Genomic DNA, 141,481 nt, shown 5'->3' with positions numbered 1-141,481 from the left:
TTCATGTCACCTACACAGTTGAAAACTCTTTGCAAAACTGAACTGTGTTCTTAGGTCTTCAGATTTGAGGAACTCGGTTCATTTGTCGTTTTTTACGACAATGTTGTTTGCAGTCAAAACATTCTGCGGAGAACATCTTACTTTACAAATTTAAACACTTAGGTCTTGTCAGAGGCAGTGCATGGAAACTTAATTAGTACATTTACAGGCCTCAAATTTATATCTGTGAACACTAAGAGAACCACCACATCTGGGTGCCCCAAACTCGGAACACTTGACTTGAGGCCCGGGTGGGTTGAGCACGCTGAGTTTGCTCAATCTAGGTCACACCCATTGGTGTTTAATTGATTGGAATATTAATTATAGCTTTGATGTTCCAAAGAAAAAATCCAATTCTCTAACATGGCATTGAAAACCATTGGTACAAATTACAAAACAAGCATATTAATCACTAACAATCAGGAACGTATGGCTTGACCTTTCAGGTCACACATGGAGGCTTTTTTGCAAAAGTCAATCTCAAAGATGTGGAACTTGGTTTGTTTGTTGGATTTTACGTTTGAGGTCAGAACATTCTGAGGAGAACATCTTCACTCTACAGACTTACATGCATAGATCTCGACAGAGCAGTACATAGACACTGAATCAGTACATTAACAGGCCTTGAATTTGTATCAAGGATACAGTAATAGAACAGTGGACCAAGCACAACGAGTTTCTAGTTCAATCATCTAGTTCAAACCATTGATGTTTAATGGGAAAGTTTATTATTTTGTTGAAAAGAAGTTCCAAAGAAAAAATCTCTAACACTCCATTGAAAACCATTGGCATGAATTCCAAACCATTTACAGGGTGGTGAGGGAAGTCACAGGAGGGGCTGGACCTAAAATTGGAATCCAACATTTTAAAATAGAGAATCCAAGAATTGATTCCAAAATTACAATCTGAAATTCCAAAATTGTGATCTGAGATTAGATTCCAAAATTGTTATAAAAAAATTTAAAACTGTGATCATATATTTGTAATTGACTCATTGGGGTGAAATTGGACCATATTCTGGGCCATACTAAAAATGCCTTATTGCAAACACTAATCCTAACCCTAGTGTTAATCCTAACTCTGACCCTAATCTTAACCCTAACCATAATAACACTTGAAAACCGAAAGTTTTTCCCTTTCAAAATGATTGCTGTAAAGCCTAAGTGTCTTCTAACTCTGAATCTCTCTAAATCTGACACTTATTTTAACCACAACCCTAATTACGGTTATTAATCCAGAGCCTTGCCTTTCAGTAACAATTGCTCTAAACTCTCGTAACCTTAAATGTAACCCTAAACCTGACACTAACCATGGCCCTATCCTTACAACAACCCCTAACCCTAACCTTATTGTTAATCCTAATTGTGACCCTAAATTTAACATTAACCCTAATAACAATTGCATAACAATTGATCTAAACCCTGAGGGTCTCCTAACCCTACCTCTAACTATAACCCTATCCTTAATACAAACACTTACTCTAACTTATGTTAGGATACTTTAGACAGCAGCTCTGAGGACAAATGATAGCACAATCAATTTTATATTTTTGTATAAATATTTAATTTCTGAAACCATACATAGTATCTGGTGTGGTGTTGTGGCAGTGGTGTGCACCGATTTTGGTAAGGGCAGGGCTAAGATATTTTATAAGAATCAGAATCAGAATCAGAATCTCTTTATTTCACCAAGTATGTTACCCATACAAGGAATTTGTCTTGGTGAGAGCAACACGTATGACAAGTAACAAAAAACACAGAACACAGTCTTAAACTAAAGGAAAATGACACTAAACAATAAATAGGGTAGGGGATAAATTAAAAAAGTAAAAAGTACTAAAGGTAATAAAGAGCTGAAAATATATTTACAGAAAAGAAAAGAACATCTGTACAGGTGTGCAAATAGTCATAGTGCAAAATAGGCAGAGTGCAAAATAGCTGTTCAGTCCGGTTTGGTACAGTTCAGTTGTAAGTTTAGAGGTTTACAGTGGGAGGTGACCACTGTGGTTGAGGAGCGCTACAGCTCTGGGGAAGAAGCTGTTAGCATGACGTGTTGTGCTGGTTTTGATGGACCGCAGTCTTCTACCCGAGGGGAGTGTCTGGAAGAGGAGGTGTCCAGGATGTGAGGGGTCAGATGTAATCTTGCCAGCCCGCTTCCTCACCCTGCTGGTGTAGATCTGCTGAAGTGATGGCAGGTTACATCCGATGATCCTCTCTGCTGTCCTGATGATGCGCTGGAGTTTGGTTCTTTCTTGTGAGGTGGAGGAACCAAACCAGATAGTTATGGAGGCTGTGATAATGGACTCGATGATCGCTGTGTAGAACTGGATCATCAGGGTCTGTGGCAGGTTGAATGTCTTGAGCTGTCTCAAGAAGAACATTCTTTGTTGAGCTTTCTTGATGATGGAGATGGTGTTAATAATGCATTTTAAAATAAAATGCACACTAAAGCTCAACCCTAACCCTAATTCCGAACCCTATGGCTATCCTAACTCTAACCCCAACCCCATATCAATAAGGCTCTCCCAAACCTAACCTTATATGCACACCCTAAAGCTCCACCAACCTTAACCCTCATTCCAAACTCTAACACTAATTCCAAATCCTAGGGCTCTCCCAACCTGCAATAGTTGTTCAACTGTATTTATGTATTTTTATTATGGTTATTTAAAAACTGGTAATGAGGAAAGCAGTGTCTGACTGAGGCCCTGAATCAGGCACCAGAACTAGTGATAGCAATTAAAACAGTAGCTGTTAGTGAAAAAAATGTAACAGGTATTATTATTGTTTTTGTTGTTGTTGTTTTATTATTAAAGGAGGTGACTGTCAGGCCCTCGTTATCATGCTCTCTCCCGGGGCGATCCCTAGACCCATATAAGGAGCCGGGGATTCCAGAAGTCTTCCCTCGTTAAGCCGATTTGTGACACTTGGGACTGGGGCTTCTTAAGCTCTCTCTTAGAGTTATGCAGACTGGGTTTCAAATGTAGTTGCGTTCAAAAATGTCTCTGCTAGCCTCAGTGGGGAACTCATGCACAAGTCATGTGCTCTAATGTGCAAGGGCTAAGCTCCGCCCCTCACCTGAGCACACAGGTGTTGTTTATTACTGGTCTCATTAAGCTCCTCTGTTTGGAGTGCTCTTTGTGAAGTCACTGCTTTACTACCTATCCCTAATGTGCTTGTGTTACTTTGTTGTGTATTTTGGTTGTGAGCCTCTGCTTTGTTCTTATACTTGGATTATGGATTTGCCTCTGTTATATCTGCCTATCTGTTTTCTTACCTCCGCCTGTCCTGATGATGAGTTTTGTCTTAGCCCTAATACAATTACTCTGCACATGCAGCCTGCCTTAAGCTTTACAAGGTTACAGATGACTTCACCATTGAAGGTTGCAGCAAGTGACATCACTCCCAAGGCCATCTCCTTACCACCTGTGTACCCTTGCTTTTTCTATGGGGAACCTGAGCAGTGGGGAGTGTTCAGAGTTGAGTGCCTGTGCTATCTGGCCTACATTTCTAATGTGCCAGTCGGAAAAGGATGGTGGAGGAAGTACGTGTTTTGTGTTTCTTCTTCTGCGGGGGCTTGCCTTGGACTGGCTTTTGGGGACTATACTAATATCAGACTAGGCCCTGGGTCACCAGGGAAAAGGTTGGAGGACACAGTGAATAGGGAGGCCCTATTGCCGCCATAGTTTCCCCAGAGGAGGCCTGCAAGTCAGCTGGGGACGCCAAAGCGCTGCCAAGGGTCCCGGAGGAGGCCTGCAAACCACCTGGGGAGTGCATGCAGTCTTGTCTGCCTCTGCTCCTGTGCTGGCTCCCAGGTCTTCTCCTCCTGTGCCAGTGGTCTTGTTAGCGGTCTTGTCTGCTCTCTCTGCTCCTTTGCCGGCTCCCAGGTCTTCTGCTCCTGAGCTGGCATTTGGCAGATGCTCTTATCCAGAGCAACTCACAAAAGTGCTTCGCTATTTATGCAAGAATAACATTAGCTAGTTTAAATAGACTAAAAATTCAAAGATACCTCTAAGTATCCTCTTCTATGGATCGTAAGAGATGGTGGGTCAAGCCAAGCCATACTCGAAGCTCGAAGGGCTCTTGCTACTGATCAGCTTTTGACCACTGCCATCATGTATTGAGGGGTTGGTCCATTTTTGGCTTAAGGATGAAAGAAGACACAATGAAACATACAACTATATGTCTTACAATAATAAATACAGCCTTCAATCATTATCATCAGTAGTATTTTAATGTTGTGTATTATCATGACAACCATGTGGCTGTCATTGTCACTGTCCCAGTTTGCCACTGCACACAACAATAAAAATACAACACAGTGCTTGTTGTTTTTAGAAATCAGTGATGACATCACAAAAAAAAGCATTGACCACAAGAAAAATCAGCAGTTCAGAGAATTGTTTGTTATGCACTGCCTTGGCAATTTCTGTAGTACATGACTGCCCTCATGTGGTCAAATTCTTAATGAGAATTACCACAAAATATGATAAAATACCTCATTATTTGTATGGATGACCAAGAACCCACTACTTCAACATTATCATTTTCTTTACTCACTGTACTTGTCTTTGTTATGGGGGACCTTTTAGGAGTGTGATTCCTGTCCCTGGTTTACTTTTACCACACTCATGAAAGAAATGGTTGACATATCGGTTATCATAGTGTCAAGTTGCCTCAAACAATCTGCACTCCTAATGTGGGATAGTTCTGTCCAAAATTTGTGACACTGCACAGTTCAAATGTGAGCCAAACGTGCAATGCCATGTTCAGTAATTTTACAACTTGCAATGTTATAGGTTTATACAGTCATGCATAACAATCTCCAGAGATCTCAATGTTCCTGTGTGCAAAATTATTAAGACCTTTACAGCCCATGGCACTGTAGCTGTAGGGAAAGAACCTGATCTGAGACACAAGGTACAACAGTCTCAGCTAGCACTATCCGTCACCATCTAAATGAAATGGGACGCTATGGAGGTCCCCACTGTTGATGCAGAGACATAAAAAAGCCAGAATGGAGATTACCAGAAGAAAATAACATGGCCCCTACAGTCAAACATAGTGGTAGTTTAAATATGTTTTGGGTTGGTTTGCTTCCTTAAGCACTGAATTCTAAGACAATGACTGTGTACATGACGTCATGAAATCTGAAGACTACTAAAGCATTCTGGAGGGCAATGTGGGTGTTCCCATTATACACAAAGCATACTTCAAAATGCACCAGGAATTGGTTTAAGACAAAGCATTGGAAAGTTCTAAAGTGGCCGGCAATGACTCCTATATCACCTATGGAAAGATCTCAACAGTTGGGAAAAGGCACTGGCAAAACCGAGCAATCACGGAAGACAGGTCATAGACAGAGAGGTGAGCATGAACCCCAGTGTCACTCTCACAAAGCTCCAGCATATCCTTGTGGAGATGGGGGAACCTTTAAGATCAACCACTTAGGCAGCACTCCATGAATCACGCCTTTATGAAAGAGTGGCCAGAAGGAAGCCACTCCTTAGTAATAAGTAATAAGGAGTATAATAATAAACATTATAGCTTGCTTGGAATTTACCAAAAAATTACCTAGAGGACTTTCAAACCATGTGAAACAAGATCTGCTGGTCTGATTAGACCAAAATGTATTTTTTGGCATGAATACCAAGTACACAGAGATCCTTGAAGAAGACCTGCTCCAGAGCGCTCTGGACCTCTGACTGTGGCGAAACTTGAGCTTGCAAAGATATGCCAAGAGAATTGCTCAAACTCCAGAAACTTTATATCTAAGCACCCTGGACAAAATGGTAATACTGCTAAGCATATTAGTACACCCGTGTTTAAATCATTGTGGTTTGCACACTACACGACTGTTCAATGACAGCAGGTCACCCATTACACGACCATTCCAGGAAAAATCGCCCACTGTCTGTCTCGCTTTGTCACGAAAACACACGCGAGAAGTGACTAAGGATGACCTAAAACCGTGCGTGACATATATATTTTTTATTCTGAAAAAACATGAATGTGGATGTCTGCAAGAAGTAAGCAGTTAAATTTGTTTGCATGCTGAAAAGAATATGGGTGAAGGATTGGTTTGGGATGCGAGGCCAACAGGGATTGTCTGTTCTTCAGATGGAGCCGGAAGTAAATAAATGTACATTTTTGCAAAGAAAAGGTATTTTTGGTATTAGGGGTATTATGGCTGAGTGTATGCCAATGTGTTCTGATAGAAACTATATTATGTCCCTGCACCACACACATTTAGATGTAGATGCATAAGACGGGATTTAGGGAGTCGCTTTCGCTTCTTCCTCGGCTTTCCTCTCCTTGAATTCTCGTTGGCTGTAGCGCGACACCGCCCTCACTGCCAGTCATAAGATGTCGCCACAGGATTTCGATAGGTCCAGATATTTAGCATGCTAGAATTTGTTGGGTTGGTTGGGTTGCGTCTTTGAATAATTCACATATAGCGATATAGAGGCGATTTCTGAGCCCCGAGCGAACACAGATTTGCCTCAGAGATGATGTGACTTCCATCAACCTGAAAGATAATCACACTTAATGCTGGGTTCACACTACACGATTTTAGCCCTGTTTTTTCGCTCGCCGACAGGTTTTGTGTAAGTGTAAGGACCAGTTCATGACGGACAGTGAATGCACATGTAACTCTCATTTTGTATTTCCAGTTCATCTCAATTTACAAATCCAAAAATCTAGAACTTTTAATCTAATTTTAGTATTTTATTGTAGATGCAATATTAGCAGCTAGGACTCGATTACATTGTCATTAGTAGTTTTTCCCCATTCTGCACTATTTCGCACAACAGATAAGCACTTTCAAAGGAATGAATCAAGCCAACTCTGATGAATTTAATCTTTAAAATTTTCTTTATTCAGCCCCTGATTCCCCTTATGACAAACATTGCAACTGAACCGCAGATAGGAATTTATCTTAGCTAAAGCATTAAAGTGAAGACAGTGAAAGATGATTTACATTCATACCACATTCTATTTTTAAAATGCCATCTACTTAAGGTTAGTAGAGCTCAAACTCAAAAGCTTATGTTAACACCAAATAAAAAGTATTAAAAGTATTTGTCAGAGGCCACAGAAACTTAGACATTAAAACAAAATGCATTTTTTTGGCAATTACATTTCTTTCTTAATTATCATCAATATCAAAGCTTGCCTTTTGTAGATATTATTAAGCCAGTGCTTATGTAAATTTTGCAAGGTCCAGTTGTGATTTGCTGAGAGAGCACAGTGAAGATCCTCAGAATTAGGTCGCAAGAGAGCACAGTAAGCGCACGTTTATTGTAGTAGTTGATATCTTGAAAGCAGGCTGCAGCCTTTCCTGATCTGGGCTTTTAACAACAAATGAACATCTCAAGCACAGTAAGACCCTCTAAAAGGCAGATAAGTAGGCTGTGGACAAGACAGAACTGAGTGTAGGGCAGACCCCATACATAGCCTCACAAAGCACAAAACTGCACTGAGCAAACAAAACAGCATTTGCTTCTAAGTAGTAATTTAACTGTTGTATACTTGTAGATCTAACACAGTTAACTACTGAACTACAAAACCATCAACCTAAACCTTTTGAATCATCTTGTCCTGGCTTTCATTTCACATCCAGCCCAAAAATAAGCCCAAAGACAAGATAAAGACATGGAATCCACTTAGATATCACCCAGAACACATTTTAGAGGCATCACTTATATCAATACCCACTAATGCCTTTATTTTAGCTATGCATATCCCTTGGAGAACAGAAAAAGTTAACATTTTGACCTTACAATAAATCAATTTCTTTAAAACAAAACAAAAACAAAAAAAACCCCATAAATTTCATTGTAAGGCAAGCAATTTCGCAGTGCAGGAAAATGTAAATTTGATGTGTAACTAGCATATGCTTTCGCCAAAAAACAAAAAACATTTTTGCAATTTGTGCCTTTATTATACATTAACCAACAAAATGCATTCACTGAACTGATGTCATATTTACAATTTAGGATATTGGTTTCTAAGCTGTGAAGGGAACTGTCAGTCTCCTTTCTTCTTTTTTGACCGTTTATGTATACTGTCAGAGTAATCGTCCTTTCAGACTAGTGTACCAGAGTCCTGATGCGGCAGTCCAAAAGGAACAAACACATCCCTCATGGGTCATGACAGAAGACCCCAGGCTCAGCAGCAGCCACAGTGGAAGTCGGCACTTGGGTCAAGCAAAAAGGAGGTGCGTTTGCGGTCATGGGGCAGGCAGTCAAGGTGATACCAGGCATCACAGTCATCACACTGCACCCACTGCACAGTGTCCTGCTGTGGAAGACGACAACGTGCTGCTGCACACGGCTCTACACCCTGGGCTCCACCGATGTCTTCATCATCATCATCATCATCATCCTCTGAAGAGGAGGAGGAGGAGGAGGATGAAGACGAAGAGGAGCTAGAAGATGAGGAGGAGGAGGAGGGGGGCGGCAAGGAAGGGCGGGGTAGAGGATGCTTTCTGGGTCTGCCACGTCGTCTACTGCAGAAGAAAATGATAATTTAGATTATGTTTGAGAATCAAACAGTACTTATATGTCAAACAGACAAATTGCATCACAATTCTCTCTCTGGAATAATCCTAAAGCAAATGCAGGTTTTCATTAAACCCAAATTAGCCCTGGTTAACTGGATTTACAGCAGATGTTAGATGATAGTCCTGATTCCGTCAATCAACGTACCCAGTGGTGGCACTGAACCGTGCAACTTGCCCTCTCTCTCGTTCCACCTTTGACTGTCTAATTGACGGAGAGGCGAGTTGGTAGTTTTCACCTCTCATCAGCCGGGGGGAGCACACTGGAGAACTATTTGCCCTTCGCCTGCCACGAGGAGCCAGTGTGCAAGGTTTTTGCTGTCGGTAGGTCACAAGATTAATGCCTTTGTTGTGGCCCATATTTCCAATGGTGCGCTTTTGGATTGAGATAAAAGAAGGATTACTAATCTTCCCATTGGTTGACTGACTGTAAAGTATTCCATTCTGCTTTGACATCATAGGCCTAACATCAAACTGTGGCCTTGTGCTAAGCTCTGTTTTCATCGTCGAAGACTGGAATACTTCAGACTCCGACTTGTAAAGCCTCCGTCTCTTTCCACCTCTGGCCTTCCTTGCATCCTCTAATCCACTTTTACGACTGACAGGGTCATCCGAACCATCATCCTCCAGGAGCACTGTGTGAGCTGACTTGCGTCGGCTCTTAGAGGACGGTGGAACAGATTTTGATGAAGTTTCTATAGTAACAGCTGTAAAAGGTGGAGGAGTGGAGGGTGGCACCAAAGCTGTAAATAAGGGAGCTTTGGTGGAATTCAGGTCAGTGCTTTTGTCAGTCTTCTTAAATGTCCAGCAGCTGCCATTCATCTTGCTCAAGCTGCCAATGGAGTTGAGGATGACTGTAGCTCTGTTGATGGACAGTTTAGAAATGTCAATGGGCTCTGGTTTACAGTCCAGGCTGGTTCTGATCCGATTTTGAATGTCAGAGGAAAAGGAGTTGGCCTTTGGAACTGTTATGGCATTAAAGTTCTCGGGACGGACCCGAACCTTCTGGAAGAGGAAATAGAATTCTGGGCTTCCCTGAGCTGACTGGCCACCAAAGATAAGTGTATCACCATCAAATAACTCCAACAAAGCACCCTGCTGCATTCGAACATCATTTACCCATGTACCTGTCAAACAAAGTAAGGACAAAATGTAACATTTACATAAGACATAAAATATCACAAACAACTGATTAAAGTAAATATGAAGCAATAAACAGAGACTTTAAACATATTCTGAGAAATTGATGTGCTAATACCAACCATAGCTGCTTCGATCCTTAAGTTGGACTTTCCAACTCTCCTCTGCTGAGGCATCAGTCTGTCTTTCAACATGTAGTTCAGCATGGATGCGGGACACTGTTGTTGACTCCAAAGTGACATCACACAACTCTGCTGCCCGCCCCAAGCGAAACACTGAATGATTAAGCGCTGGTCGGAAAGTGTACAGATCATGGGAAGAGTCGGATACACCACTTGTGGTGCCATTAGCATTATCTGATGAACCAATTCGCAAAAGCTGAAAACATGGCTGGGCTCCTGACAACATCTTGGCACAGCACCAAAAAATAAATTATTAAATAAAAAACAAAACAAAACAACCTAAACTACACTCAGTAAGAGGGTGACTCACAGACATCTAAGTGTAACATTACAGCCATCCATTTCAGTTTGTCTTTCCTCTTTTAAAAATTTTCATAAAACATGCCAACTAAAAAAAAAGGCATGTAACGTTTTAGAGAAAGTAGTCTTTGATCAGATCTGTATAACATATACACACAATATTACAAGCATGCATCATAGTGGTGCCACTGAACTAACCATTCATGTTGAATGTCTTTATAGAAATATTAATTTAGTTTTAGATTAATTAACTGACAGCTGTGCCCATTGGAGGTTGTGAGGAAGCAGGGCTGGGGTAGTATGGCAAGGGGACACACAGGTGGTCTTCATTCTGAGAGTAAACCGTAAATAAAATGTATAAGTAAATCAGTTTCACATTTAGCTAGTGCCAGTAACATATTAGCAACAAGTACATTCAGCTACAAGTATTTCACTAATTAAATAAAGAACATACATATACAAAATGTCCAATGTACTTTGACTCCAGACAAATATATTTATATTATATAATTACGCATATCACCGTGATGTAATTTGAATTGGTTGTATGTCAGTGCGCTGCTGTTTACCTGTACTTACAGCCAACTAAGCTAGCTAGCTAGCCCTGAAAGTTAAGCCTACGGTACCGGGTTTAGCACGGAGGGCTAGCTAGTTAGCAAACTAGCTGAACTGCCTAAGTATCAAAATTCAGCAAACGAACGTCCTCGCTAAAGTACCAAATACAAACAGAATACTATAAATAATACTAATACTATAAAAGGGTGTTTGAGATTTGTATAAACCACACACGTACTCTGACCCTCCACTACGGACAGGATGTCAATGCAGTAGCTAAGAAATTCGGCAAGAAGTTGTTCTTTACTGTGTTAGCCTGCTTGCTATCGGTAAGCCCACACACAGACAGAGAGATTCAAATAAACATCTAACAGTGATGCATATTCCCGTTTTAACTGACCATTACAACCGAAAATAGCTTAACCAAGCACAACCTACCATGTGGATGAGTTCGCATTATTGCAAATGTCAATATCTGTCTCTTATTCTTTCCTCTGTTCTTTACTTTTCGCGTTCTTTTCCCAGGAAGTGCTTTGAAATTTGGCGCGCCGGGACGAGTTTCCTTGCGCGAGATTTAACGCCACTTCCGACTCATTTGACACAGTACCTGTCAAGAGCAACAGGCAAATGTTTTAGGGCATTAATGCAAACGTAAAGAAAAAAAAATCGATTCAAGGAAACTTTATTGTCATTTATCGCATGTGGTACATTGAGTGGAACGGAATTAAGATCTCAGTTAAGGTCCCAGTTACACCCAAAGAGCAATTATTGAATAAACACAATAATAATAATAATAATAATAATAATAATAATAATAATAATAATAAAACTACTAAACTAATAATAAAAATAATAGAACTAGAATATAAGAAGGGTAGACATAAATAGGAAAAGTGGGAAAACAGAAATAATAATAATAATAAAAAATAGCAGCAACCAATCACAAAATGAGATGAGTGTAGCAGTATGAATGAATTAATAGCTACTAATGAGCTACTACACCATGTGGAAGACTGGCGTTTGATTCCCGGTCTGGATGACCATACTGCACTACAAAAATAAGAGTCTTTGGGCAAAATACTGAACACTGCTGGCCCATCACTGTAATACGAGTAACCTTGTCGCTGTGCATAAGAGCGTCAGCTAAATGCAGTAAGTGTTATGTAAATGTAAATAAATCAAAACCTTAAGATGCACCTTTATAAATAAACTAACACTTAATTTATACCTTAAACATTTTACAGATCACCACATTTACATTTTAACTACTACTCGAAACAGTGGTTAGAGCATAATTGTGCTTTTCTTTTACTCTGGGTTCTTTCCTTAATCCCCTAAAGACAACAAATGTAACTAGAACCCTACTACTAACTAGCATTTCTGACTTGTTTGTTAATGATGCAGCATTCTGCATCTAAAGCCTCCTTGACGGCACAAAGGGGCAATGTGAATTGGACTGTATCAGTCTTGTGTAAGTGTCTTATTTCAATGTAAACTGAACATGAGGGAGAATAAAATTAAATAGTTGCATGCAGATTGGAAGAAAGTTTTCCAGTAATAAATAATATAATATTAAACTTGAATAAATCTGATATTTTTTATATGTTCACAGAAGGTGACTTAAAGAGGTGTGAGTGTAGAATTAAACAATCCGAAATACCAGGGGTGCCCAAAGATTTTCTTTCAGAAGCCACACTATGAGCAGTCCCAGTCTAAACAATGTGGTAAAGTTTTCATTTAAGTGTAATCCATTTGTAAAAACTTAATACAGTTTTTATATTTGAGCATTTTATGTCATTAGCATCAATCCAATGCTTGCCTGAGTTTTGACCTCTGCCTGTCTTGACTATGAGAATAGAAACACAACTAAATCCACTATTACCATGCAACCTGTCTCAACCCATAAGTTACAGTTTAGTCACATAAATGTGTACAAAATGAGCAACATCATTTCAACATTTTTAATGGAAAACTGTTAGAATACCATACATCAGTGCATAGTCAATAAAATGAATCAGACCCTGGATTAAACCTGAATTGCAACTTTTTACATTTACATTTCATTTACATACCCAGTCATAGACAGGCTAGCAGTGTGTACTTTTATTTTTAATAAAATCACTGTAAGTGTCTGCTTTTACAGAGAACAATATTTTTTAACCTAGGCTGCAAAACCTAGCATGTCAAGTTCCTATGGGCTGAATAAGACTAATGTCTCATTTGTGTGGCAAATATTTTAACCATTTGGAGAGGATTTTTTTTTATTTACTGGTATGTCATTGTGACATTAAGAATAGGTTACACAGGTACAAAACCAGAAATCAATTAATGTGTGGCCTGTGCTCTTAGCAAGCAATCAATTAAACCAGCATGCTAAAATAACAATGTTAATTGGACATATTCTAGATGTATGACAGCAGCTTATTTAAGTAAAAGAATAAGAGTGTGATAAAGATCCACACCATGAACAGTAGTTTTAGTGCAATTTCTTTTCAGTGTCTTACATTATCAAAAGCATTCATAAGTGCAGTAATAAAAGCGTTTTTTTCATGTTTGCAATAAAGCATGAATGACAAGAAAGGTCAGAATAAAAAGAACATTCAATTAAAATATATATTATTAGTGCCATTTGTTTTTTTCATTATTCCATAGTACATAAACCATAAACCAGGAGAATGCAGCAATCAAAGGATCAAAACATCTTACATCATTAGTTTAAAAATGGTTTTGTACATGCAATAGATATGTATGTACAAGATTTAGTGGGCCTTGTTTGAAGATGTGTGTGTGTGTGTGTGTGTGTGTGTGTGTGTGTGCGCGCGCATGTGTAATGCCATAGCACCAATATTGCTTTCTACGGCCCCGTTATTACTCAATTTTTGTGCATAGTAGAAACATTCTCTGTGTCCGTATAATATCTACACCATCACTATCTGGATTTGAACAACATAAGAATAATTTCAGGACTCTTATTAATTTATAATAATACATACACATAGCAACATCATGTATATTGCTATGTAATGACAATTCAACATTATAGTGACTGCACTGAATGAACAAAATAAACAAAAAATTGTTGGTATGGCGCAGCAGCTAACACCACTACTTGCTAATGAGCTACCACACCATGCAGCGTTACACCAATAAGAGTCCTTGGGCAAGACTCCAAACATTACACTGGCCCACCTCTGTAATACGAGTAAACCTTGTAAGTCGCTCTGGAAAAGTGCATCAGCTAAATTCTGTAAATGTAATGCAAATGTTAAATGTCATTTTTCTCTTTATAAGTAAACTAATAAAAAAACACTTAATTTATACCTCATTACATTTTATTAACTAAAACTCAAAGTGGTTAGAGCATAATTGTGCTTTGACTCTGTGTTCTTTCCTCAATCCCCTAAAGACAACAAACGTAACTTTATGAAATCATACTACTAACTAGCATTTCTGACTTGTTTGTTAATGATGCAGCATTCTGCATTTAAAGCCTCCTTGATGGCACAAAAGGGCAATGTGAATTGGACTGTATCAATCAATTGTCTTATATGAATGTAAACCGAACATTCCAGACAGTTAAGAGGGAGAATTAGTGCTCTAAGTAGGTATAAGACAATTGAGAATGACTGTCTGACATAAATATTTCACCTCAGCATACACAGTTAAAGAGTGAATGTGAAGTGAAATAATGTGCTTAATATGTACTTTAGTACTGCATTTGGCAATTTTTTTTCTATCACAGTTACATAACGGTATTCAAGCTTTTGTGAATTGTTAAATAATTTTAATGAGACTGGCTACTAGACCAAACAAGAACATGTCTACAGTGGATTTTGGGGTTTTAAATAAATGTAAGGGTTAATAAACTACTTAAAGAACACATAATTCATTAATAATTTATTTTAGGCTGTCTAATATGAATCTGTATCAATAGCATATATGTTTAATAATATTAGAGGGCACATCAATCATCCAAGGTAAGATAATCTTCAAATCAATCACCAATCATTTTTTCAGGCTGCTGCTGTAAACTGTACTCTAAACTATGCATATCTCCTTCTAAGAGATTGCTATTTGCTACTTATGCTCTTTTTTATTTCAAAATTTAAATACTTGAGCAATGTGCAGACATACCAGCAGATGTTACAATTGTCCTTGCAATGCAAGTCAGGAAGCTTACTACGTTCCAAGGTTCATGGTGATATGATGAACACAAAAGAACACAAAAAAGCAATAGGAGAAAAAAAAATCAGAGAACGAATACACATATAAAGCTGGATATGTGAGATTCTAGTACTCTGCCTTTAGTTACGCTTCACCAGTTGTGGACAAGACGTGGAGAGTTCTGCAGTGCCTTCCAGACAGTTTTAGACTATAGCATAGGACAGTAGAGTAGTTGTAGCAATTAGGTGGTTAGATGTTTATCTATAAGATTTATGAAAATCAAATATCTTCTGTTCATTCAGAGTGTCACCAACAAAGATGACTTGGTTGATTAATATGTTTTAGCAAAATGTTCTATCATACACATTCCTTAACTGATGTGAAAAGCTATTCTTTTATTGCTTTTCAACATTTGCATGCTACAGACATCGTAATCCCAGATCAAGATTTGAAGCAAAACCTAATTTGTGGTCAAGTCATGTCACCATTCTAAGATGAATAAGTGATGAATGTTTGTTTTTATCCATTCATTACAAAAGTTCTTTCCTTATTTTTCTTGTGTGTGTTTTTGTTAACTGGTCTGACTAGGGCAAACAAACACAAGTAGCAAAAGACACAATTAGACACAATAATATCAATAGCAAATTTGGATGTGTAAAATGTCAGTTTTGTTATTACCGTTTTTAGGAAACAAAATATTTTAGCGCATATTTTACAGAAATACTGTGTCAATTAGAGTTCATTTATAGAGTTTTGTGGCAAAACATGAAACAGTATCACCCTAAGGTCAATATCAAGACTTGCTAAATGTAATAACATTAGTTATAACAAAAGTTATAACATGCACAACACAGTCATTCTACAGTAGTATTTGACTCTTAACCATCTAAAAAAACTGGCCATATTAATCATGCAATGTGCAGGAACACATGACCTGTGTTCTTTAAAGTTAATCCAGAAAGTGTGTGTTAGCTCTAAAATGTAATGTTATAAGGTTAGGATTAAGTGCTAATATTTGTCAAAGAACTGTAGAAAAAAAAGTGTCCAGGCATAAGAATGTGTAACTGAGAAGCCTTAGAAATGCAAGCAGTGATTAGTTCTAAATCTGGTGGCATGGGTAGGGAATGACCTGAAACTGTCAGGCTCAAATTGGTTAGTGAAAGTGAACATTCTGAAGAGTTATTTTGCCAGAAACAGATTCTCAGGTTGTGGTACCATCTGCATCACTGCCTTGATCCAATTCGGCCACTTTATCTGAGAGCATTCCGTCATCTTGTTTTGTTTCTCGCACCGGGCTGGTTACTGGAGCTGAAGGTAACATAGCATCTAGCCCAAGGCCTTTAGGGGTTGGGTCAGGGGTAGTGGCTCCCATCAAGTCGTCATCCACATGGCTTTCAGGTCTGGGCTGGATAGCTGGACTGCCACTGACAACAGAATCAGGGGTGCAGGTGGTACTAGGGTTCCCCTCAGAAATAGTCGGGGGAACAGCGGCAAAGCTGTCAGAGTCAATAAGCAGCTTGTAGGTGGCACACGTCTGAGCCATGTCAGTGTCACTATCCAAAGGCAGTGCAGAAGAGTTACACTCTGCCGCTGAGTCATTCATCTCCAGGAAATTCTTCTCAGAAGGAAAGGTATGGTACCGCCCAGCTTTAGAGACTTCAAGTCCCTGTAGTAAAAAGACAATTAAGCGCAAGTTGAAAATGAAAATATGAATAATTACAAATTAGGCAATTTCTAACTAATTACCTTGATCTCAACCTCTGTGCTCTCTGTGTTGTTCTCCCAGGTGGACTGCAAAGTGGACTCTTCTGTAAATCTGGTATAGGCCTCATGAACCACCTGATAACAAGAAAAGCCACACAGAAATACCTATGATAATTATTCTGCTGTCAATGAAGTAATATAGAAATACATAGATGGAAAGCTCACAGTGTACCACATTGAAAGCTCTTCTATACACACTAGGCCATTTACATTTTCATATATATTGTAAAAAGTCAGCCCCACACTTTCACAATATATATCTGCACACACACAGACATTTCATCATAAATCTTCATGAGAACTAAGTAACAAAAAGAACAAAACAGAAAGAAAAAATAGTCAAAACACACTTTCACATAGTGGTAAATGATTCATTTTAAGCATTCAGTATAATAGCCCTGTGGATTCCATCTTGAACAACCACTTATTGAGGGCACACTAAAGTGCAATGTGATTTACTATTATTTACAACTGTAATGTTATTTAACATTATAACCCAAAACACCAGTGTGGTTACCTATTTATCCTAAAGCTCTAACTGCAGAGATCTATGCAACAGATACCTTAGCAGTTATCTTTGTCTACAGACCTGCATAAAAACAGAGGGCGGAAGAGGAGATGGATGGCACACACAGACAATCACAGATGGTGACACAAGGCCTTTTTACTAGCCCACAACCCTGCTTGACTATTCTATTGCACTACAACAAACACTGATACAGATCCAGCAAATTACCACTAAAGGAAAAAGTAAACACCAGAACGCAAAGCTCGCTCACCGAGAAGGTGTTTCATCTGAGGCTCCTTTAAAAGGGAAAAATGCAACGCAAATCAGAGGTTAAGCTAACCTCTACCATAGAACAATAGCGCAGAATGAGCTTATTAAAAACACATACACAACCTGACCTCTTCACTTGTAATCTACACTAGAATTAAACAGACCCAACAGACAATTTATTGAGGCATGAACAGAGTTGGACCACTTGTGAATGAAGATGGACTGGATAGGCAAGGAAGTACAAGTAACATGACAGACATAGACAGTGGAACAAAAGCAATTGTCAACTTTGTCATAGAAAGGCTTATTCCAGGAACTAATGTTACTGAAGGGTAGAACTAGAAACTTATATAATAGTGTGAAATACAGAAAATAACATTAAATTGCAATCAAAATGATTTAACCCCCATTAAATAGCTCAATACAACTAATATAACAAAGTGGTTTCACCAAATTCAACAAACAATACCACTTTTAATTATCACTGCAGTCTCAGAATCAGAGTCTCCCATAAGTACACACATTTCCAAATCAGTTGTCAAATCCAGGGCTTCATTAGTTGCACCAGGTGTGCCTGAGATAAAACACATCACATACCTGGACTGGTATTTTTTTGTTGACTGTGATGTTTAACCGCAAGTCAAGAGAGTTGACCACCAGATTTCTGATGAGTTAGGTGATCTAAAACCCTTAAGTGACAGCAAAATACTTACTGCTAGATTTGCCAGCAGGCAGTGAGGTATCAGTTTGGACAGTAAAGTGCATACCAAGCGCTATAGGTCTATATTCCTGTATGGTCTTTACTATCTAAAAAGCACCTTCTGTAGCATCTGCTCAAAACAATATAAATAATCCTTTGGAAATTTTGCAATTCTGTTCTGTGCAGCAATGAGACAAAACTAGAACATTTCAGGTCTATGGATCAGCGGTATGTCTGGAGAAAAAGATTGAAGCATATACTAAAAAGAATACCCTGCCTACAGTGAAGCATAGCAAGTTTGTCTAATGTATTTTATTTACCTGTCTGAAGGTCTCTCCATCACCCTTTCCAGCCTGCTGAGCTATGAGAGCAATCTTTCGTGCTCTAGCTGCTCGACGGCGAACCTTGATCTGACATGAGAGCAGACACACCAACAGAAGGAAAGCCAGCAGACCGACCAAAGATAGGATCACCACATAAATCTGAGGCAGTTTGTAAGCTGAGAGCAAAGAAGTGAGAAAGACAGATGACAGACAGATATAATTAACCAAGAGAGTGTAGAGGACAGACAGGGTAATGAAGTAATGAGACAACAATAACAAAAGAGCATAGAAAAAAAGGAAATACAAATTGACCACAAACATGTAAATTCAATAAAAGTAGAAGATCATAGAACATTACTAGTTTAACATTCAACATGATTCAATCTGATCAACAAAACTTTCTGCTTTACTTACGCTCCACATTCACGTAAACATCAGCTATGCGGAAACCTGACAAGTCAGTCACTCTGAAAACTCCCATGTCACTAACTTTGACTTTTTTCAGATAGAACATGGACCCCTCAACAGAGACCCGACCATCCAGCATGTCATCCAGAGGCACCACCAGCTTCCCCTGATGCAGAATGATCCGGTCCTTGTGGTCAGAGTCTGGAGTGTAGACCATATTAACCATGGTGTGGTTTACGTAGAGCTTGATCTTCAAAGTTCCATCATAATGCAAGTGCATAAAGGTCTGGTGCTCTGGGGTGTGATAAAAATGGGACAAAACATTCTGCTGATTTATGACACTATACTAAAAAAGATATTACATGTACCTAGACTATAAAACAAATATCAAAATGTCTTTTATGGGTTGCTCCTCTCTGTAATTAAAATAGTTTTTCTATTTCTGCACTCCACTGTAATTGTTGTGTATTTCCAAACACATATACATGCTGGAAAGTTTAACTGCTACCAAACTGCTTGTGGCTGCAGTACAGAGCACGCTAGCCAAACGAGAAAAAGAATTTCAGTTTTTATAACAGTGTTATATTTCTAATTACTTTGATATGCATCAGATATGCAGGCTTAATATTATTATTATTATTATTATTATTATTATTATTAATAATAATAATAATAATAATAATAATAATAATAAATAAATAATATAATCATAAATTATTTACATCATGTAATGCAGAACTTATGCTTTTGTAATTATAGTATGTTTTCTGTTATTGTCAGGATGTAAATCAGGTCTAAATCCTGCTAATGCCAAAGTAAAAGTTCAAAAACATTAGTAATAATTCACACATTAGTAAGATTTTCTTCTACTTAGTATTTTTCTCATCCTGTGTTTACTCACCCTTCACATTCAGACAGGTCCTCTTACGGACGTTTCCATCACTGTCCAGTACAGTGTAGCTACCTTCATCTGCCACAGTCACCAAATGGAGGTTTATCTTCTTCTCATTTGCGCTAAGACGACTCCTATACTCCTCTATCTGAATTGTGCTCTGGTTAAGAAGAACCAAAACTGGTGGATCTACTGTTTGATTAATGTGACTTGCAGTAGATCTAAACTCCAGGGTATAAGGACCAGTGATGTCGTTAATTGCGATTTGATATGTTTCACCATACTTCACAGTTGTCTCTGAGGCACAATCTGAAACAGTCAACAGTATTGTAGTGTGAACAGAATGATCAACAAAAAAGCAGTCTATTTCTTAAATAATGTTCAGCCATTAACATCAAAATTATATATATATATATATATATATATATATATATATATATATATAATATATATATACATCACAATGACTTAAAAGAGCTAATCTAGCAATATTTTCTCAATTACTCAGAACAACACATACCTCTAACAATCAGGATAATGCGCCTGACATCAGCTGGTGCTGCAGAGTTTCTCACTACATATGTGCCCTCGTCCTCTTCACCCACATCCTCCAGAACTAAGTGACTGATGTGCTTGTTAAGTTTAGCTCTAGTGTTCAGTCTTTTGCCATTCCGGAAGAAAACCATCTCAGTAAGAGGTTTCACCCGTGATTTAAACACCACCTCTGTTGTTTCCAGTGATGGCAAAGGGATATGAATATCTTCCCCAAAAAAGGCAGTACGATGGTCATCTTTTGCTACATAGTGATAAAAGACATCAAGGAGAATGTAAGGAATATGGAAAATGACATACATTATAATGCTAGTTATCATTTATAGCATTGTATAAACAATTTACTCCCCTTGGAATTTTGAGGTTTACCATGTTTACCACATATCACAACATGCAAAACAAGTCATCAGACATGAATTAAAATCTTATTCTCATATAGTCTACTGTGTAATTAAAATTATTGATGACCCTGAACTGCAAAATATTCAAACTACTTCATGTCAGAATAATTATGTTTACCTTTTATGGTAGCTGCCCAAGCTGTAAAAAAAAACAAGAAAAATACATTAGCGACAATAAATCAGGATCTTTCATTTTTTCGATAATTAGGCTGGGGACTTTAGAAGTCATGTCAAAATGGTTCTTGGACAGAAATAGTGAAAAATGTTACATTTTATTCAGTAAAATGTGCTATTTTTTTTAATTGTGTTTAAAATTTTGTAGATATTTTGTAATTAAACACATGCCACATGTGACATGTCAACTTTAATTGATCAAATTATCACCACAAAAAGGGATTCATTTTTCCTTTGTTTATGCCTATGTAATCTGTTTTGTGCACTCTGGCGTACAAGGCCATGACTTTGAACTAAATAGGTGTAGACAATGAATCCCAGTTGGTGTCCCAACTGTATTTTATAAGACAAAATGTTCTGTGTAGTTTTGAAGTTGGTTATTATAGTTAAGTTATAGTAGCATTCTTGGTTTCTGATCTTGTCCCACTACAGACCTGCCTGGAAGCATCTGCAATCATTAAGTTTAAAATGATTTGAATCTGACTTTGCTCTGTGACACATATTAAATGCTGAGCAGGCACAGTTGACCAGAGGTGTTAAAACCATTTGCATTGTTCTACAGAGATGGGTTTAAATGTAGAGAATCTATACCAATAAACATTCAACCTGTTCTAGAAGCTCACCCAACACCTTACTTATAAGACATGTCAGTGTTTTCCTAAATACAAATCTGTACAGATACCTCAGATTTGTATGTGTTTTATATATGTAAAAAAAAGAAAGTTACCTGAGCACAAAAGAATACAGAACACAGCAATGCACACCAATTCCATTTTGACAGAACTCCTGTAAAAAAAATAAAAGCAATATAGTAATATAGACATTATATTTCATTTAAATAGATCATTACACTGACGTCTAGGGTAAGGTTGTTACTTGTTTTCAAAGGGGAACTGTAAGAATACTGCTTTAGGGTTAAATAGAAAGCACCCAATTCACTCACAAAGTATTGGCAAGACGAAATATTACTTTTTGGGGGAGAGCAAAGCTTTACAACACAACATTAAGATTGCTAAAACAGTGTAAGGTATGTGTGTGGGGGCAGAATTTCAAACAGAAACATTTAACCAGTGGGTATTAATAGGTGACATCATGCAGTGTGCTTGAGGTGCTTGGCACAACTGCCTTCTCATCTCACATCTACAGTATCAGCTGTTCTGCTAAAAGCTTCAGAAATTTGGAACACACCTCACTCTCATCCTCTCACAAAACCTTAGTGATCATGCATTGAATTTACTATATTCAAATGTGCATATTAAAGAAAAACATTTGAAAATATATCATGAGTCCATGTGTTTCTAATAAATAGATCCAGCTACTTTAATTTGCACCTATTATTGACAGTGATGTGCAAATACACACACACAGCTTGTCTAGTCCCTGTAGAGACGTATTGCTGAATTTCTGTAAAGCTGCTTTGCAACATCATCAGTTGTAAAAAGCACTATACAAATAAATTTGATTGATTGTTTCCAATAGAATAGGACTCTCTGGAGCAGATAAACATGAACTTCAATTGCCACCATGTCTAATGCGAGGCATGGGATAGAGGGGTATAAAGCCTTTTGGGATGAGTTGGGACTGAGGTGGGGTAGAGATCATCCAACAGCCTGACCTCACTAATGCTCTTGTTGTTGAATGCAATCAAATTCTCACATTAACACTCAAAAATCTTCACAAAATCTAGTAGAAACCCTTCCTATATAGAGATAGTTACTACAACAAAGGCAGGATAAAGTCTCCTTTAATACTCTTGATTTTGGAGGAAACAAATAATGTCTAATTACAGGCTACGTGTTGCATGTAAAATGAAAATCTGGTTACCAGAAATACAAAGGAAGAAAACAAAGCCAAGAGAAAGAAAAGGGTGACAGTATTTCAAACAAATTTTCAGGAAGAACAGAAAGGTGGGTGGAGCCTGTGAATTGTAGAAACTGACCTGTTAGCTTAGTCCACAGTAAAACAGGCTAACATGAATTCTGTGTTTACTTTTCACTTTAAGCCAATATCTAATCAATTCAAGCAACGTGTTTAGCAGCTATTCATACTAAATGAGTTGTCCCTGCCCCTGTGCAGTGCCAGGACAGACAGAAGCAGCTTCAGGCTCTGCAACACAATCTATAACCATCCCCATATCACAGCCCAATTCCTAACTGCAGAAAGAGGTGAGCAGCAAGGACAAGTTAAACAACTTGTCAGTTGGCATAATTGGAGGGGCTCAGTGGGAATTTACTTTACAATAAAGAACTTAACCACTGTAATTATTATTCCACAAACAGAAACACACACCACCATGCCTTTTTGTCTGTTGAACTTAAAGACCTTAAATACATATTAAATACATATTAATAAATATTAAATACATATTGTTCAACTCTTGTTGGTCAACTATTGTTCAATACACTACTACAAAAACTTTATTCAAATCATTTGAGATAATTTGTTGCCTCAGATTAATTAACTTAACTTATTAGGGTTTACATTGTGTGATGTTGCATACACTGTAAACCAAATCGTTGGCGGTAATGATTCAAGATTCAAGAGTTTATTGTCATGTGCACAGAAGAAACAAGCAGTTACACTGTCCAATGAAATTCCTACTTTTCAGTTCAGTATTTTACAGTCAAATGTTAAGTGTAACTTAACCTTAATTTATAAAAACATAAATTAAGGTTTGATAAACAAATAAAGTTTAAGTTTATTGTATTTATGCTATAAACATTGTATGTTAGAGCAACTGTCCTACTACCTTTATTGAATGCTTTGAGTTAACTCAACCATCACTTATAAAAATGGTTAAGTAAGGTTTGGGATTATCCTGTTATTATGTACAATAGACAAAATGTTCAAACAACTTGGGGGTTTAGTATAACCTGAGTGATTGTCATGTTAAATCCAATAATAATACTCTACAGTGACATTCCACATGCTTCTTTTACTTTCAGTGTCTGTTCTGTATCTCTCAGCATGTAACATTTCATGTGTGCCACAAGTGAGGTACTTATAGGGATATTTGTCTTTGCTGCAATTAATTACACTCTCCACCTGAAAAAATAGTCTTGAAAATGTCTTCAAAATAGCCACCCTTTGCTCTGATTACTGCTTTGCACACTCTTGGCATTCTCTCAATGAGCTTCAAGAGGTAGTCACCTGAAATGGTTTTCAGGTGTGCCTTATCAGGGTTAATTAGTGGAATTTCTTGCTTTATCAATGGGGTTGGGACCATCAGTTGTGTTGTGCAGAAGTCAGGTTACTACACAGCCGACAGCCCTATTGGACAACTGTTAAAATTCATATTATGGCAAGAACCAATCAGCTAACTAAAGAAAAACGAGTGGCCATCATTACTTTAAGAAAAGAAGGTCAGTCAGTCCAGAAAATTGCAAAAACTTTAAATGTGTCCCCAAGTGGAGTCACAAAAACCATCAAGCGCTACAGTGAAACTGGCACACACGAGGACCGACCCAGGAAAGGAAGACCAAGAGTCACCTCTGCTTCTCAGGACAAGTTTATCCGAGTCACCAGCCTCAGAAATCGCAAGTTAACAGCAGCTCAGATCACAGACCAGTTGAATGCCACACAGAGTTCTAGCAGCAGACCCATCTCTAGAACAACTGTTAAAAGGAGACTGCGCAAATCAGGCCTTCATGGTCAAATAGCTGCTAGGAAACCACTGCTAAGGAGAGGCAACAAGCAGAAGAGATTTGTTTGGGCCAAAAAACACAAGGAATGGACATTAGACCAGTGGAAATCTGTGCTTTGGTCTGAGGAGTCAAAATTTGAGATCTTTGGTTCCAACCGCTGTGTCTTTGTGAGACGCAGAAAAGGTGAACGGATGGATTCCACATGCCTGGTTTCCACTGTGAAGCATGGAGGAGGAGCTGTGATGGTGTGGGGGTGTTTTGCTGGTGACACTGTTGGGGATTTATTCAAAATTGAAGGCACACTGAACCAGCATGTCTACCACAGCATCCTGCAGCGACATGCCATCCCATCTAGTTTGCGTTTAGCTGGACCATCATTTATTTTTCAACAGGACAATGACCCCAAACACACCTCCAGGCTGTGTAAGGGCTATTTGACCAAGAAGGAGAGTGATGGAGTGCTGCGGCAGATGACTTGGCCTCCACAGTCACCGGACCTGAACCCAATCAAGATTGTTTGGGGTGAGCTGGACCGCAGAGTGAAGGCAAAGGGGCCAACAAGTGCTAAACACCTCTGGGAACTCCTTCAAGACTGTTGGAAAACCATTTCAGGTGACTACCTCTTGAAGCTCATTGAGATGCCAAGAGTGTGCAAAGCAGTAATCAGAGCAAAGGGTGGCTATTTTGAAGAAACTAGAATATAAAACATGTTTTCAGTTATTTCACCTTTTTTTTGTTAAGTACATAACTCCACATGTGTTCATTCATAGCATGCCTTCAGTGAGAATCTACAATGTAAATAGTCATGAAAATACAGAAAAAACATTGAATGAGAAGGTGTGTCCAAACTTTTGGCCTGTACTGTAATTTAATAATCTAAGACTTCTTAACCCTGTTGTCATTTAGTAAACTCACAAAATATATAAATGAATCCATGTAACAAATTCTTGTTTTCTTTATCATACACTCATTTTTTTAGCAAAAAAAAAAACAGTTTAAACAAATCATTGAAAGCCCAATATTGCCATGGAATTCATGTCCATAATGGGTATATGTAAACAAAGAAACATTTTTTATGGAAAAAGTGCACATTCAAAACAGGTACATTTAATGCATCGAGTTTATTACTGGTGAGCCAGTAACACTGAAAAACTAAACCTGAGATCACGAAATAGTTTAATAGACTTGGGTAGGTCAGATGACCATTTGGGATCTTAATGAAAGCATTCACGTTTCACTGGGTTTTCATGAAGGCAGTTATGACTATACACGTTTGATTTCGTGTGTGTCATATATTGCAAAATATTGCTGTAACGTAAGCAAAAATAGTCATTTTTGTAATACAAATTTTTGGAGTCATCCCAAAATGATGAATAAATGGCCGCCACACACACACACTCACACAGACGTGACCGCCACTGCGCCAAACGCCTACAGGCAAGCACCACCTCTTTATGTAGAGCAGTGACAGGCATTTACTCAGTGATTATTCTAAAATAACCGGTTCTATGTGATCATCCTTTTCGCCTCTGCATACACTGTGAAATTTTTAAATCTTGTTCTTTGGTGATAACTCGCAAAGCATTTTGATTTATTCGTCGTGTACGAGACAAAGCCTGCAAATTCTGATCACGCTGTGCAAAAGTGGTCTGTCCGATTTAACATGCTGGGGCGTGGGTGCTCACTATGCACGTGAAATTCATACGGTCGTTAGACTGCTCACTTGGATCTCGTTCGGGCAGTTAATCAGACATCGCTTTCCTTCTGCCGATCGAGCTAAAATTCGGATCGATCCTGAAATTCACGACCAAATCTGGCTTAAAAGAGGTTAAACCACACAGTGTATGTCTGGCTTTGTGTGTGTCGTTAGACGTTAAAGAAATAGACCCAGGACATTCAGTACTCCAAATAGGTAATGGAAACAGAAGAAAATGCCTGATTATTTTAAGAAATACAAATCAGCAAGTCGTGGTTTATATACAAGAAACAAAGCAATATTCGAAGCCAAAAACGCAACCATTCAATTCCCCATGCATTACAGATAGATGAGATGAAAGTGTAAAGCACAAACGAAGCTCTCGCGAAATGATGGGGAATGCACACTACGTTATGAATGTGCATTTTAAATAAATCGTCTATGCCTAATCTAAATTTGATTAGTAGCATATTTCTCTTGTTCTGGATAATCTAAAATCTTACGATCAAAGAAAGCACCAAATACGTTACCCCTTTGTTTTGTTTTTTTTACCGTGTTATGTAATCGATGCAGAAATCATCGTTTATTATTCTATTTTGTATGCTGTCCAGACACTGCATGCACATTATCATTGTGTCCTGTGAACCTGTCTCGCAATAAAAGCTAAATACCTTCACTCTAATTCTCGCACCGCACAGATAACTGCTATAATTACCGTGAGAGATGCCGTGACGAAATGTAGGGAATCTGAAAACCGCAGAGCCAGCGGAGCAATCGCCGGAATGGGCGCCCCCCCTCGCTTCCTACCCTAGTGTTACAGATCAGGAATATATGGAAAGTTTCGGCTGCTTTCGGCTGAAAAACTGTTAGCCTTCGTCTGCGTTCGTAAAGCATCGCTCTCGTCCGCACTGTGTCCCATAGAGTCATGTCCAAATGTTTGTGGACACTCCTTCTAATGAATGCATTCAGCTACTTTAAGTTGCACCCATTCTTGACACAGATCTTGACCTTACTATCGCTGTTATCGCTGAATACAATCAAATTCTCACAGCAAAGTTCCAAAATTTAGTAAAACTCTTCCAGTTACTCCAACAAAAGCATGATAAACCTTTTGTAATACTCTTGATTTTGGTAGAAACAAATGAGCAGGTGTCCCAATACTTTTGTCTATAGAGTGTAGCCTTACAAAGCCCAAATCAGGAGGACTGAATAAACAGTATATGAAATACTTAAAACTTATTTGCTTAAAGAGGCAGAAATTATGTTTCTGTTTATTACATTTAAAAACAAAAAAAAATTAAGTGAGACACCATTCAAAGACAACAATCTTACAAATGTAGAAATTATGAAGTGGTCACATACACTCTCATGTCACAGTTGATCATACACTGAAAATTGATGTCTTTACATAATGTAAATGTGGCAAGTGACTGAAAATAAATTAATTGCTTTGTATAAACACAGTGGTTTTATCTAGGTTTACTATTTTTATCAGAATTTTGTTGCTGTAAATTGTGCCATTTGTTGGTGTATTTGTTTTTGTTACAAATAATATCTTTCCAAATAACATTCTACAGTGACTTATGTGCTCAAACACTTTTTCAAAGCCAAAAAAAGGGATTTTATGGTTCAATTTAAAAATCCTAGTTCATGTTGAAATGGTACTTTGAACTTAATTTAAATGTAGCAACACAATAGTTAAGACTTGACTTTCATCTATGGTTTGTGGTGTCTATAACATACCAAATTCAAACAAACCACCAATTCAACCAGCAAAGAAAACTGAAAACTAGTAGTGGGATTCAAATTTAGCTTTTAGCTTTTTAATGACAGCAAAATAGTATACCTGGTTTTAAAGTACTACTTTGGAAGAGACAAATTAGGGTCAGCACTAAAAAAATTAACTGATCAAAACACAATCATGCTAACCTAGCCGAAGTATTGTGCTACAAACAAAAAAAAGCTACACTGCTGTTTCCTAGCAAGTAACAGAATATTACATGGTGTTGTGCCCACCCACAAACACAAGTAGCTAGTTAGCTATACACACAGACACACACCACACCAAACTTATGATGTCAACAACTAAATGTCACCAGACAACAAAAACAATTAAAATAGCTGAGCTGTCACAAAGCAGCATTACATCATCAGTAATCAGTAAACAGGCAAGAAATCCACAACACACCCTAAAACACTGGTATCCATCTGCTCCACCATCCATAAACCTAAGTGATCATGTGGAAGCAGTCTACAAGAGACAGCAGCTCCAGCATCTCAGTATACTACAGTTCAAAGAATCATTGGATCTGCACCTTTATTACATTAATTACCAAAAGTAAAACTAAACAGATGAGTTTCCAGCCTAGACTTGAAGATTGAGTGTCTGAAATCCGAACATTTTCTAGAAGGTTATTTCAGAGTTAGGGGGTATTTATAAGAAAAGGCTCTTCTACCCTGCTGAGGTTTTCTGAGTTTTGAGAAATACTAAGAAACCAGCACCCTGTGATCTAAGTAAAGGTGCACGTATTTGTCACTGTACAGTGAAACGTGTCCTTCGCATTTAACCCATCTGTGGTAGTGAACACACACACACACACACACACACACACACACACACTAGTGAGTGTTCACTACCACAGTGAACAGTGAGTACACAAACACCCAGAGCGGTTGGCAGCCAACTCCAGCGCCCGGGGAGCAGAGAGGGTAAAGGGCCTTGCTCAAGGGCCCAACAGTGGCAGCTTGCCAAGCCCGGGAATCGAACCCACAACCCTGTTATCGATGACCCGGCGCTCTAACCGCTGAACCACTGCCCCCCACTGTAAACATAATGATTCATAATCAGTAATAAGTTTTAGTAAGGACCCTGCAGGTCTGCAGGATTTTCAAACTAGTTGAAGTTTACAGGTTCCTGCTTGAACAACCTGACAATAATGTGTTGCAATAATCTATCCTTAAGGTAATAAAAGCGTGTACTAGTTTTTCTGCATCCTGTAGAGATAAGGAATTTCTTAGCTTGGCAATGTTCCGAATATGTAGAAAGGCCATCCTAGTAATATTAGCTATATGTTGCTCAAATTATAGGTCTGAATCAAATATGACACCAAGATTTTTAGCTGCTGGCCCAGGAATAATGAAAAAATCAACCAAGTGTAGAATTAAGTTTTTCTTGCACCTTGTTGTGTGACATCCAGCATTTTACATCCTTTACACAATTCTCAATTTACTTTAATTTACATTTATCATCAGGTTTAGCTGTGTGTCATCTGCATAACAGTTGAACACCACGTCTGCTTATAACTGTGCCAGTGGTAACATATAAATAATAGTGGTCCTAAAATAGATCCTTGCGAAACTCTATATCTCACTTTTGTATAATTTGAAGATCTTTTACCCTTACAAACTGATAACGTTCAGTTATATATGATTTGAACCACGATAGGCCTGTTCCTGTGATTTCAAGCATGTTCTTTAACCTTTCTAAGAGAATAGTGTAATCTATCATATCAAAGGCTGCACCAAGGTTGAGTACAGCTAATAACAATACATAGCCTCGATCAGAGGCAAGAAGGAAATCACTTGTTATTTTCACTAGGGCTGTCTCTGTGCTGTGATAGGGTCTGAATCCAGATTGGAATTTCTCATACATGTCATTCTTACCCAGGTATGAGGAGAGCTGTTGGGCCACAGCTTTTTCTGAAATCTTGGATATAAATGTTAGGTTAGAAATGAGTCTATAATTGGACAGTATGCTTGGATCAAGATTTGGCTTCTTGAACAAAGGTTTCATGACTGCCAATTTAAGGGTTTTGTCTACTACCAAGCTATATAATGTTTATTCTCAGTGCAGTTTAGTTTGCATTATGTAGCAATGCAATACCACAGAATGCTGAGGTTAAGTTTCATTTCTCTCTACTCATATTAATGTGCTATTAAAGTGCTTCCAATGCCACTTTTCACACTTGGAATCAGGTTGCTACAAACTGACTGTTTACCAGTTGAAAAATAAGTACATCTTTTTTTCAAAGCTATACACACAGATTCAGGGTTTTACATAGTTGTATGTAAGTCCTGCTGGATGACACCCAGTTGTGGATGCAAGTGAGACATCCCACAGAAACTGTTAGTGCTGTTAGTAATCAAGTGAAAAAGGCCAAGAACAGCCTAGGTCCACCATACAACAAAATGCTGCAAGCAGGAAAAACACAAATGCAATTTGCTGTCAGAAAGGCAGAGGCCGAGACAGAAAAGGAGCAGGAAAGGAAGTGGACTTTAGCAAGTGGACTTTTGGCTTTCAGTTAAGCGGAAGAGGGAACGAGCGAGCGAGTTCAAAAGTGATTTAGCTAACAAGTTTAAATTATGTGGAACATTTGTCTAAAACATATTCAGAGAAATCCAGCAAATGTCCTCACCAAATACCTCTGTGCCCATGTTTTCATTAAAAATTGCTCTGCACAATCTTTATGTGAAAGGGGAGATGGTTGTTGAGGTATGAATGTGAGTATGCACACTTCGTATTCAAAATAATCTACAAATGTTGTAGATTTACGAAAGATTAAGAAACAAATATATATGCAATTATTGTATAGAAATCTGAAGGTTACAGTAGATGGATACATAGAATTTAAATGTCATTTCAGTCTCTATGTTCTGAATAATCATTTTCAAAATTTTCAATCTTGACAAATTCTACCCAATAATTAACAAATTAATTCATGTTATGTCTAAAATGATACATAAATCACTGACTGCCAGTAGTCATTTTGTCTGTTAATTTCTATTTACATTTTAATGTCGTTGTAAAAACAGAATCCAGACTATATATATATATACACTCTGGTTCTGTATTGACAAATAACGTGCGGGACACATCCCTGCCATCTTGTTATTTGAGAGGAATTGTTCATACGTTTCTAAATAAATGGGTACATTACATTTCACCGCCATCAGATGGCGGCCGTATGCTGGGCGGGGCGTAGGGTTGCCAGGAAAACGACATGAGCACGCCCCTTTTTTTTAACTCTGATCCAGGACCAGCCTCCTATTCAAAGTCTAGTACTATACAGTTTAACAAAAGATGCAAAGCTGGTCCCAGATCAGACACAAAGGGCAACAATGTGGAATAACCAATAGGCCTACCCACCATTTGGAATTACAGGACCACGACTACTGCATACTAACCTTTATTACTAATAAGCAGCGAAAACCGTTTTTATTGAAGAACCATCTTCATCGCATTTGATTGCAGTGAATTCAGTGTACTTAATTATAGGTAAGGGGAATCAGCTTTTCTTAAATTCCATGGTGACTTTTTCAGTTACGTTGCTCTGATGCGTTGACAAATGTAAACATAGGTTTCATGTTATTTTGTCCTATGTCCTTGCCTCGTTCTATTAAAAATATTGCTTTATTGGAGGGTTTCTTTTAAAACCAAGCACATATCACGCTATGTCAGGCTATTTAATGTCGTGTAGGCTAATATTCAATCCAATAAAATATCCTACAATTGGGCGTGATTTCCTGCGATAGATGCAGCAACAGGACATCTTGTAGACTAGGTTATCTTCATAAACTGTTTCATTGTAAACCACATATTACATTGTATTAATTTGCCTAATACATTTTAATTACCAAAAAACTGCACAATTAAGCTATCTTGGGCTCAAAAACCACCTGCTCTTCAAACTAAAGTTAATCTTGATTTCATCTGTCCAAAAAACATTTTTCAGTACTTGGCAGGCTTTTTAATTGCTGTTTTAAGTGTTACCAGTGGTTTTCATCTTGAATTCTCTGTGGTTAAATTCACGAAATTCAGGAATTTAAAAAATGTACTAAGGTTTTTACAATCTCTTCATTGTAGTTCTAGTCTAACCATTAGAAGCAATTGTCTGACACCAAACCAAAATACACCATAGGTTGTGCCAAATGTTGTGCTTTTAAATTGTTGCTTGTGCAAGATGTCGGCGACGGAGAGTCCCCTTTATGCCTGAAGCTATCACACTAATAAATGAGCGTTCACATGAATTGCTTGGACATTATTTTTGGTGATTATAGGTATTTATTAAAGTTTAATGTCTTTGTCTGTTGTTTTTTTGTGATGTTTGTGTGCTAGGCGTAAATTGCCCCTGGGATGAATAACGTGGATTCAATTTAATTCACCCCTAATTGACCCCTACTTTAAGTTTAAGCAGCACTGTGTGTATGTGTGTGTTCATTGCACAATTGTGTAAATGGCTAAGTCTTTGTCTTTGTACATCCTGACCTCACCAATGCTCTTGTTGCTAAATTCAATGAAATCCTCACCACATTGCTCCAAAATCTAGTAGAAAGCCTTCCCAGTAGAGACAGTTACTCCAACAAAAGCAGGATGAAGCAATAAATAAGTAGGTGTCCCAGTACCTTTGTTTATAGGGTTTATGTGGGCTTATCAACTAGACTTAATAATAAGTAAATAAGTAATAAGTAAAAATTGGTTTACATGTATTTTGTGATTAAATCATTTCTTTAATAGATTCATCTTCTTTTTTTTTTTTAAGTGTAAAGATGTTTTACACGTGTGGTCCCAATGAGGCTATGGTGGTATCAGGTAATGACAGAAGCACATTCTCAATGATTAATTTGAAACATGCATGAATCTAAGAAATATAAATAATATGGTAATATTAACTTACTGGAATGCATGTATTAATATTTTTTTTCTTTTAGGATTCTGCCGCTCTCCTCCCCTAATGATATCTGGAGGCAGAGTGTTTGTGTTTCCATGCATACAACAGATCCAGAGGTATTAGCCATCTTTTGTTGGTTTTAATTTTTTTGTTTTTAATTACAGGATGTTCACGTATCTTTATTAATATCTTTAGGATCTCTCTCAACACTTTGACATTAAATGTGAAGAGTGACAAAGTCTATACACGTCATGGAGTGCCTATCTCCGTTACTGGCATTGCTCAGGTAAACCTTTTCTCTCTCATGCAAGGATTGGCAAAATTACAAAAATGTCAACAATTTAAAATTAAAAATGTAAATATTAAACACCAATGTACTGCTAATACATGATAGAAAACTGATATATCAATAGCTGAATAGAATTAACTAAATAACAGCTGATAGTCATGAAACAGATCAGCTATATGGAGTAACTGGAGTCACAAGGACAGGTGTAAGAACTATTTAAAAAAGTATAATTATTAAAAGTATATTATTCTTTAAAGATCATTTTGCTCTGAAATAGGTCTAAATTCACCATGCCCAGAGGCAAGCATCAGCTTTGGCCTGTGTAACAGTGGAATTAAATTTTCTACAGTAAGGGAGCACTGTGCATTGCCTTTAGTTCCAGTCCATGATTTTTAAATATGTCTTGATGATCTAGTGTAAAGCCCAGAGCAGATGTTGCTAAAGAGGGACAATCTCCCTGTTTAATACATTTTGGCCCTTTGCTCTCCTAAGAGTTTAATTTCTTTATGGTATGGATTTCACAAGATGTTGGAAATCCAGATATGTTCCTTCAGATATTGTGACCATGAAGGGATAAACATGGTCAGCAACAATACTTAAATAATTTGTGGCATTCAAACGATGATTGATGGGTATTACATGTGTCAAAAAAACCTTCACCACATCTCCACCAGCCTGATTTTTTGAGGCAAGGCAGATTAACTGTGATGCAGATAACATTGGGCCTAATTCACAAATATTTTCCAAAAAAAAAATTCTTAAGCAGATTCATAAAAAAAACATGTATGTTGGATCTAAGATGTGTTTTAAACCATAGAATTTGGTTTAAGCAATGCTCTTATAATTCTGGATCAAAAATCCCAAGTATGAAAACTGCATGTCTGAATATTTGTGAAAAATAAGTAAGTGGGTTTTAAAAAAGAATTTTCTCCTGAACAAAAGTTCCAGTTACATATTTTTCCAGTAGTGTGTTAAACTGTAGTGTTGTTTGTCATCCAGATGAAGATTCAGGGACAAAATAAGCAGATGTTGGCAGCAGCATGTCAGATGTTTATGGGGAAATCTGAAGCAGAGATTGCACAGATCGCCCTGGAAACTTTGGAGGGCCATCAGCGAGCTATCATTGCCCATTTGACTGTGGAGGTATTAAAACACATTTTTATTCCATTTTTACTGTTAATTGTCCTTTCAGTACACAAAAAGCTTTTGTTGAAGTCACCTGTTGTATGTATCTATTCTCAAGGAAATCTATAAAGATCGTAAGAAGTTTTCAGAACAGGTCTTTAAAGTGGCCTCGTCTGACCTGGTCAACATGGGTATCAGCGTAGTCAGCTACACGCTTAAAGATGTTCACGACGATCAGGTGCATACATATTTCTTTATGTAGTTTCTTATGTAAATATTTCAGGATTTTTGAGTGTTTATTCTCTCCTTCTGTTAGGATTACCTGCACTCTCTGGGAAAAGCCCGTACAGCTCAGGTGCAAAAGGATGCTCGAATTGGAGAGGCATTAAACAAAAGAGATGCTGTTATCAGGGTGAGACAACATAGCCTCTCTCTCCTCCTCACACCTTTCTTACACTTTATTACAGTTATGTCCATGCTTTGACTGCATTCAGCCACAAGAGCATTAGTGGATGGTTAGTTCTGTTTCACAACCACAATGGTGCTCCATCACTCCCGAGAATTTTAGAGCTCAGTAGCCAAATGTTGAGGTTTTTACACTATTAGCATTCAACATTTTCTGTGCTGATATGCTGTGTTTGGTTTTCGCCAAACATGGCACTATACATTATAGCCAAACATTTCCACTTTGGTCTCGTCTGTCCAAAGGACATTGTTCCAGAAGTCTTGTTGTTTGTGTTCAGATGCAACTTTGCAAACTTAAGCCAGGCTGCAATGAAGAGGCTTTCTCCTGGCAACCCTACCAAACCAGACTTGTTTAGTATTTTTCTAATTTTACTGTCATGAACATGAACGTTTAATATGCTAACTGTAGAGGCTTGCAGAGTCTGAGATGTTTTTTGCAATTTCTCTGAGCATTGCACAGTCTGACTTTGCGGTAAATTTGCTGGGATGTCCACTCCTGGGAAGATTGGTAACTGTCTTGAATATTTTCCACAGAAAAATAATCATTCTCACTGTAGGATGTTGGGCCTCAGATTGTTCTGAAATGGTTTTATAACCATTCACAGATTGATAGGCAGCAATGATTGCTTTGATCATTGCTGATGTCTTTACTTCTTGGTATTGGGGTAACATACACCTGAAGGCTTCACACCAGCAAAACCTCTGCTTTTGTAGAGGTGGTCACACTTGTTGATGTTTAATTAATCAAGAGCATTTAATTAGGAGCACCTGGCTGCTAGTTACTCTTAATTTCTATAAAAGCAATAAGGATGTATTTAGGTTTCATACACTGCTTTTAATTCCACCCTAGTTGTGTCATGTGTGTAATTTGCCATGTGGTGTTGTTCATCTGAGTTCATATTTACCTAATTTTAACTCTTGCTAAGGTTATTTATTATGAACTGATACTTAACACCATAGAATTCAAAGAGGTTGTAATGGTTTTCACATTACTGTATATTTACTGTGAATCCAGTTTCCAGTCCTGGATCTTGTTTTTGCTGGAAGTTAAGAGAACGGTTAATGTAACTGATTGGCCATGTAGTGTCACACTTACTAAAGATTACAAAGTCCAGGACTGGAAAATGGATTTGAAGACCTTTGACATAGACTTTTTGACTTCCATATTTACACATTCTGATGGCATAATTGTGCATCAGTGCATGAGTGCCCACTATAGCATTCAACTAACTAAAGTCACACTCAGCAGCACAGAAAGTGACCCATTCAGTCACACTTATACACACCCAAGCATTTATATTATATATTTCGCTAGCATCTTAGCAACAAGCACAGTTAGTAGTTTTGGCTAAACAAAATTACAAAAAAAGTTTGTAAAATTGATCCTGACCTAACATCCCCTCTTAATGTCATTACCCCATTTTTTCTGTAGGAGGCTCATGCGTTGCAGGAGAAAGTGTCTGCTCAGTACATGAATGAGATTCAGATGGCTAAGGCCCAGAGAGACTTTGAGCTGAAGAAAGCTGCCTATGACATTGAAGTTAACACCAAAAAAGCAGAGTCTGAAATGGCTTACCAACTTCAGGTAAATACTGCGAAAGTGCAAAAATATCACATATATACTCTCACAATGAAAGAGAATAGCATGCTAAGTTTCAGACAGTACTATACCCTGTGTAGTGTAAATACCTCTGTATTATATATATTACAATCATGATACAATCATGGTCAATATTATTTTTTACAAAAATGTAAATAAAATAAAAACAGATTATGTGAAATAAGTGATTACATTAATATTCACCCCCTTTAAAGTGACTGACCTATTTCTTTAGGTCATGGCAATTGGTGCTAGTAGTCTCACAATTAGTAAAATGGAGTGCAGTGAATTATAGTATAAGGACCACCTGTCTGGAATGACCAGTTATTGGTTAGTCAGTGTTTCTGGCTACAAAAACACTATGAAGACAAAAGAACATTACCAACGGCTCTTTGAAAAGGAACAGTATAAGTCAGAGGATGATTACAAAAAATTAAATCCCCTGGAGTTCATCATTATATATGATATATCATTAAGAAATGGAAGGAATATGGATGTAAATGTAAATGAACGTGTAAATCTGCCTAGAGCAGGCATGAGTGACCTTGTAAGAAAAAGATTAGTGAAGGAGGCCACTGAGACACCTATGATTACTTTGAAGGAGTTAAAAGCTTCAGCAGCTGAGATGGGAGAGACTCTGCATATGAGAACTGTTACCCGAGTTCTTTACCAGTCAAAGCTTTATGGGAGAGTGACAAAGATTAAATCTTCACAACAGTTTACCAAAAGGCACGTAGAAGACAAGGTCCACTGGAAGAGGGTTCTTTAGTGTGATGAGACCTAAAATGGTGATGGTATCATCATGCCCTTGATGTGTGGCTATACCAGGCTGTTCATGCTCTTTTCAAAGAAAAAGAAAGGACAACGAAAACTTCTTCAATATCATTCTGATGTTTGTATTAGGTGGCTAAGACAAAGCAGCGTATTGAGGAAGAGAAGATGCAGGTGCAAGTTGTGGAGCGGACCCAGCAGATTACTCTCCAGGAGCAGGAGATTGCACGCAGAGAGAAGGAGCTGGAGGCCAAGGTGAAGAAACCAGCAGAGGCAGAGCGATACCGCCTTGAAAAGCTGGCAGAAGCGGAGCGGTATGTGTAATATATGTAGATTGTAGGTAGCTGATTTTTATAGAGTAACAGAACACTTAAAAAAACTTTAAAAACACACAAACACATTTTTTGCTTCTTTCTCCCTTTTACTGCAATACAGTCTTCAGCTCATCATGGAAGCAGAAGCTGAGGCAGAGTCCATTAGAGTGAGTACACAAAAGCCTTTTAAACATCCACTTAGATGTGCAGCATCATCAAAAACAATAGGAAGCTTGAGGGCTGGTCTTTCAGAGTATTTACAGTATTTCTAAAGTATAGTATGTATATTTGTAATGTATGCATGTTGATTTTTAATATATTTAGCATCATTGCATATTTAAACTAAGTCATTGCTTCCTTAGGTAAAAGGAGAGGCAGAGGCTTTTGCTGTGGAGGCTAAAGGGCGTGCTGAGGCAGAGCAGATGGCAAAAAAAGCTGAAGCCTTCCAGCAGTACAAGGAGGGAGCTATGGTAGACATGCTATTAGAGAAACTACCCCTGGTGAGTGTGTGTTTATTCACACCTTTACTCATCAGCCATAACATTAATACAGTCTCTTTGTTTTTTCACTCATTGTCCATTTATCAGCTCCACTTACCATATAGGAGCACTTTGCACTTCTGTAATTACAGACTGTAGTCCATCTGTTTATTTGCATACTTTGTTAGCCTCCTTTCACCCTGTTCGTCAATGGTCAGAACAACCCACCACCCAAATAATACCTGCTCTGTGGGGTCCAGACCATTGAAAAACAAGGTGAAAGGAAGATAACAAAGTATGCAGAGAACCAGATGGACCACAGTGTGTAATTATAGAATCACAAAGTGCTCCTTTAAGTGGACCTGATAAAATAGACAATGAGTGTAAAACCAGGAAGGTTGAATTAATGCTATGGCTGATCGGTGTAAATCTACAAACTTGTGCTCTCTTCAGAAAAATGTGCATGTGCATAAACAAAGACTTCACAGAAAAAGAAATAACAAAAAAATAGATTATCCTTAATTGTGAACCATTTTCAAAGTCCTATTCATCAGTGTTCATACAAAATTTGAGAAGCAGGTTAATTGCATAAAACAAGGTGTTTTTATTGCTGTTACAGCATACCTCTGAGTATGAGGCCTCGGCAAAATGTTTTGTTCAACATATTAAATGTAGATTCTTCATCATGTTATATCAGAACAAAGCAAGGTTTAGAATATTACTGACTCTAGTGTTTTGCATGTCTGTGCATACACATTCCCAAAACATTTCACAGATTTTTCTGTCCTCCTCTAGGTGGCTGAGGAGATCAGCAAACCTTTGTCAGCTGCCAATAAGGTTACCATGGTTTCCAGTGGTGGCTCAGAAGTAGGTGCTGCCAAGCTGACAGGGGAAGTACTGGACATTATGACTAGGCTTCCAGAGACCATTGAAAAATTGACTGGAGTCAGTATCTCTCAGGTGGGACAATTCTATAAAACACAACACTGCTCTTATGTGGACTGATTTTATTGCAGTAGTGGTTAACAACATTTAAAATTAGAATATAAAGAAAAAAGGTAGAGTGACACCATCATTAGACCTAGGGGGAAAAAACTATCTTTTATTCTTGCTCTTGTGCACATACGCAATGTAAATGAATGCATTAAAACTGATTCCAGTTTCTTTTTCTGCAGGTGGCCCGAACTGGCTGAATAATGGTTGACCCTTTCTGCCTTCCAGTAGATTGCATGTGTCTTTACCATCTGAATGTTTGTCTTCCCTACTGTCTCTCTATTACCACATCCATGTGTTCAGTCTTTTTATTCCCCTCTTCATTACCCCGTCTTTGTCTCATCTTAAGTGTCTTTTCTATCTGTCACTGCCTGTTTACTTGCCTTGCAGCCAAACCAAAAGTATATCCTAAAATGGCAGTGCAAGTGTGGTGTGGTCTACATTTCTGTCCAGAATGTGTTGTAATCAGCTTGCTAATGTAGAAATGTATTGGAAGAAGAAATGTATCCAAAGCATTGAACCTTTTGATCAAATGTCACAAGATGCTTTTAAGATCTATACATGTTTAGCTATATATGTTCATACTGTTAACCAGATTGCCTTGTGTGGATTTTAATCCTTACATTTGTTATTAAGAACCGGTTACATATCTCTGTAGCCGAAGGCAAAAACTGCAGAGGTTTGATCTAATTTATCTGAACATACCATGTATCTCCTTAAGGAAATATTAGCAATTGTATCAGATGTAATGCTATTTTACAACATATTCTTAGTAGAGCTTTCATAACTGAAAAATAGACTCTTACCAGTGTGCTTGTAAGCAGAACATTTTTATCAGGATCCTTCTGAATTTAATAATCAAAAGGTTTACACTTTCTTTGTTTTTTTTTGGAGACTGAAGACTGACAAATGAAGACATTTGTCTGAGCATTCATGGATATTTTCACATGGTTTCCATTTTAATGTATTTCCAACATTATTTCTTTTGTTGCTGCTAGATTTCACATCAAATTATTAGCAAGGAAGGAAAAGAAATTATCAGTGCATTTTTCACATTTTAAAGTGTTAAATTTAAACACATTAACCTCACTGGGCTTAAGGGATGCCATGATTTGAGATACAAAGCATACCACATGCTACTGACCAGTATGCTCAATTCACACTACTGCCTACTGCCTGTATTTGAAGTCATACTGATTTATTTATAAAATATACAGTGGAGTGAAAAAGTGTTTGCCACCTCCTGGTATCTTATTTTTTTGCATGTTTGTCACACTTCAGTGTTTCAGATTATCAAACAAATGTAAATATTACACAAAGATAACAAAGTTAAACACAAAATGCAGTTTTTAAATTAAGGTTTTTATTAAGGAACAAAAATAATAATAATACATGGCCTTGTGTGGAAAAGTAATGCCCCACAACCGATCCAAAGATCCAGAACACACCAGCAAGTCCACCTCTAAATGGTTTAAGAAAAACAAAATGGAGACTTTGGAGTGGCCTAGTCAGAGTCCTGACCTGAATCCGTTGATGCTGTGGCATGACCTTAAGAAGGCGGTTAATGCTTAAAAACCATTCAATGTGGCCGATTTACACGAATTCGATAAGTGATAAGTGGGCCAAAAGTCCTCCACTGGCTGTAAAAGACTTATTGCCAATTATCGCAAACGTTTGATTGCAGTTGTTGCTGCTAGGGGTGGCCCAACCACTTATTAGATTTAGGGGGCACTCACTTTTTTCACACAGGGCCATGTAGGTTTGGATTCTTTCCCCCATTAATAACAAAAACTTTAATTTAAAAACTGGATGTTGTGTTTAATTATGTTATCTTTGTGTAATATTTAAATTTGGTTGGTGATATAAAACATTTAGGTGCAACATTTAAGTCTCTATAATCAAGCAAGTGCACATGGAACACCATTATATAAATGCAGCATAGATTAATCACTGTTAGCCTATGATAAAAGTGTGCTAAATATTTATTTAATGTTTGAGCATAATGACAGAATACATTACAAATAAACAAACTTTTTATTATAAACAAACAAAAAAAAAAAACACTTGTTGTCTTGACTGATTAACATCAACCTTAACTCTATTATATTTTGGCAATATATAGCTAATAGGTTTTATTTCTTTGAGTCTGAAAATAACTCCCAGCATGTAGCGTTAGTGCAGTAAGGGACTATTATCCAAGGCACTAACGTCTATGTATATAGTTTCTATATTACACTGTATTTTAAGACATTATGTTCTTCCATGTGTAGCAGTACATAGACTACATATTGACAAAACTGAAGTAGCAAGGTCCTGTTCACATGGTTACATTTATTTTATCATTATTACATTATATGAATGTAATAATGATTAAATCATCAATCATTTCTTCCAAAAAGGTATTACAAAAAATTGTTCATTCTGTTTTTATTGGACTAACATTCTTTACTGGCCAGGCTAGGACTTCTACTAGATTTTGCAGCATTGTTGTAATGATTTAATTGCATTCAGCAACAAGAGTGTTTAGAGAGGTCAGAATGTTGGAGGATCACAATACCACCTAACACCAAAATTTGATGGCGCACCATCATTCCAGAGATTGTTCTAGTGCTCCACAGATCAATGCTGGAAAGCTGTATACCCCTCTAGCCCATGCCTGGCTTTAGGCATGGTGCCAACAGGTTCATGTTTATCTGCTCCAGAGTGTCTTTTTGTATTGGCAATACCCCCAGAGAAAAGACAAGCGATGTGTGCATTTGCACATGCATTCATTAGAAGGGGTGTCCACAAACATTTAGACATATATTGTATGCAGCAGTCCAGTAATTCTCCATGTGGTCAGGGCAGGGGTACTCCAAAATAAAGACTAAAAACATTATGTATGTAAAGGGTATATAGCTTCATGCTAATATGTTTTCTTTTCTTATGGTAAGTGATGTTACTAAATTGACTATGGTCTCATGGAGAGGGAGATCTACACTATATAGATGACAGTACAGGGACACCTGCTCATTCATATTAAAAATAAATAAGTAAATAAATAAATAAAACAAACTGTATCCTGCTGTCCCAAGTGTCTGGAAGTGTCTGTCCCAACTATTCAGGCAAGGCTTTCTACTAGACAATGGAGCATTGCTGTAAAGGTGCATTCATTAGAAGGGTTGTAGACATTTTTTTTATATATAATGTATGCTGTAAATCACACTTCCAAGTGGCTAACTAGTAAGTGACTAGCCTTTAAGGACCAACGCAATAAAATGTCTCTCTTCTTTTTATTGTTTATATAAGGAGGAACAGTTATTTAGATGAATGAACATGGTTTATACAGCATAGTCATCATAAAGAAGTTAACAAGTAGTAGTAGACAATAATAATATTGAGAACTGTATTATTTTCCCAAAGACACATAATAGGATACAACAGGGATTACACATGAAATAACCAGCCAATTAACAGTCTGCTCACTGCAATTGGGCTCAGCATAAAAATCTGTCATTGGCTAGATGTCATTTAGTTCTTGGTTCTCTAATGTTACTGATATAATTTTTTTAACTGCATTTCAGCAAGAGCAAAGACACAATCCATTCCCTTTTCATAAAAGAAAACATGTTTTCTCTATATGTATGTTCAGAAATGTCCCATCAAGAATGAAGGATAATAGGATTCCATAACTAAAAGCAACACTCAGTAATAGTTAAAGTTACTCATAAAAGTAAAAAAAACTAAACAAAACAAAACAAAAAACACACACACACACACACACACACACACACACACTACTTAATAGTACCTGGTAACGAAATGTGAATCACTAGGTCACCTGCCACTTCTCTTGCTGTCTCTCTCTTCCTCCCTCAAAACAAAACAAAAAAAATATTTTGTGGAGACACAATGGAATACAAAATGAAAAAAGTAAAATTGGACATTTCACATATCAACACTTTTGCCTCCCTCCCCACTGACATGGTTTTCTTTCAGCATTTTCTTCTTACATTCCCATATACACATTTACACACACAGACAATAGAAAAATACATAAATATGATACATTACTAAAATGTAAATGATGATAAAGATAAGTTTCATTTAAGTGCTGTATCTCAACATTTTGCCTTCCTCTATCTTAGTGCAGTCTACAAGTTCTTTCACTCCAATCATGCCTAGTAGTAACACACATAACCCCCTCATAACAGTATCAGGACAGATTGAAAGGAGACATGACTCATGAAAGCAGATGTCCGCTACTGTGGACACTTAAAATGAATACAATTCATAACATGGCAGCTTTTACTTGCAAAACATTCTCACGACATATAAACAGCTAAGTGCATCACTTCACTAAGTGGTCTTGATAAGGACACTGCTTTAGAATCTCTGTAGAGATTATGCACATAGTTCAGGTTGCTCATATTGTGCGTTTTTTTATCTAATTAAGGCTAAATCATCATTATATCAGTGTAATACCTGTACCATTTTCAAACCTGACAAAGTCCAATATCTGTATATTAGTTCTACTGACCTGCAATAAGATTTGATACCGAGGCAGGTAATATACAGGTCACAGATACTAACCTACTTTAAGAATGCACTTTACATACTTACAGGAGCCTAAACAATGAAGCAAGGGTCACTATGCCTTTATTGGCAATTACTAACAGGCATAATAAAATTAGGAAGGAAAAAACAACAAAAAACGAAAGAAATACACATACGGGGCAAGGTGAACCAAAAGGTGATATGAATGCCTGAGACGTTTAGTGAGACACTGCTGTACAGATCACAACAGACAGTTTGTGTGTTTTATAGCAAATCACAGGGATAATACCTCTTGGACACCTTGGGTGCCACCACATTAAAAGATAAAGCACGCTTTCAGATGTCAACTGCAAGTTTGGACTTTTCTGTTTAGTGAAAATGTTTACTGTATGAAGAAAAAAAACTAAAACAGCAATAATGATCCAAAAATTCAAATGTAATAATCTACAATTTAAAATAGTACTTGACCTAGTTTTCCTTATTATTGAAATATTTCAACCCAAAATGGATCTACAATTACAAATGTTAAAATATTTGACAACTCTAACTGGAAACATCAGCAGACCCATAAATGTCTCAGTTATAGCACCCACGGTTAAAATAATTATGAAAATGGAAAGACTGTTAGATACAGAATTACTTAGCAGGGGAGGGGACTGCCAGTCCTGGAGGGCTAGATCCCTCCACAGTTTGGTCATTCTCCTGCTTAAACATACCAGCTAAATCTGGCAATTAACAATTATGTTGGAACATAAATAACGATTCAGTCTCGGGTTCTTCAAACCTTAAAATACTAGTCTTAAAACTTTATGGACGAGAGTGCCTTTTAAGATCATTTTACCAAGTTATTTTAAACGTTTTAATTTTCTTTACATCCAATAAACATTTTCACTAACTAATATCCCAGTAAGGATAGACAGTGTGTGGCAAGTTATTTAACCATACGCTATTCTAATCCAAATATTGTGAATATTGTAGTATTCAATGAACACTGAACAACTGCACGTTTTATTAAAAGAGACATAATCAGTCGTGCAGTTTCAATGTGTGAAACACTGAATAAAATTACTGTACTTACAGTTCTTTATAACCTTTTTGTGGCACTACTAATGCATTTCTGCTTAGAGGTTCTGTTCAAACTTCAAACTAAATACAGTGAAAATTGACCTGCTCGTGAAAAATGATTCTTGACAAGGTTGTAATGATAGACATGCCAATCTCTATGTTGCAGTGACTGCTTTGCTCTTACTGTGTATCTTTATTTGCAGTAGCTCCAAAGTAGCTCTGTGGTCTGGGCCATAAATGCTGGGCCATAACTTGTCAGGTGGTTTACATGGAACAACTCATCTACTACTCCTCTCATCTCTGCATCTCCTTTTTCCCCTTGATGCACCATACTGTTTGTATTGGAGTTTAACCCATTTCTTCTCTTGTTGTTTCTCATCTGAAGGCAGTGCAAGTTCTCTCTCATTTTACACATATTCCACCACCCTTGGCTTTCTCTTCTTCCATTTCTCCTTGCTTCTTTATGAGTTCATATGCTCCACTTGGATGGCAGAGGTGGAAACAGTGAGACAGAGGTCTTTATGAGCCGAAAGGTCAGCCACACTGACTGGCTTGTACTGGATCTCTCCGGCTGATACAGTCTTGTACTGGTGCAGATCGAAGGGGCAAGGAACTCCGTCTGTGACAGGGTAGCTGGTTGGTGGGTTGGGATTCGTCTGGTTCTGTGCCTGGGGCCCTGCTCCAGCAGCCGCAGCAGCAGCTGCAGCAGCAGCCGCGGCTCCAGCACCCCTGCCCCGGCCACGACCCCGACCACCTCCACTACCTGGTGTCTGAGCTGGATTTTGACCCTGCTGAGCCTGCTGTGCTGCTACGGCGGCTGCTACAGTCAGGGGATCTGGGTTGTGTTTCCGCATGTGTTTCATTAAATATGTCTCCTGCGGAGGAGAAAAGGCAGAGGTGATGTTGGGCTGGTTAAGTACAGGAATAGGTTCAAGATTAAGTAAGTGACTTCATTTTTACATTACTTAAAGGTAAGTGGTGTAAGTGTAAGAGTATGATTTACTTGGGTTTTGATGCTCAAAAGCTGTAACAACAGTCTAAAGAGGCCTTACACATTTGATCTTTGAAGTTTGTCTTATACTGAGAGCCAAACAAAGGCATAAACCATGGACATGCGGCAGACAAGTATGTGATTATAATTTTACTCTATGAGTTTAATGTGTTTGTCACAGCTAATACTAATTTCTGCTAGCCTCCTAAGGAATTTTCAATGTTTTGGAGCTAGGGTAGTATTTACATTTGAGAGATTGTTTAACACACTGTTAATCAATATAGTATATACATAGTTACAATTAACTTAAATAGAAAAAGTTTTGTTCGTCCTACTACACCTACATCCTATGAGTCAGTACAACATTATCTCCTTTGGCAGATATGATGGTTTGCAAACACTTTGTATTCAGTCTTTTTATTCTTGTAGGAATATTCTTAGGAATTCCCACACATTCTTTCTTGCATAGTGCTGCGATGTTCTTGTCATTGGAGAACTGAACACTGATGTCAAAGAATCTCAATTATTAATCAAATATGCATACTTTAGACACTGGCTTTTGTCATGAGGTTGTAGGGCTGATAGATTCCATAAAAAAAGAGCACAGGGATCATTTTGCTCATTTACATCAAACATTTACCTGTTGGGTTTCTCTCAGGTAAAAACTGGCCAATGCGCTCAAATTGGGGCAGTGGTGGGGCAGCGTTTAGCGCTCACTACCACAGATGGGTAAAATGCAGAGGACACTACTTTTACTGTGCCATGTTTAACAGCAGCATCTGTTCGGCAGCATAGCAAGTTATCTGTAAGTGTGTTTTTGTGCAGTCACAATTATACTTACACTTGAGTAAAAACATCTGTAATGGCCAACTGCCGGGACTGATTGGCTGCGTTTTTTTGTCAGCTCAGAAAACTGGATGGGATGGTTATGTTTTAGATGAGCTTTTATGTTAGTTGTATAGTTGTACTGTTTTAAGACAAAGTCAACAAATCGGCTTGTTCACTTATTAGGCTCTCCACGCCCATTTGGCTTTAAGAAAATGTTCACACCCCTGAGCTACAGAAGGCAGCTTTGAAACAAAGTTCATTTGGACTTACTCTTCCAAACATTCTGAATAGAGTTTTGCAGTGTTTGGGGAAAAACATCTATAAGTCTTTACCTGTCTACTATGTGTGTATTGAGACATCATTATTGAGGCACTGGTCACTGTGCGCACTACACTCTTTTCCTACACGACAGAAGTCACTGTCTGCTCACAGACTTGAACCCCACCTCCAACAGAATCGTACAACTTGCTAAAATTCTGGTGACGTTCATTTATAGCAAACATGCAAGTAGACCCAAAGGTCTACACGGAGGCCAGTAAAAGTTATTGAGGTCATATCCTTGTATTGTACAATAAGTCAATAATTATTGTGACAGGCCTAATTGCAACAGAGAGAAATTAGATTAGGATGTTTCAGAACGCTGGTAAAGTAAAGGTGCCTCAGACTCAGACAACTCACAGTGTCTTGTGAGTGAGAAGATGCCAGTGAGAAGATTTTCAAAACAAAATCATCATATTACAAGAATGTGTATGTGCTGAAAGCAAGTCGACTAGCACAGCACCTTATCACGATCAGGCACGATCAGGCCGTACCAAATGATCACACACTGCAGGTAAAACTCAACTCCAGCTACTGGAGACATGACCCACGGCAGGTGAGATTTTCAGGTTTTTTTTTTTTTTTAAACACCTGTAACCAGTAAACCTATACGATCATTTATTTTTATGGACAGTTAATACACTGTAATATTTATTTATTTCTCTATTTTTCATTAAAATGTGTGCACATAACTGCAAAAACAATAGCATAGTTTTGAGATGTTACCTGCATTACTACAGCATTATAAAATAAACAAAAACACCCATAAATGCTATGTACAGCTTCCAAACTACCCATCTATGTATTTTACATATTGTGTAAGTGAATATATGATTCTACTGTAAAATATAAGATAAAAGGTCTTACCGAGGTATATGCTCGGTTGCAGAGGCCGCAGGAGTAGAGTTTGGCATGTTTGACTGTGTGTGTAGATAGATGAACCTCCAAGCTGGCAGCATCCGTATAACCACGATTACAGTTATGGCACTTGTACGGCTTGTCCTTGTTGTGCTGTCTGCGATGAGACTGAGGGGGGGGAGAGAGAAGGGGAAAATATATAAATATATATATATATATATATAAAAATAAAAATACTTTAGTGTTAACAGCTTTACAGTCAAACATAAAATCTCCATCCCAAAAGATTAAACACAGCGCAAGTTTTACAGTCCAAAATAAAATTCCAAATTTTACAGTATTTTTTTTTTTACTAAAACTAGTACATTCAAGGATATCCTCAAAGGAAAAAAGGTGAAGTTTCAACAAAATGTTTTCCTGACAAAATGAGTAAGACTTAATGTATTAAAGGGTACCTTAAGCACAAGTGATCTATAAATGGTTAATAACAATGAAAGACTACACTCTGACTGGAGTTTTACAGACACAAAGCCTACACACCTCACAGACAAGAAATCTGTTTGTGGACACTTTATATGTTGGCAGAGAGCGATTTGAGAACCAGCTATGTGTTTTAAAGCTCCCGCAGTATAAAAAAAACCTTAGCTACCTACACTGGACGATTAACAAACGGTTAGCAGTGCGCCGTTCTGTGTGAAATACTCCCACACTTTAAAAGCACGCAGGTGATTTGTTTGTAGCTGCAGTTTGCGCACCGGCGCAAATTTGGATGAGAAATAATGATTGAATTTGAGCATAATTTGGATGAGAAAGAATGTAGGTTGTCTCCAGCCGCTACATGATATACCAGTAAGATTAGAGCTGGAAGGTAGAAGGAGTGTGGTGCAAACTCAGGTGCCCAAACAATGCAACTGCATTAGACATTACTGTGTTTTTTCCTCTCTCTGGCTTTCATCAGACCTAATTAGTTGATTAGATGAATCAGGTACAAAGCTCAACTCTGCAGTACTGTGGCCTGCCAGGGCTGGAGTGCAAAAGAAATGAGGAAGTTACCTGGAGGTTGGAGAGCTGAGTAAAGGCTTTCTCACAGCCAGGATGAGCACATTTGTATGGCCTATCACCAGTGTGGATCCTACAAAATGAAGACGTAAATGCATTAAGAAAGTGCAATTCGTTTTTTCGCAAAAAACACAATTTAAAACTTTAACAGACACAAGACCTACAATAACGAAGGGAAAATATGAAGAAAGACGGAAAAAGTGGATCACTGAGACTTTGTGATGCTAGATCTATCTTTCCCTGGCCATTACCTGTGGTGCTGCTGTAAGTGACTGAGCTGTCTGAAGGTTTTCTGGCAGTAGGAGCAGGTGTACGGCTTGGCCCCGCTGTGGATACGGATGTGCTGGGACAGGTAGCTGGAGTTGGCAAACGATTTGGAGCAGTGGGGGCACTTGTGCGGTTTGCTCTCTGTGTGGTTTCTAACAAAGGGTTGGGGGAGGAATACAGGGAGAGAGAGAGAAAGAAAGAAAAACATAGAGAGAGATTTATAAAAATCACTCAGGCTATGTAATCAAATCACGAGATCACAAAAAGTGTAGCACGAAACTTGCTTGCTGCAGTTTGTCAGTGTGCTCTGTTCTGTGTTTGAGTTACAAAACGCAGTACACAAACACACACAGGACACAATTATCCTGTTCTGTCTCATTCCTTCTCTCTCTCTTTTTCTGTCTTTCTCGTTCCACACTTCTTTCCCTAATTATAATGTCTATTAGTTTCAGTCAAAGATTATTCTGGAGCCTGTATGTGATGAGTATTATGTCTTGCACTTAGAAACAACAGACGGAAGTTCAAAAGGTTAAAGAAAAGATTAACAGATGTAAAACAGTTTAAAGATGTAGTAGAATACATTCAAAGGCATCAAATAGTGATTCCATGCAAGAGGCTATAGAGGCAACCATTATGGGACACTGATTGAAAGCTGCAGAAAATAACTCGGATTAAAACAGAGACAAAACAAAAAAAACAAAATACAAACAATAGAAAGAATAAGGAGGTAGAGTGAATTAAACTGACAGAGCATTTGATAGAACACAAACAGAGCTCAGATAACATGGCAGATAAACTTGCAATATTGTTAAGTGAAGCAGAGTGCAAAAAAGTCAGAGAAAAGAAAAATACATGCAACATTTAAAGAAAACATGCTTGAAACTTCTTTTCTCTAGTATCTCATCAAGAATTCCTCTCCAATCACTACTTGCATATGATATAATGGTAAAGAGCCTCTCTCAAGCAGTCTGGGCTGAAACAATCCTCATACTTTCAGTATGAATGGGCACTAAATAAACTGCATACAATGGTTTTGGCTAATTCAAAAGAAATAGAAAATGTTTTTTTTTTTAAATCAGTTTAGTTTCTACATCTGTACCATATGGGCAGGGGGACAGAATGTTTAGAAACCTAAACAATGTCTACATACTACATCATATTTAAATGTATTTAAACGTAAGGCTTAATAGCAACATTGCTAAGCAGCAATCAGAGGACAAAAACAAGGTATGAGAGGCATGGGAATGAGATCAGTTAACAGATTACTTAAAGCAGTCGGAAGTGTCGCTGAAAGTGAAAGAAGCATGTGGACTGACAGGGTAATAATATTTGAGTCATATTTGTGTAAAGTTCTGTAGCATTATGCAGTTGCAGCAAGAGTTGTCCTGCCCAGCTTACCAAAGTTACATAGTACACTTGCCAGCGTGCCCAGCATGGAGTGGCAACAGAGGCACTATTCTCCCTATTTCAGGTTAGGTCAGAAGCACCAAAAAGATTTTGAAGCAGTTATTTTAAGGTAAAAATGCTACATAGTGCGGCTTTATGGACAGAAAAGTTTTTGGGCTGTGTGTGTGTGTTTGTATTTAGAGATTTATATCAGACACACTTGCACACACATAAAAACAAGAATTCAGTACCGTGTGTGCTGCTGTAAGTGACTGAGCTGTCTGAAGGATTTCTGGCAGTAAGAGCAGGTGTAGGGCTTGGCCCCGCTGTGAATGCGGATATGCTGGGCAAGGTAGCTGGAGTTGGCAAACGATTTGGAGCAGTGCGGGCACTTGTGCGGCTTGGCTTCTGTGTGTGACTTGGCATGGATCTGCATATCCGACTTGCTGAAGAAAGTCACGGCACACATCCGGCATCTGGAGTGACATGCCAGGTGGAAAAGGAACACATTTAAGAACTATCTAAATAAAAATAAAGCGCTTACAAGCATGGTCGCAGAACTAAATTGAATGCAAAACAACAAACGCAAATGTATAAAACCATCTAAAACAACAGATGGATTTCATTTCAGAATAAAAGCCATAAAAATGTCTATATCAAACTGAAGACAGACCTGCTATTAGCATTAGCTAGCATTTCTGAGAACTGTGAAGCGTATGACACCTATAATATTACAAAAATACTCATATTTTCCTGTTAGCAACGTTACTTGTCATGAATTTTACCTAAACATGTAACACACAACGCCAAATCAACTAGAAACACACAAAAAGCTTCATGTTACTTTGCTGTTATACAATCTTATATAACAATAACTGAACCTCATGAGTCATACTAGTGCCAGTGTGAAGTAACTTGTGAGTCCTAAGTTTTTTGTAGATGCCATTGTTCAGCAAATTTGAACACTTTTTGTGCAAACGCTCCTTTTCTGATCAATGTAACTGACTGTCAGCAACAAAATTCAGAGATCAGTTCAAAATTGTAAGCATTCTAAGCAGATTTGGGTATTATTTTGGTTTTGAGTTTAAATTTTAGACAAAAGATAAAAAAGAGTAACATGCAAATGTTAGGGCACCCCAAACAATCTGAGCTCTTCTTAAAGGTCATGATATTAAATTAGTTTGGTCTTGTTCACAATCATTGTTAGGAAAGGCAGATTGTGCAAATGCCAAAGTTTTATAATTACTCAGACTTAAACCTTCTCAAAACAATCAGCAGCCATGGGCTCCTCTAAGCAGCTGTCTACTAAAAAAATACAAAATACAATAACTAAAATAACAATAAAAAAAAAAAAACTAATGCCTTGAAAGAGGTAGAAAACTATCGAACTTGTCACTAGATTTTGTTATTCAAAAGCAAAAACTGGACTGAAATAACAAATAAAATACTGGTTAATTTATGCAAAGAACTATCTTTAAATGATGAAGCATCTTATAATATTTTTGTACCTTAATTCTCATTTTGAATTTTTTGAATAATCTCAAATCATTGTATCTTGATTTTTACCAAAATCAAAATGATATTGATATAATATATTGATATTTATTTTGTTGTCTATACCGGACACGACTACTTAAACACATCTCACCATTAAAGGCAAATACTGTAGAACCAAAACAGGGCTGGAAAACCCATCCCAGGAGCAAACAGCTATAATCAAAGCTGGAGACATGGTAAATATTACAAATATCGTTAGTTTTCTAAAACAGTTTTCTTTGCCACAATTGGCATGCTAAAAAAGCCAAAAACATGGCGTGAGGAAGACAAAGCGAAGAAAGCAAGCATGGATTTATACTAGGCTAAAAGCTAACCCTTGTCAACAGACTTTACCATCTCTTCAGCTAACTAGCTGCACTCCGTGCCAACAGGATAGCAGCACTATCTGGTAATACTTTTTTTTTTTTTTTTAATAAAAGAAGAAATTTGGAAACACTGTTAAGGTGTTAAGTTTTCAGCACACACTCCCCTGTCCATGCAGTCCAAATATGGAAGCTATGCTATAAAACAATTCCTGTTTAAATTCACTAAATGTATCGCCACCTATTTAGCCTACCACACTTTTCCAAGCTATACTGTAGTTTTCAGGAGTGTTTCTGCTCAGAATGCTCTTGGAATAATATAATTCAGGATAGCCAATCAGAGCAAAGCACATTCATTCCAGCAAGTCCATTTCATTCTATTTTGGTAACATGAAAGTACACAAATGCAATAAGTGGAGCTCAAGGGGGAAAAAACTAATATAAAAAGATATGCATATGGGTCCTTTAAATACAGCATTTAAGTACCTGTATGATTTGCTTCCATCCTTGCCTGTATGATCATCCTCATCATTAGATAGATCATAGGGGTCAGCAGTGTGGTGCTAAAATAATAATAATAAAAGACAAAAGATAACATCACATAGATGTTAGACATTTTCTATACAAAATCATTTTCATACATTCTGCTAAAATTAAAAGGGGCACTCATCAGCAATCAGTTAACTGCATTATACATTTCTAATAAATGCTGAATACAAGGTCTTAAAATGTTTGAGTTTTTGGCTTGGATATATAATTTGTATACCTTAAGTGGTACACAGGCATGTTCACCTTGTAGAGGTTCTTCAAACTATAAAAAACGATTAATCCTCACACATCTCACTTAAAATTGTTTCTTTAAAGAACTATGCTTTAAAAGATTTGAAAGCATATTTATAAACAAAAGTTACAATATGTAAACTGTGCAGTTTTATTTAAATGTGATACTCATTACAAATTAAGAATCTCCACAGCAGACCCAATTGTTCTGTCTGTTTCAATGAGCACAAAGTGAGAAATAACAATTTTCATAAAAACAAACAAACAAACAAAAAAAACCTTAGCCTATAGTCTCCATAGAGATTTAAAAACTCTTGCCTGCCCTCCAGCAGCCAGGTGGGCAAGAATTAATGCATCACTTCCTGCGGGCAGGTTGTGTGTAGTCACAGGACCTGCTCTGGGCACCACAGACTTCTTTTTTCTGCCTCGCTTTGAGGGTGCAGGAACTGCTGGAGGTACACTACCATCCTCTTTCTTATCTGGAAAGAAAATAAAAAGTACACAAAACAAAGAAAAAGAAGCAATAAAAGTAAAATGTTATAACTAGATCAAACATGTTTGTGTGTTTATATACACACACACACACAAACACACACATGTATTTATAAACTGCTCTGCAGTGTCATACCTGATCTGATCTTTTAACAGTGTACAAAAAGTGTGTTTAGAAAAAATATATTAACTTAATAATAAAATAAATAAATCAAATTGTGATGGGTAAGTTTAAGAACCTCCAGACAGAACGACGGGCTGTTTGAGCATGATCAATGACTAATCAACTGTAGCTGACCAATCAATCCCAGTAATATTATAAGATAAGATAATCCTTTATTAGTCCCACAGTGGGGACATTCTCAATTATGGTCATCAAACCAGTTTTGGTCCCATTGACAAGTCCTGCTGGAAAAGGACATCTGCATCTCCTTAAACGTTGTCAACAGATGCAAGCACAGAAAGCTCTAAAGTCTCCTGGTAAACTTTTGGCTGCATTGACTTATGACTTGATATTCAATCATTTTAGTTTCTGAACAACCGCCAAGTCTGCAGTCTTCCCAATGTACTTGCATTTGCTGAGCGAGACCAAGATATATCGTATTTATACGATAAATACGTTTAAACAATTTACTCAAATTAAATATTTAAATGTCTGATTTATGAGAGCTATAAACCATACTGATACAAAAAAAAAATACAGAAAATGTATTTCTCCCAGAAAATTATTGCAAATACACATGTTTTGTTATTACATTGTTTATTTCCATTGTGTGTATTGGAACACAAAAAAAGGGCAAATTTGACAGTTTAATATAAAACCCCAAAAATGGGCAGGACAAAATAATTGTGATGCTCGTTTAAACTCACCTGTGGCAAGTAACAGGTGTGGGCAATATAAAAATCACACCTGAAACCAGATAAAGGAAAGAGGTTGACTCAATCTTTGCATTGTGTGTCTGTGTATGCCACACAAAGCATGGAGAACAGAAAGAGGAGAAGAAAACTGTCTGAGGACTTGAGAAACAAAATTGTTTCAACAATCTTGTTGTCAAAAGTATCAACAATCTCCAGAGATCTTTATGTTCCTTTGTCCACGGTGCACAACATAAATACACTGTAGCTAACCTCCCTGGATGTGGACAGAATAGAAACACTGATGAAAGAGTGAAACACAATTTAATCCAGATGGTAGATAAGCAGCCCCAAACAAGTTTCAAAGAAATCCAAGCTGTCCCGAAGGCTCAGGGTGCATCAATGTCAGCGCAAACTATCAGTCATCATTTGAATGACATAAAACGCTATGGCAGGAGACCCAGGAGAACCTAAATGAGAACCCAAAAGACTGCTGTTTGCCAAAATGTACATGAACGGGAAAACATCTTGTGGACAGATGAGACCAAGATGGAGTTTTTTGGTAAAGCACATCATTCTACTGTTGACCGAAAACAGAATGAGGCCTACCAAAAAAAGAACAGTCACTACAGTCCAATATGGTAGAGGTTACAAGATGTTTTGCTGCCTCTGGCACTGGGTGCCTTGATTGTGTGCAAGGCATCATGACATCTGAAGATTACAAAAGATAGTAAACCAGTGTCAGAAAGCTGGGTTTGCACCCTAGATAATGGGTCTTCCAGCAGGACAATGGCCCAAAACATGCTTCAAAAAGCACCCAGAAATGGATGAAAACAAAGCGCAGAAGAGTTCTGAAGAGGCCAGCAAGGAGTCTCATTGAACACCTGTGGAGAGATTTCAGTTATTTGTTTCCAAAGGGTGTGCAACCAAATATATAAATAAGAGTGACAATTTGTTTCCGGCCCATATTTGCATAAAATTATATCAATTTTGGCTGTTTTCCCCTCTGTTATTGTGTTGGTCCAATACACACAAATAAAAATTAACATGTGTAAAACAAAACATGTGTAACTGCAATAACTGTCTGGGAGAAATACTTCTCCCAGGTTCAGGGGTGCCGACACTTTTGGGCATGAGTGTATATACACTACGACAAAACGTATGGAAATTTGTTTCTGATAGATTTTTTTTGTTGTTGTTGTAACAATTCTTCTTGGCAATCAATCTTATACCGTTAAAAAAGCCTTTTAATAACCCTTTTGTAAGGAACATCGTTTGTGGGATGAGCAGTAGAGCTGAGTATGTGGGTTGCACCCATGAAAAATGATTTGCCAAATCTTCTTTACCATTACCAAACAACTTATTCTGCTGTTGCTATTGACACTTGTTTTGAGCTTCTGGTGCCCATAGTTGCTGCCAATCAGGTGCCCAATTGTTATTGAAGAGTATAAATCAGGGGAAGGATACAAAAATAAGTCACTAAACATCCCCTAAAGCTCAGTTAAATCCAAAGCACACCATTTCAGAGGTCCTGGTCTCTGTCTTATCTTATCCTGATGTTTGTTTTTTGATTGCAGGGGTTTCCTTCTTGTACATTTTTATACTTTTCATTATTAGTAATTTGTTAATCTATTTTTTTAAATTCAGTTTTTTTAACTTGCATTTCAATTACTTATTATTATTATTATTATTATTATTATTATTATTACTAAGTAACAGCTACTTTGTATTATTTATTTATTATTTATCATCAAAATCACATTAAGCATGGCAACCGCCAAACACCTTAGCAACCACACCCTGTGTGGTTGCTAAGTGGTTGGTGTGGCACAACAGATAACACCACTACCTGCCAGTGAGCTACCACACCATGTAGGAGACTGGGGTTCGATTCCCGGTCTGCACTACATCAATAAGAGTGGGCAAGACTCCTAACACTAGGTTGGCCCATCTTTGTAATACGAGTAACCTTGTAAGTCGCTCTGGATAAGAGCGTCAGCTAAACGCCCTAAATGTACAAATGTAACCACCCCATTACAACGCTATACACACACACACACACACAGTGAAGGAAATAAGTATTTCATCCCCCACTGATTTTGAAAGTTTGTACTCTGACAAATAATCAAACAGTCTATGGTTTTTATGGTAGCTTCATTTTAACAGTGAGAGAGGAATATCAAAAAGAAAATCTAGAAAATGAAATAATATTTAAATTTAAAAAATATTTGCATTTCATTGAGGGTACTAAGTATTTGATCCCCTAAAACCATGACTAATGTTGGCTCCCACAGACCACCAACACACCCTAATCTCAGTGAAGTCGTTACCTGCATGAGAGACACCTCTCCCAAATTGTCACCTGTGTAAAAGGCCACCTACCAAGAGACTCAGTGACACTCCAACATCTCCACCATGGGCAAGACTAAAGAGCTGTCTAAAGATGACAGGGACAAAACTGGGTCTACACAAGGCTGGAATGGGTTTCAAAGCCATGCAATTATTCGGAAGTGGAAGAAGTACAGCATTACTGTCAATTGACCCAGGCCTGGAGCTCCATACAAGATATCACCTCATGGAGTCTCACTGATCATGAGAAAGGTTAAAAATCAGCCAAGAACTACACGGGAGGAGCTGGTTAATGATCTCAAGGCAGCTAGGACCACAGTCTCCAAAAAAACCCATTGATAATACACTGAGACGTAATGGTTTAAAATCCTGCAGTGCACGCAAGGTTCCTCTGCTCAAGAAGGCTCATGTCCAGGCCCGCCTCAAGTTCGCCAATGAACATATTAATGACTCCAAGAAAGACTGGGAGGAGGTGCTGTGGTCAGATGAGACCAAAATTGAGCTCTTTGGCCTCAACTCGACGTGTTTGGAGGAAGAAAAATACAGAATATGAACCTAAGAACACCATCTCCACCGTCAAGCATGGTGGTGGAAGTATTATGTTTTGGTGGTGTTTTTTCTTTTAAGGGCACACGCCAACTTCACCGCATCGACGGGAAGATGAATGGGGCCATGTATCGCAAAATCCTGGGTGACAACCTCCGCTCTGGATATATATATATATATATATATATATATATATATATATATATATATATACACACACACACACACACACACACCACACAATGTGTGTCATTATAGACCACACAATCAGACCAAACAATTAAGAGCTGGAACATATTGATGCAGGAGGAGGAGATATGCAGCGAAAATCCGACAGACGAAAAAGATTGTTTTGTATTGTGGCAACCACTTAGCAACACAATAGAAACTACCACAGTAATTTAAAACATGAATAAGTGAAATAAAAAGTATGGTTGCATTAAGAACTAAAAGCAATAAAATATGATCATATTTATTGTGGTTCTAGAATATAATATTGATCTGAAAGGATTAAAATAAGCATGCTGCCAAGGACATGCTGATCAGCATTTAGAAAGCAAGGTATAATAAAAAATGGTGACACTTTACATTGCGGGTCACACAATCATTACTATATCATAAATTCAAAATATAATACATATATATATATACATATATATATATATATATATATATATATATATATATAGTGGGGGAAAAAAAGTATTTAGTCAGTCACCAATTGTGCAAGTTCTCCCACTTAAAAAGATGAGAGAGGTCTGTAATTGACATCATAGCTAGACCTCAACTATGAGAGACAACATGAGAAGAAAAAAAAAAAAAAGAAAATCACACTGGAAAATAAGTATTTGGGCAATAACAAAAGTTCATCTCAATACTTTGTTATATATCCTTTGTTGGCAATGACAGAGGTCAAACGTTTTCTGTAAGTCTTTATAAGGTTGGCACACACCGTTGCTGGTATGTTGGCCCATTCCTCCATGCAGATCTCCTCTAGAGCAGTGATGTTTTGGGGCTGTCAGCGGGCAACACAGACTTTCAACTCCCTCCAAAGGTTTTCTATGGGGTTGAGATCTGAAAACTGGCTAGGCCACTCCAGGACCTTGAAATGCTTCTTATGAAGCCACTCCTTTGTTGCCCTGGCAGTGTGCTTGGGATCATTGTCATGCTGAAAGACCCAGCCACGTTTCATCTTCAATGCCATCGCTGATGGAAGGAGGTTTGCACTCAAAATCTCACAATACATTCATTCTTTCATGAACACGGACCAGTCGTCCTAGTCCCTTTGCAGAGAAACAGCCCCAAAGCATGATGTTGCCACTCCCATGCTTCACAGTTGGTATGGTGTTCTTTGGATGCAACTCAGCATTTACTACAATTCTACTTTGGTTTCATCTGACCATAAGACATTCTCCCCATACTCTTCCGGAACATCCAAATGCTCTCTAGCAAACTTCAGACGCGCCCGGATACGTACTGGCTTAAGCAGGGGAACGCGTCTGGCACTGCAAGATCTGAGTCCCTGGCGGCGTAGTGTGTTACTGACGGTAGCCTTTGTAACGTTGGTCCCAGCTTTCTGCAGGTCATTTACTAGGTCCCCGTGTGGTTCTGGGATTTTTGCTCACCGTTCTTGTGATCATTTTGACCCCACGGGTTGAGATCTTGCGTGGAGCCCCTGATCGATGGAGAATAGCAGTGGTCTTGTAGGTCTCCCATTTTCTGATTATTGCTCCCACAGTAGATTTCTTCACACCAAGCTGCTTGCCTATTGCAGATTCAGTCTTATCAGCCTGGTGCAGGTCTACAATTTTGTTTCTGGTGTCCTTCGACAGGTCTTTACCATAGTGGAGTTTGGAGTGTGACTGTTTGAGGTTGTGGGCAGGTGTCTTTTATACTGTTAATGAGTTCAAACAGGTGCCATTAATACAGATAATGAGTGGAGGACAGAGAAGCCTCTTAAAGAAGTTGTTACAGGTCTGTGACAGCCATAAAACTTGCTTGTTTGTAGGTGACCAAATACTTATTTTCCACCATTATTTGCAAACAAATTCTTTAAAAATCTGAAAGTGTGATTTTCAGAATTTGTTTTCTCATTTTGTCTCTCATGGTTGAAGTCTACCTATGATGTCAATTACAGGCCTCTCTCATTTTTCTAAGTGGGAGAACTTTTGGTCAATTGGTGACTGACTAAATACTACCCCCCCCACTGTGTGTGTGTGTGTGTGTGTGTGTGTATATCTATATATATATCTCTATATACCTATATATCTCTATATACCTATATATATATATATATATATATATATATATATATATATATATATATATATATATATATATATAAAACACATTCCCCCCCATTGTCCATGCATTAGTTAACTTGTCATTAAGCAGTTACTTAGTATTTGATTAAGTATTTAACAGTATGTTGTTAATGATAGCTCTGCCATTAGTTTATTAGCTTATTTACCCAGTATCTGTGAACTATGTGCTACATACTATGTTGCTAATAAACTAATTATGTTTATTCATGTAACATCATAACTTTTCAGTACTTGTGTTAGGCCCATTAATCATCCATTAATTGCCATTCCGTCACCTCCCCATTATCAGCTGGGTCAATTTTCTCTCATTTGTCCTTATTTATTAAAGTTGCATAAGGTCACAGTAAACACATTTGGAATAAATATGTCAAATTAAGGATGCATGTATATTTTCCACTTTACCTGAAGAAACACAAAAACAAGCAAATAGCAATTAAAATAACAGAAATTAGCCATGCCTTAAACATTATAGTATAATTAGTGGGAAGAACTGTCACTTTAAACAGCACAGTTAAGTAACAGAAAGTAAAAAGTAACTAAGACTTCTAGTGACTAAGTAATGGAGAGCATGTAAAGATCTAATGACCATTCATCAAAATTGCATACGAAAGAACACATTTTACTGCCTTATATGAGGTATAGATTACTTTGCATCTAATTTATATTCATACTTTTGAACAATGCGAAAACAAGTGAGGTCTGACCATAAATGCCAAATCAGTTTCATAAATCCACCTCATTTAGATTTTAGATGAAGCACACCCTAATTTATGCATATATTTAAGTAAGCAGCCTAAAAAACGCAAATGATCAGCATTGAAAGCCAATGGCTGTGCTGGTTGGCGAAGTTTGACGTCCAGCAGTGAGTACACTACTCCCCCTACTGACCAAACTGTGTAGTGTCAAAGTTACCAAGACTGAAAAAAAATAAATATGCCTTAGTGTTTCTCAGACAGGAGAATACTACTACTGTGATGTACCTGAATTTTTCCCCAAATAATATATTTAAAAATAGGTCTGTCAAAATAACTATTTAATAGAAATAATTGTTATTCACAGTATTATCATCATTTTAACACACTGATATAATACACTGCTAAAAAAAAATAAAGGGAACACTTAAACACAATATAACTCCAAGTAAATACAACTTCTGTGAAATCAAACTGTCCACTTAGGAAGCAACACTGACTGACAATCAATTTCACATGCTGTTGTGCAAATGGAATGGAGCTGTGGCAAGAAGGTTTGCAGTGTCTGTCAGTGTAGTGTCCTGAGGCTGGAGGTGCTACCAGGAGACGTGGAGGAGGCCGTAGGAGGGCAACAACCCAGCAGCAGGACCACTACCTCCGCCTTTGTGCAAGGAGGAACAGGAGGAGCACTGCCAGAGCCCTGCAAAATAACTTCCAGCAGGCCACAAATGTGCAGGTGTCTGCACAAACAGTTAGAAACCGACTCTTTAAGGATGATATGAGGGCCCGACGTCCACAGACGGGGGTTGTGCTCACAGCCCAACATCATGCAGGACACTTGACATTTGTCAGAGAACACCAGGATTGGCAAATTCGCCACTGGCGCCCTGTGCTCTTCACAGATGAAAGCAGGCTCACACTGAGCACATGTGACAGACGTGACAGAGTCTGGAGACGTTGTGGAGAGCGATCTGCTGCCTGCAACATACTTCAGCATGACCGGTTTGGCAGTGGGTCAGTAATGGTGTGGGGTGGCATTTCTTTGGAGTGCCGCACAGCCCTCCATGTGCTCGCCAGAGGTAGACTGACTGCCATTAGGTATCGAGATGAGATCCTCAGACCCCTTGTGAGACCATATGCAGGTGTGGTTGGCCCTGGGTTCCTCCTAATGCAGGACCTCATGAAGCTACGGACTGGCCGGCCCGTTCCCCAGACATTGAGTGCGATCAAGCACATCTGGGACATCATGTCTCTCTCCATCCACCAACGTCACGTTGCACCGAAGACAGTCCAGGAGTTGGTGGATGCTTTAGTCCAGGTCTGGGAGGAGATCCCTCAGGAGACCATCCGCCACCTCATCAGGAGCATGCCCAGGCGTTGTAGGGAGGTCATACAGGCACGTGGAGGCCACACACACAATACTGAGCCTCATTTTGACTTGTTTTAAGGACATTACATCAAAGTTGGATCAGCCTGTAGTGTGTTTTTCCACTTTTTAATTTTGTGTGACTCCAAATCCAGGCCTCCATTGGTTAATAAATTTGATTTTCATTGATGATTTTTGTGTGATTTGGTTGTCAGCACATTCAACTTTGTACAGAACAAAGTATACAATGAGAATATTTCATTCATTCAGATCTAGGATGTGTTATTCGAGTGTTCCCTTTATTTTTTTTAGCAGTGTATAATAGCACAATATTGCAATTATACGTTTCATTATTGGTAATTTGATCATTTATATTTTTAAATTCTGTTGATTTGAATTTTTTAAATTTTCTTGCATCATTACAATTACTAAGTAACAGCTACTTCTTATTTATTTATTGATTATTTATTATATAATTAATCATTATAAACAATAAAGATACTTCAGGTTCCCTCAACAAAACAAAAAGAAAAAAGAAAGTGTACAGCCATGTGTAGGAGGATGTATATACAGTGGGGAAAAAAGTATTTAGTCAGTCACCAATTGTGCAAGTTCTCCCACTTAAAAAGATAGGCCTGAGAGAGGCCTGTAATTGACATCATAGGTAGACTTCAACTATGAGAGACAAAATGAGAGGAAAAAAAAAAAAAAAAAATTCAGAAAAATCACATTGTCTGATTTTTAAAGAATTTATTTGCAAATAATGGTGGAAAACAAGTATTTGGTCAATAACAAAAGTTCATCTCAATACTTTGTTGGCAATGACAGAGGTCAAACATTTTCTGTAAGTCTTCACAAGGTTGGCACACACCGTTGCTGGTATGTTGGCCCATTGCTCCATGCAGATCTCCTCTAGAGCAGTGATGTTTTGGGGCTGTCGGCGGGCAACACAGACTTTCAACTTCCTCCAAAGGTTTTCTATGGGGTTGAGATCTGGAGACTGGCTAGGCCACTCCAGGACCTTGAAATGCTTCTTATGAAGCCACTCCTTTGATGCCCTGGCAGTGTGCTTGGGATCATTGTCATGCTGAAAGACCCAGCTATGTTTCATCTTCAATGCTCTTGCTGATGGAAGGAGGTTTGCACTCAAAATCTCACAATATGGCCCCATTCATTCTTTCATGTACACGGACCAGTCGTCCTAGTCCCTTTGCAGAGAAACAGCCCCAAAGCATGATGTTGCCACCCCCATGCTTCACAGTTGGTATGGTGTTCTTTGCAAGCATTCACTCTCAACGAGTTGTGTTTGTACCAAACAGTTTTACTTTGGTTTCATCTGACCATAAGACATTCTCCCCATACTCTTCCGGAACATCCAAATGCTCTCTAGCAAACTTCAGACACACCCGGATATGTACTGGCTTAAGCAGGGGAACACGTCTGGCACTGCAAGATCTGAGTCCCTGGCGGCGTAGTGTGTTACTGACGGTAGCCTTTGTAACGTTGGTCCCAGCTTTCTGCAGGTCATTTACTAGGTCCCCCGTCGATTTTTGCTCACCGTTCTTGTGATCATTTTGACCCCACGGGCTGAGATCTTGCGTGGAGCCCCTGATCGAGGGAGATTAGCAGTGGTCTTGTAGGTCTCCCATTTTCTGATTATTGCTCCCACAGCAGATTTCTTCACACAAAGCTGCTTGCCTATTGCAGATTCAGTCTTCCCAGCCTGGTGCAGGTCTACAATTTTGTTTCTGGTGTCCTTCAACAGCTCTTTGGTCTTCACCATAGTGGAGCTTGGAGTGTGACTGTTTGTGGGCAGGTGTCTTTTATACTGTTAACGAGTTCAAACAGGTGCCATTAATACAGGTAACGAGTGGAGGACAGAGAAGCCTCTTAAAGAAGAAGTTACAGGTCTGTGACAGCCAGAAATCTTGCTTGTTTGTAGGTGATCAAATACTTATTTTCCACCATTATTTGCAAATAAATTCTTTAAAAATCAGACAATGTGTTTTTCAGAATTTTTTTCTCATTTTGTCTCTCATAGTTGAGGTCTACGACGTCTATGACGTCAATTACAGGCCTCTCTCATTTTTTTTAAGGGGGAGAACTTGCACAATTGGTAACTGACTAAATACTTTTTTCCCCACTATATATATATATATATATATATATATATATATATATATATATATATATATATATATATATGTATATATATGAATGGAATGCTGTAGAGTGTGTGTGTACACATATATACTCACTGTGGTTGTGAAGGTAGAGGGAAGGGGGCCGTCTGGCCTCTGACAAATCAAGAAAAGATCAGAACACATTCAACACAGTGCTAGTTCCTTCCATGTTCCCTACCTTCCCTTTGTCATGATTTATCACAAAGGGAGATGTAAGATGTAGTGTGCTTACATCAATAAGAAACACTGTCAAATTATAGCAGACAAAATGGACAGCTTTGTATGTGTGCATGTGGCAGGTGTCCCCATATTTATTTGATTTATTTGATTAGAACTCACCAGTAACATGTGCAACATAGTTAAACTAGTTAAGAATCTATTACTGGATGAGAACATCTTGTATTTTGTTTTTAAAGGTTAGAGTATTTAAAGATTTCAGTTGCATCCTTGTGAAAGTCTGAGTAGTTAATCAATTGTATCTGAAATACAGAACCAATACGTCTCCCTTTTTTAATTAGTAAAGTAATAATATCATTAATTACATCAATAGAGCATGCTACCATAAATACAGGAGAAAGGTAAATGGGTAGTGTACAAAAATGTGTGAGAGAAGACTGTGTAACAGGATAGTAGTAAGTTTGGAAGACGTTTACCTGTGTTTGAGGGATGCAGTGTGGATACTATCATGGTGGTGGCAGGAGGTCCAGTAACAAAAGACTGAGAGGAGGCAGGAGGAGTGACCAGGGTGCCCTGGGGAGTGGTAATCACTAATCCTGCTGAGTGTAAGAAAGGTAAAGACGAGGTCTATGATCTCAGATTTAAAAAAAAAAGAAAAAAAAAAAGCAAGAAAAAGCACACATTTCCATCATTCAAGTTTGAACTTTCAATACCTGGAAAGGACCTACTGAACGGAGTGAATTATGAATCTCAACACTGCACAACCACTTAAGTCTGCTGAATATTCCTGAAATGTCTTTAGCAGCCAAACAGTGGTTTTAATTAGCATTTTTCCCCATTTGCTAAGCAGCTGCTTTACAGGTAGCTATGCCTGCTATTTATAAAGCTTTTCAATTTGGCCTCTCTAAACAATAACTGTAAACACGCTATAGCCCTAATAGGCAAAGAAATGCCTGAGACCTTAATAAATGTCACGAAAGATCACATTTCTTAGGGTCCCCAAACTCTGCAAAGAGCTCCTTTTTCTCCCCCCCATTATATACACACACACACACACACACACACACAAAATACTTAAAATGTTGAAAATAATCTTTAATTTCAAGCCTTTTGGCTCTTATACTCAGAGAATCAGCTTTAAAATCATGTTTATGCTCCACTCTCCTGTAATAAGGACAGAGTAGTGCCACTCTCACTGCCACTCTGAGCTCAGCGCACCAGAAGCTGCACTATAACTTTGGTGAAGCAAGCTGAAAAACACTCATAAGACCAACACAACAGCGTGCACATGACATCTCCTGTGACATCTGCATTACATGTAGTTCAAGTCAAACTATTTATATACAGCATGCATGAAGGAATACTTTGTTGTGTTTTTGTAAAAAGAAAAAAAAAAACCTGTTATACTGCCGCACTTAATAATGTATTTAATGTTTCTTGAAAAATGTGTAACTTATAGATCCATAAACAACATATGCAAAGGTGACTTGACTCACCTGCTGTCATTATGCCTGTGGAGGGGACCGGTACTACAGTGATGTTCTGTGAGGAATGGGGGGGGTGCAGGTGTGCTCCCACCGTGTTCATTTGTGGTCCTCCTGCACCTCCTCCTTCCTGTTTGGGTATCCTAGCAGTTGCTCCAGCATCCATGGTAGCAGGGCCAGGCACCGTAAGTACAGCAGTAGGATAGTGTGTGGAGGAAGAGTGGGGGAAGGAGGCACTCTTTTCTGGCCCTAGTTGCTCTTTCATCTTGTTCAGAAACATTGCGTTCTCAATCTAAAAACCATGAATAGAAAGACAAGTGGAAAGTATGGAAAACAAAAGGAAAAGGAGGGGGGGAAAAGAACATGAAGTAAGAGGCAGATGCAGAGAATGAATGATTGGATGGAAATAAGAGAGAAAAAGGGAGAAAGAGCAGCAAGGAAACAATTATTTTCTTTTCGCAAGTGGGCAGTGTAGTGTCTGTCAAACTTTCAGACAGGGATCAGGGGAAGTCTCGTTTTAGCCATCCCATATCCTGCTATGGAGCATATAAAAATAAACAGACAGACAAATATATATATTGTTTTAACTTAATTTGGTTTTTAAGCATGACGTCTCCTAGACAATTATGTACTGTACAAGAGAGTCCAATAATAAGGTTTCTACCTGTCCTTGCACAGTTGGAACGGGAGACCAAAAGTATGATGAGTTGAAATGGGAATCTTCCATTATTTCTGCAATTGAAAAGCAACATATCTTGTAAACACCCATTCTGCTTTAGCTCCAGTTGTGAAACTGAGCCTTTGCCTTTATTTTATTTATTTTTTTATGATTTCCTTGATGGCCTTTCTTTGCTTGGATTAAAAGTCAAACATACCCAAGCAAAGGTAAAATGCTTGATTCTAGAAGAGGTTTGGGTGCCATTTTTGTGTCTTGATGTGCATTTGTTCCGGAATAATGGATCACAGCATTGTAACAAGGGAGGTTTATAATGTTATGTACATATGTGTGTACTGCATGTGTTATCTATATTTTAGCTACTTATACATACACAGGTCAGACCTCCCTACCAAGTTTAGCCAAAGAGCAGACCACAAGATGCAAGACATAGCTTAACCACAACTGAGGTCAAAATACATATATCAGAAAGAAACTGCATGTCTGATTTTCATTCATGGGAGGCGTGCAAGGAGAAAACCTTGCTAAACAAAACAAAACAAACACAAACACACAAGATGACACCATGACAAAAACTAAGACGTCTGGAGCAATGTGTTTTTAACTGGTGAATGCAAAGGAACAGAAAATGTTCCAAATAAGTATCACAATCATAAAATGAACAATGAATTATGTATTAGGTGCTTGAGGAAAATGTGAGAAATCTACAACAAAAATAAAGCTGTAACATCATAGAGCGGAGATAATTCTGCATGGAGGAGTTCGATTTACTCCCAGTTAATGTCAGAGACTGGTAGATGGTTATAGGAACCATATAAGAACCAGCTTATTGGGGAATATGGTGTCCCAATTTCTTCACATGTATGTACACTGTGTGCAGAATTATTAGGCAAATGAGTATTTTGATCACATCATCCTTTTTATACATGTTGTCCTACTCCAAGCTCTATAGGCTTGAAAGCCAACTACCAATCAAGTAAATCAGGTGATGGGCATCTCTGTAATGAGAAGGGGTGTAGTCTAATGACATCAACACCCTATATAAGGTGTGCTTAATTATTAGACAACTTCCTTTCCTTTGGCAAAATGGGTCAGAAGAGAGATTTGACAGACTCTGAAAAGTCAAAAATTGTGAGACGTCTTGCAGAGGGATGTAGCAGTCTTGAAATTGCCAAACTTTTGAAGCATGATCACAGAACAATCAAGCGTTTCATGGCAAATAGCCAAAATGGTCGCAAGAAATGTGTTGGGGGGGGGGCGCAAAATAACTGCCCATGAATTGAGGAAAATCAAGCGTGAAACTGCCAAGATGCCATTTGCCACCAGTTTTGCCATATTTCAGAGCTGCAACGTTACTGGAGTATCAAAAAGCACAAGGTGTGCAATACTCAGGGACATGGCCAAGGTAAGGAAGGCTGAAAAACTACCACCTTTGAACAAGAAACATAAGATAAAACGTCAAGACTGGGCCAAGAAATATCTTAAGACTGATTTTTCTAAGGTTTTATGGACTGATGAAATGCGAGTGACTCTTGATGGGCCAGATGAATGGGCCCGAGGCTGGATCAGTAAAGGGCAGAGAGCTCCACTCCGACGGTATGGGCTGGTCTTATCAAAGATGAACTTGTGGGACCTTTTCGGGTTGAGGATGGAGTGAAGCTCAACTCCCAGACCTACTGCCAGTTTCTGGAAGACACCTTCAAGCAGTGGTACAGAAAGAAGTCGGTATCGTTCAAGGAAAAACATGATTTTCATGCAGGACAATGCTCCAACACATGCATCCAAATACTCCACAGCGTGGCTGGTCAGTAAGGGTCTAAAAGAAGAAAAAAATGGTGACATGGCCCCCTTGTTCACCTGATCTGAACCCCATAGATAGCCTGTGGTCCCTCATGAAATGTGAGCTCTACAGGGAGGGAAAACCGTACACCTCTCTGAACAGTGTCTGGGAGGCTGTGGTGTCTGCTGCACGCAATGTTGATCAAAAACAGATCAAGCAACTGAGAGAATCTATGGATGGAAGGCTTTTGAGTGTCATCATAAAGAAAGGTGACTATATTGGTCACTAATTTGTTTTTGGCTGTGTTTTTGAATGTCAAATGTTTATTTCTAAATTGTTGTATTGGTTTACCTGGTGAAAAACAAGTGAGATGGGTATATATTTGTTTTTTATTAAGTTGCCTAATAATTCTGCACAGTAATAGTTACCTGCACAAACAGATCCTCCGATGGCCAAATCTAAAATAAACCCACTCCAACTTCTAAAAATATTAAGCTTTGATATTTGAGTCTTTTGGGTTGACTGAGAACATGGTTGTTAAATAATAAAAAGAATCCTCTCCAATACAACTTGCCTAATAATTCTGCACACACTGTGTGTGTGTATATACATATATAGCGAGAGATAAATATATATCTCGTCACCTGATATGAGACACGTGGTGCTCTCCTAGATTTTTATTCTCATAAGTAGAAAAACACTAAATTGGATAATCTTATTTTATTGGCAGAGATGAGAACTGTTATTGTTGCACAATTTACCCGCGACTGAGCGACACCCACTAACATCGAGACAGCAACACTATAAATAAGCGTCAAAACAAAAGCCAGCTAGCTTGCGTCAAAACTTTACGAAATACAGTTAGCTATATATCTGCTTAGTATTGCAGACGGATTATAGACGGATGCATCATTTATAATTATGCATTCAACTAGTCTCGTATACTTTGTTGCCAGGTGTCGTCTTTCAAGACCTCAGCATTCAAGTTCGGTTCTTTTTCATTGTACAACAGGGCAAAAATAATAGCGGATGAGTACTGAGCACTAAATGTTAATCGCATTGATATTTGAAATAAACACTGCTATTTCGCTAGTACATGTAGTATTAGCTAAGCAAATTAAACTACGGTCTTGTTTTGAATGACCAAATAGCCAAAAACTACACTACGTGCATTAGCTCGCAAACGATATATGAGCAACACAGTCAGCCTCCATTAATATTTTAGCTTTTGTTAACTAGCAACATACGAACACAATTAAAAGGTAAGTACAAGTAAACTTCAGCTCGAAACAATATTGCCCCTGTGCCTCTATCGGTCTCTCCGGTTAGTCTGACTGTGAAAATAAAAAAAGGAAAAAAAATCTCGAGGATAAAAAAAACGAACGGTGAAAAAAAACGTCGACGCCAATGCCCCTGTGCGAGAGACGCAGCTTCATGCAGACTTCCGGCTGGCGAGACAGAGGAGAAGCGCCCGAGTGAGTTGCTCAAATTCAAAGAAATAATTAACAATCGACTCCTAACTCTGTGTTAATTACCGGTGCTGGTGATTTCCTCTCAATCCCAGTACTCCTTTGAGCCGGGACAGTTCGGAAACTTCGTCCAAATCCGTCCGAACCCTCAGATTCACCAATTTTTTTTCCCTGTTTTTTTTTTTCGATTTTTTCCTCTCTTGTGGGGCTGTCCGACTGTTCTCCGCTACACTTCCGGTGAATGAGGTCAAATTATAAAATGGGTATAGAGACACTAAAATTACTTCCGTCATGTAAGGTCATAGAATATATGTTTCCCCCCCCCAAGTATATAACGTTGGACTGCAAAGTTGCACGTTTAATCATTAATAAATACTAATTAAATGTCATATGGTGATATTTCACATTTTTAAAAACTATGTCTCAGATTATTCCTAGTGTTATTTCACACTATTTTTATTTATTTATTTTATTTGTAGTGTTACAGAATTACAAGCAACGTTTTAAAAGCCAATATTTGCGTACAATATCTGCATATATTTCATATATACAGATAATATATTACGCGTGAAATCTCAACCATTAGCTAATTGTTGTGTAGCTAACATGAAACTGAGAATGGACAGAAAAAACAGATATGTTAGCTACTTTTTACACTATATGATGTATACAAGCCAAAAAAACAGCTAGGTAACTTAAATTACCTATTTGAAAACGCCTAAATTGCCTCCAGTTTTATTCCAGGGAGCATCTCTGGAAATCCAGCAGTGACCCCCTTTCTTCAGCTCAGAGGGGTGGCACAAAAGCGCCATGTCTCCACCTTTAGGCGGAGTTATACGGTCTTTTACGTCGGTTGGTTTTGATTTGACCAATTAAATGTGAGCGAGAACAGCGGCAACAAAATTTGAATTTCCAACGGCTGCGAAAATAGTCGGATATGTGTTTCGTGATTTGTTAAGCGTCCGCGCGTCTGTGGTGAGTTCAAAACAATTATTGTATAGCAAGTTTCAATAATTAACGTTTCAGGGTGGAAAATAAACTATTCGTTTAGCTAGCATTATTAGTTAACGTTTCCGTAAAGGTAGCTAGCTATACTGGCTATTATATAACAAAGACTCGAAATTAACCTTTTTTGACCATGCTAGCATTATTCAGCTAGTGCTATCTAGCTACATGTTGACGAATATAGTTAGATAGCTAGATGGGCTGCTGACAATTTTTTTCATAGAGTAATATTAATCATGATGATTAAGTTTGTTACTGGCGTGCCTGGCTGACTTTACTGATAGCTAGCTAGCTATATTTTGAAAGCAAGTTAGCTAGCTAGCTAGCTTCTTATTTTGGTATTAAGAACGCAGGCTGACTTTTTGTCGACTTCATTGTGTTCTGCATTTTGTGGTTTTACGTAGCTAGCTAGCTAGCTATCTAGCTGTTGGCTAGCTAACTAACTCAGATGACATTGTGTTTGGCTAGTTAACTTTTAAGTTTGTAACTTTAACTTGTTTTTGTATCAAGAACCTTTGGCCCTGATCAATGAACAAAGAGGTGAGTGAACGTCAAATTTTCTGACCTAGCACATTAGCTAAATAGCTAACAAGCTTCATAAATTTATACTTGATTTCTGTAGCTAGCTAGCTGATTAACATCAACATTGTTCTTCCAGTGCCACCGTGAAACATATTTTTTTAGTCAAATTAGTTAACACCGACTGTAACAGTTAGCTTGCACGTTGACGAACTAAAGCGTAGCCAGCTAGCTAGCTAGATACTTTCGTCGGGTTAAATACACATTACTGCCTCTGTCTGCGGTGTAGGTAGCTGGCTACCTGTTGTGCCTAATACCTCTAGCTAGTTAAATCTGCCACTTTATATCTGCTCTACTAAAATGGCCCACCACCCAAATAAGTGGTTTTGGACTGGTCCATTTCTAATGATGGCTGGAGAACAAAGTCTGAATTAATATCCAGTCAGTGTACATAATGTCGTCATTTATTTGTATAGCGCTTTTTGCAACTGTGTTCCCAAAGCAGCTTTACACAATCAATAATTAGTAAAAGAAAAATAAATAACATGAGACTGAATAATCTAAGACCCTCAGTGAGCAAGCCAACTGGTAGGTGGCAGCTGGTCTGACGCAGGTAGATGGGACATCAGTGGGCTGGGTTATCATTCACTCAGAGAAGGTAGCTAGCTAAAGAGACAGAAGTTGGTTCTGAAGGGATTTATAGAGAACAGAATGTTGAGTAGTATCGGAGTGTGTATGACAACTCCAGCAGGTCTGACTATAACAGCCTAATTAAAAGGAAAGGGCCAGAAGGTAATGCAGACACAGGAGCACCCTGAAACGCTAGCATCCATCTGCTCCACCGTCCACAAACCTGAGTGATTGCGTGCAAGCAGCGAGACGACAGCTCCAGCATCTCTGTATATTACAATTCCCTGTGTCTGTGAACCCCTGTACCTATAACCTTTATCAAAAGGGAAACAGAACAGTACAATTCAGAACATTTATAAGCGGTAAAATAAGCTCAGCTTTATAAGAGGTAAAAAAAGGGTCTACATTTTTTGCTGTAACTTGTACATTTAGTTTTAAAAATGCCAGTAACATTGTTAACATCACTGAAAATATTAAAGTTGTTTTGACCTCACTTATGTTCCTTCTCCAGAACATGTCTCGATTACCGGTCATTTCCGGGAAACGGCCTCACTCCAGCACCACAGATGGGGAGCAACAACAGCCTGCACTGGTCTGTTATGTTTGTGGCCGCTCATTTTTTAAGGATACGTATTGTTCCTAGATGTTTTTTTTATATTAATTGTGACTTATAAAAATGTGTGTACATATAGAAGAAGCTGCGTCAGATTGAGACTGAGGCTTCCCAAAAGCTCCGACCTGCTGCCAGTTTGGTGCCTCCCAGACGTCCTGTGCCAACCAAAGCAGCCTGTAAGTGAGGAGTTAACCATCCTTTGGTGGTTAATTTTGTTAGATTTTCTTTTTAACAATAAGAGTATTGATCTTTAAACTGTAATGTTTATTTCTTTTTAATTGCAATTCTTCCTTGTTAAAATATTGGGAGCCTTCCTTTTGCTCAGTAACTCCAGGCATAGAATTCATACTTCTGTTTTACAGCTAAGCCTCTTCGTCCAACTGGAGCTGCAACTGTGGCGTCAGCCCCTTCTAGAGGTTAGTTATGTAGGGCAGGACTTTCTGCCATGTGTCCAGAATTTCTAGTACTGGGCTCACAGTAATTAGGAAATATTGTAATGCTTTCATAAATGCAGTTATTTTCCAATTTTTAGGTGACAAAAAGCCCTCTGCAGCTGTTGCTAAAGGTATGAATAATCCAAATAAAGATACTATAGAAAGTAAAGAGCTATCACAATCCCCATTCCATGATAGCAGGAGTGCTGTGACCATTTGTTATAAATGTAAGCCTATCGTAACTCTTATTTTCCACTCCAACAGTTGTGGGAGCATCAAGAAGACCAGCATGGGACTTGAAGGGCAAGGTTAGCGACATGGAGAACAAAATCCAGAACTACCAGAGTCGTGTGAAATCTGTTAATCAGGAAAATGAAGGCCTCAAGGATAGAATTGCAAAAGTGCAAAAAAATGATGCGGAGTCTCAAGAGGAGAATAGGAAACTAAAACAGCGGCTGAGGTATTGCTAGTACAGAGCAGTAACATTTTTATCAGTTTTGTAATGTGGATTGTTGTCAGACATTACATTTGCAGTAACATTTTGCCTTTTTTTTTTTTTTTCTTTTTTTTTTTTGGGGGGGGGTGTGTTTTGGTTTTTACTTTGCAGGACGCTTGAGGAGGAACTGGCTCATTTAGCAACCATAAAAGATGACCTGGAGAGGACCTCTAAAGAGAGGGAGAGCCTACAGAAGGATCTGAAGAAGCTAACAGATGAACATGAAGTTCTGCAGAAGCTCCGAGATGCTCTGGAAACTGATCTTAACAATGTGCAGGCATGTCCGTTACCTAAGCAGATAATGCACTATACAAATGAAACACCTCATTTTTGCAGCTGGTTTGTGTCAGAGCTCCTCCAGTGGATATGGAAAAACTTTCCAAGTCACTAAAAAAAACAATGCAAAACGAAGAGTAAATAGTTTTGCTCCAATTCATTCCCACACGGAACACTCCCCTGGGCAGTCCCATCATAGATGTTTTGCCATGAGATGAGTTTGAGATTAAAAAGATGGTTACTTTTACGTTCAGGTTTTTGGCAATAAGTCTTCTCCCTCCAAAATGTTCATTATCAGTGTCTTAACTTGGCAAAAATGAGCTGAACAGCAGAGTCAGTGAGCTGGTTGCTATGGTAACCAGGAAATCATAAGCTTTCAGTGGATGTGCTGCTGCATGTCTGTTCAAGTCATATTCAGCTGCCAAACATCAAACAAAAAACACCCCACAGAATTCAACGAAATATTTGAGTCGACATGAACGCAAACATCCGTGGCTCACCAACCGAACATTAATGTGCTTGTGTTCGTCTGGTTGGTGCGCTCTGGCTTTAATACCACAATAAACCAGTTGGGAGGGTTTACACAGAATTTAACTGGGTGATCCTGTTTTTAGTGCATGGGAAATCTAGCCTCTTCTGCAAAAGTAGCATTGCATCTGTGAATGTATGGTAGGACTGCAACAATCAATCTATAGTGAGTTTCCTGTCTGGTACAAAGTTCAGTGCTTCTCTGAGCTTGTGTATGTTCATATTCCGGCCTTTTCATAGTGTTTACATGCATTTATTCTGTCTGTTTCAGAGCCAACTCTCTGTTCAGATTTCTGCTCTAGACCATTGTCAAAACAGTCTCCAGGAGAGTCAGAAGACTGTAAGTAGCTTGGAGCAGACCATAGCCCGGCAGCAGGATGAGCTCCACTATGGAGAAATGGAACGCAGAAAATTGCACAACACCATTCAAGAGCTGAAGGTAAACCAAACATGGATGATCAACAGATAAAAACCTTGGAAAAAATGTTTGTGGGGTGTATAGATCACTGCTTTAATTTTATATCCCATTAGGCTTTTGAAATGTTCTGTAGTTTATATGTTTAATGAAACCTAATACAAGATAATTGTTTGCTTTTGCACTTTAAGATTCATGTTTTCTTTACAGGGTAACATCAGAGTTTTCTGCCGTGTGCGCCCTTTGCTTTCCAACATGAAAGCAACTGTCCCACACATTCAGCTACCTGCCCATGACAATAAGGCCCTAACACTTGCAAAAATGGAAGAGGTAAATACTTTCTTAATTGATGGTTGTTTAATAATGATTGCTATTAAATAATAATTTGTTCTGCAACATTAGTTTTTGAAAAGTGGAAGCTGGTTCTGTTGTATCGTTAATGGCAACTTCTGTCTTAGTCTCATGTAGGACGAACCGCTGACACTCAGAAATGCTACAACTTTAGCTTTGATCGTGTGTTTGGGCCACACAGCACCCAGAACGAGGTCTTTGAGGAGATCTCCCTTCTGGTGCAGTCAGCTCTGGATGGCTACAATGTTTGCTGCTTTGCTTACGGCCAGACTGGCAGTGGCAAAACATTTACCATGGAAGGAGGAGACATTGAGGAAGTGCGAGGAGTCATCCCCCGAGCTGTTAGGCAGATTTTTAAATCTGCCAAGGTGCTTGGAGAGCAAGGCTGGCAGGTAATTGTGCCCACAAACATTTCTACATATAAGGGAACAAATGAAATTTGTCTAATTTTCTTGGTCCTGTTTATTTGCAGTACAACTTTATAGCCAGCTTTGTTGAAATTTACAATGAAACCCTGCGGGACCTGCTGTACACAGGCAAACCCAACAAGAGGCCAGAGCATGAGATCAGGAAGACCTCTAACAGTGAGGTCACAGTAACCAACTTGACCTACCAGAAAGTCAACACAGAGGATGAGGTATGTACTTCTATAGTAACTAAATTGATTCATTGCTAATTAAGTTTCTGCAAGTAAGAATTACATTAGACATACTTTTATTTTGACTGGTTTACAGTTTTAAGTTACAAAACTAACATTGGGTGCTAAATTGTTCAAGGTATGTTGTCCTGTGCCGTTTAATATTGTCTTTGCTTCAGCATGATTTTGTTCATTGGTTCCTTGGTTGCCATTACACTGCCAGAGCCTAATGTTAAAGATGTGTGCTAAGTTTCTATTGCAGCTTCTTTTTCTTTTAATACATCTTAATTTACCTTAAATCTCAGGTTTGCAACTTGATCATCTTGGCAAACCAGAACAGATCCACTGCCCGGACAAACATGAATGACCATTCCTCTCGCTCCCATTCAGTTTTTCAGTTGGACATTGAGGGAGAAAACATTGGCCGAGGCACCAAGTGCAAGTGTAAGAATCCATTTGTAATTTGCCCCTAACTTGTCCAACATGCAATCATCTTTTGGCAAAATTGTGAATGATTAAATATTCCGTTCACAAAAATTGTCTTTCAAATGGAGATTTTTGGACATGACTGGAGTTTGCATAGTTGTTGAATGAAATGTATTCTTGTCTCAAGATGCACTAGAATCCACCAGAATTTAAGGTCAAATCATTGGGTCAATGCAGAAACCTAGATATTCTTGGAAACGTTCAGACGTAAAAATAATTCTGGCGAGCCAAGGAAGCCTAAAAGCTGTTGATAGTTTTCCCCAATATTAAAAATCTTTAGAACCTCAGTGTGGTGTTTGGTCTTGGTATACTTACGACCATTTCATATGAACATGACAATGAGTTATTTATTTAGTTGTCACTTTTTTACTTTTTTTTTTTTTTTTTTGGCGGGGGGGGGGGTGCACAAATCATCATTTGAAAGACAATTGTAATGTTCTAAAATCAGTGTAGCTAATGACTTTTTTTCCTACCCTTTTCAGATGTATGTGCTAGTGGGCAGAGTAAAATATGTATCAGTAATATTTCATCTAAACATGTAAAGGCTTTTGTTTCAGCTTCCCTGTGTCTGGTGGACTTGGCTGGCAGTGAGAGGGTCCAAAAGAGCCACTCGCAAGGAGAGCGGTTTAAGGAGATGACTGCCATAAACTCTTCCCTTACCAATTTGGGCATCGTCATTGCTGCTCTTGCTAACAAGGTCGTCTGTGTGTGTCTGTGTGTGTGTGTGTCTGTGTGTGTGTGTCTGTGTGTGTGTGTCTGTGTCTGTGTGTCTGTGTCTGTGTGTGTGTGTCTGTGTCTGTGTCTGTGTGTGTGTGTGTCTGTGTGTGTGTCTGTGTGTGTGTCTCTGTGTGTGTCTGTTAACCTGTCCCCTTCTCATTTTCTGTAGGAGAATTTTGTGCCTTATCGCAACTCTAAGCTTACCTACCTTCTTCAGGGATGTCTTGGGGGTAACAGCAAGACGTAAGATGAAATTTGGTTTAGCACAAAATTGTTTTTTTACTGTGGTAAAAGGTTATGGGTTTTAATTAAACTTGTGAAGACAAAGTAAGTGTAAGGTCTTGTATTTCAAAATAAAATACTGTTAGGAATGTATAATTATTGTGACTTTCTGTTCCTTTGTCTAGTCTGATGTTTGTAAACATCTCACCCGAAGAAGAGAGCTTCAATGAATCACTTAATTCACTTCGCTTTGCCAGCAAGGTCAGTGCTCATGTAGAAATGGATATTACTGAATTAGTAAACATTACTAAAACAGTAAAAATGTACACCTCTTGCTTTTGAACCACATTTTCAAAAATGTTGCTCTATTCTATACAATAGTCATTTGGTTTAACTGTGGTTTAATTTATATATCTTCTCCCCCTCCCCCCCCCCCCCCCCCCCCTTTTTTTTTTTTTTTTTTTTTAATATATAAATCTATACTATTATAGGTGAATGACTGTGTTATCGGGACAGCCACTGCCAATCGGAAGTAGCCCTATTTACCTTCAGTTCCTCTTACTGATGAATTGGTTTTTAATGTATCTTGCATTTTAAAAATTGCTTTGTATTTTAAAGATTGTGTATTAACAATATCCAATGTTTTAATTAGGGTTTTATACCTATTTGCTCAATTTTAAGCATATTAAAGTTGTGTAGTTTACTATGTCTGTATATTGTTTAACTTTGTGAAAATACCTTTTTTACAGCTTAAGTTGCATTAGACATAATGTTTGACAATTAAGCAGCATAAATAAATTGGCGATATTGTACCTTGTTTGTTTGTTTTTTTGTTATTTCCCCTAAGCTGCATAATAAAGATTTAATTGTATTACTGTTCAGTGTGATTATCAATGACAATTGAATGAGATGTACTGTTTACATGTACCTCCAAATCCTGGACCATTTGTTTTAAACTCAAGCTGTCTTTACCACTCAAATTTTGATCCAGATGGAATGTTTCGGTCGAAGGATAGGTGTTTGTCACTGTGCTGTAACATGGCAAAAGTCCAATTTAAAAGGGTACACGTTGCCATTGCGTTAATAAATTTTTGCCTGCTGCTAAAGGTAAATGTGCATTGTCACTCTTGTTGCATTTAACTGCGCCATGAATAATTTTCTGTACTTTCTGTAGATTTGACTCAGTGTCTCGCTTCAGCTATAGTTGCTATGGCGATAGTACCCAGACAGACGTCCCCCTGCTCAACATTTTCAGTCGGCCTAGTCTGGCTGTCTGGGCTTTCTTAAAGGTAACAAAGAGGCGTTCGCTTCTGTAGAGTTAATAGCGAGCTACTCGAGCGTTTGCAGCCATCGTTTATCCTTATTTTATTTTTTTTAAATTTTTTTTTTTAAACGCGCACAGCAATGCAGATTTTCCTGTGTGAATGTCCTCGTTTTGGTGCCTGAAAAAATTTTCGGGGGTAAGTTTTTTTTCATCCAATCAGACGCGTTATTTTCATATCTGTAACACAGTAACTAGCTCATTAGCTTGCTGGCCTCGCGTATAAGCATGTTTTATAGGGCCGACTTGAATGAATTCCTCTTTTGCATGCAGCTATAAGAGACTCAGGATCCAGACGGTCTAGACACCAGTATGACGAGTTAAGGTAAAACAGTCTTATATAGCGCTAGTTTGGTGGCATTTTGTAATTTAACCTTCCGCTGGCCGTATTAATAGACTAGTATTTTGGAAGCTAGCTAGTACACTAGCTACGTAGCTAAATCCAACTAAGAAAATTAGCATACATCGCCGGTTCCAATGCTGGAAATCTGTGTTTAGACCCTAAAAACATGTAGCGATCAAAGCAGAAGATTCCGTTTCGATAAGTCTTTTCCAAAATGATTTTAATCGAACGTAATGAAGTTCAAGTGCGCAACTAACGTTGATTGAATTCTAGCTAATATCTTTACTTGGCTACATGACGTAATTTGTCATCTGTGGGATTTGCACATGTAGCATGCTGTGTGACCATTTACATTGAATGAAAGCAGATAATGAAACTGTCATATGGCAAGCCAATTTACCCTAAAATGACGCCGTTGAAAGTTTCATTTCGGATATCAGCCATGAGTTTTTGCGAGTAGCATCTGACCTAAAGATATATATAAAGCCATTCTTACGTAACCAGGACCTCTTATATGTAATAACATTTATACTAATACCATTATTAACGTAGTATAAATGTAATAATACATTTATACTGAAACAGATTTACTTTTTTTACTACTGTAAATCATTTTTAGACATCGCCACTGTAATTCCGACTACTAAAGTTCAGGTCCACAAATTTGTAAATGATTTCTAACTTGTACAAATGCAACATTTAGCATATCTCTAATTTTGAACGGACTAGTAACAATATTCGTAGTGCAGTTTTAGATTTCTTAAATTGAATTTTAGATATCTACAATTTGGGTTTCGACTGTAATAATAGCACTGATGTCTGGTCAGTATTATAATATATTATAGTGCAAATATATGGAAATACAGTGTCTAGTAGTAAAAATGTAGCTGGAGTTGTTACTAGTAAGTATAGAATTCTGTGTAAATCAATGGTAACATATGACTAGTCCAATTTACATTTACAGAATGGCTTTGTTGATCTGATTGCCTGAAATTAGAGTTTCGACTGGTTAGAAAAATGCATTTTACAGCTAATATTGCTGCTGTCATTTTAGGCCACAACAACTTGCCATAGGCCATTTCCTGAGCTAGCATTTGTATTACATGTTGCATTAAACCAGTTTTGTTTGTTTTGTGTGCAGTGCAAGGATTACAATATGTTTCAGGCCTTAGTAATGTGTCAGGACTTAGCAACAACTCCTTTGCCAAGTATCACAGCTTGTAAATGCTTTTTGTAGCTGGCTAAGTTTATCTCAGTTTTTTTCTTTTTCTTTTTTTTTTTTTGTATTGTCCATTGTTCCTTGCAAAAGAGATTCTTGGGCTGTCTGGCATTCATTGCTCTTTTGAGGTCTATCTAACTTTTTTGATGATCTTTAGGTCAGGGGACTGTGAGAACCTGGCAAAATGTTTAGGTTGCGCCCATTGAGGCAGGCTTAGTCCATTGTAGATGTTGAGGTGTTTTTATGATCATTATTCTGATATAGAAACAGTCTTCTTTGTCATATTTAGGTTGTTTTACAGACAGTGTGATGATCGTCTCCAGAATTTGCTGGTATTTAAATTAATACATTGTTCTCTCTGACAGTGAAATGTTCCCTGTACCACTTGGTTGCAGTACAAGCCCAAAGCATGATCCAACCACCCCAGTGTTTAACAGTTGTAAAAATGCCCTCTTGCTTAATAATTTACACCTGCAAAGCATGATGAGCCGCCTTATTGTGTTTTCAGAAACTTTTGGCTGCCATAAGCAAAGGTATATTTGCAGGTTGCAGAATGACTTGAATAGAGCATGTTTTCAACTATTAAGTATGGTGGTGGATTGATCATGCTTTGGGCTTGGCTGTTGCAGCCACTGGCACATTTCTCTGGTACAGGCAAGAATAGATTGAATTAAATACTAGCAAATTCTCGAGGCCAACATCACACTGTCTGTATAAAAAGGAAAACCTTCCTCAAAAGAGTTCAGAGCTTTGCCATCCGTACTGAGCCCCGCCTTTCCCTTATTATTGGAGCATTTACCAGAATCCTTTTAAGGTTGTCCAAACGGATTTTACATCTGCCACTGTCAGAGCTGCTACCTTTTTTGCCTGACTGTACCAGCAGAATCAGGAGTACCTCAAGCCAACCGAGTTTGGAAAGACTTGTTCTTTTACCTGATGGCCTCCATTACCGCCTGTGTCTACCAGCAGGTTCTTTGGTTGTTGCCATCAGGCACAAAAAGCTTTTGTCCACAGCTTTGTACAGCCATTCTGACTCCATATCCCCAACCTCCTCCTCCATCTCTTGATCACTGACATTTTGCATTTGCATGCTTTTACAGAGGATTCTGCAGTTCAGGCCTAAACCATTAATTACACACTGTCATGGCTGTGTCTAAATATTGAAACTATAGATACATACTTTAATTAGTTGCAGTTTGTTTGAAGACAAATTGGTCTAACTAGTAGTCTAACATTTGTTATGGCAATAATAGAAAAATACAATAAAAATATTAAACACAGAGTGTAATATGTTTACTTTCTGTATTAAATGTTTTACTGAGGATTTTACATCTCTTCACCCTGTCAGGAATGCAGTCAACAACAGTGGAAAACAGTTTTGGTGGCACCTCTGGGGTGTCTGGTGGGTCGGTGGTGCAAGTGTGTTTCCCCAGTGTTCGAACATCTGTGCTGGATAGCCTTAACCGACAACGTGAGGATGGGCAGCTTTGTGACCTCTCCATACATGTGCAGGACCAGGTGTTCAAAGCACATCGCTGTGTGTTGGCTGCATCCTCACCTTACTTCCATGACCAGGTCTGTCTTTTTCTCTAGGATGGAGAATGAGAGTGAAAATACATACTGTATTATTTGTTGATTGTTCACGGCAGATAAATGGCCATAGCCCACAGATATGTTCCTTCTGTTGGATTTTATTTGGGTGGGACTATGTTTGATAATTTTTTTTTTCTGGAGAGTGGGGGAGTCATCAGACTGCCCTGCCTACACTTTCCAAAGTCTCTTTAAGTAAAGCATTTATGAATGAGCCCTTTACTGTGGTAAACTTACTGTAATGCATGGCTTAAATAACAAAACGTGTTTTCAGTGCCTGCTTTACAAAATAATCACTTCCACAGTTTCACACAATGAAAATTGACTTTGCACCTTGTTCATACAGCTTTACTGTCTTTCTAACCTGTTGATGAGACTGGATGTCTGGAGCTGTATTAGTACAGTGCATATGGAAACTTTTCCATATTTTTGTTGTTTACAATGTTTACGTGTTTGTTAAAAGATACTACTACAGCACCTTTAGCAGTAGTGTCCTTAATGGCTAAGACTTAATCGCCCTCTGTCTTTTTAAGAATTGATCCTACAAGCTTGGCACTAGCTTCTTATAGAAGTTTCTCCCATTCGGGTTGGCAACTAGGGTTAGATAGGTATTGCTCATGGCCCTTCACAACATTTTAGTGAGGAATGGCAGCTGTTTGGCTACTGTACCATAAAAACCTGATTGTTGTAGTGCTGTCCTGATAATTGTCCTTCTGTATGGTTCACCCATCTGCACAAAATAACTTTGGATCTTATTTTTAGTGATCATTGGTTCACTATAATTCTTAATTACCTGCCTGACCAAGCTCCCTAATCCCACAATTGCTTAGTTTGGATGGGCAGCTAGACCTAGGAAGACTGCTGGTGGTTCCAAACCTCTGAGAATTTGTGAATGATACAGGCAACCATGCTTTTAGGGCACTTTTAGTGCTGTAGAAAGTCTACAGACAATTCCAATAAAGTTGTGGCTTTTCACTTAATGACATATACTATCACCACCTGTGGGACCTTTTATAAACAAGTATGTCCTCATGTTCTATAAATAGACACAGGTGAATTCCTATTAAGGTGTAGAAGCATTTCATAGGCCATTGATAGAAGTAGGATTTATCAGAGCTCAATTGCGAGTGTCATAACAAGGGATTGAAATACTTATGTAAATGGGGAATTTTATATTCATTTCTTTATTGTAATACATTTACAAAACACTCCAAAAACCCTGTTTTCGCATTAACGTTGTGGAATATTTTATGTAAATTAAAAAAAAACACACAATTTGGATCCATTTGGAGTCAGAATCATAACCAAACATGGAAAACTTGGAAGTGTCTGAAAGAGTACTGGAAATGTAAAGTAAATTAAGCAAAAAAAGAAAGTAAATTAAAGGGAAAATTCTATTTGTATTTAGTTTATCTTAACAAACAATGCTAGTGTTTCTAGCTTTTCTACCTCAGACGAGGAGGCAGAGTGGTTTAGGCGATAGACTGATAGACTTTGCTCCCTGAGTGCTGCAGTGATGGCTACCCACTGCTGCTGACTTGTGTGCTCACTATATCACTGTGTATGTGCTCACTAGTGTGTATGTGATTACTGCACAGATGAGTTAAAAGCAGAGTACTAATTCAATCTGTGTCTAACACAAATGATGTATGTGGTTGGTCTGTCTGTCTTGTTTTTGTATGACTTGTGTATTGTTCCCATCTCGCCACATATGCTGAAGGTACATGCTCCTACTGTGTAATCTGATGTCTCACACCCAAAAAATTAAAATAAAATGTATTAGAGTTTTTTTTCCTCTACTCTGATTTTAAAAAATGTTTTTAACTGACTTTAATGATCAATAATCATAAGGTAAAAAACATTAAAACATTAGAATGTTGACATTTGCAGTTAACAGACCCTGTCTGTGCTTAATAGGTGCTACTGAAGAACATGTCCACAGTGTCCATTCCAGCAGTCATGGACCCACTGGCATTTGAGAGTGTCCTCAGCTGTGCCTACACTGGACAGTTGCGAATGCTGCGAGAAGACATTGTAAACTACCTCACTGTTGGGAGTGTGCTCCAGATGTGGCACATTGTGGACAAATGCACAGAACTACTTAAGGAGTGCAGGGCAGGATCTAGTGGGCCACAGGGGGTAGGTATTGCCACAGAGAACACTGGATGCACCAGCAGTGCTAACAAGGAAGCCTATGAAGATGGAGAAGACACACAGTGTATGGTGCATCCTCCTAACCGTACCTCACTGAGTGAAAGTCAGTCTCCAAGCAGCACAAATTACTTCAGTCCTAAAGATGCTCATTTTGGTGGGGCCATGGTAACAGCTGAAGTAGTAGGAGATGGAACTGAACACTCCACTCCTAACTACTGCACGCCTTCCAGTCGGGGGGAAACTTTCCTGATTGAAGAGGAAGATGAGGAAGATGACTTTGAGCTTTTGTATCCTAGAAAAACAGAACGGGGAAGCAGCAGGAGAAAGAAGTCTAACCCTGTCTCTGATCAAGAAATGGGAGAGAGTGACAGCTTTGGAGTTTCATCCTACCAAGATGGAGAGTCTCCTCCACCTCTAAAGCGTCCCACATACAGTCAACCAAGTATTATGCCTCGGAAACAGTGGGTAGTGGTAAAAACTGAGCGTTCCAGGGATGATGATCTCATTGTAGTTTCTGGGGAAGAAGGAGGTGAAGATGAAGAGGAAAGAGAGTTAGAGATTGCCAAGGAGCGAGAAAGAGAGAGGACATTTAATATTTCTAATGTCAGAACTCTCTCTGCAGACCTCAGTAGCAGGGAAGAAATGGAAGCACAGGTAAGTCATTAAGTGATCAAAGTTTACACTTACATCTTTGTTATTTTACATCTTAATTATGTTAATCAATTATAACAGCCGATGCTTTTACAGGTTGACTTCTGCCAGTCCTCTGAAGACTACCTCAAGTTTGAAAGTGGTTTGATGGACCAGACATCATCACAACACCCTCTTGAAAACTCTTGCCAGAATAGCAGTCGGGCAGTGTCTGCCATACTGGGCTCAGTTCAGACAGCTGCTGCAAGAGCCCAGCTCTTTCCACTGGACATGCAGGGCAATCAGATCCTTCTATATAACCAGGCTAATCTAGACTCATCTCCTCCATTAGGGGTTTCAGGAGGTTTGCCTGGAGTGTCTTTAAAGGGAAATGTGGAGCATGGAGCAGTTCACTTGTCTGGGCAGGGTGGAATAGAGGGTGGATTAGATGGCAATGGAACTGGCACCTCAGGCAAAGTCTTCATGTGCCATTGTGGCAAAAAGTTTACCCATAAGAGCATGCGAGACCGACACATCAATATGCATCTGGATCTGCGGCCTTTCCACTGTCCAGTATGTGCTAAAAAGTTCAAGATGAAGCACCACCTCACAGAGCATATGAAGACACATACAGGTCTGAAACCTTACGACTGCCATGGCTGTGGTAAGAAGTTCATGTGGCGTGATAGCTTCATGAGGCATCGCTCCCACTGTGAGAGGCGCAATGGGATCAATGATAATAGTAAGGCACGAGGATCAGAAGGGACAGTCATTTCCCCTCCACATCACCTTCAGCAGCAGCCATTAGCCGATGAAGGAACTCAAGGAAGTGTTGTTGGTAGAAGTGGAATTCCAGTTTTATCTCCACACCACCCAAGCAGTAGTGGTGGAGTACCTTGTTTGACCATGCCAATACCTGGTCCTCTTTTAGGGATAAATCCCCAAAGTGGAATGTATGGTCTTGGTTCTGGTGTTCTTGGGCTGGGGATAAGCCATAATGGATGTACAGAAGAGGTTAGTGAAGAGGGCATTGGTGAAAGTAGTGTCACTTAAACTATTATGTTGGTAAGCAATTTCTAGAATCTCTTTAGAAAGGGAAGTATTACTTTGTAATTCTTAAATAATTAAAATGGACCATGTGTACAGTTGTTTGATCCTTCCAACATTTACAGTGTTGTGTTATAGTGCATGTGCCCATATGATGGTAGGAAAAAAAAAAACCACAGGAGTATTATTAGAGCACTTATATTCACATAGTACGATATGCATAAAGTAGGCTGCTATGGTGACTACCAGAATTCAGAAAAACATTATTCTTGCCTGGCATATGTCAGCCAGTGTTGCACACAATCTGCCTCAATATCGTAGGTTTGTCCACTCTCATTTCAAAGTGCCATACATTCCAGTAACTAGTTTTGTGATGACATATGGTAGATAACTGGGTCTGTTTACACCAAAAGTGGTGGCCAAAAATTTAACTAGGACTTTGTTTCCAGTTTGCCTAAGATGTGTTAAAGGCTGCCTCTTTAAGTGCTATAGTGCCGGTATATGTATCTGGTTAGGAAATTGTTTAGGGTTAAACTAATCAGTTAGTTTGTTTAATACCCCAAACTGTTAAAAGGATGCACATTGCTGTTCCTGTTTAATCAGTGTATTTTGAATTGTGTTTGTGTTTTTATTTCTCTAATCAGAAAAAAAAAAAAAAAAAAAAAAAAAAAAAAAAAGATTATAAGAATATTAAGGCCGTTCCATGTTAACATGTTGGCTTTAAGCTATCCAGTTTTGGCCTTTGAGGATAATCATTCTAGGCTTTCTCTTGGCCCCTTTGCAACCCATGAGTTTTAGTAAACCAAACAAGACTAAAACATTGTTTTACTACGGGTTAAGTTATGACTGAGCAAGTTCTTCTTACTCAGTAAAGCACAACAAACATGCAATCTATGCAATATTGTAAGTCATTGCAAGTAACTAAAATGCATCAGCAGATGAAACTTCTAAATGTTTGTCATACTTTTTATTGTAAATTTTTAATTTTTATTCACAGGTTTTAATTTGACTATATTGCTACAGTTGAGTTTATGGTTTCTGCTTTTCAGTGGATTGTTTTGAAGTTTTTAACAGTGGGTCTCTGACACTGTTCTCAGTCAAAAGTAAACTCACACAACTCATCGTTACACATTACCAACAACCTAACTAATAACCTAGATTTAAACTAATCTAATTTAATCTAATAAAACCTAATCTTAAGAATAGCACTATTTTAAATCAAGACACTAAGTCGATTACATGTATTGTCTCTGGAAAGATTATTTTCAGATGTTTACAAATGTAAAGTTGGATATTGTACACAATGTATTATTAGACATTGCATTTCAAGGGTTATGTGCGATTTTCTAAACTTAGGCAATGCAGTGACTAAATAACAAACAGTATGGCCAAAACAAGTTGGTATTAAACTGGCACATTGGTTTTTGAAATGTCTAAACACTTGACACAACAGAGCTCTTTGACAAGGAGCACTGGTTCTGATAACAAGGGATGTCTTCTGTGAAGGCTGTAGAAAATATTTGCCATGTTTTGAAATGGACATGTACAGCTTTACAAGATGGTTGAATGTGGAGCAAAGGATGGTTGCCAGTAGGTTTGGAAAATGTTCATCAAATTATCAAATTCAGTTCCAGTACAATGCAATAAAATGTATTTTGCTTGTCAATTTGCTTGTATAAACTATTAATAGAGCAGACATAGATCTGTTATTTCTGAGTGATAAAAGTCATGTTTTTTTGGCACATGCCAAAATTGTTAATTTATTTAAGCACAAATTGTTAAAAAAAACACATTGTCATAATACAAACAAACAAACAAAATGCTTTTAGTCCCAGCTCTATTTTAATGAATGTCTTGAAAGTGTAATTTATTCCAGCACTAGACTTAAAGGCACAGTGAAGTACATATTTTAATCACATTCTTGTGATAATATTGCCTCACTTCTTAGCTTAGTGAAGTTAAGAACATTTGATGCAGAAATTGTGTGACAAGTCACATACTATGTATCATACTATATATCAAACTATGTTGGCCACCACGACCAGATACCTCAGACCTTATAGATGGGTTTTCTGTGTAATGTCATCACAGAGATGCGGAAGCAACCAGGGAGCAGAAAGCAACGGAAAGCAAAAATTTAGGGGAGCAAAAATTACATAGGAAACTGCACCAACCGCAGAGAAGAATGGAAAATGTTTACTATTCTGAGGGGATCACATCTCTTTGCCAAATACCCTAGCAAAGCAAAACAAACTGATAAAAGTTAAAAACAAACATCTATCTCTGAAACTGTATTTTATTATTGAGTCAACAAGTATTTAACAGTTTCACAGTCTACATTGATTTCAGCAGTTGACTAACGTTACAATCCAGTGAGTGGTTACGTTTCCGAAGCGATTTTGCCCCCTGGCTGTGCACGCACCCAGTAATGTTTGTAAACAGGAAACTCGTCTATAGCATATTTTTCCTGCTGCAGCTTGTGTTGAAGTTACAGTTGTCATAATGCTTGTAAGCAAACATACAACTAGTAGCAGACAGAACTGCTAATTTCTAATTTAGATCTAATGCAGTAGATCAATGTTGTCAATAAAACCTACATGAAAGAAAAATAAACACTATCTGTTGCAAGTCATACTTGTCCTTTTTCTGTTCTATTAACATTTTTATTATAAAAATACAGTCTGTAAAAACCTTGCAGCAAAGCAGAACTAATATCAGCATGAACAAAAAAAATATTTACATGATATGTCATGTTAATTATACAATCTTTCAAACAAATGATCCTGTTTAAAGAAAGGAGTTAGGACACGCAATTCCCTAAAAACTGGTGGGGGATCCCACTTTGGCTGAAAAAATAAAACTCTCAAATAGATGCTTTTTGTAACCGTCTACCATTCTTTTACATCTCTGACAGCAGCTACCTGTATATTCTGTGATGACATTTTAGGATTGTTGGAGACTTTACACATCTTGTTTTTTGGGCAGAACTTGCAAGAACAATCTGACCTGCACATGTTGGCAGTTGTTTTAAATGTTCTATACTTTTTACATTTTCTGGACATTGAAATGTTTTTTTTAGCTCTTTTTAAATCTTTCCCTAGACTCATATGTATCTACAACCTTATTTCTAAAAGCCCCAGAGAGCTCGCTGGATCTCACCATGATGATACACTCACTTCAACAACACAATTAAGAGCATACCAAACAAAATGTATGAGGTTTGAACAAAACAGGCTCCTCTAAAATCCTCTCTAATCATTCGTTGGTCCCAGCTTTCTGCAGGTCATTCACTAGGTCCCCCCGTGTGGTTCTGGGATTTTTTCTCACCGTTCTTGTGTTTATTTTGACCCCACGGGCTGAGATCTTGCGTGGAGCCCCTGATCGAGGGAGATTAGCAGTGGTCTTGTAGGTCTTCCATTTTCTGATTATTGCTCCCACAGTAGATGTCTTTCCAGCCTGGTGCAGGTCTACAATTTTGTTTCTGGTGTCCTTTGACAGCTCTTTGGTCTTCACCATTTGGAGTGTGACTGTTTGAGGTTGTGGGCAGGTGTCTTTTATACTGTTAACGAGTTCAAACAGGTGCCATTAATACAGGTAATGAGTGGAGGACAGAGAAGCCTCTTAAAAAAGAAGTTACAGGTCTGTGACAGCCAGAAATCTTGCTTGTTTGTAGGTGACCAAATACTTATTTTCCACCATTATTTGCAAATAAATTCTTTAAAAATCAGACAATGTGATTTTCAGAATTTATTTTCTCATTTTGTCTCTCATAGTTGAGGTCTACCTATGATGTCAATTACAGGCCTCTCTCATTTTTTTAAGTGGGAGAACTTGCACAATTGGTGACTGACTAAATACTTTTTCCCCCCACTGTATATATATATATATATATATATATATATATATATATATATATATATAATGAGGAAGAGAGAGAGATCTCAACGATATCTCATTCTTCAAAACTGCTATTTCAGTCCACATTTCCATAATACTGATTATTATTTTTGTAGTGCATGACTGTTGTACATGTTCCTACTGTACAACATAACTTAAGATCTGCAGTTCTTAAGTTAAGAACATTTGATGTAGAAAAACACATACTATGTATCATACTATATATCAAACTATGTTGGCCACCACGACCAGATACCTCAGACCTTATAGATGGGTTTTCTGTGTAATGTCATCACAGAGATGCGGAAGCAACCAGGGAGCAGAAAGCAACGGAAAGCTTCCAAGAGACTTGGTGACACTCCAACATCTCCACCATGGGAAAGACTAAAGAGCTGTCTACAGATGTCAAGGATAAAATTGTTGACCTACACAAGGCTGGAATGGGCTACAAAGCCATAAGTAAGAAGCTTGATGAGAAGGTGACAACTGTTGGTGCAATTATTCGGAAGTGGAAGAAGTACAACATTACTGTCAATCAACCTAGGCCTGGAGCTCCATGCAAGATATCACCTCGTGGAGTCTCACTGATCATGAGAAAAATCAGCCAATAACTACATGGGAGGAGCTGGTTAATGATCTCAAGGCAGCTGGGACCACAGTCTCCAAAAAAAAAACATTGGTAATACACTGAGACGTAAAGGTTTAAAATCCTGCAGTGCACGCAAGGTTCCTCTGCTCAAGAAGGCTCATGTCCAGGCCCGCCTCAAGTTCGCCAATGAACATATTAATGACTCTGAGAGAGACTGGGAGAAGGTGCTGTGGTCAGATGAGACCAAAATTGAGCTTTTTTTTAACTCGACGTCAACTTCGACGGGAAGATGAACGGGGCCATGTATCGCAAAATCCTGGGTGACAACCTCCTTGCCTCTGCCAGGGCACTGAAAATGGGGCACAACAACAACCCAAAACATACAGCCAAGGAAACAAAGGAGTGGCTCCATAAAAAGCATATTAAGGTCATGGAATGGCCTAGCTAGTCTCCTGACCTCAATCCCATAGAAAATCTATGGAAAGAGCTGAAGCTTTGCGTTTCCAAATGCACGGCTAAAAACTGTATGCAATCAAATGATCAGAGTAATTTTACTTCAACAAAAGCAGTATGAACTCTTTCCCAGTACCACTTGTTATATTAGTTGCGTTGAGCTATTTGAATTGTTCTTGTTTGATTGGTTTATTGTAAACAGCTGAAAGTTTGTCAGTTTTGCTAATTTGCTAATGGGGAAGATTTGAATTTTGATTGCAACTGTATATACATACCTATTTACATAAATACACACAGTAGAGCATCTAAAGAAATTCAATAATTCAAAAAAGGAAACTTAATCTAAATTTATTACATGTATTGCAACTTATTTCAAGACTTTGTTAAACTTGTAAACAGTATTGGCATATACACAATAAATCAGAAATTGAGTATCATTTTTAAAATTAATATTTCATAGGACTAAACTGAAATAGATGTACAATACAGAAATCTACATGATTACATGGGTATAAATAAACATATTCACACTGAAAGCCAATTTAATTCAATAAAAATGCTATAAAAATTAGCCAATGAAAATCAGACATAAAAAATCCAGGAAATCACATTTTTAAATAATTTATTTGGAAATTATGGTGGAAGTATTTGGTTAATAACAAAAGTTCTATGGTTCGAATCAGTACTTTGTAACATGACCTTTGTTGGCAATGGCAGAGGTCAAACGTTTCCTGTAAGTCTGTATTTTGGCCCATTCCTCCATTCAGATCTCCTCTAGAGCAGTGATGTTTTGGGGCTGTTGCTGGGCAACACAGACTTTCAACTCCCTCCACACATTTTGCATGGAGTTGAGGTCTGGAGACAGGCTAGGCCACTCCAGGACCTCTAAATGCTTTTTACAGAGCCACTCCTTTGTTGCCTGAGCAGTGTGTTTGGGATCATGGTCATGCTGGAAGACCCAGCCACATTCCATCTGTTCCATCTCATTGATGGAAGGAGGTTTTGGCTTAAAATCTCACTATATATGGCCCTGTTCATTCTTTCCTTAACACAGATCAGTTGTCTTGTCCCCTTTGCAGAAAAACAGCCCCAAATCATGATGTTACCACCCCATGCTTCACAGTAGGTATGGTGTTCTTGGGATGCAACTCAGTATTCTTCTTCCTCCAAACACGAGTTGAGTTTTTACCAAAAAAAAATTATTTTGGTTTCATCTGACCACATGATATTTTCCCAGTCCTTTTCTGAATCATCCATATACTCTCTGGCAAACTTCAGATGGGTCTGGACATGCCTGGCACTGCAGGATTTGAGTCCCTCTCAGCGTAGTGCGTTACTGATGGTAACCAGATCGAGGGAGATTAGCAATGGTCTTGCATGTCTTCCATTTTCTTACAATTGCTCCCACAGTTTATTTATTCACACCAACCTGCTTGCCTATTGTAGATTCACTCTTCCCAGCCTGGTGCAGGCTGTGAGAGCCAGAAATCTTGCTTGTTTGTGGGTGACCAAATACTTATTTTCCACCATAATTTACAAATAAATTCTTTAAAAATCATACAATGTGATTTCCGAGTTGCACAGTTAGCTTGATTTTTGAGTACTCCTTCTACTCCTCAAAACTAACGTGTATTTATTGATAAGCTAAGAGATACAGAAGCGGCATCTGAAGTGAAAGAAGCATGTGGACTGAGGCAACAGAGTAATGTATTTTAAGGTAAAAATGCTACAAAAATGTTATACTGAACTTGTTCTTCATGGAACAGAAACAATACAGTACACATAGACAAAGAGCAAAGAAGTGTGCAAACATGGACTGGGCTTTGCTGTGCTTCATGGCAAGCCTCTCGAAACACTTCATAAAGATGGGTGTAAGTGCAACAGCACAGTAGTCGCAGAGGCAGGACCCTGGACCCTGGACAGCACAGGAATGATGGTGGTGGTCTTGAAGTACCTAGGGACGACTGCGGTGCAGTGTTGACATTCGTAGAACATCTGCCAGCTGTTCAGCACATTCTCAGAGCACTCTACTGGATATGCAATCCTATCATGGGGCTTTTTTTGTGGGTTGACTCGGTGTGGAGTTCTTTGAACATCAGCTGTGGACATGGACAGTAAATGGTCTTTTGGCACCTCAGCATCCGTGGCTTCTGACTGAGCGTTTGAAGACAGTAACAAATGCACTTGCTGATGAAGCCAGTCACTGATTCTGTATACTACTGATCGAGTCACCTGAAGTCGCTGCCTACCTGAACACGCGCCAATCATGCTCAAAACTGTCCTAAAGCAGAGCAGAACACTTGCTTCTGGTCCAATTTGGTATGGTAATTTCATGAGCAGTCTGTATGCTAAAGTAAGCATCACTGAGATGTGATGTGAGTAGCCATAATGGGGGCAGGACTCAGCCCTGTATGTGCGAGGAATGTTTGTGTATACTTTCGGTGTCCCTTCACTCAGCCAGCAGCTTCTTACAACAGCGTGGATTATAGCAAGCCTAGCGTGTGCAGCTCTTCACACAGTCCGCCTGAAAGCAAAGATTTTGTCCAACTCATCTGTAGCACGATCTGGTGTTGGCAGACATTTGTGCTGGTTAAAAAAAGGCATGAGTTTAGGTATGTGTCTGGTTGTGACAGATATTAAACAATCAAAAAAAACAAACAAACAGCTTTTATGAAGCGTGCCACCCCACCAGAAGTAGAAAACCTAGTTAGTTATTTAATGCTAGTTTAGCTATGTTTTGGGGAAATTGCAAAGGATGCATACAACCTTGCTTCTAATCATTGTTGTTGCAAACAAGGCTTCCTATTTATTCTTATTTACCAGATGATTCACTTTCACAAATATGGAAGCAAAATATCAGTCAGGGTGTAGACAAAAAAAAAAAAATACAATTTTATTAAGTTTTTACAGGAACCAGCCAAAAATCTATTTTTATCCAATTATACAGGTTTTTACATCTAAATGTTCAATAGCTGCTAATGCTTTGAAAAAAGAATCCAAATAAAATAGTCTTTTACATTTAAAACATTACTAAAACCACACAGAAGACCCTGATTTTCCTGCTGTTGCACCTTGGCAGTCCTGTAACAGTATAAAAAGACACTGGTATGGTACATAAGTTAAGCTCAATGAAAAGGTGCTTTTCCATCAAGCTTTGTTTCTCTGCTCCAAAAATAGTTCACATTGACAGGCTGTGTACTGCAAAGAACAATGAAGAGGTATGTAGATGAATGTTCAACTCAACACAGCAGGTACAGTTCAGTCAGAATCAGAGAGAACTATCACTTCCTCTGGGTCGCACTGTGTCGCCACATTCACCTGTGGACAGAACAGTAAAATTTATTAACCTTGCTTTAGTTCCTGAATAAGTAAGTAGTTGTGTCTCGTTGTTTCCATAACAAACTAATTTTACTGGAGCTAATCTATGTTTTGAAGTGCACGGACTATTTTAAACAGTCTCTGTGTGTCTATATACAAAAAGATTTAGTAATAATAATAATAATAATAATAATCATCATCTAAAATCACATTTGATCAATTACTTTTGTATGATTTGGTATAAAGGCTACAATAATGATGGACAATGCTATACTTCTAGGTTAAATTTAAATGCACTGAGGCGAATGTAGATTTAACTGAAAATGCAAGCTCATTTAAACATCAAAATTCCATTTCAATGTCCATGTCCCAATAGGATTGATAATGTCAGCCTTGAAGTAGAGCTGACTAATTTTAACTAGAACATGCTTTTGTGACTACCCTGTTTGTTGCTTTGGATGGACAATTAGGCATTGGCAAATAATAAATAGTGATCACTTATTTTAATGAGTAAAAAAGTAAAAAAAAAAATTCTCTTGCTGGAGTGTGTCTGAGGCGTTTTAACCAGGTGTAATTCAAAAGGAAAAGATGTGGCAATTATGTTCTCATCCCCCTATTCATATCTGCTTTCAAACTCATTAAATAAACCATGAATCTTGTCCCTGTCAGCCTTTACACCAGCCTTTCCTGCATTCACCAATATTCAAATTATCTTGCTGGAATCAGAGAGAAGTGAAGTGCAAAATGTATCCAAAGTAGTGCAGTTGAGCTTGAGTGTGTGGACAGTACACAGAATATGCACAATTAAATCCCTGGCTGCAACCATCTGACAATTTGGGAACAACCTTGTTGCAAACTCGTCCCCTAAACCACAAGCATTAAAGAGTTGCAAACGGCTGTTCACTATGTATGTGCTGCTCGATTCACACCCAGACTCTCGTTGTTAGACGCAAACACAATGTACACAATTTCCTGCTCCCCTTTTTTGTCTTTTGATCCATTAAAGAGCACAAATTTCTCCGAAATTCCACTGCCTTCACTCAATTCAATGTAGTATTAGGAGTCATACACATGGACTCTTATTGCTGCAAATTTTTAGTGCAAAAACAATTTTTAAACATACTTAATGGCACTTGTTTCCCCCACTTCTTTTACATATCACTGGGAATTCTTGTCTAAATAAGCACACATACTTGCCTTGTTCTTTTTAGGAGGAGGTGTAGAGTGAGAGCTGCTGACAATGTTGTGAGTTGGTGTGTCAGCACGTGTGGAGTCTGCCCGTACAGGGCTGCAGGTCACTCCCATGTCCAGTGGAATATCACCATCGCTAAAGACAACAAGAAAATCCACAATCAACGACTTTTTAGCATAAACTATCAAATAAAACGTTAAAAATAGTTAATTTATCACATACAGGGTACAGTTAGCAGTCAAACGGTTTGATGATTGTCTAGTCACAAGACAACAAGATAAAACACAGGATGGTTAAAATATATTTTAAAAAATTAAACAACAAACTAACAAACTTTCTAAAGAATGGAAGTGTACCGCTGATGTGTAATATCTAAGAAAAGGATGAAGATATGGTTATGGGAGTGTTTAAAGTGCAGTGTGCAAAATGTTGTGCAACTACTGAGAAGGCTGAAGTTAAAAATTAAGAAGACAGGCTGCCACTGTGAATGGGAGATCAGAGTACTGTAAAGTTTTAGAGAGACTGTAATCATATTATATGTATTTTGTTTATAACTTAGACATGGCTGGTTTAAAATGGAAATAACAAGAGTTTATTCAAATAATAGATTTGTCTATTAACATTAAAGTGCTCCTCAGTTTTACCTTTCACTGTTCTGTCTGATGTTGCCATTTTGTACAGTCATGTGCTTTGTCTTTGATTCACGTTTTCTCTTCTTGCTGTTGCACGTTGTGTCAATTACATCAGGGCTGGGTGGTAAAGGACTGCAACTAGCGGACACTGTTATCAGGGGGCGTACACAGTTCTCATTTGTTGACACAATCTCTGTAAAGTCACTGATGCTTTCAGACACACACGCCAGATGATCGTGGGAAGCAGAATTGTTCTTATTAGACACAGGTCTCACAGCCCCTGATTGGCTGGGGCTCTCTGCAGAAGATGGACTATCGATAGAATGCTTGATGTCAAGCAATTTTTCAGTGGCAATATTCCCACATGCCTCACTGTCAGGCTGTAAGACGTCATCACCACACTCCACGTCATCTTCATCCTGTCCAGACAATCTGACTGATGGTGAGGACACATCATTAATCGGCTGTTCATCATCACAGTTGTTCAACTGTTCATCATCATCATCTTCATCATCATCATCTGAAATGCATCACAAATAATTCAATGAAACAATTCATAGACTTTGAGGATTTACACAATAAAATCATTTTTATACTACTGCAGATTAGTCAAACTGGTAGACTGTCCACTTCAGAACCAAATTGAATAATAATGCTAACTAGGGCCGTAACTGTAATTACATTCGATTTAGTGTACAATATATAGGCATAACATCAATAATTTTTTGCTGACTCAATATTGCCCATTACAAGAGGAGAGCCTATTTTCTTGAAACAGCAGCCTCTTTAATAGCAGACTCCTTAAAACTGTGATTTTATTTATGTAGAGATTTTATATTCTAGTTCCAATGTCTGAATATATGTAATAAAAAGGACATGGATGGCTTTTTAAAAGGGTGTGCATACACCCTTATGCAATTATTAATATATCAGTGGTGTAAAATGAAAATGATTGTGATAATAATAATTGAGATTTTAATATCTTAAGATGAGAAAACAAATAGTTACTGTGACCGGTCTAATGCCAACCTGCAGAGCTGTAGCCCAGAAGGAACCAAGTATGTCTCATTATAGCTGATCATAAACCTTTATTCCTTTAAAACTAATTCCAAGCTGGACAACAAGTATTATTTGCTTTGCAAGTTGATTGCACACTTCCCTCTATATTTTCAAGCCATGAAACTGCAGACACAAGCATCATTTGTTTCAATACTATGCAATATGTAGAACAAAATAATATATTGTTTTAGCAAAAGCATCAACACATGTACCATATCAAAGCATCATGTGCCAATATCAAAGTCACATCTATTTCTTACCTGGCCCCACTTGCGCCTCACTGGCCTGAATCTCTTCCTCAATATCAGGGTCCGAAGAATCCTCCTCCTCCTCCTCCTCCTCCTCCTCCTCCAGCTCCTCCTCCTCCAGCTCCTCCTCCTCCAGCTCCTCCTCCTCTTGTTCTTGTTTTTGCACATCATCCTTCTCCTCCTCCTTTGCTTTTGCTGCAAACTGCTGGTCATGTTTTTATGGAGGTAAAAGTAGTTTAGCTCTACTACACAAGCATCAAAGACTCATCAACCACTCAGGAAACAAACCTTGTATGTAGTTTGTTGTCAAATTATTAATAGTACAGGGTGGGCCAGTTATATGAATACACCTAAGTAAAATGGGAATGGTTGGTGATCTTAACTTCCTGTTTGTGGCATATTAGTATATGGGAGGGGGAAAACATTTCAAGATGGGTGGTGACCATGGTGGCCATTTTGAAGTCGGCCATTTTGGATCCAACTTTAGTTTTTTCAATGGGAAGAGGGTCATGTGACACATCAAACTCACAAATTTCACAAGAGTTATTTACAAGCTTCTCTTTGTTTACAGCCATTGACATGTCGCAGAGGTTAACACGCGAGGAGCGGATAGAAATTGTGTTGATGTCTGGTGAACGCAGTACCCGGGTCATTGCAGCAGATTTCAATGCAAGACACCCTACGAGACCACCCATCTCCCATACTACAGTTAGCAAACTGCTTGCCAGGTTTCGTGAAACTGGTTCAGTGTTGGATTTGCCAAAATGTGGACGCATGAAAACTGTCACTAATGAAGAAACATCAGTGGCTGTCCTAGCTTCATTCAGCAAGAGCCCACAGCGTAGCACTCGCCGCATGTCACTGGAGAGTGGCATCAGTCGAACATCCCTTGGTGAAGTTAACAAACAAAACCACCACTACTGGTCTGACACTAACCCACATTGGATAGATCCCTCCAAGACTGTTGGAACACAAATTGATGGTATGGTGTGGTATATGGGGTACAAAGATAGTGGGGCCATTCTTCATCAATGGAAACCTTAAGGCCACTGGATATTTGAAATTGCTGCATGATGATGCGTTTTCCTCTTTATGCACTGAAACTGGCACGTTCCCTGAGTTTTTCCAGCAAGATGGTGCACCACCATGTTATGGGTGTCAGGTCCTAGATGAACAGTTTCCTGGAATGTGGACTGGTCGTCATGGGCCAGTTGAATGGCCCCCAAGGTCTCCCGATCTGACCCCCTTAGACTTTTATCTTTGGGGTCATCTGAAGGCAATTGTCTATGCTGTGAAGATACGAGATGTGCAGCACCTGAAACTACGGATACTGGAAGCCTGTGCTAGCATTTCTTCTGTGGTGTTGCTATCAGTGTGTGAAGAGTGGGAGAAGAGGGTTGCATTGACAATCCAACACAATGGGCAGCACTTTGAACACATTTTATAAGTGGTCAGAAACTTGTAAATAACTCATGAAAGTATAAAGTTACGCTAAAACCAAGCACACCATTGTTTTTCTTGTTTTCTTCTCTTCTCAATAAGTTTGATGTGTCACATGACCCTCTTGCCATTGAAAAAACTAAAGTTGGATCCAAAATGGCCACAAACAGGAAGTTAATATCACCAACCATTCCCATTTTATTTAGGTGTATCCTTATAAATGGCCCACCCTGTACAATAACACCATACTTGGTTTGTGTGTAAAGAGAGGAAATGAGTAACACATCCATAGTCCCCGTTTTGCCCTTACCTCTTTCTTCTGTCTCTCTCTCTCCTGACGTTTCTGCCTCTCTTCTTCTTCTGTGTCATCCTGTTTATAGGCATATTTGTTGATGACCTCTTCCAGGCTGGTGAGAGCCAATTCCCTGTTGGAGCGAAGCTTCTGTGACAATGTTTGGTCACAGAGAGCAGGGTCTGAGGCTGGAAAAATAAGAGACAATAATGAGTTGAGCACTGTCTGATAGGAAGCTGCCAAGATTTTTTAATGTACCAATCAGGCTGCAACATTTCTTACTGTATCACATCTTATAATTGGTACAGCAGAATATTAAGTACCTATATGGTTAATGTCTTCTGCCTTTCTTTCATTCTGCCTTTTAAGTGTTGTCCAAACAGTTCAATCTAAACACATTTCATCTACACTAGTTACTAATGACAAACTTTAATTACTGGGCTTATAAGGGTCCGTTAGGTGGGATCCAAAGTTGTAGACCATGTCGAGGTGCCGCCTTTCTTGCAGTCTGTTCCCAGTCTCACGAAATGCCTCTTGCGCAATTTGCATCTGTTGCTTGCGGCTGAGCAACAGATTGTAGCGCTCATTAGCACGCTTCACCACTTGTAGGATATCAGTATAGTCTGGTGGATTCTGCTGGGTCTCTGGCTTGTTTATAAAGCGCTCAATCTGAGCAAAAAAAAAAAAAGGGGGGGGGGGGTTCACAGACATGAAAACAACAAATAATTTATATACAAACGATAATAAGTTGTAAAATATTCACATGTAAATGTATTACTTATCTATTTATTCTTATTATTGCATCACATATTTTTTAGCCAACTATCCAAGTGTCTTAATTCCTGTCCTGGAGACTGGAATTTTGCATGATTTTCCTGCCCCAATACAATTAATTTCAGAAAAGAGCTGATAGACAAACACAAAACCAGAGATGTTTTATGTTCAGTTGGGTCAATACCAATTTCAGTATGATCACCCAATCAAGGGCAGAGCTGGATGCTGCATTAAAAGTTTCCAAGCAAACTTTGTAATGCATCATCGGTTCTGTAATGTTTTGTGTTCCTCACCGCAGAGGAAGCGGATTTCAACACTGGATTTTAACACTGGATTTTGCAGCCATGAATGAGGTCCGTATTACCATCTGGTGGTTAAATGAAGAACTGCAGTGTGCTGTGACATCACACAAAGGCTGCAGCAACTTATGATTTGACCAGTACACTGCCAAATGATCCTTTCATCGCTACACAATACCATATTGTGCAAATGGGTCTTCAAATACTGTAAAACTAAGCACAATAAGTAATACCTTCTTGTTGACCTCTGGGTACCGTGTGCCACTGTATGAGATCCTTTGTTCTATTACTCGTCCAGTCAGCGTGGTGCAGCCTTTCAGCTCACACAGCTTATCATAAATCTTCATCATCTGCAAAAAAAAAAAAAAAGTGTAAAAAGACTCACAAAGTTGGATACTACAGTAATCTACAGTCTTTAGCATGTATTTAGTAGTAGTAGTGCAAAAACAGTTGTGAAGAAATCACCACAACGTGTGGGACTTTTTCTCTCCGTAAGCTGATGGCGACCAAGCTGGCATGCTGAGTGATTAAAATTGGCACCTTAAATATGCCTGCAGGACATCTTTTCAATGCTGACTAGGTTTACCTTGACTCCAGTAACTTATTCTTTCCTAACAGTACCTACAGTGCTGTGAAAAAGTATTTTCCTGTATCTGTATCCCATTATCTTCTACTTTTGTTTAACTGTTACACCCCCCTCAACAAATACTCTGCATGATGCTAGAGAGTACAGGTGATGTAACAGCTGACACAACAGAACTATCACTTAGTGCTATCCTTTATGTGCATTTAGTTGTCCAATGACTTTGCATCAGTTTAAAAATATGTTGACTGAAGCATATGCCATTACTAAAATTTTCTTTAAAAAAACAAACAAACAAAAAAACACATTAAACGGTACAGATAGTTTCTAGTTTCTCAAACATGCTGCACATGGATGGAACATTGGAACTACAAATCAAACACACTGGCAGGCCAGTAAGGGAAGGTAGAGTCATCAGCTTTAGCCAACAGTAATGTTATTCATTTATTATTTTAGTGATTGATTTAGAATGACAACAACAACACTTGCTTTCCGTTTGAGTTTGTGCTCCTGCAAGTAACTGGAGTCCTCCTTCTCCAGATCATCCAAACTCAAGTCCCTCTCCTGCAGCCGTTTGATCTCATCATTATATACCTTCAGCAGGTTCTCCAGATATGCTATCTGAGAGTAAGGAGAAAGAGAAAGATAAAGAGATAGGGAGAGAGAGAGAGCGAGAGAGAGAGAGCAAGAGAGAGAGAGCAAGAGAGTCTAAACTCTATGTTCAAGTCTAAAAATGTTCTAAATACAATTAATATTTGGAACAAATATCATCCATACAAATATCATCCAAAACGTTATTGCAATGAACTTTAAAATAATTAAACATTATTAAACATTATTAATTTAAAACATTATTAAATATTTTTCTTAGTGTGTATTCTTTTGAAAAGGCTCCGAGATATGCTTTAGTTGTGTCAAACACCTGTTATATGTTGACATGGAATAATTCTGTACCATCAGTGGTTTCTCTAGTTCACATACTTAACAATTAGATTCACTTGTTATTCTTTATTTTCTCCCCTCTTAAGCATTTACTAGGGGTGTAAGAAAATATCAGGATCACAGTATTATTAATTAACAATTATTAACAATATATGTTGCAATACTATATCAATTGTCAAAAACATTTTATTTTATTTAATACTTTATTAAATAGTGCTGTGTTTAAACCCTGACTGCTAAAAGTGTTTTACTCTTCTTTTTCTTTTCGTACTCTTAGATCTGTTATGATTGCATAAAACCTAAATTTTAATTTACTCAGTTTTAATGCATATGATGGTGTTTCTTATATTGACAGTTTTCCTAAATTTTGATAATTAATTTTTAAAATCACAATACATCACATCATCATAAGCCAAGTTCTAACATTTACAAATTACCCTTACATAAGAATATTTTGTAACATTGGCTGCATATGAAAGCTCTTCTGCTAAATAGCATTTTGAGAACAAAATACCTTTCTGTACAAGAAAAGCAAGAAGTACATTTATATCAGACCTCAATCTACTTCTGTGTTTTATGCATAAAACTTTTGGAGACAAACAAAACAAAAAAATAAAATCCTTCTTATAAAATTGCACAAATACAGTGCAGAGGTAGCCGAGTGGTTTGAGCAAGGGTTTGATGCCTAGGTCCCCTAAGCTGCCAGTATTATAAACTACAATTAGTAAGCATAAGCAAGGCCCTTAACCTCTCTGCTCCAGGAGCACTGTAGCATGGCAGACCCATACACTCTGATCCCCGTTCATTGTACTTAACAGCATTCATAAAAGCATATTATTATTATTATTATCACAACCAGATAAAGAATTTTATCTATACCTGTCTCCTCGAAGCTTTTTTAGTTTTTTTCCCTTCTTCCTCCTCCTCAGGCTGCTTAGATGTAGATGGGTCCTTTTCCTCTATATTCCCATTCCCTTTTTTGTCATTGCTCTCTCTCTTGGGACTGGAAGGCTGGATGAGAGCCCTTCTCTTGGTTGAATGCTGCTTAAGAAGGGTGCAGAGTTCATTGATGTAAACAAATGTTTTGGTGGTGTTGGCCTGGGCACGTGTCAGACAGCGACCCAAAGCGTTCCGGAACTCTACTGACATCAAGAAGTCAGGCAAGGCCTTTGAGTATTTTGTCTGCAGGAAGGTCACAACCTCTGGATGCTTCTGTGTGTGCACCATACAGTGCTCCAAGAACTATGTAGAGAGATGAGACACATGATTGTATAGACATATTTAGAGATGTTATCTATCATAAGCCTGAACATTCTAATCACAGCACAGAGACCCTGCCTTACCTTGATCCAGTCAGTTGTTTTTAGGAATAGGACTTTACTGTTCTGCTTTATCACTGGGGATAAATACAATACCCATAACTGTCATTTATATCACACAGGGTGCCACTCACTAACAACTATATGTGATCCAGAAATATTTTTTTATTCTAGGCATAAATAATGGTTCTTTTAGTGGCTTATGCTTCAGTGCCGCAAAAGCTTATGAAAACTGATTTTAACAACAGTGCACCAGTTTTGCTCACTCTTCATCTCATACTGTTGATTACAGAATGAACGCAGAAAGTTTTTTCTGGTCACTTTTGCTATTCACTTGCTCACTGGGGCTTTGACATGGATCTCTTTAAATCTGCTTTTGGACTGTTAAAAAAGCTATATAAATAATCAACTGATTGGTTTATTTACAATTTACTCAGCCCACAATTATTATTTTTTTCTACATATCAGGTTCACAATATCATGAGAAACAAACAAACAAAAACCACCACCACCTAGGCAGTGAGCTGGCAGTGCAATACACAACAAAGAACACACTGGTGTGGGTTAGAGATAGATGTAGTTATCTTAAAATACAAACTACCTAACAGTATTACCTCACACATTACCTACCAATTACCTCAGGAGTTGTTTTTACTTGTAATTACTAAGAAAAACAAATGCACAAAGCTAAAGCCTCAGATGATTCAAGATGACTACCTGGTACAGGCCTTAATTTATCAAGCTTATCAAAGAATTAATCTTGCTCTTCTATTAAAAAGGGGAAAAAACTACAACAACAAAAACACGTACCTCTCCAAACAGCTTTTCATTTTCTAACTTCAGGACATGACCTTCCTTCTTGGCAGTACTGAAAGGTGATTGTGTGATGTGTGTTGACTTTGACAGTTGGACGTTAGACTGACTTGACACACGAGATGTTTTAAGACGTAATGTAGATGCGGAAGGTTCTTCAGTTTCATCATCATCAAGGATCACAATGCTGTCCATCATCTTCGTGACACCTGTCATAATTGAGGATATGAATGAATACGTTAAGAAATGTAAAAGGTAGCTAGCTTAAGAAAAATAGCATCAGAACATGGTTCAAAATAAAAAGTAGTTAGTGCTACATACTCTACGTACATACAATGTACGCTAGTAATATATGAACACCAAACACTTATTTTCCTATTTCTTGCCCAAAGTCCTTAACAACTTAATATTATAACACGAAGCATATTTTCTCTCCTTCACCTATTAGCTAGCTAGCTAGCTAGCTAGCCAGCTACACTGCATAACAAAAAAAAAAACACAAAAGGGAATCAATTGTGGTAGCACTAGTACTCTTAACGTTAGTCTTGTGTAAAGTTAATACACTTAATACGCATCTAGTACCCAAGTAGTCCTAACTCTTGAACAAGAATATTAACCTGTAAACTGGTACGATAAGCTTCCGTGTTGTAGTTAGCTCGCTAACTAGCTAGCTAGCTAACATGCAAGCTTACTGGCTTTTTTAAACGTTTCCACTTCATGTTACTTGCAGTTAATAACTAATCAGTACCTTATACTGTTAGCAGCCTTTATGTTGTATTAGGCCATCCAATCAGTCACCTGTAACCATAAACACATGTTATCCTTACATGAAACATCTTGAAACAAAAAGGTAACTTACGCGCTCGACTCTGCTGAATTTAATAACTCACAAGGTTGCCAGTTCTTTGTGACAAATCCCGCCGCAAAGAAAGAGTCTCAAATACGAGCTACATAAACAGCGCACTACCAGAGATTATTTACGACATAGTGCTCCTAATTCTTCCTATTTTGATAAGTTTGATTGTTTCGTACAGCTTCACCCTAAGAAGACACTCGCATTTTACATTTATGTAGAAATGTTTTTATCATGGCAACACTAAACACTCGAGCTACTGGATTCGGTGTATTCCAGTCGTCTCCTAAATGATTGGTAGCACAATTTTCTTCTTCGGTTTCCCCCCCCCGAATGTAGTGTAATCTGGTGCTCACTATCGCCACCTGGAACGAACTGAGTAACATTTCAAATAATACAAGTGTGTTGCTGTGATACTGATTAAACTGAAACGTGATTTTAGTAGATGATACAGAGTTTATTGTCTCTGTACCTCTGTAATTCCTTGACTACATTTGTCATTGTTATAAAATAGCATAGAAGCAAGAAAAACACCAACAATTACACCAATGTTGACTTTTTTATTGTGAATTTGTGCATCAGCCACTACATACAAGGTTAATTTTATATATATTACCAAACACATCTAAGTCAAAAAAAAAAAAATAAAGAAAACATAAAACTTGAACATACATACAAGTACTTCCATAATAAAAGTTGTCTAAAAATACAGCATATCTAATTTTGAATGTGAGGTTATTCCACAGTCTGGGTGATCTTATCCAAAAGCTCGGGAAAAAAAACAAGCAAAAATGTGTATATCCTTTTTTATGGGATTTGTTTTGCAAATGTGGCTTCTACAGCACATGCAGACATATACAGTCTAATCAGGACACCAGGAAGATCTTTCAGGCAATGCAGTCACTTGTCCTTCTAAACAATAAAAAAAAAAACCTGTAAGCATGTATGTTTGTTTCATACACATCAGTCATAAATGTTCTAGTGTACTGGTCTAGGAATTAACAAATTATGTATAAAGGAATCAGGAATTACCTTGTCTTCTGAGTCTGGTCCTTTGGTATTTATTGATTGTTACAGGAATAAAAAATAATAATTAACATCATATAGTTTACACAGTACCCTCAAATAATCAAATGCATTTTAATAAATGATGTATGGGGAAAATATGCAAGTCCCTTGGAGTATATAGTACATTGATCCAGCACAATAGGAATGCCCATTCTGCTTTGCAAAATTCTCTCATTTAATAGGTTATGTATTTTGTGATGTCTTGCCTGAATCATTGAGGAATTTCTTACTTAAACTTCATTTATTGATATGTTAATGACTGCAAGTCATTCAGGCCCTAAGGCTGCAAACCACACTACTGTAGTTTCTTTGTGCTGGAAGTCAAAAGTAATCTTGGATCAAAAGGGATAAAAAGTTGTGTTTGCCTAAATATGCTTATAGCCTAAGTCAAGCTGATGTTATTTCTCTAAAAATTCAAGTCCAAAATGCACCACCATGCAGCTTACCCAAAGATCTGAAGGTCCAGAAAAAAACCTTTATTACACCATAAAGCACAAGGGCTACAGCAACCATTGCCATAGAGTCCTCGATGGAAGGAGCGCCAACACCTAAATAAACAAAAAATATATTTCAGAGTCATTACTTGCTTCTGGCAAATATATCAGTTTAACAATAAAATAATCTGTACAATAACCATGACAAACAACAGTAACAATGTGCAAGCAGATTTTTACCCAGCAATAACAGCTAGCACAAAGGTATCCTCACTCACCAATGATATTCAGTGTCACACTAGCTCGTCGAGATCCTCCTTGGTGATTGGCTACGCAGCTGATTTCACCACCACGACCAAGGCCAAGCTTGGTTGAGTCCAGCTCTATACGAGTACTTTGGCTGTAAGTACCATCAGTTGCCTGCCTGTGTCCTGTCACACTGCCTTGTCCAAGGGATCGCTTCTTCCCATCCACTCCTGTGAGCTCCCAGCCAAGGTCAAGAGAAAGAGGCGCGAAACCAGAAGCCTCACACTGAACTGACACCACCTGCCCAGGCACGAAGATGGGAAGAGGGGATGGGTAGATGCCAAGTGATGGAGGCTCTGAGACATAAGAGAAATGGGGGGCAGAAAGACAATGCCAAGAGGAATAAAATTAATCTATTAGTGAGTAAGTCAGTAAGACAGTGACAATATAATATATATAATTAACCAAGTGTTACACAACCCTTACCAACTATCTCCAAGTCCATGGCCACCTGAGCCAAAAGGTGTGGAAGATATATGGTGCAGATGTAAGTCCCGGAGTGCCTTACTTGGGCCTCTTCCAGTTTAAGTGAAGCATTTCCTGATTCATAAAGAGCAGCAATGTCCAAATCACTACCTGTCTCTGTTGTTTCAGCAAAGCGATCACTCTTGCCATCATAGGCCAATACCAGTCTCCCTTCACCCCTGAACTGGTAGCGCCACTCCACAGCAAAACCAGAGCCATGGAGTGGTGAGGATGGGTCTACCCAGAACCCACAGTCAAGAAGAACTGGCTCCCCAAGTCTAGAGGAGATTGAGGCCGTTTTACTGGAGACACTGAGAATCACTGAGCAAGAAAGAAGAGAAAAAAAGCCATTAAACTTTAAACTCCACAGCTTCTCTGTTACGTCACATACAATAACAGCTGATTGGTTCCACACATTGTGTGCTAGTACAGAAAAGCAGCACATCTCTCCATGATTCGCCACACTGTAAGTCTCCTGATAAATATAATGTGCATCATTGGGCTGTACAGATATACAGGGCTAAACATAACTGCTCTCATCTGATCTCATCTGATCAGTGCAGTTCAATGAAAATACATGTTTAGGTGTCTTCATAATTTTTAAATATAAAACATAAATTACTTGGAATAAACTCAACATTTCTGCCCTCTCCTTTAAAGTCATCATTATGGAAATGCATATTTTTTTATTGGACAGTCATCTGCATACCAGTCTCTCAATATGCAAGGAGTGTGAATATGCAAATTTGCAAACCCATATTACCATTTGGTTCCTTAGAAGCTGATGAAGCTTGCATCACATTTGACAGTGTTAGCTGTCCATCGATACCCTGTGCTGCCACAGAAAACCAATCAGCATCCAGGTATGTGGGACTTTGGGCTGTCTCGGTAAGTGCTGCCGCCCATTTGACAAAAGATGCTTGAGGAGTGAGCGGGTTTATCTCACATTGAGGTCTGGTAAGAGAGCCTTCAGGTGGATGGAGTGCAGAGTTGCAGAAAGTGGCAGCAGGATCTGGCAGCAGGAAAATTCAGTTAATGTAAAATAGTTTGCTGAAAAATTACAACATATGCTAAATAGTTTTATTTATTTTTTTATAATACATTTACAACCTATTAAATAATACCTACTTACTCTCCAGTGTTTCAGGAATGACAAATGACAAATTCTGAACCATGTTAAATTTTGAACCAAGATTACAATTGTCACCAGTATTTCATTAACAAAGATCTGCAAAAGAATTACCTATCTTACTTGGTTTTATCTTTTAATGGGTTTGTTTGAATCTAACTATATACTAACCAGTCACATAGTAAATTCTGGAGAAGTCAATGTCTGATGGAGGTTTCTGCTGGAGTTTTTCACTATCTGGGTCTGTTCTGATGTAGATGAGGGATTTCTCCTGGCTCATTGCAGCTGAAAAGCCCCCACCACGGCCTGGCTTCTCTTGCACAAACCAGCACTCCAGCACCGAGCACCCTGAGGCTGTCACCAAATAACAAAATTGTCTTTTAGGCAGATACCTTGTGTGGTCCTTTGCATGTTAAAGCTTAAATTAATGTACACACTCTGTCACGTACATTTGTATTATTGTAAAAGTAAAAGAGGAAGGTAGATTACTGTAAACTAGGCTTACACTCTTGATCTTCTGATATGCCTGAACCTAAAAGTTATTTATCACACATCTCAGTAGCTCGTGATTGTATTTCCTGCTAAACAAGTATTTGTCATTAGTAACGTTACGCTCTAGTTTATATTCTGTGCAGAGCAGCTACTGTGCGTGGTTTTACTTACCACTGATGAACAACGTAAAGGCGATTATAGAAATCGTGTAAACTGAACTGTTATACATGTTGCCTGTATAATTACAGTACCCGTTTGGCTTTTCGAGTAGTAGTAGAAAAACTGAAAATGCCTCGAACGAATCCCAGACAACAATCATTTCACTTTCGCTTATGAACGTGGACTGCGCATGCGCTTGGTAAGTTGCCCTCCTCAGACCAGTTTCGCCATTTTTATTATAACTGCATGGACTAGCGAGATTTTTGTAAAGACTGTATATTTTCAAGTTGTTTGTAAATTGTTTTGGCAGATGCTGTTAAACAACGCCCAAGAACTGCTGTGATCAAAATATTCTCTTCCCCTAACGTCCACTTGACACTGAACACAGGGTGGCGCTCCAAGCCAACTGTTTCTAGGTACCCCAATTGTATTGAGGATTTGTTTGTGTCTTCGCCACTAGGGGGTATATTGAAACGACTACATGTCAGCCTATTCTTTTTAATCATGTGACTTCTCAACAGCTCGTGTTCAAACAAAAGCTCTTGTGACCTGAGAATGGCCACACTTTGAATGCAACATAATCAAGTTATCTAAGATACATGCTCATATCCTCTCCTTAATATAGCCTATGCACACCGATATACGTGGCGTAACGTTGCATATAGACCAGAAGGCATTTTTCCCATCAACTTATTTCTTCTCATTTATCTTTCAGAGACTTTAAGTCGCTAAAGAAATGACGTATGGATTGTTTCTGGATAAAATTTCCAGTCTTTTCATTTCCCCTCAGACTTATGTTACTTTATGCCACCTTTTACATAATGTATTTTTAAATTTGTTATTTATGGTCTTTTTTCGTTTTGAGATTTTAACAGTCATTAGAACTTGGACTTTTCATACAGTCGTGCATTTTAGTCTTGCTGTGGTAAATTACCCTACAGCTTTTGGTGTTTCCACCACTGAGCGGGCCTATGGTGGAGGTGAAACCAACTGTTTGGACAAGCAAGTTTGGACGATTTTAAGTGCCTGTGACTGACAGGAGCCCTAAAATGTATAAATGCGTATTTTGGCAGAATTGTTGAGTTGTGTGACCAAATGTAATATGTTTACATGAGGCCCAAAATCCTACACAGTAAATTGCCAGTATTCAATAAACACTGCTAAAATGTAACACTTCTAGTGTTCGTTTAACACTGGCAAATTTTCTGTGTATAATAGTGCTCTATATAGTAATTTGGACTTTCGCATGTAGGGAATAGTGGCCATTTTGGAGACAGCTCAGCAGATTTTAACTATATGCAAGTGAGTACGACCGCTGCGTTGCGGATAAATGCATGGTATTTACATGCATTTTTCATTTTAGAAAGTTTTCTTCCTTTTTGAAAACACCCGTGTTAATTTAGCCAACACAATGATCCTTCATGCCCGTTGGGTAAGGAAATTGTCATCTTAGAAGAGACCACTCCCATCAGGATAGCAATTAATAGCTGTGTATTGCAGTGATCATTTCCTTTAAACAGTAGATCCAACTATGCAAGTTCTATGCCACTCACAGCATAACAGAGCAGAGCAGCAGATTACTCACTTTGTCAAAGGGTCAATCATTCAGTCTGCGTTTGTGTTTTTAGTCACCTGAGGAGCTGCTCTTCTGTTCCACACCTTCCAAACCTATCACACTTATACACTACAGAAGCATTCAATACAAAGATCCAGAATATGCTGCCCCAGCGATCAATATGTGTGCCATAAAATACAACATATACCACCCGAGTGGGCAGCAAGATTTATACAATGTCAAAAGATATATTTTATTCAAACTTTTACTTTGCAGCATGAGAAGCTTATATGGCTTCAAATATTAAAGTGTTGCTGACAAGTGTTGTAGCCTAGCACATAGCTGTTATTAGGACAATAAGGTCCTCAAAATAAAAAACGAGAAAGGTGTTTAAAGCTTTGTTCGTGCAGTATTTCCTTTAAAATACTACTGTATTTAAGAGAAACCCTTACGTACAATTACAAAGCGCAGCAAATACTTATAAATAAATTTGCTTCAGTAAAGAAACTTCACATCCATAACTAAAACATCTTAAGGGGAAAATATAAGAGAGTTTTCTAGCAGAATTGTCTAGCATTGAATCATATAAAAAGAACAGCTACTTTATGGTTTATGCTACTATGTAATGTAGCACATGCTTACCTTTTGGATCTTTCTTGTGCATTTGTGGACATTTAACACTTTAAGTTTGACAAAATGTATAGCTTACATCACCTACATTATTGCTTACATCAGATCATGCATAATTTTAAAAGTACATGCTTTTGGGTAACCTAACCCTAACCCTAAAAAATCAATACAAATGTATTTGGTGTTTAGTTTACCAATCTCTTTATTTGAAAATGAATTAGGTAGACACAGAGCAATGACAAAGTTTTGTGTCAGTATAAGAACTGGTCTGGGATCAGAACATTCCCTTTCTGTAGCGGTGGATTAGCTCAGACACATCCTCCTTGCATACCTTGATCCAGCCATCCTCCTGCATGTGATAGACTACAAGGACACAAAAGAAGAAACAGACATTTACAAATCTACACATACACATGCACATTTGATTTAAGATTATGGTTGTGTGTAAGGCTCTCTGCAAAAGCATAATTTGTGTGATTCTGTCATTGTTTAACATTAAAATATATGTGAAAAAGTACAAATTTGAACCTGTCAACACAGAATGTAAAGCCATCATAAATATACTTTACCACATAACTATGTTATTAATTATAATATGTGCAATATGTGTAATTACATGTATATAGCATAGCAAAATCTAGCTAATAACTGACATTTATGAAGCTTTAATTTATGTACAGGGGCACCGGCAGAATTCAGTATCAAATGCACAGACAATCCTGGTTTATTATTAGTGGAAATGACTTACGGTTGACCACTCCACCAGAGTAGGCATCTCTGTGTGTGGCGTGGGCAATGCCACGTCTGCCCAGCTCATATGCCTCTTCTACAGTCATATCCTCACGGTAGCCACTGTCCACTACACCGTACGCATAGCTGTTCCCACAGCCTGTGGAAAACATCCGGCCAGAGAGACGTGTACCATTGTCATTAACATAATACAAACCTGGACCCTGGGTGTCAAAGCAAAAGCAAAGGGATCAGATCAGTGACATGTCTACTCATTACTTATCCAGATTGAGAAAACAGTGACTCAAAGATATAAACATTACTTATCACAGAAAATAAAATCATACACATATTGTACTGTACCTTTTTGTCCCAGCCACAGATCATGCTACCCATTGAGAGGCCCATGCCTCTATAACCCAGCATCATGTTGGACAGTAACTTCGAAGCTGCAGACACTGAGATCCTCTGCTTGTTACGTAGCTTGTAAAGCCTGAAGACATAAACGAAACACAAACACAAAGCACAGACAATAAATATTTTTGTTGGGGTAATTTCTAATGGAGTAGACAAAATATATAAAGTAATAGAAAATTATTGTATTAGCTAGCTGGCACCTACCATGTTTACCCTACATTATGGGTGTATTTTTTAAACTTAAATGTACAGTGGGGCCAAAAAGTATTTCTATAGTATAATAATTTTCATCATAGGTACACTTCAACTATGAGAGACAAAATGAGGAAAAAAAATCCAGAAAATCACATTATGCTGGAAAATAAGCATTTGGTCAATAACAAAAGTTTAACTCAATACTTTGTAACATAACCTTTGTTGGTAATAAATGTTTTAGGGCAGTTGCTGGGCAACAGAGACTTTCAACTCCCTCCACAAATTTTCTATGGGGTTGAGGTCTGAAGACTGGGTAATCCACTCCAGGACCTTGATGCTTTTTACAGAGCCACTACTCTGTTGCCCCGAGAGGTGTGTTTTGAGATCATTGTCATGCTGGAAGACTCAGCCACGTTCTATCTGCAATGCACTTACTAATGGAAGGAGGTTTTGGCTTAAAATCGCACTATACATGGCCCCGTTCATTCTTCCCTTAACACGGATCAGTTGTCCTGTCCCCTTTGCAGAAAAACAGCCCCAAAGCATGATGTTTCTACCCCCATGCTTCACAATAGGTATGGTGTTCTTGAGCTGCAACTCAGCATTCTTCTTTCTCCAAACACGACGAGTTGAGTTTTTACCAAAAAGTTCTATTTTGGTTTAATCTGACCACATGATATTCTCACAATCTCTCTTCTGGATCATCCATATGCTCTCTGGCAAACTTCAGACGGGCCTGGACATGTACTGGCTTAAGCAGGGGGACACGCCTGGCACTCCAGGATTTGAGTCCTTCTCAGCATAGTGTGTTACTGATGGTAGCCTTTGTTACTTTGGTCTCAGCTCTCTGCAGGTCATTCATCAGGTCCCTCCCTGTAGTTCTGGGATTTTTGTTCACCGCTCTCATGATTAAAATGTAATGTTTTATCATTTTTTCCTATTTGTCACATTAACATTGTTTGAATATTATCCCAAATGTCTTGGAGGTCATCTGGATGTTTCTGACAACTGCGAGACAAGCCTTTGTGTGCTTTTTGGTCATCAGAGGTTTGCGATTTGCAACTGTTCCGTGATTATCATTTTTGCCCTGTGTTGTGTACACTGCGGTTCTTTAGATGTTCGTCTGGGTCCTATTGTGACCTCCTGGATAAATCGTCAATCGAAAACGCTTGGTGAATCTTAATTTTTTTATTTTAAAAGTGGCATTATATGTTTACTTTTGTCTTTATCTCCTATTGCACTGTGTGTTTACCTCTTGTCTGTATCTTATAATAAAATAAGTTTGATGATCTGAAACATTTAAACGTGGCAAATATTAAGAATTTAGGAAATTAGAAAGAAAATTAGGTAATCCAACTTCTGGATGATGAAGACCCACTGGGGCAACCCAATAGTTGTAATTTTGAGCATCTGAAAGCAGCAAACACGTTATCTTATGTAAAGAAAAACGTTTTCTTTTTTATGTAAAAAAATGATGAGTTAATTCACTGGTAAAATTACCTGATACGGCAACACATGTACACACACAGATAATGATACCTTTATCTGTGCACCCATTCCATCCATAAACACACACTTTACATTCAAGTTCAAACAAACCTGCACTCTTTAGCCAGAAGTCTTTCCCAGTACTGACAGTCTGCTGCACTGCCGGACATGGTGCCCAGCAGATAAGGGTTGATCTCAATCACCTTATTTGCTTCCTTTGAAGCTGTCCAGACACACAAAACATTCACATTAGAATAAAAAAATGAGGAATGAGTCTCAATTGTGCGTTTACATTTACAGTTATGCTATGACTTTCTAGGTTACAAACAATGTTTCATTGTAACATTATGTGGTAGCCTTTCATATGTGCAACTGTGTTTTATTTTTTTGTGTAGTGAAGTGAGTATACTTACCAATGTAACTACCAGCTGAGGCCCTAGAGTCAACTGCCACAATGACACCATGGCGAAACTTGAAAGCCAGTGTGGTGGTGCCATGGTTCATGTCAATTGATATTCCATCCTCACAACTGCATGACTTTAGAAATGTTGAGGGCTGAAAAAAGAGGAGTATTTACATAACATATTTACAATATGTTATGCATGGCACCTGCAATTATTGTTACTTGGAGGATAGAGGTAGTATTTTGGAATCAATGTGATGTGTTTCAATGATTCTATATTTGAGACTATGTGCTTCCTCGTGTCACTGCTTTCATTTCAGCAGAAACAGCTTTTCTATACTTACTTTATGTTTTTTATAGTTGGCTATACAGCTTTAAGAACAAAATACGTTTATCAATTCGTGAAATTCATTACTTACGTCAACTCCAACTGGAACAGCAAATTCTTGCGATTTCGCACCGAAAGTATAGTGATTCTGTCGATCCACGAAATGTGTTTGTCTAGAACCAAACTGTCCTCCAAACCCGTATAAGAACGAGTATCCACTTACTTCTGAAAGAGCCATGCTCTATTTTAAACAAGAAAATATATTAGTGTAAGGTAAAAGCAAAGGTGTATCCCAAAAGATTTGCCCCGGTGAAATGTGATCTACCACAGGAAGACAGTCTTTCTATTTTTGAAACCGAAAGTTTGGGAGATACTGGTTTATTTAGTTTCGTTTTTGCCCGTAGCTTACTGTTTTTACAAATATTTTATAAAGTTTTCAGAAATTTTTAAGTATTGCACATTCTCCCGTGTACATGTATTCGATGTTTTTACATGAACGTTAAAAATGTTGGTTTTGCGGAAAAGAAAAGGAACTCACCTACCTGACGATTTACCCCACACGGCTAACCAATGGGTGCCCTTGTCTACTCGCATCATCAGTTCACAGGAAGAAATCTTGCCGACAGGTTGCGCTACATCTTATATCGTACAGTTGTACCAGCAGTCTCGCGGCATATGTATTACTACAGACTACCTACTTTTACCTACAATTATTTATTACATGATGTATGGTAAAGATGATGCTAACGACTAAGCTTATTTTTGGTTGTATGTTTCTTTTAGCCATGAATAGAAATACAACACAGACAAATGTAATTTAGTCATTTATTGCAGTATCATCATATTCACATTTATAAGTGAAAATGTGCTTCTCTTGCTTTCTGACTGTAGTCATTATTTATTTTTTCAATATCAGAAGAGGAATGCAAGGCTCAGGATGTTTCCATTGTTTGAACATTCTCATGTACAAGCTCCAGCTCCAAGCGAACCACCTTCTCTGTCAAAATAGGAGTCGTACCTGGCTTATATTTATATTTTTCCTGTCTGAAAAAGAGAGAGAGAGAGAGAGAGAAAAGAGAAACCATTAACCAACTCGGATTGTCCTCACTTTTTGTGAGTCTTGTGAATTACTGTACTGTACTGTATCCACATTAAGCCTTTATATAATCACACAACACAACAGTTTAATAGATACTGTCTTTCTGACTAAGCATTACATTTAAAACATTAAACCTCTCTACTTCTGTTTGCTGAGCAATGCTACAAAAACTGCAGTGTGCTTTAAGTTTTGACTGTTCCAATAACACAGTTTTACATTCAATGTGAGAATAGAACATCTGGTAGGCCATATAGGCTTTTTTTGCTTTCCAAAATTATTTTAATTCAAGAACTAGAAAATATTAAATGAAGTGGTGCCACTGCTCTCTAAAAATAGAAACTGAAGGGGAAAATTTTATGTACATGTGAGAAAATGCCAATGGAACCTATAGGAACTGCAATATTGCAATTTTACCTATAGGTTCCATTGGCATGGTGAACAGTGCAAACATGGTGAACATGAATGATCTAATGTCCTTCTCACCTCTTGTCCTTGTATTCAGATTCCTGATAGGGTCTTATGTAATCCACCCCTTGTCTGGTGATGACACATATGTCTATGTTGTTCCCTGAACCCAGGTCACTCATGATACCTGCATGGATGGCATCACTCACCAAATTCTTGGCCTCCTCAATCTGGAGGACAGGGTAAGTGTAAGAGTAGGCGAGTTTAGCACTGTTACCGCCCACTGTTTTGTGATTTATGTGAATTCAACAAGAAAAAGATTATTTAAAAATAGGCAAATACCTCCATAGTGGCTTTGAACCTGTCCTCCAGAACTCCCATTGCAGCTAAATCTCCAGATCCTAAGCAAACCCAGTGATTAACTGCATTAACAATGATATTACAGTATAAACATGGCATGTTTTGAATATGTTTACTGGGTCATATGCTTACCCATAGCAAGATATGGAACCTTGTCCATGTCTCCATAGGGCCCCACTGTATAGAGGTGACTCCCAGTGCAATCCACCCCTCCTAGAATAAGATTTGCTCCAATCCCACCTCGATACCTGAGATATGACATTACCACATATATGGCATTAACAACAGGATGAACAAACATAGGCAACAATAAATGTTAGTCAAAACATTTATTTAGTTTAGTTACAACAGCTAAAAGGCTTTTTGCACATTGCATCAACATGTTTTTGGTCATTGGATGGTTACATAAAATTATACAATCACAACACTTTTTCACAAATTAAAGAATGACAAGTTAGCTGTATCTCATGTCTTAATAGGTACACTGGTAGTTACAGGTGAGAAACCATTGTTTGCAGCAGGGTACTGAAAGTAAAATTATATCCCATCTAGCCATTACACAATTTAGTGACAAGTGAAAATGGAATGCTCAACCCCACCTGAAGAGCATATCCTGTAGGATGCTAGCTGCCATGATGACTCTGGGATTTCTGCCACTATTCATGGAGAAAATGGTGAGGTTGGAAGAGAGCAATTCCGTACTTTTCTCTGTGTCTGCTGCCGTTCCTGCTCCACAACAGCTAAAACACATTTTAAAAGTAATAAGCACATGTCTTGTATTCTTGTAGATTAATGGGGTATTTTTATTTACATTCATGTACAGGTAAAAGCTCTTACTTTTTCTTTATAAATTAAACCTGAGTGGTGTACATACATCATTTCTAACTAAACGGTTCACAACAATGACAATTTCATTATACACCACTTTCTTGCAACACAAGTTATGAGTATTGTTTAGCAGAATTTATTATTTAGGTGGAGGTCATATTCCAAAGCAGCGCTTACTATATGTTTGGAGCAATGTAGTGAATTTTGGCACATATTTTGTCTGCTACAACTTCACTGGAAGTGGCCCTTGTGTCTGCTCCCAGGACCACACCATCCTACAAACACACAGATACAGAGAGAGAGAGAGAGAGAGAGAGAGAGAGAGAGAGAGAGAGAGAGAGAGAACGAGAGAGAGAGAGATTGTTGTTAAAAATAACATACACATAATATACAGACTTAAATAAGGCTTTAGACTCTCTTCTGTTTGTATTTACCTTACAAACCACTCCTGCGATTGTGGTGCCAGTCTTTAGAGGTTTAGGTGCCTTAGTCTTTTCGTCTTCAAGCGTATTTTTAAAAAAAACATTTCTGAATGACAAAAGAAAGTGATTATGCTACAGTATACGCGCGGCTGCAAGACGTGTCACGCTGGACATGGCATACACAGACGAAAATACAATTTTACCACCTCACGTTCCTGGGTCAACTAATGAACCTTATTTCTTATGAAAACATAATACATTAAGAAAAACAACGCTTTTATGTCGAATCAAAGTGGCAAAAATACTTTCACTTTTGGTGAGTGCAGCTCTCACATGCTACCACTTATGTATGTATTTAAGTATGTTTTGTGCATTTGGTGAAATTGATGATTATTCAAGTAAATTGATTTGAGCTTACCTTGAAGAGTTCTCGAAATTAAACCCTGACTTAGGTGCCTCAAAGACATGGGAAAACGCCATGTCTACGTTGAACTATTCTTGTCGAATTTCGGATGTAGCTGTGTGGAGTTCAGTCGGTGCAATTGCGTTTCTGTGTCCAGTGGTGTCGCCGTCCAACTGTCTGGCATCACATGTTCAGGAATTGTAACTTGTAAATGGAGTAAAACGTTCCAGGCTGAAGCTCGATCGGTTTGTTCTCACTTACGTCTAACGATGGAAGGGCACCAAAACTGTCAGTATAATGGAGTCAGCACAGGTGTAAGTAGTTCAGTGTATAACAACGCTAACAGCACATGGTATTTGATTCAGATTTAGAGTTTTTAAAGATAAGGATAGTCTAACAAAGACAGACGTTTCCACGTCTTGCCAATTCAGGAACAAGCTAATAAAAAAACGACGGAATAAATTGATATTATTGTTATTATTACCCGTTACAGTTTAGGGCTAATTTTTTTATTTTATTTAATAAGGTATGAATAATTCGTCGTTTTCAGAGCCACTTTCACTTTCATCTTGCGCCATTGTTGGATTTCTGTTTGTGGAGGCCAAATGGCTGTTATATATAATCGTGAGAGATTTATTGATGATTAAATGTCTTAGCGTTACACTATGTAGGCATTAACATCCCGTCATGTAGTTTAGCGAGTAACCTATAGAGGAATGCTAATAATGTTCAGACATTTTTCTAAAGGAAATCATAAAATATGATTCCTCTAAAATAATGTACTTTAATGGTGCCACATTATAGAAATCATAAAAGAAACTCTAGCAGAAACAGATTACTATTGCAATGGGCGTATGATGCAGTATTGTATTATTTTTGGTTGGGCAGGATAGCCCTCAGTAAGATGCTAACCACAGCTACTTTATTTTAGCTGATGTAACTCTCCTTCAAGTACATTCAGCTGTCTAATGTATGTAATGTATTAGTGGCAGATTGGAAATATGTGGTTTGCAGGCTTCATGTGTAAGGAAGCACATTCTTGCTTTTACCCTCCCAGCACTGGTGGCCTGTGATAGGGAGTCTGATATGACTAAAGTTTAGGATCAAATTGGGATTAAATACAAGAAAAAGGTAACAACAAATGGAAAGATTTTGTTTCGACAGTGCATATGTAATCCATTAATCAGTAGGACATAATTAACTGTTGATTTAATACTCCCTTGTTTAATAGACGACCATCCTTGCAGTAAAATATAATGGAGGAGTTATCATTGGCTCTGATTCCAGGGCCTCAATTGGTGGGTGAGTATCATAAAAGTACTAGTATTACTAGTATTTTTACATACTGCATTAATACTGAACAGAAAAGACATGCAGTGATTAACTCTGCTTAGCTGAGTCAATGTATACCCATGAAAACTGTCCTTGCTGTTTACAGACACACACAAACAAATACACATTTTTCAATCTGTGTTGTATGTCTGATTCCATAGGTCTTATGTGTGCTCTAAAGTCATTAACAAGCTAATCCAGGTTCATGACAGGATATTCTGTTGCATTGCTGGCTCTCTGGCAGATGCCCAAGCCGTTACAAAAATGGCCAAGTTCCAGCTATCTTTCCACAGGTATACATGCTTATCCATATACATGCTTATCCATCCATAATAATCCTTTAGAACCAAAACTGTGTTTATTGAGCCATTCTGCTGATTTAAAATGTTATCAAATTCTAACTAAAAAATCCCAATAATTGTGAGCTTAAAACTGATCCAGAAAAGAACTTTATTAAAGGCACAGACTTGCACTGTCCGTGTGTTGGTATTTAAGTACATTGTGGAAGGACCTGGCCAATGTGTGATTAGCTTGTAGCAGTTTTGTTAATGGTCTGTATTCTAGTATGGAATGGAATTCCAAGAACTCGAAAGCAACTGTTAATTATCGCCAGCACTTTATTAAGCTTATATATATAATAAACCATTACTGTTGTAGCAAAATTGTAACTTTAAATGAGAAAAAATATATATATTTTTAACACATTCTATTGATTATGTAAAGGACATTTGGTGAAAAAATATGTTTTGCTATGACAACAAAATTAATCTAGACTACAAATGATTACAAAATAAAGGCTGTTGATTGATGGCTAAATTACAATATTAAAAAATCAGATTTTCCTTTTTAGTTCAGGTCAGATTAGGACAATAGTATGGTGGGCCACTGTGCACAAAAATGTAATATGCATCTAGTGATTACGCATATGAGTAGGGAGCAGATCATAAACTCTAAGCTGCTTTATATGTATAAGTTCACAATACAGTGCATATCAAGATGCACAAAATAATGCAATACTATTCAATATAGTGTGATAATACATTTAGAATTATTTTGGATTAGAAAAAGTAACAGCCTTATGTCTTAAGTAGCATCAGTATAAAACCGATGTAAGAAAAACGCATAGTTATACTGTTATAGTATTAGTTTTTAGTAGAGATGTCCCAAACACTAGCCAAGAGTGTATATAAATAAAGTGACTTTAAAAATTAGAGGAAATTTCTCAGTGGCCCTGCGAAGACCTTTTCCAAAGGACTACTCAGATACTTCACCTGTGGATATTACTTAAAGCTCTTTAAAGTGACCGAGTAAGAAGTAACAATGATGTGATAGAATAGACATTAGAAGACACTTAGGAGTTTAGTATAACTTGTAAATCTACAATAAATATGTCCATTACAGTTACTTTTAATTGTTATAAATGTTCTTACTAATATTGTATTCTTTTTTTAGTGTACAGATGGAGTCTCCTCCCTTGGTGAAATCTGCAGCATCTGTGCTAAAGGAACTTTGTTACAACAACAGGGACGATTTGCAGGCCGGTTTTATCACGGCAGGTTGGGACAGGAAAAAAGGGGCACAGGTATGCTGCTAACTTAGGGCATAATTGAGTTGACTGCTCTTAGTAACGGTGTGCCGCTGGTCTGGTATGGGTGGTGGTGGGTGGGGGGCCTGATGGTTGACATGGTAGGTGGCAAAATACATCAGATATTATTCAAAAACACTGTAGATATTATTCTCTAGATATTATTTAAAAACGCTGTAACACTTTCACTTCTTTCGAGATTATCTACATTGATATATCAAATCCGGTCACTAATAAAAATACATTCACACTAATTAATATTTATAGGCCTCTAGGGCTCTATTCTGAATTTTTAAAAGAATTTAGTAATTTTGCTGCAGACTTCGCAGCGTGCAGTGACAAAGTTATAATAGTAGGAGACTTTAATATTAATTTTGAAAAAGCAAACGATCCATTAACAAAGCAGTTTGTATCAATCTTAGATTCTGTCGGCTTTACACAAAACGTAACTGGACCCACACATTACTGTAACCATACCCTAGACAATGTCCTGACCCTGGGTGTTAGCATTGATCATCTAAATATTGTACCTCAAAGCTCAGTAATATCAGACCATTATCTTATCTCCTTTGCGCTACATCTTAGGCAAAATGTTCATTTGTCCCCCCTGACACTGCCTAAAGCACGCAATAACCCCAATGACAGCTGTACAGTTTACTGAAAACCTCCCACCCCTATCGACCTTAGCTTACACTCCGTCAGACCAAAACGGAGATAGTTAAATTAACCAACGATCTAGAAAATACCCTTCGATCAACATTAGACAAAATAGCACGTTTAAAATTAAAATGACAAGGCAAAAAAGGCTTGCACCGTGGTACAGTGATCATACTCGTACCTTAAAACAAACAGTGCAGAAACTAGAGCGTAAATGGCGGGCGTCCAAACTAGAGGTGTTCCACTCTGCGTGGAAGGACAACCTTAGTCAATATATCACTGGGGTTTTTGATCCTTCATGTCTTACGTCACTTCTTTTTTGTCTCTGTCTTTTACTAATTACTAATTATGTAAAGCTGCTTTGTGACGACAACAGTTGTAAAAAGCACTATACAAATCAATTTGACTTTGACTTGGACTGTAATAAGGTGCCAGACTATCTACAGTCATGTTGCACATCAGCTGCAAGTGGTAGGAACATTGCTAGAGAGGAGTTTGGAAGAGCCTGTCTTATTTAAACCTCTGACATTTATTTTGGTTTGCTTTTAACTTGAATGGTATCCACATGGATCCAGATCCTGGATCTGAGGTATTCGGAAAGAAGGTTGTAGATGCATGTGAGTCTGGGACGGGTGAAACTACTGCCAACATGGTTAGATCACTTCATCCTAACAAGTTCATAACAGATCTCAAGATGCATAAAGAAGTTTCCAACACGTTTCTAACAAATGTCTGATGTTTAAACATTTAAAAAAGTGAAAATTGCCATGTAATGTCCTAGGTTTTTACATGACTGTATGCTTTTACAGCATCTATCACAGCAGGAGAAGTGACATGTCCTGTAACATTTGCATAATCTTAAATAGAATACACAAATCTAATGACCACATATAAACTTTTTATGTTCTCTTTTTTGTTTTGTTTTTTTGTCTCTTTTTACTGTGTGTGTCTGTTTAGGTGTACACAGTATCAATGGGAGGAATGCTGATCAGTCAACCTTTTACTATCGGTGGTTCTGGTAGCACCTATATCTATGGCTATGCAGATGCTAAATACAAACCTGACATGAGCCGTGAGGAGTGTCTTCAGTTCACTACGAATGGTACAGTGGAATTAAAAGGGAATTCTGTAAACCACTAAATCAGAGAAGAACCACAGGACAATTTAAATGCAGTGTGTTTAATTTCCTAATAGTTTTGTTTGTACTAGCCAGTATGTGAAGCATAATTGTACGATCCATTGTACATACGTTAACCTAAGGGCATAGAATTCGATGGGGACATATCCAGCAGCTACTAAACTGACCCTAGCAATAACTTTGATTAAAAATAAAATACAGCTCTTTGTAAGTCTCTAGTCAGTGTATTTGGTACACAAACGGTTAACATATCTGGTTCTTTACTACACATCCCGTCCCCTCAAGATAAGATAGTCCTTTATTAGTCCCGCAGTGGGGAAATTCACAACACTAACAGGACTGGCTTTGTCGTTTCTTGCTGGTTGTAAGATACCTTTGTTAACTAGATGTGCACATAGTCTCAGTGAGGGATGCCATCCAACAGCTGTGTGCATATAAATTGTGTCTCGTAATGATTCAGTTAGGGAAAGTGCATTTATTTTTGAATGAGAAAGGACTCTGTAGTCTATTATATGGAATTGGTGACAACCATAAATGTTAATGTATGTGTGTGTGTTTGGTAAGCATGACTTAGTGATATGGTTAGTCAGGATGGCAGACAGAAAAAGAAATCTCAATTGCTAATGTGCAGAGTCAACCATAATGGCAATAATACTTAAAGCCATAAATGTTTTTTTTTTCTGTCAGGTGACAGAAACAACCCCACTGTTTAGCTCAGACAGTGGAGAAGCAGGGTCATGCCAAAACTGCCAGACTGAAATCAGTACGAACTAAAAACTTAAATGGCAATTACTGAATAGTGCCGTTTTTGTCATTATGAATGTTTACTTGTTTAGATGTTCTAACAGGAGGTACAGAAAGCGAACTGTGGTGTTGGTTAACAATCTAAATTGTGTCATTATTGTCACAGGATCTTGTTCTTGTTCTCTCATCTGAAGTTATATTTACCTGATCAGACTTGCTATTTTTTATGTCCTTATTCATAAACCCTGTCAAAAAGGGTGTATTTTATTTTATCACATGACTGTATGCGGATGTGAGTGTGACATTTATTATATGTGAGAAAAGGTGAGACTAGATTGTTAACTTTCTTTCTTTCTTTTTTTCTCCAGCTTTGGCCCTGGCTATAGGCAGAGATAATGTGAGTGGTGGTGTGGTCCACTTGGTTGTGATCACTGAGAATGGAGTTGAACATGTGGTCATTCCTGGTGATAAACTGCCCAAGTTCCATGATGGATAGAATATAATAGGACCAATCAACATTCTGAAATAGCGTGACCAGCTGAAGTCTTGCTGAAGTCCTGTTCACATGCAGTTTTATATTGAATAATAGCTCTTAAATCAACTATGTGATGTTCAAATCTATTTACTGTTTTTATGGTTCATGTTTCAGTAATGCCAGGCTGGGTAACAGGCTCTGGCAAAGTAATAATTTTATTAAATTGGTTTATTCAGTTTTATTACTACTTTGTATTATTTAATTCCTTTCTGAAATTAGTATAAATATAGGTGTCTTAACACATCTCCTGTTACCTGATATCCCACAACCCCTTGTCTGCTTATAAAAATAGTAGAATCTATGTCTTGGGACTTGTGCTGGTTCAAGTAGATCAGACAAAGAAGAGCTGTTGGAGGTTTTAAACACTATATTACTTCACTGTTCATCTATAAGATGCATCTACTTTGTTGGTCCACTTTGTAGATGTAAAATCTGTTGCTGCACAGTTTGTCAAGTCAAGTCAAAGTTATTTGTATAGCGCTTTTTTACAACTGTTGTTGTCACAAAGCAGCTTTACATAATCAGAAATTAAATAACATCACTCCCAACGGTGACAATCTTGGGAGGAACCAAGACTCACAAGGTAAATTATTGTTATAAATTATTGATGAAAGTTACCAAACCATCTATACTGTTGTACTGCTCTGATCATAATCATATATAATAATATAATAATCATGGTATAGGATAACTTAATATATTCATGGCAGTGATGGTAAGAGTAATGAAAGTAATGATAGTTAATAGTAGTAATATTAATACTGGCAGATAGTTAAGAGTCCATTTAGGTTTTTTAGGTAGCAGTGGTAGAAGGGTGTGCCGCTGGTCTGGCATGGATGGTGGTGGTGGTAGATGGCAGCTGGTCTTGACACAGGTAGAGGGGACCGAGATGGGTCTGTAATTACACAATAAACTAGGATCAAGAGTTGTTTTATTGATTAAAGGTTTTATGACTGCGAATTTAAGGGTTTTGGGTACATGCTTTAAGCTAAGGTATGAATTATCTATTTTTTCAAAGAGGTCTGATTATAATTGGGAGCATTTCATTAGATTTTTTTTGGAGGGAATTGGGTCAAGTGTACAGATTGACACGTCAAGTGTACACTTGACCCACACAGGCCTGGCTGTGGGAGTGGGTAGAAGACTTCAAGCCTTTATTCTACTACTACGTTATGTTCTAAAGCAGCTATGCCATGTGTGGTTTAATAAGGAGGGTTGGATTTGTTGTCTAATGTTTTCTATTTTATTATTAAAATAGTCCATAAAAACATTACTGGTTAAAGAAGATGGAATCTGGGGTTGAGTATCTGACTGGCGTAAGTTTTGAGATCTCACTAAATACTCTGGGATTGTTTTGTTATTCTCAAATAAGCTGAGTGAGCTTTAATGAGTGCCTTTTTATATTGTCTAAGGCTGTCCTTCCAGGCAGAGTGGGCCCCACACACACACACACACACACACACACATAGTTACGTTATAGTATGATCTCTTCATATCTTATCATTCTGTAACATTGATTAGCTAAAACGCATGCAGACAGCACTCCTCTATCACCTTGGCTTTCATAACACACAGGCCAACCAATGGCACAGCAGCTATAGCTTCTATCACTCCTTTTTAAATCTAATAATTTAAAGTTGTTGAGTAGACAGACCACCTGCATCATTAGCCTGCTAAATAAAAAAACGTCACTCCTAACTAACAATAACAGAATAAAGAGTACATCCGAAATATGGAGTGCTGATAATGGCTGCAATGTGTTGGCACTGACACCGTGTGTTCGCGCGATTCTGCAGCGAGAGAAAGATAAGCTGGATCATACCATTTTGCAAGACAAGGGGAGGGGGGCTGCTGTATTTTCGCTGTTAAAATAATTGGTTTAATCATATACTCTCTATGGTTTTACAATTTCCAGCTTGTCAGATACATATTAACATATTAACTGGGACTATACAAAAAGGGATAGATACGCCCGTGGACATACCACTGATCAATAGGCCCAAAATGTTGCAGATCACTTCATCCTGGTCAGATCACTTAATCCTATCAAGTCAGAAACAAATCAAGAAGTTTCCAACATTTGTTTAAATATATATATATATATATATATATATATATATATATATATATAAATAGATAAAGATTTTAATCTGGTGTCTTAAGTTTTAAGACTATGTTTTTACAGTATCTGTTACCACAGATTGGTATTGGAGGTCTGCAGTTGAATAATAACGAAAATCACGGGTACAGTGTGATTACAGGTTAAGGTTAAGGGTAAATACAGTTTACTGCAGGAGACGTGACATGATTTATTTTAGTAGATATTCTGTAACATTTGCATCATCTTAAATAGCATACAAAAATCTAATTATCACATTCACGCTGTTATGTCTCTTTTTGTTTACTGTGTGTGTCTGTTTAGATATACACAGTATCGATGGGAGGAATGTTGATTAGTCAATCTTTAGCTCTCAGTGGTTCTGGTAGCACCTATATCTATGGCTAAGCAGATGCTAAATACAAACCTGACATTAGACGTAAGGTGTCTCTTCAGTTCACTACGAATGAAAAACAGAAATCAAACCAAAATGTCAATGGCGTAATTATATGGTTTTGTGCAGATTGGAGCCAACTTATGCTTTTGGGTTAGTATAGGTGTACGGACATGGAGACCGTGTTTTATTATGTGCCTTAATGTGCCAACTAAAATCCAGTTTGTAGTTTACCTATATAATTATAGTTGTTACAAATGGTCGATGTTACAAAAAAGCCTCATACAGAAATTCAGCTTTTAGTCAAAATTGTGCTGAACTTGCAGTTGGTTACCACTATTAGTTTGAAATGCCGCATGTCACAAACTAGCAACACCAGGCTAGTCTAACAAAGGCATTTCGCTCGAGTTAGTTTCGTTTTCACTTTTTAGGAAAAAGAATGTGAACACTGAGCCTAGCCGCCCGCCAAATAGCTTATTAGCCTATTTTTATGTTGTTGGATTTTTTTTTTTTCCAAAAAGCCTTAAATTTAAAGGGATACATCTAATACCTTAGGTTTATAGGTTAGCAGCTTCCATTCGTATCGAGTTCCAAGCTATTCTGTTCTGACTGGCGTCAGGCGTCAGGTTTGTGTTGCGTCGTGTTGTTTAAGTAGGCTCATTCTCGCGCACCTTTCCAGCTTTCGACATTTTCGCCAACACGATGTTGGAAGAATCGTCAGTACAACCCGAATGGCTATCTGAAGAGGTCAAAACCGGGGTAAGTGGATCTATGCTAAATTCGTTCAAATTGGAATTAAAATCATAACACTTCCTACTCTAAGTGCATGCTAAGCTCTGGCGCACTACTTCTGTACACGTATATTCCGCGTGTATAGTCTGGAAAAGGTAATCCTGATAACAATTTTTTCCTTCCCAGACTACTATCATAGCGATAGCATTTGAAGGAGGAGTTGTTCTTGGATCCGACTCGCGAGTGTCTGCGGGGTAAGGTATTCTGTGTATAACTGAGGTTTTAGTCTAATTCTTTCCACAGAAAGATCTTAACACAAAGTTCGTCTAAACCTTTTTTGAACAGGGCGTCAGTGGTGAATCGGGTCATGAACAAGCTCTCACCCCTCCATGACAAGATCTACTGTGCTCTATCCGGATCCGCTGCTGATGCTCAGACCATCGCTGAGATAGTAAATTACCAACTTGACGTGCACAGGTATTGATCAGATACTAACTGTGGCACTTCCATACTTAAATACTGTGTGACGTTTAAAGGGATGCAAGAGATTACAAGTCTCTTTCTCACACACATTCCTTTTAGTGTCACAAAGTATGAGTGGTATGACCACAGTTAGCCAGTCAACAACACAGACATGGATAAGACACTGGAATGCATAATGGGTCTAATAAGCTCGACCACACTATGGATGCAAAGCATGCATCCACTTGTTACTTGTTACATCTAACTGGAATGTGTTTATGTCCATCATAGCATTGAGGTGGGAGAAGACCCCTTAGTTCGCTCAGCTGCAACATTAGTGAAGAATATCTCCTACAAGTACAAAGAGGAACTGTCTGCACATCTCATTGTTGCAGGCTGGGACAGGCGAGGCGGTGGACAGGTTAGTGAAAGCCTAATAACAAGAATTGTGGTACACTGCATATATTAACTTTATCCAAATAAAAAACAAACTTTTATTGGTGTGGTATCCTGCTTGTCTCAGCAGTATTACCTTTAATTACTTTTTTATTTCAGTTAAAACATTTTTTTTATTATTACTTAAGTATTTCCTTAAACAATCATGTTGTTCATTTGATGGTATGTTGATATTGTTTGTACCTTGGGGAACACAAATACACAGTAATTTTTTTCTGACAGTATGATTTTTGTTTGTAATGACCTACTCATAGCCTTCTGCAGTGATTCTAAAATGTTACCATGTGTTTATATGCTATAGGTCTTTGTAACACTGGATGGATTACTGTCTAATCAGCCATTTGCCATTGGTGGCTCGGGCAGCACATACATCTATGGGTTTGTAGATGCAGAATACCGGAAAGCCATGACACGGAAAGAATGCCAGGAGTTTGTTGTAAATGGTATGAATTTCAAACTGTGCTTATCTTGTGTAGATACATTTGGCAGTGCATTACAGCACTGAAAAATTATAAACTCTTTTTCATTTTCCTCTCTTGTTTTGGTGTTTTCTTTCTAGCATTAACTCTGGCTATGAACAGGGATGGTTCTAGTGGAGGCGTTGCTTATCTTGTTACTATTGACCAAGATGGAGCTGAGGAACAGTGCATTCTTGGAAATAACCTACCTACATTTTTCGACCAGTGAAAGAATAGGATTTGTATTTTCAAATGTCCTAAGTAAATACATGTTTGCTGAAGCTCAGCCACAATGATCTGGTGTCACATTCTTAGCATGGCCAACAATTATATAATGTGTCATGTTTTTCATCTTACAGTTTAAAAAAAAAATAAAGAGTTTGCACCTATCAGTTGTTTATGCTGCTTTATTGTACATTTGTTTCAGAGTACAATTTTATTCAAGATTCAAGTGTTTTATTGTCATATGCACAGTAAACAGGCATTAACACTGTACAGTGAAATTCTTTCTGTGCTTGTCCTTCAATAACACTATATGACAAAGTTGTTACTAATGTTAGATCGCTTAGTACTGTTAACATTGTTGAAAAAAAAGGTGCACGTATTTGTCACTGTACAGTGTACACTGTACAGCGAAATGTGTCCTCTGCATTTAACCCATCTGGTAGTGAGCGGTGGGCAGCCAACTCCAGCGCCCGGGGAGCAGAGAGGGTAAAGGGCCTTGCTCAAAGACCCAACAGTGGCAGCTTGCTGAGCCGGGGAATCGAACCCACAACCCTGTTATCGATATCCCGGCACTCTAACCGCTGAGCCTTGAAAAGAGCATTGTGATCAAGCAGTGTGCAAACAGTCGTGTGACACATTAAACTGCCCTGATTGAGTTTTACTAGTCACACCTAACTGGAATGTGTATATGTCCATCGTACCATTGAGGTGGGAGAAAAAACCCTAGTTCGCTCAGCTGCTACATTAGTGAAGAATATCTCCTACAAGTACAAAGAGGAACTGTCTGCACATCTCATTGTTGTAGGCATTGGACCGGCGAAGCTTTGGACAGGTTAGTGAAAGCCTAATAACAGGAATAATAGAGTGAAATTATTTCTTTGCTAATCCCTCAATACCACTCAAAACTGTAGACATATAAATCAGTTGCCATAAATAGGTAGCTTGGTACTGTTAACATATTTGTGGGGTATTGTGCAAGAGCATGGCAGTAAATGTACATGTGCAGTATTGTGCAAAGAGCATTGTGAGCACACTTGTGTAACATCTACCTGATAGTAGAAGTGTGAAGAGGCTCTACTGAGTGTCACTGTCACTGGTGATGTTGAGTGCCCTGTGATGGCCTTGGTGTGGTAGTGGATTGGATCATTAGATCCAATGTATTGTATTATTATTAGTCATAAATGGGTCAGTCCCTTAGCATTGTCACAAAACTTTTGAACAAAAGAAAAACAACATGAAACTGCAGTTAAAATTGGAAATTGTGCAGTATTGTTGCAGAACTTTCCAGCAGACAAAAAGTAAAGCTGTCTAGTGGCTTAGAATAATAACTCATCAGTTGCTAGGTGGACACGAAACCAGTAGGTTAGACAACATCTAGTTCTATGAATGAAGGTGGCATCAACACTACGGTTCCATGGTTGGAACGTGAAATAGCCTTCTTCAGCAGCAAGAGAGTAGATGTGGAGAACATTATTTGATTCACATATTACATCAGCACAGCTTTTTTTATATATATACATTTTAATCTATATTGAAATTATATCTATTTTTTTATCTATATTAAAAATAAAATATAAGCAAGGTGATTATTAACATAATATACAATAAACTGGTCAAGATATTACAATGTGGGGTTTTTAATTACATTCATACTTTTGTTTTTTAATTGTTGAAACACGAGGGGAAAAAAATAAAACCCTACTTGACAAGTATTTACATGTTCGTTGTATGACTGCTGAAGGAAACCCCTAACGTGACACAGTTCAAATGTAAAATTGAAACGAACTTAATATCAGCCTCAACAACGTCTTACTTGGTCTTGGTCAGGGACGGACTGGCCATTTGGCATACCGCGCATTTTCCCGGTGGGCCGACAGTGCCGATCCCTTTCTTATTTCTGTATTGGTCTGACCGGCCCATAAAACCAGTAGGTCAGCGGCCCGATTGACACAGAGCCGACCCAATTAAAATGTTAAACACCAAACCTCTTTCGCGTTGGTCCTGCCTGCGTAACACATTCGGCAAAAAAGCGCAAGAATTTGTTTCCTAAGCACCGGCCCTTGAAACACGCTGGTTTGCGGCCCAATAGTTATTTTCTTTACTGACACAGGGCTGTCCCAATCATATCATGAAACCAGCAGGGGTTCAGTCCCTAATCGGCATCTGGCACCAGGAAGTGGCCACTAAGACGTCCGGAAATGACATCCACTGGTACGTGCCACTACACGAATGATAGATGCCGCTGATGCCTGTTAACGAGTGGCACTAGCCACTAACGCTACTGGCACCTGCCATTCGGAAAGATACTTGCCAACAACTCCTGTTACTAAAATGATTCTGCACATCGACTACTGGTATATGCCAACTATCGGCTCATCATAACTTCATAGTTGGCCATCAAAACCTGTGAAAAGTGACGAAAGTTTTCTTTATTTTTCTGTTTTTTTTTGTTTTTTTTTTAGATTTTGTAATGTGTGAAAGGATGAATAAAGTAACCACTATGAATAAAGTAAAGTTAAAATAAAGTTTTTATTTAAAAAGAAGGCAAATCAATTTCCAACCGTTGGACAACAAAGACAAGCAGATCCCCACACTTTTCCTGGAGGAACATTTTTCATTGCATTATTTTCATCAAAGACTAAAAACTTGATAATTATGTTTTTAATATGTATTTGTATACCGGGTTTATGGTTGCTGTAGTTATAAACGCTATAGTTATATTGTGTTTCAATGGTATGGTTTATTTTATTTTGAAAAACCTAGGACAATGTACAAGAAAACAAAGAGTGATCAGCGTAATAGCGTAAACATTAACTAACTATTCCTTGACAACTATTTCTTAAAGTTAGAGGCCATCATAGAAAGGTTTACAGTGCTGAAGCTGGACAGGTCAAAACTGCAGAACACCTTATTTGTTTAAGAGGTCATGGCTCCAGAGATAAGCAGATTCCTACTCAATTTGTATGATTCTCTGTGTTTTTCTTAATTCCAGAGCACAATGGCCCAGCATTCAACCCCAGCAGATACAAATATGGGGTTGGTGGTGCATCAGTGTTTTTGATTGTTGAGCATTTATTCTCCACCCATTCTTTTTGCCCACCCATCACGTATTGTTCACACAACAAAGCCAACTGACAGTATAATAGTTGTGTTGTGTTTGGCAAAATTAGGTTATTTGCTCTAGGCATAACATTTGTGCAATTACTACAGCTTGAACTGGTGAACATACACCATCCATATGTTCATGTTATTTCTCAAGCTGCAGAAACATTTACAGACAGATTGGATTCTGCTTCTTGCATAAACCTTACATAGCAAGACAATTAACAAAAAAATAAGGACATGTATATTTATTGTTTGTAATATATGATACTGCAGTATATGTAATATCCATGCTAATAAACTTGATCTCACTGCATGATCACTATCCTGATACTATAGAAGCTAAAGGGGTTCACAAGATTCCAAATTGAAATGGCTTTTAACAGATACATGTTTTTTTAATTATTCAGGAAAGTCTTACATGGTGCATACAAAAAATTACAGGTAGAAATGACTTTTGCACTTTGAATATTTTTGTGTAATATTTGTTATTATATAATACATTGTATTTCCACTATATACAGCCAAACCTCAATCAGTTAGCTAAGATACCCAAGATGTACCATGTAAATAAAATACGTTTCTATAACACCATGTTGTGACTAAATGTGTATCTAAATGTGTGCATAAAAAATAAAAATGTAAAAACTTAAATTAGCACGGGTCTCGCTATTGCCTCTACTGAATGGCAGGAGCCAATGGTCTAAATGGCTGGTACCACTCGATTTCGCTATTACCTCTACTCAAGTCAAGTGGCTTTTATGGTAATTTCAGCTCTGTACAAGTACACAGTGAAATGAAATATTTTTTTTCCAGAACAAGGGTGCAACATGAAACAAAACGATAACAAAAACAATACAGAACAGACTGCAGAAAGTGCAACGTGCAAGACAGTACAATAAATACTACTCAATGTTTAATAGAGGTACTGAGTGTACGGTGCATATATCTTTAACAGGTAGTAGGGCTGGGCGATATGGGCAAAAAATCATATCTCGATATATTTTAGTTGGATGGCGATATACGATACAATATTATATACGTTGTGAAAAATAGTGTAAAAAATATTTTATAATCAAACTATGCCATTCTCCATGCCATGTCCTGTGGAAAAAAATATGAGTTTACTTTTTAATAACTGTATGTTAAATAGAACTGTATGCAAAATGTTTTGCTCTCGCGTGCCAGTTGGATAGGGTCTGTCTGACTTGAATAGACGTGTTAGGCAGCGCTTTTCGTGCAAAGAAATAGCGACTGGGCAATGGGTATCGTGGGTCAAGAGTTTATCAGCCGTTTGAAGCCCTCCTGCTCTACTGTTGAGAAGGGGAGCAGATCTTTTGCTATGTAGTAAACCGTTTCAGTAATACCACAGCATAGCATACTCTTGCTTTTCTTTTCGTAAGATACAGCGTTAGCAAAGGAGGCTTGCAACGCTGTCTGAACTGGTTAAGGGGTGCTGGGACATGAAGGCTTCAGAACAGTAGCAGCGTAGTTTCTTCTTACAGATTAGCGCTAACTCATTTTCACGCTCTGTGTTACTCGCCTCCAGTGTGTGTGTGTGTGTGTCTGTGTGTGTGTGTGAGAGAGAGAGAGAGCGGGTGGGGGCGGGCAGGGAAGAGCGAAGCAGACAAACTGAGCAGAGCAAAGACTCATAATGAGAGAACAGAATAAGGTGCTATACAAGATTTAGATTTGAGCAATCAAATATCGATATAAAAGAAATAGCCTTACTCCATATCCTGCTCTGTTTATATCCCGATATATTTGAATATATCACTATATTCAGTCTCAACAATCATTTCTTTAGTTTTCTCAAAATTCAGACAAGTAGTTGGTTCTGCATCGGTCTGTTAACATCTGCACCTCCTCTCTGTATGTTGTCTCATTGTTCTTGGTGATGAGGCCCAGTACTGACATATCGTCTGTGAATTTCACGATGTGATTTGTGCTGCACTTCGCAGCAGAGTCATGAGTCAGCAGAGTGAACAGCAGCGGGCTTAGCACATAGCCCTGGGGGACCTGACTCTGTATACTCCTCCAGGTTGATGGAATCACCAGATGTTGCTGCTTCTCTGAATATCTCCCAATCAGTGTGCTCAAAACAGTCCTAAAGAGCAGAGACAGCACCTGGGGCGAATCTTTCACCTGCATCCTGTCTGTTTTTGCACATCTAATGAGAGGTCTGTATGCTGGGATGGTCTAAATGGCTGGTGCCACTGGATCTCGCTATTGCCTTTACTAAACGGCAGGTGCCAATGGTCTAAATGGCTGGTGCCACTGGATCTTGCTATTGCCTCTACTGAATGGCAGGTGCCAAAAAGAGAGATAGCAGTATTTCTACATTATTCTTGTACATCAATGTCCAAGAACAGTGAATAAATAAAAACAAGGACACAAGCCTGTGTTTCTCCAGTGTTTAATAAATATCCAGATACTTTATCTTTACAGCAGTCGTTCCCATTCAGTCAACAATTTACCCAAATATTTCCATAATTGGCTGTTAAATGTTCTCTATGTTCTGACTCCACAACAAACGTGTAAACTGTTTGTTTGGGATGATAAAAACTAACAACACAGTTAGAAACTATACATTCCTACAATGTCCTCAAATCGACACGTCTCCTCCACTTTTCACAGGTTTTGATGGCCGACTATGGAGTTATGATGAACCGATAGTTAGCATAGACAAGTAGTCGATGTGCAGAGTACCAAATGTACCAAAATTACAGACATGTTTGCCACAGCAAGGCCTTCATCAGCTTCTGTAGCTAATGACAGTTGTGGTGGTGGTGGTGGCAGAGACGGCGGTTCTGGCAGTGGCATTTACAGAGGACAGGAACATGTAGTAGAACCTGTGGTAAGCTGGACTGCTTTCAGAACACTTAAGGTATGTAATGAGTAGGCAAAATCTGATAAAATTAGTAAACATCAATAAAATAATTTTGGCTAATGTTCCATGGCCAAGTTAGTTTGTATCGTAAATGCAGGTAAAATAAACTAATAATGTCCTTACCACTAGCACCTATTTCTAAGACATTTTGTACTGTACTTTTGTACTTGTACTGACTGGATAATAAAATAAGCCTAGGTTAGTAATTCTATGTCTATAATCCTGAACTAAATGGTCTTAAATGTGAGAACACTTTTAAAACAACCATTCACCACAAAAACAGGCAGCATTCTAATTTCATTATAATATGGCTATTGTTTGTGGGGTGAGGCTAAGCTATTTTTTGGCCCTGGAAAAATGTTAGGTAGTTTTTTTTATGTAGGTGGTTATGGACAATGTACAGAAATGAAAGGAAAACACACTTTGATGTTTTCTTTGTTGCCTGTTAAGCAGCTTTTTATCTCTTTACAAGAGAAACCAATAATTCTAGACGTATTTGTTTAGCCACTCACCAACATAAAAAAGTAAGTCAGCGTGTAGTGTTCTGAATTTGTCATATGCAATTATATGTTTAACTAGTTATTTTGTTGAGCTAGGTTGAGATAGCATCCCCAGAAGAGGAGAGTGTTAGTGAGAGAGTTAAAAAAAAAAAGACACTTTTTCAAATCAGGTATGAGCAGAGTTGTTGGATCACAGCTTTTTCTAATATCTTGGACATAAATGTTAAGTTTGAGATGGGGCTGTAATTAGACAATACACTAGAATCAATACACTAGGATTTCTTGATTAAAGTTTTTTTGACTGCTAATTTAGGGGGTTTGGGTACATGTCCTAAGCTAAGGAATGAATTTACTATTGTTAAAAGAGGTCTTATTATAATTGGGAGTATTTCTTGTAGTATTTTTGAGGGAATTGGGTCGAGTGAATTTGCTGAGGAACACCAGTTGTGGTACACTAGGTGACGGCTATATTTGTTTTAATACTGGTTAAAGTAGCTGAATCTTAGGTTAAGTATCTGTATGGGGGGAGATTTCATAGGAGATTTGATAGATTTGATATTACTGAGCTTTTTACTTAATATATAATGTGTCCACTCCTACTGATTCCTGTTAAGTCATTGCATGACTTAAGGTGTGTGGTTTAAAAGAGTTACACAGTTGGTATACACATTCAAGAGACCGAATGGTGTGCGTAAGAGAATGTGTCTAAATCTTTCAGATTTAGGTGGTTGAGCCTAAGAGCCATCTTATACTTTTATCTGTGCAGCCCTTAGCAACGCGTTCGACTTTTGGTACAACATGCGAAAGATTCCAGTGTTCGTCTTAACAGCATGTATGAGCTTCATCATACGCTGTGCCCTGGATTCCATGGACACACACTTAAGAGCTCAGGCAAAGAAATTAACCTGGTAAGGGTATGTCTTGAGTCTGTACTACGATGGGCACTGCTGTACGAAGCATCGCTGTTTTGGGAGGATGCAAGAGAGCCGATGGTAAGTGGACACTGTTTTATAGGCACGGAGTATGAAACGGGTCGCTTAGCTATGTCTGGTAACTATCTGCTAGGAAAGTTTGACACGTGGCTGGTCGGTAGCGTTGTTGCTGCATTGGGGTACTACTGCCTGACTCTAACAGGGAAAGTGAAGGAAAAGACAAAAAACAGAAGGCTCGAGTCCTCTTCATAAGAGTGATCCATTTCTAAAAGCCTGATTACCTTCTTTTGATCAGGGCATTTGTGTGTCTTGCGTTGGCCGTCCTATGTAAGTAGACAGTTCTCTTTGCTTTGTTTTGTGTTTGTAAATAATACTTTTAATAATACATCCATGCTCAGGTGAAAATTCTTGCACTTTCAGGTGAGATGTTCATTCCACTGTACACAAGTGATTGATATATTGCGAGCTGAGCATCACTGGGATGATTTCCATTCAGCAATAATATTCATCTCAGTTATTACAGTATACAACGTGCAATTAAATGTTGCATTTTCTGTCTTTACACAAACCAGTAGTTTTCTGCCTCTCATCAGCTCTTTCAGTGCAGGCTGTCAAGGTGGCCTCTTCCTGAGTTCTATTGGGGGATTTATTTGTAGAGTGAAGCTGCAGCTTTTCAGCTCCCTGATCAGAAAAGCTTCTTTGAGACCACAAAGACAGGTACATATTTATATCTATAGTTTCTTCATTCAGACTGTCAGCACACTCAAGTTTCAAAGGCTCACTTCCGAAGTTTTGAAATGGAGAATCAGGACAATTCCTTGTGGCATGGCCTGTCCTCCGAGAAAGCATGTAAGTTGGTGACAGAGAGAGTGACAGATGTAGCGAGAGAGTGACACAGTCACTATGTTGCAACAGTGTTTTATAAGTACCATTGTTTAATTAAAGGTGATGATACAAACAAAACTGCTACTGCGAGATCTACTGCAAATGTGGAGATAACAGAACAGCAAACTCAGTCTTCATCTGTTCATTCAACCACTGTCAAACCAAAGAAGCTGACTAAATGTAAACTTGCAATGTTTAGATTCATCTGCCCTGAAAGGAACCACATTTTAAAAGTACTCTTCTGCATACTCGATCCAATTACACATTCTCTATAGCAACAGCCTAGCAACATATTAGCAACCTCCTGGGATATCAAAGCCAAAGGAGACAGTGGCAAGAAAAAACTCTCTCAGGGAAGATCCAAGACTCACAAGGTGGACCTCTGACACTACTTTAATTATTGATAAAAGTCACCGTACCACCACATAAGACTGTTCTACTGGTCAGGTGTGCAAAATAATCATATATATAATAAGCATAATATAGTGTAACTTAAATGGTATGAGTAATTATGGTTATTGCTGGTTATAATAGTGGCAGGTAATTAAGACCCCATGCAGATTTTAACATAGTAATTAAGCAGTGGCAGAAGGGTGGGCAGCTAGTCGATTTTACACACATCCAGACTGTCCACAGGCACCACTCTAATGTACCTAGACTGCAAGCCTGACGTGAGCACTGATTGGACTCTACAGCCAGAGAATTTGAAAGTGCACGTCTACTTTCAGAAACTCACATTCTCATATCCAGCACAACCAGACCACAATGTACTTGAGCTACAGCTGCTTACCCAAATTACTATTTCTTAGTTTTTAATAAACATGAATATAATATGCATCTTATTATGTAATCATGAAGCACATTTCGTAACATAACTATAAGCTGTATAGGTTAATAGTAGCTTTTAGTAACATTTATTAATTAAAAGTCATGACAGCCATGTCACTCCACTGCTGCGTTCTCTTTACTGGCTTCCTGTAGCTGCCCGCATCAGATTAAAAACCATGACGCTGGCCTACAAAGCCAAGAACGGACAAGCCCCTCCATACTTGATGGCAATAGTCAAAAGCTGATCCGCACCCAGAGCCCTTCGAGCTTCAAGTACGGCTCGGCTCAACCCGCCATCCCTCAAAATCCGCAGAAGACAAGCGTCCAGGCTTTTTTCTGTCCTGGCACCAAAGTGGTGGAACAAGCTTCCCCTGTGTGTCCGAACGGCCGAGTTGCTCGCTGTCTTCAAACGCAGACTGAAGACCCACCTCTTCAGAGAATACTTGGACGAATAGCAGAGTACTATGGTCACCTTATTGACTTGTGCTTAGTAATGTCTAAAGCTTAGATGTATCTTTGAACGATCAGTCTATTCTAACTAGCTAAGGTTTTTCTTGGGTAAATAGCAAAGCACTTTTGTAAGTTGCTCTGGATAAGAGCATCTGCTAAATGCCTTAAATGTAAATGTAGAAGTAACATTTTAATCAGTAATAAATAATGTGCACTCAGCTGAGAAATGCTCTCTTAATTCAGCTGTAGACAGTAGCAGTCCATCCCAATACTGCTTATAGGCTGTAGGGTTTTTATACAGACAAAGGGTTGGAAAGTATTTAGCAAAAGTTTCAACATCTGAGTTGTTTAATTTAGTTTCATTTACTTAGATTGCTACAACCTAGCTGTCATGAACTCACTCCAACAAGATATTGGACTCACCAGACACAGTCAATACTATACTATACTATAAGACTTTTTTTTGTTTTGTTTTCAGCCAAAAACCTCCCACATACCCTTGACCCCGGATGCTTGTTGCCAGCCTAGCAATTACACACATGGTAAATGCACAAAGTACATATCTTCACATCTCCCCCTTTTTGCAAGGCATTATTTTTTTCAGGTCAGGAGTAGGAAAATCATTACCGGACAGTCAGAGAAATTGGTATAGCTTTATCACTCCACCCCTAGAGGTGGTGGAGACTGCAGGTGACGCTGATTATGGCGGAGGACAGAGCCAGAGTGGTCAAAGTTGCACTCTTGGGATCTAATGGGATTTGCCAGAATCACAAAGAACCATCAAGGGTGAAGAACACTCTTGCATTAGTCAGCTTTGGGGCTATGTCCTCTACTTCAGGTAGTGTGAACTTTTTTCCATTTTGACTGCCTTGTTAAAGTGCTTTAGGTCACAAAAATCCTTATTTTCCCATTTTCTTTACTATAGCAATCATTGAAGCACATCATTCCATGGGCTCAGGGACCTCCTGTATGATTCCCATGGACTACATCCTCTTCTACTCCTCATCCACTTTTTGCATTAGTGGAAATGCCACTCTATGTGGTGTGGCTAGACTGTATTGCTGTGCATTGGGTTTTAGTTCTATTCCAACTGGCTTCCAGTTCAAAAGGCCTATTTCACCATACACTTGGGTGTGATCAGTTTTTCCTCAGTTTGTAGCCTGTTTGTTCTGTTTTGTTCTCATTGTCTTAATATACCTGTGTACATGTCTGCCTCCGCGTCCAAGCTCTGCATTGTTTGATTGAAATGCATTTTTCAGATTGCTGTGGTGGCCTGTTCTTTTTACTGGAACAATACATGACAATATTGCCTATGCCCTATCTGATTGCTCACTGGAAAACGTTCAGCTGGCAGCCTGTAAAACCAATGAATTAAATGCCCATTGAATGCAATGAAAATGCCCATGAGTTCATCTACCAGCTACAGAAAGGTTATGACACAGGTAAATACACTGGTTTTGGATTTATAAGCCACAAATGATAATCACTTAAGCACAACAAAAGTAAACAGGAAAAAAACAGGAAGTGTCATTTTATATCAACAGAAACTCAGTTAAGACTTTTACCAAGCATGACGTGAGACACAAGTGTGTTACAATCGTGCTAATAAAATAGTTTAAAGAAAATATGTTCATCAGAAGCAGTGCATTGCCATTTCCAGAGCTCTAATCAGACAACCATGAGAGCTTATACTGGATGCTTTTACTAATACACCAGCTTTTCTGGATGCCAAAAGTGAACAAGCGATAAACATGAACACAGACATGTTCACATGCAATAAACAACAAGTGAACATGGTATTCCTTATAATAATTATTATAAGGATAATTATTATAATTATCCTTATAATGTATACCATCCAGCAACATCTTTCACACCACACACAGATGCTACACACTGCACACCACACACACAATGCACACTCCACACACACTGTAAACTCCACTCCATACCACAGCACAAACATACAATGCACACACCGTGGCTACCATAGCAAACACCTAGCAACAGATTAGCAACCACATTGGAAACTGTAGTAACAGCCTAGCAACAGCCTAGCAATAGTTTAGCAACCCAATGGAATACCATGTCAAGAACCTAAAAAACACCTGAACAACCACCGAGACACCATAGCAGCCACTTATAAACCACATGGGATAGCTGGTCCAAAAACTAATTCAAGATATTTGGCTAATCTGTGTTCACAAACTTTTAGCCAAAATGTAGATGTTTGGGGCAAGCCACAAACACACTACACACACTGTATACTCCATCACCCACACCCCACATTTCATACCACAAACACGACACCACACTACCAAATAGCAGAAGCTTGCAGGTAGATAGACAGAGCATTGTAGAGAGACAGATAGACAGATATAGAGTTACAGATAGATAGATAGATAGAGAGACATACGGAGACAAACCGTTGTGTTTCTTTGGTTTCAGTTTTGCTTTGTTTGGTTTTGTGTTAAATACACTGCTCAAAAAATAAAGGGATCACTAAAATAACACATTCTAGATCTCAATAAATTAAGTATTCAATTTTTTACATAGTGAAATGCGTTAAGAACAAAATAACACAGAAATGTTCAATGTAAATCCAAATTATTATCCCCTGGAGGTCTGAATTTGGAATCCTACTCAAAATAAAAAATGTGTATATAATAAAAAAGGTTGAGGTGTGTGTGGCCTCCACATGCCTTTATGACCTCCCGACAACGACTAGGCATGCTACTGATAATGCAGCGGATGTTCTCCTGAAGGATATCCTCCCAGATCTGGATTAAAGCATCAGTCAACTCCTAGACAGTCTGTGGTGCAACGTGGCGTGGATAGAACGAGACATGATGTCCCAGATGTGCTCGATTGGATTCAGGTCTGGGAAACGGGCGGGCTAGTTCATAGCATCAGTGCCTTTATCATGCAAGAACTGCTGACACACTTCACCCACATGACGCCTAGCATTGTCATGTATTAGAAGGAACCCAGGGCCCACTGCACTAATATATGGTCTCACAATGGGTTTGAGGATCCCATGCCAGTACACAGTTACTGACCCACTTCCAAAACAGTCATGTTGGAGGAAGTTGGAGGCAGCAGAACGTTCTCCACTGCGTCTCTAGTCACATGTGCTTAGTGTAAACCTGCTCTCATCCATGAAGAGCACAGTGTGCCAATGGCAAATCGGCATATCTTGGTGTTCTCTGGCAAATGCCAATCTCCCTACACAGTGTTGGGCTGTAAGCACAACTTGTGGACATTGTGGATATTAGTGGCCTGCTGGAGGTCATTTTGCAGGTCTCCGACACTGCTCCTCCTGTTACTCCTTACACAATGGAGGAGGTAGCGGTCCTGCTGCTGGGTTGTTGCCCTCCTATGGCCTCCTCCACATGTCCTGGTGTACTGGCCTGTCTCCTGGTGTACTTGCCTGCCTCCTGGTATCTGCTTCATGCTCTGGACACTGTGCTGACAGACACAGCAAACCTTCTTGCCACAGCTCGTATTGATGTGCCATCCTGGATGAGCTGCACTACCTGAGCAACTTCTGTGGGTTGTAGACACCGCCTCATGCTACCTCTAGGGGTGAGAGCACTAACAAAATGCAAAAGTGACCAAAACAGCCAGAAAGGATGAAAACAGAGAAGTGGTCTGTGGTCACCATCTACAGAACCATTCATTTATAGGGGTTGTCTTGTTTATTTCTGTCCAGTCATTTCTACCTGTTGTCTGTTCCATTTGCACAACAGCAGGTGAAATTGTTTCACAATCAGTGTTGCTTCCTAACTGAATAGGTTGATTTCACAGAAGTGTGATTGACTTGGAGTAACATTGTGTTTAAGTGTTTCCTTTATTTTTTTTAACAAGTATCCAGCTCCATTAAAAAATTAAGAGACCAACCTTTTATAGGCAATGTGTCTAGAGAAACTAACAATTGTGGTGTATTTCATAAAGCATGGACAACATTTTCCCTAAATTCCAAATAAAAATATTGCCATTTAGAACATGTATTTATAAATTATTATAATATTTATAATTCAAATAAGTCATTATTATTTAAATTTAAACAACACAGTACTAATATTTGAACTTCAAAAAGAGCATACAAA

At 38.2% G+C, this 141,481-nt stretch overlaps 13 protein-coding genes across 31 annotated transcripts; 6 read left to right on the top strand and 7 right to left on the bottom strand.

Moving 5' to 3' along the window:
• Positions 1-7,661: 7,661 nt before the first annotated feature.
• tcf19l (transcription factor 19 (SC1), like) lies at positions 7,662-10,230 on the bottom strand. The gene is made up of 3 exons (XM_072674651.1): positions 9,864-10,230; positions 8,750-9,728; positions 7,662-8,550 (listed from the first exon to the last, which is right to left on the bottom strand). The coding sequence occupies exons 1-3, from the start codon at positions 10,147-10,149 to the stop codon at positions 8,211-8,213; spliced, it is 1,605 nt and encodes a 534-aa protein (XP_072530752.1). The 5' UTR covers positions 10,150-10,230; the 3' UTR covers positions 7,662-8,210.
• Positions 10,231-12,725: 2,495 nt separating this feature from the next.
• On the bottom strand, positions 12,726-27,191 carry LOC140551813 (uncharacterized). Of its 2 annotated transcripts, none has more exons than XM_072675516.1 (9): positions 26,990-27,191; positions 21,662-21,720; positions 20,879-20,899; positions 20,328-20,603; positions 19,817-20,116; positions 18,922-19,209; positions 18,505-18,683; positions 16,689-16,781; positions 12,726-16,608 (listed from the first exon to the last, which is right to left on the bottom strand). In XM_072675516.1, the coding sequence occupies exons 1-9, from the start codon at positions 27,166-27,168 to the stop codon at positions 16,144-16,146; spliced, it is 1,860 nt and encodes a 619-aa protein (XP_072531617.1). In that variant the 5' UTR covers positions 27,169-27,191; the 3' UTR covers positions 12,726-16,143. The 2 variants fall into 2 exon arrangements, with proteins under 2 accessions (XP_072531617.1, XP_072531618.1); XM_072675517.1 differs by lacking the exon at positions 12,726-16,608 and adding an exon at positions 17,486-17,510 and having other exon boundaries at positions 16,692-16,781.
• A 4,193-nt stretch (positions 27,192-31,384) lies between these two features.
• flot1a (flotillin 1a) lies at positions 31,385-40,212 on the top strand. 2 transcript variants are annotated; one of them, XM_072675515.1, is made up of 14 exons: positions 31,385-31,549; positions 32,601-32,660; positions 32,814-32,863; positions 32,983-33,058; positions 33,138-33,228; positions 34,231-34,374; positions 34,475-34,594; positions 34,673-34,768; positions 36,254-36,406; positions 37,325-37,506; positions 37,628-37,673; positions 37,869-38,006; positions 38,781-38,945; positions 39,161-40,212. In XM_072675515.1, exons 3-14 carry the CDS (start codon positions 32,821-32,823, stop codon positions 39,176-39,178), a joined length of 1,272 nt encoding a protein of 423 aa, XP_072531616.1. In that variant the 5' UTR covers positions 31,385-31,549; positions 32,601-32,660; positions 32,814-32,820; the 3' UTR covers positions 39,179-40,212. The 2 variants fall into 2 exon arrangements, with proteins under 2 accessions (XP_072531616.1, XP_072531615.1); XM_072675514.1 differs by lacking the exon at positions 32,601-32,660.
• A 2,024-nt stretch (positions 40,213-42,236) lies between these two features.
• Positions 42,237-69,539, bottom strand: znf384a (zinc finger protein 384 a). Of its 4 annotated transcripts, XR_011979283.1 has the most exons (13): positions 69,385-69,539; positions 66,058-66,125; positions 65,406-65,685; positions 64,386-64,508; positions 63,808-63,846; positions 53,244-53,404; positions 52,632-52,708; positions 50,538-50,762; positions 48,885-49,052; positions 48,628-48,706; positions 47,584-47,742; positions 44,764-45,454; positions 42,237-42,831 (listed from the first exon to the last, which is right to left on the bottom strand). XR_011979283.1 is itself a non-coding variant. In XM_072675511.1 (12 exons), exons 2-12 carry the CDS (start codon positions 66,118-66,120, stop codon positions 45,041-45,043), a joined length of 1,788 nt encoding a protein of 595 aa, XP_072531612.1. In that variant the 5' UTR covers positions 66,121-66,125; positions 69,385-69,539; the 3' UTR covers positions 42,237-45,040. The 4 variants fall into 4 exon arrangements, 3 of the variants coding, with proteins under 3 accessions (XP_072531612.1, XP_072531613.1, XP_072531614.1); XM_072675511.1 differs by having other exon boundaries at positions 42,237-45,454; XM_072675512.1 differs by having other exon boundaries at positions 42,237-45,454; positions 64,386-64,505.
• Positions 69,267-77,518, top strand: kifc1 (kinesin family member C1). Of its 5 annotated transcripts, none has more exons than XM_072675510.1 (17): positions 69,267-69,324; positions 70,834-70,863; positions 71,984-72,064; positions 72,168-72,261; positions 72,448-72,501; positions 72,618-72,650; positions 72,784-72,979; positions 73,127-73,292; positions 74,091-74,258; positions 74,445-74,564; positions 74,693-74,977; positions 75,058-75,222; positions 75,528-75,666; positions 76,266-76,405; positions 76,595-76,668; positions 76,833-76,908; positions 77,139-77,518. In XM_072675510.1, exons 2-17 carry the CDS (start codon positions 70,852-70,854, stop codon positions 77,181-77,183), a joined length of 1,848 nt encoding a protein of 615 aa, XP_072531611.1. In that variant the 5' UTR covers positions 69,267-69,324; positions 70,834-70,851; the 3' UTR covers positions 77,184-77,518. The 5 variants fall into 5 exon arrangements, with proteins under 5 accessions (XP_072531611.1, XP_072531607.1, XP_072531609.1 ...); XM_072675506.1 differs by having other exon boundaries at positions 72,165-72,261; XM_072675508.1 differs by having other exon boundaries at positions 69,284-70,293; positions 72,165-72,261.
• Positions 77,519-77,941: 423 nt separating this feature from the next.
• zbtb22b (zinc finger and BTB domain containing 22b) lies at positions 77,942-87,838 on the top strand. 4 transcript variants are annotated; one of them, XM_072675501.1, is made up of 4 exons: positions 77,942-78,107; positions 80,879-81,105; positions 83,038-83,928; positions 84,022-87,838. In XM_072675501.1, the coding sequence occupies exons 2-4, from the start codon at positions 80,881-80,883 to the stop codon at positions 84,955-84,957; spliced, it is 2,052 nt and encodes a 683-aa protein (XP_072531602.1). In that variant the 5' UTR covers positions 77,942-78,107; positions 80,879-80,880; the 3' UTR covers positions 84,958-87,838. The 4 variants fall into 4 exon arrangements, with proteins under 4 accessions (XP_072531602.1, XP_072531604.1, XP_072531603.1 ...); XM_072675502.1 differs by lacking the exon at positions 77,942-78,107 and adding an exon at positions 78,191-78,293; XM_072675503.1 differs by lacking the exon at positions 80,879-81,105.
• Positions 87,839-92,767: 4,929 nt separating this feature from the next.
• Positions 92,768-103,938, bottom strand: daxx (death-domain associated protein). Of its 6 annotated transcripts, XM_072675498.1 has the most exons (12): positions 103,692-103,938; positions 103,550-103,599; positions 102,799-103,010; positions 101,549-101,911; positions 100,217-100,348; positions 99,378-99,494; positions 98,509-98,740; positions 98,090-98,259; positions 96,352-96,544; positions 95,045-95,552; positions 94,406-94,535; positions 92,768-93,208 (listed from the first exon to the last, which is right to left on the bottom strand). In XM_072675498.1, the coding sequence occupies exons 3-12, from the start codon at positions 102,997-102,999 to the stop codon at positions 93,149-93,151; spliced, it is 2,106 nt and encodes a 701-aa protein (XP_072531599.1). In that variant the 5' UTR covers positions 103,000-103,010; positions 103,550-103,599; positions 103,692-103,938; the 3' UTR covers positions 92,768-93,148. The 6 variants fall into 6 exon arrangements, with proteins under 6 accessions (XP_072531599.1, XP_072531600.1, XP_072531597.1 ...); XM_072675499.1 differs by lacking the exon at positions 103,550-103,599 and having other exon boundaries at positions 103,661-103,938; XM_072675496.1 differs by lacking the exon at positions 103,692-103,938 and having other exon boundaries at positions 103,550-103,651.
• A 256-nt stretch (positions 103,939-104,194) lies between these two features.
• Positions 104,195-107,893, bottom strand: tapbp.1 (TAP binding protein (tapasin), tandem duplicate 1). The gene is made up of 8 exons (XM_072674650.1): positions 107,720-107,893; positions 107,228-107,410; positions 106,691-106,939; positions 105,889-106,248; positions 105,435-105,758; positions 105,169-105,270; positions 104,687-104,706; positions 104,195-104,566 (listed from the first exon to the last, which is right to left on the bottom strand). Exons 1-8 carry the CDS (start codon positions 107,865-107,867, stop codon positions 104,555-104,557), a joined length of 1,398 nt encoding a protein of 465 aa, XP_072530751.1. The 5' UTR covers positions 107,868-107,893; the 3' UTR covers positions 104,195-104,554.
• Positions 107,894-110,069: 2,176 nt separating this feature from the next.
• On the bottom strand, positions 110,070-114,061 carry psmb8a (proteasome 20S subunit beta 8A). Its single transcript, XM_072674649.1, has 6 exons — positions 113,544-114,061; positions 113,135-113,276; positions 112,833-112,944; positions 110,985-111,114; positions 110,641-110,845; positions 110,070-110,255 (listed from the first exon to the last, which is right to left on the bottom strand). Exons 1-6 carry the CDS (start codon positions 113,688-113,690, stop codon positions 110,167-110,169), a joined length of 825 nt encoding a protein of 274 aa, XP_072530750.1. The 5' UTR covers positions 113,691-114,061; the 3' UTR covers positions 110,070-110,166.
• A 202-nt stretch (positions 114,062-114,263) lies between these two features.
• psmb13a (proteasome 20S subunit beta 13a) lies at positions 114,264-117,101 on the bottom strand. 2 transcript variants are annotated; one of them, XM_072675489.1, is made up of 8 exons: positions 116,985-117,101; positions 116,579-116,672; positions 116,322-116,419; positions 115,916-116,056; positions 115,449-115,564; positions 115,299-115,357; positions 115,035-115,186; positions 114,264-114,496 (listed from the first exon to the last, which is right to left on the bottom strand). In XM_072675489.1, exons 1-8 carry the CDS (start codon positions 117,044-117,046, stop codon positions 114,385-114,387), a joined length of 834 nt encoding a protein of 277 aa, XP_072531590.1. In that variant the 5' UTR covers positions 117,047-117,101; the 3' UTR covers positions 114,264-114,384. The 2 variants fall into 2 exon arrangements, with proteins under 2 accessions (XP_072531590.1, XP_072531591.1); XM_072675490.1 differs by having other exon boundaries at positions 114,399-114,496; positions 115,166-115,186.
• Positions 117,102-117,154: 53 nt separating this feature from the next.
• On the top strand, positions 117,155-123,139 carry psmb12 (proteasome 20S subunit beta 12). The gene is made up of 6 exons (XM_072675493.1): positions 117,155-117,283; positions 118,201-118,271; positions 118,463-118,594; positions 119,754-119,883; positions 121,501-121,645; positions 122,794-123,139. The coding sequence occupies exons 1-6, from the start codon at positions 117,239-117,241 to the stop codon at positions 122,919-122,921; spliced, it is 651 nt and encodes a 216-aa protein (XP_072531594.1). The 5' UTR covers positions 117,155-117,238; the 3' UTR covers positions 122,922-123,139.
• Positions 123,140-125,864: 2,725 nt separating this feature from the next.
• psmb9a (proteasome 20S subunit beta 9a) lies at positions 125,865-127,949 on the top strand. Its single transcript, XM_072675491.1, has 6 exons — positions 125,865-126,211; positions 126,371-126,438; positions 126,530-126,661; positions 126,938-127,067; positions 127,404-127,545; positions 127,662-127,949. The coding sequence occupies exons 1-6, from the start codon at positions 126,155-126,157 to the stop codon at positions 127,787-127,789; spliced, it is 657 nt and encodes a 218-aa protein (XP_072531592.1). The 5' UTR covers positions 125,865-126,154; the 3' UTR covers positions 127,790-127,949.
• Positions 127,950-135,075: 7,126 nt separating this feature from the next.
• Positions 135,076-138,124, top strand: tap2a (transporter associated with antigen processing, subunit type a). Its single transcript, XM_072674417.1, is given in 8 exon segments — positions 135,076-135,175; positions 135,178-135,387; positions 135,390-135,536; positions 135,630-135,654; positions 135,656-135,742; positions 135,803-135,900; positions 135,903-135,926; positions 138,045-138,124. Coding segments are annotated over 8 exon segments (771 nt in total).
• Positions 138,125-141,481: the final 3,357 nt, after the last annotated feature.

Source organism: Salminus brasiliensis, chromosome 3 (assembly GCF_030463535.1).
Source record: "Salminus brasiliensis chromosome 3, fSalBra1.hap2, whole genome shotgun sequence".
In the NCBI taxonomy this organism is placed as follows: Eukaryota; Metazoa; Chordata; class Actinopteri; order Characiformes; family Bryconidae; genus Salminus; species Salminus brasiliensis.
This window is presented reverse-complemented; position numbering and strand designations above follow the sequence as displayed.

Coding starts and splice junctions, on each gene's coding strand:
- tcf19l (XM_072674651.1), bottom strand. CDS start 10,149: ATGTTGTCAGGAGCCCAGCCATGTTTTCAGCTTTTGCGAATTGGTTCA. Junction 9,729..9,863: donor TAAGGATCGAAGCAGCTATG/GTTGGTATTAGC, acceptor TTTGTTTGACAG/GTACATGGGTAAATGATGTT. Junction 8,551..8,749: donor CGGTTCAGTGCCACCACTGG/GTACGTTGATTG, acceptor TTTCTTCTGCAG/TAGACGACGTGGCAGACCCA.
- LOC140551813 (XM_072675516.1), bottom strand. CDS start 27,168: ATGCTTTACGAACGCAGACGAAGGCTAACAGTTTTTCAGCCGAAAGCA. Junction 20,604..20,878: donor TTGGGCAGCTACCATAAAAG/GTAAACATAATT, acceptor ATCACTATGTAG/CAAAAGATGACCATCGTACT. Junction 16,782..18,504: donor ATGGAGAGACCTTCAGACAG/GTAAATAAAATA, acceptor TCTTGTTATCAG/GTGGTTCATGAGGCCTATAC.
- flot1a (XM_072675514.1), top strand. CDS start 32,821: ATGTTTTACACGTGTGGTCCCAATGAGGCTATGGTGGTATCAG. Junction 32,864..32,982: donor TGAGGCTATGGTGGTATCAG/GTAATGACAGAA, acceptor TTTTTCTTTTAG/GATTCTGCCGCTCTCCTCCC. Junction 33,059..33,137: donor TGCATACAACAGATCCAGAG/GTATTAGCCATC, acceptor TAATATCTTTAG/GATCTCTCTCAACACTTTGA.
- znf384a (XM_072675511.1), bottom strand. CDS start 66,120: ATGGAAGATTCCCATTTCAACTCATCATACTTTTGGTCTCCCGTTCCA. Junction 52,709..53,243: donor ACCTGGCTGCTGGAGGGCAG/GCAAGAGTTTTT, acceptor TTATTATTTTAG/CACCACACTGCTGACCCCTA. Junction 48,707..48,884: donor CACTTACAGCAGCACCACAG/GTAATGGCCAGG, acceptor TTCATTTTGTAG/GATCCACACTGGTGATAGGC.
- kifc1 (XM_072675505.1), top strand. CDS start 71,969: ATGTTCCTTCTCCAGAACATGTCTCGATTACCGGTCATTTCCGGGAAA. Junction 72,065..72,164: donor AGCAACAACAGCCTGCACTG/GTCTGTTATGTT, acceptor GTGTACATATAG/AAGAAGCTGCGTCAGATTGA. Junction 75,223..75,527: donor AAGTCAACACAGAGGATGAG/GTATGTACTTCT, acceptor CTTAAATCTCAG/GTTTGCAACTTGATCATCTT.
- zbtb22b (XM_072675501.1), top strand. CDS start 80,881: ATGCAGTCAACAACAGTGGAAAACAGTTTTGGTGGCACCTCTGGGGTG. Junction 81,106..83,037: donor CACCTTACTTCCATGACCAG/GTCTGTCTTTTT, acceptor TGTGCTTAATAG/GTGCTACTGAAGAACATGTC. Junction 83,929..84,021: donor GGGAAGAAATGGAAGCACAG/GTAAGTCATTAA, acceptor ATGCTTTTACAG/GTTGACTTCTGCCAGTCCTC.
- daxx (XM_072675494.1), bottom strand. CDS start 103,017: ATGACAGGTGTCACGAAGATGATGGACAGCATTGTGATCCTTGATGAT. Junction 94,536..95,044: donor ATCAGACAGAACAGTGAAAG/GTAAAACTGAGG, acceptor TGTTGTCTTTAG/CGATGGTGATATTCCACTGG. Junction 93,209..94,405: donor CTCCTCCTAAAAAGAACAAG/GCAAGTATGTGT, acceptor TTCTGTCCACAG/GTGAATGTGGCGACACAGTG.
- tapbp.1 (XM_072674650.1), bottom strand. CDS start 107,867: ATGATTGTTGTCTGGGATTCGTTCGAGGCATTTTCAGTTTTTCTACTA. Junction 106,249..106,690: donor AGCTTCTAAGGAACCAAATG/GTAATATGGGTT, acceptor TTTCTTGCTCAG/TGATTCTCAGTGTCTCCAGT. Junction 104,707..105,168: donor CTGGACCTTCAGATCTTTGG/GTAAGCTGCATG, acceptor TAAATACCAAAG/GACCAGACTCAGAAGACAAG.
- psmb8a (XM_072674649.1), bottom strand. CDS start 113,690: ATGGCTCTTTCAGAAGTAAGTGGATACTCGTTCTTATACGGGTTTGGA. Junction 112,945..113,134: donor CTCAGCTGGTAGTTACATTG/GTAAGTATACTC, acceptor GTGTCTGGACAG/CTTCAAAGGAAGCAAATAAG. Junction 110,256..110,640: donor CTCTGGTGGAGTGGTCAACC/GTAAGTCATTTC, acceptor GTGTCCTTGTAG/TCTATCACATGCAGGAGGAT.
- psmb13a (XM_072675489.1), bottom strand. CDS start 117,046: ATGGCGTTTTCCCATGTCTTTGAGGCACCTAAGTCAGGGTTTAATTTC. Junction 115,565..115,915: donor CTACAGGATATGCTCTTCAG/GTGGGGTTGAGC, acceptor GTCATATCTCAG/GTATCGAGGTGGGATTGGAG. Junction 115,358..115,448: donor GGTTCCATATCTTGCTATGG/GTAAGCATATGA, acceptor GGGTTTGCTTAG/GATCTGGAGATTTAGCTGCA.
- psmb12 (XM_072675493.1), top strand. CDS start 117,239: ATGGAAGGGCACCAAAACTGTCAGTATAATGGAGTCAGCACAGGT. Junction 117,284..118,200: donor ATAATGGAGTCAGCACAGGT/GTAAGTAGTTCA, acceptor CTTGTTTAATAG/ACGACCATCCTTGCAGTAAA. Junction 121,646..122,793: donor TCTTCAGTTCACTACGAATG/GTACAGTGGAAT, acceptor TTTTTTCTCCAG/CTTTGGCCCTGGCTATAGGC.
- psmb9a (XM_072675491.1), top strand. CDS start 126,155: ATGTTGGAAGAATCGTCAGTACAACCCGAATGGCTATCTGAAGAGGTC. Junction 126,212..126,370: donor CTGAAGAGGTCAAAACCGGG/GTAAGTGGATCT, acceptor TTTCCTTCCCAG/ACTACTATCATAGCGATAGC. Junction 127,068..127,403: donor ACAGGCGAGGCGGTGGACAG/GTTAGTGAAAGC, acceptor TATATGCTATAG/GTCTTTGTAACACTGGATGG.